The sequence below is a fragment of the Lagenorhynchus albirostris genome, chromosome 2 (genome assembly GCF_949774975.1).
Source record: "Lagenorhynchus albirostris chromosome 2, mLagAlb1.1, whole genome shotgun sequence".
Taxonomy (NCBI): domain Eukaryota; kingdom Metazoa; phylum Chordata; class Mammalia; order Artiodactyla; family Delphinidae; genus Lagenorhynchus; species Lagenorhynchus albirostris.
This window is the reverse complement of record NC_083096.1, coordinates 16,483,867-16,628,045: the sequence shown is the minus strand read 5'-3', so window position 1 is coordinate 16,628,045 and position 144,179 is coordinate 16,483,867. Positions and strand designations below refer to the sequence as shown.

At 43.0% G+C, this 144,179-nt stretch overlaps 1 protein-coding gene and 1 non-coding gene across 3 annotated transcripts; one reads left to right on the top strand and one right to left on the bottom strand.

Annotated features, from left to right (window-relative positions):
* Positions 1 to 55,619: 55,619 nt before the first annotated feature.
* On the bottom strand, positions 55,620 to 139,574 carry TGFB2 (transforming growth factor beta 2). 2 transcript variants are annotated; one of them, XM_060127160.1, is made up of 7 exons: positions 137,847 to 139,574; positions 86,753 to 86,916; positions 64,898 to 65,030; positions 64,664 to 64,774; positions 62,962 to 63,139; positions 61,445 to 61,598; positions 55,620 to 58,409 (listed from the first exon to the last, which is right to left on the bottom strand). In XM_060127160.1, the coding sequence occupies exons 1-7, from the start codon at positions 138,190 to 138,192 to the stop codon at positions 58,251 to 58,253; spliced, it is 1,245 nt and encodes a 414-aa protein (XP_059983143.1). In that variant the 5' UTR covers positions 138,193 to 139,574; the 3' UTR covers positions 55,620 to 58,250. The 2 variants fall into 2 exon arrangements, with proteins under 2 accessions (XP_059983143.1, XP_059983150.1); XM_060127167.1 differs by having other exon boundaries at positions 58,245 to 58,409; positions 62,962 to 63,024.
* On the top strand, positions 106,821 to 106,929 carry LOC132516507 (U6 spliceosomal RNA). The gene has a single exon (XR_009539341.1). It is a non-coding gene; the product is annotated as a U6 spliceosomal RNA (small nuclear RNA).
* Positions 139,575 to 144,179: the final 4,605 nt, after the last annotated feature.

The window sequence follows — 144,179 nt, the reverse complement described above, 5'->3', positions numbered from 1 at the left end:
TGCTTTTAGGATAAAGACCAAAATCCCTAATAAGGTCTTATGGAGACAGCTTAAGTGTCAACAGATGAATGGATAAAGGAATCATGGTATATACAGTCGTCCTTTGGTTTCCCTGGATGACTGGTTCCAGGACTCCTGGGGATACCAAATCCATGGTTGCTCAAATCTCTCATATAAAATGGCGTGCCACAGTTGGCCCTCCGTATATACAGATGACAAATCCACACATACAGAGAGCCGACTACGTATACAATGGAATATCATTCAGCCATAAAAAGGAGGAAATCCTGCCATTTGCAACAAGGTGGATGGACCTTGAGGGAGTTCTGCTAAATGAACAAGTCAGACAGAGAAAGACGGATACTGTATGATTTCACTTATATGTGGAGTCTAAACACAAATTAAGACCTCATAGAAAAAGAGATCAGATTTGTGGTTGCAAGATGTGGGCAGTGGGAGGAATTAGAGGAAAATGGTCAAAAGGTACAAACTTCCAGCTGTAAGATAAATAAGTACTAGGGAGGTAATTTACAGCATGATAACTATAGTTAACACTGCTGTATGGTATATATATATCAAAGATGTTAAAACAGTAAACTCTAAGATTTATCACAAAAAAAGAAAATTTTTTCTTTTTATTGAATCTATATGATAGGATGAATGCTAACTAAACTAATTGTGGTAACCATTTAACAATATATGTAAGTCAAGCCATTATGTTGTACACCTTAAACTTATACAGTGATGTATGTCAATTCTATCTCAATAAAACTGGTGGGGGGGGATCCCTAATGGGGTCTGTAAAACCTTGCAGAGTGGACCACCGTCTGCCTTGTTACATGCGCTACCTGGTTCTTTATATTCCAGAATGTTTTAAATGGTTCAGTAACAAGCTTGTTCACCGTATTGTATGATGTTCTCTTTTGTTCTCCCAAATTTTCAAATGGAAGTTTCCTTATAGACTAATAAACCACCCTAAAGGAAAGGAATTAGTTCAATTCTTATATTCTTCCATTTTTAAATAAAGTTTTAAGAAAAGTTTCTCAAAAAGAAATTTTACATTCAAAAAGCATCCTCTCAAACAGTAGACTAGTTCTTGGGCAGCCTATTAGTATTGCTATTTAAAATGTCACATTTCTCTTTGCCGAATATTTTTTAATTCCTCACCTCTTTTAACCTGTTATTCTCCCTTCCTTGCCATTTTTCCACTTTTCATTATCCCCTGCATTATTGAAACGTGTTCTTAAAATTTTGTATAAGTGCTTGACCAAATCTACTAGGAATCACAAATAGATATAGGTTTTTTTTTTTTTTTTTTTTTTTTTTTGCCGGTACGTGGGCCTCTCACTGTTGTGGCCTCTCCCGTTGCGGAGCACAGGCTCCGGACGCGCAGGCTCAGCGGCCATGGCTCACGGGCCCAGCTGCTCCGCGGCATGTGGGATCTTCCCAGACCGGGGCACGAATCCGTGTCCCCTGCATCGGCAGGCAGACTCTCAACCACTGCGTCACCAGGGAAGCCCCACAAATAGATATTGTTAAATTTGTATTCTAAAGTCTGATCCTGGGTGACCTCTACTCTAAGCCATTTTTTTTTCAATTATGCCAGATTGGGAGAAGGGGCAATATTTGTTTCCTCTAATTACACGAGTAATGTATTCTTTATAGAAAATGGGCAAAGCCTGGAAATGTATTTTTAAAAACAAAAAACAGAAAAACAGCCCAGAACCTTAACATTCAGGGATAATCACTGGTATCACTCTGACATGTCCACTGCCCTGACTCTGGTCCCCGCTGCCATCATCCTGGACTATTACAGCAGCTCTCTGGGCCACCCTGTTTCACCTTGTCTTCCTGTCAGATCTTCTTCAAACAAGCCAAGCAGCTCCTGTCTCTTTTGCCTTCCTTTATAGAAATGTCTTTTCCCAGAGAGACATATGCGTCCCTCCCTAAGTTCCTTCAGGTCTCTGTTTAAATATCCCCTTATCAGAGAGACCAACCCTAACTAGCCCATCTTAAAACAGCACCCCACTCCCACCACTACTCAGCACTCTCTGTCCTCTCTCCTGCTTTATTTGACTTCTGAGGACTTGGTACTCTCTGATGTGTGTGCTTATTTATTAGTTCATGGTCTGGCTTCTCCAGAGAGTGGACGCTCTATGCGAGCAGGAACTTGGTTTTTGTCTCCTGCCATTTTCATAGCATAGAACATAGTACCAGGCAAGTGGCCGGGCCTCCATAAATATTTGTTAAATAAATAAATAAGGGAATGAATAGATCTGTTGACATTTGTATCACAAGGACTTCTTTCAAAAGGTGTTGACATTTCAGTTCTCCTTGACTGGTTTCAAGCACACCTTGCAATTGGGGCTTGATTTGCTCAGCCTTCAGAGTTAGGCGCTCCAATCTGCAAATGGGCCCATGTCCACACGGACTATTGCAAACAGAGTTGACCTTTTGCACACGTCTTAACGCAAAATGTTCGTTGTTCTGTGCACCTCACTGTCAGAAGCAAGGCTCAGCAGCTTTACGAAAGAAGGAATCAAAGTAACCAGCCATCAAAATGGCAGTACCCAAAGTCTGGAAGATTCGCCTCTGGGCCATCCAGGGTGATAGTTTCTTTTCTACTCTTTTCATTTCTTTTCCAGAACTCCGGAGCGGTCCAGAGCTTTCACTCGTCCTCGTGCACAACCCCAGCTCATAGCCACTTCATTTTAGAACTAATATTTAAAGCAAATATTCCCCACTAATAAAAACTATAATGATGATGATGTTGATGATGATGATAGATGGAATTACACTGTTTATCTGACCCTTTAAACCCCCTGATGGGTGCAGCTGTTTCAGGCAGCAACACTACTGGGCATCACTTACAGTACAGTATGCCAGGTGCTAAGGGAAATAATAAAGGTTTGTGTTATAAAGTCATTACCTTGGCTGTGGCAAACACTCAATAAATATGTGTTGAGTGATTCATTATTGAGCTCTTTGGTTTCTGTATTCACACTCTGTTCAGTTCTTCTTCTGTTAATTTTTAGGCTAAATCCAAGGCATATTTTATAGAAACTTTTATTACAAACCAATGAACATAACTATTGGCACAAATTAGGAATGAAAGAGAACCCAGATAATATAAGAAGTGTAGTAACATTTCATTTGAAAGCATAAAATAACTGGGAAACTGGTTCACTCTCACCAGAAAGAACCTTTTGGGGTGGCAGCCAACCAAGAGCGGTAAAAAGTTATCTGCTCCCCTTGTTCCGTCAAATTCTGTAATTCAGACTCAACTTATTTAGACCATGTGATAATTCAAACAAGACTGAGTTGAACTGAATTCTTGCCTGACATATATTTTAATGAGTTTTGTGAGGAGACAAATGGTTTAAACAAGAGTTGAAGCGAATAGTTAACCTACTTAAGGGAACGTGGCAGACGGTGCTGGCTGCCTACCCAATGTGCATTCTTTTATTCCTCGTTACTAACAGGGCCCAGATTCTGTTTAGGGCAGCAGTTCAGCCCAGGAAAAGCATTCACTTTCCCAGAATCTCTGCAGCTCCATGTGGTGGTATTACCCAGCATGGGACAACAAAATAAAGTGGAAGGGAATAAGGTTGTTTTCCTGCCAGCATCAGCTGGCAGGTGTCTTGGTATCTTTTGCCCTCACCTCTTCTCCCTTTTTCTCAGTCTCGAAGGTAAATGCACTCCCTGGAGGTCAAAGGATTCACCTTGCAACCATGAGATTGAAAACCACATGCTCAGAACCATGGGATAGGGAGCTAGAAAAAGCCTGTGCCTTCGGTGGCTTCTTTGAGTGGCTATGCCAGCCCTGAACTACCACTTTAGCCCTAATTGAAGCCACCATGCCTTGTGTCTGTTACATGCAGCCTAACACAATCCTAACTGACGAAAAAAACTTCTGAAGGCCCTGTGAACGTGCAATTTGATACAGATATGACAGGTGCACCGTCAATGATTTTTATTTTTTATCTGGTTGTATATCTTGGTCTTTGCCACTCTATTATCCTGGTTCCTATCACTACAATGCACTGTTAAATTTTGTGTCTTAAAAATAATGTATAATTTTAAAATGTTTCACTGACAAAGCCCACATTAGTATGATTGTGGAACTTTCATCTCAGAACTGAAGGATACTTTTTAGTTATCTGTTAAAATCTTTGATGCAGACAACCGAAGAAAGAGGCATATATCTTAGTGTGTGTACGATTTCACAGACAGAGAAACCAGGCTTGAACCCTGCCTCCACCCCATACAAGCTTTATGACCCTGGACACATTACTTAACCTCTCTTCTTTCTGCCTGCCATCTCATAAATCTCGTGCTACTACATTCATCCCAGGCTCTGCCACCCCATTCTGAAATCACTGATTTACTTGCCTTTCTTCTTAACTGTACTGGGAATACTTTGAAATTAGGGACAGTGTCTTAAATGACTCTTTTCTCCCAGTATCTAGCATTGTGCCTGCCACCTAGAAGGATATTCAATGAGGATTTGGTGAATGCATAAGTAAACTACTCTGAAGCCATAACTGACCCAGCTTTCCAAATATATTTCCCTACAAAGGGAGTATAGAAAACATGGAGTTTGAAGATAGCAGAGGTAGCTGGAAAATGGCCATCACGAGCAGTCAGAAGGAATATCCCACCAGAAGGTATTACACCAACCCAGTGTGGTAATGGCCTCTCGAATGCAAAGGCGGTGTGCCTTCTCAGTCTGTCTTTTACTGCTTCTTAGTGCAACACATGGGAATTTCAGCAGCTACTCAATGGAATTCAAAGTCAGTTTGAAACAAAATTATCCCCTGGACCTAGAGTCCATCACATTCCTTAGACCTGGCTCCCTTCCTTCCCATCTGTGGAGGACTCTCTGTACCCTGGACTGGATGGTGTGTAGGAGGGTAGAAGCCCCTTCTGCACACATGTAACTGCAGTGATAGCATAGTGGAGCTGTGCTCTGTGTGCCCCTGGGCCTTCAGATGGGAAGTAGTGCAGGCGTCCTGGCCAAGTAAGTGGATGGCTTCTCTGAAACAAAAATCCACACGCTGCCCTGAGTCAGAGAATCCACAACACAGATGGAACACCCACTTTATTTAAAAACAGAACAACAAAACCACGAACTCCTCCAGGAGCTGTGCAGGGGAGAGCTCTCCAGTCAATGATACCCAAGGTTGTGATGGAGAGCTTTTTATATCAGGCACTGTGCAAATCACATCCCAGGTCCTATTTCATGACACCCTTAGGAGACGGGTGCTGCTCGTATCTCCATTCACAGATGAGGAAACTGAGGCCGAGGAAGACGAAGCAATCTGTCAGAGATTGTTCAGCTAGAGAATGATGTAACCTTTGGCCTGTGATTCCAAAGTCCATGCCTTTAAAAGCATTCTGATGAACTACCTCAATGAGCTAATGTCTAATGGGAAACATACTCGCCTATACGCATACACATATGCATATCCACTTCTATATACACAGGTACTCACATACACTCACATATTCACATACCCATGTTCATACACATGGACATACTCACACTCACATACACACACACACACACACACACACAGAGCAGTCAGCCTAGGGCTGCCCTTCACCTTCCTCCTTGCTCTACATAAAGGCCCTTGGAATTAGCCATGGACTCTTCCTTACAGGAAATACAATGTGTTTAAAGTTTCTGCAAAGAGCAGAGGCCTAAAACCACGTTTCAGAACAGGGGGTGATGCTCCTCTATGGGGCTTTTGAAATGATCAGTTAGGATATCTTATTCTTGACCTCTTGAAAACACTTTTTGCTCCAAGGAAGTTACTTGTCTTTGGTTGGTTTTGTTAAAAGTCAAAAGAATGAATGCAGAGACCTGACCTTCTATTTCAGGCTTAAAAAAAAAAAAAAAATCCCATCTCATCTTGTGGGATTTTTTCCCCATCTTTTTGATACAAAGAGAACTGATTTTTTTTTTTTACATATGATGTCACAAGAACGGTGAGAAGATCGTCCTTAGAGAGCTTCTATTTGAAGTGGTCCAATTAAAAGATGAGCTGCATTTTCAATACAGTTTTCCAGGTTCTGAGATATTTTCCACTTTGTTTTCTTTCCCACAGCCAACACAAGGAAAATGGCCTGTGGGTCAGGTAATGTAAGCAACAGACCACGAGGTGATTGCCAAAAATGTAACTACCCCATTGGCTCCAAGGGAAAATATTCATTAAAGTGACACATGTTAATAGTATTGAATTCAAAACACTTGTTTGGACATCCAGATGTCGGAAAGTGCTATATCCTGATTAGCTGAAATACTCTCAGTTCTTTCAGATCTTCCTTCCTTATTTTGATTGCAAGTCGAGTTTCAGGGAAATTCTTTCCCACTACTGTCTACTGATCACACCACTCAAGCATTTCAAAATCTCACTTGTTTCCTATAAGAAGAAATGGAAAGCACAACCACAAATATTTGTGTAAATGTCACCATGTATTATTGGAAGCTTTGTTCAGGCAGATGGGGAATTATTGCAACAAGTTCCCCTAACTGGACTCCTCTCAAACACTTCCTACACGGAACACGCACACCCAGACACACCCACAAGCTCAGTCCATCTCTCTCCGGTTTTTCTAAAGGGGTAGTTATTTTCACTTCTTTTCCTTTCTATCTGCAGCCTTCAGATAGAAGGTATATGCTCATCGTGAATCATTTCAAGCCAAGGGGAAGAGGTAAGGCCAGAGAGCTGCTCTCTTGCACGAAGGCAGAAAACAAAATCCAGAGAAAGGGAGAAAAACCACCCCTGGAAGACCGCCAGTTCAGCATCCCAGCCCATCATTCACCAAAAAGGAAGAGAAGAGTGAAGCAGCAAGATTCAACTTTAACTCTTTCCTGGAATGCTCTGAAGCAGCTGCCCGGAGTTTCATTTTTACTGAATTAGATCATAAATGGGACCCAGTTTGCTGTTCAGTCATTTGTCACCAAATAGCAGGAATGTGGTGTCCTAACATGGAAAGAATGTCATGCCCTAAACATTTATTTCTGGCCTCGTCTTTCCCAGCCTTGAGATCAAAACTTCAGCTAAAAGATAAGCATAGGTCATGGACCCCCTTCCGCTCCCCACTCCTCACTTCCCCTGACGGATCGCACCCAGCTTGCCCAGGCTGCCACATCCGTCTCCTCCATATTTTCGCCTGGCTGCGGCTGCCATGACCTTTAACCTCAGTTATGTTTATCCAAGAAGTCTCCCTCGCATTTTCTCACACCCATTCATCCCCCTGCTAGAATCAGGATGCCTCTTGCTGGTTTCCTTTTTCTTGCTGGTGTTTCTAGGAAAACCATTCTGTCTTTCATTTTAACTGAACAAATAATGGTCATTTCTCCAAGTCTATCACTCGTGCACGGCTCTTTCTATATGGGGTGTGTGTCTATTGGGAGTGTATGTGGGAGGGAAGAGGGATCCAGTGGATTTTCCAAGCCTGCAGGTGCTGGACCGGATTGTCTTTGGGCAGTATTACAAAATGCTGGATTTGGCCTCCCTTCCATAAGATCTGAGCAGGCAGGGTGATTCATCGCATCAAAATTAACAGTTTCTGGTTCAATAGTCAAACGCTTTGGTCCCTGCATAGTCTATTCTGTATCAAGGGGTGTGTACTTTCTTACAAAGAGAAAAATCTAGATTGGCAGTTTCTCCACATTCTTTTAATACTGTGTCTGTCTTTCCATGCCCAGTACTAGAATTTGCCACATGGTGATACAGAATTCAGTGAATTTAGTTGATATAAGACTTTTCCAAACTTCAAAAAAATAAAAAAAACAGCAGGCAGAATCCTTAATGATGGAAAGGAAAACACTGGCCAAGCATTTGGATCCAAAGCAAGGGTTAATATTTTTATTTGTCTTCACATCTTAGTTGTGTGCGTTGCTTTGCTCAAACTATTTGTGCAGATGTGTCACTTTATATAAGAGCCATGATACCCAAATATAGAAATGCCCTTAAAAGAGGTAGGTACAGGGCCTAGAATTCAAGGATCAAATCCCAGCTACACCTCTTAATCATAGTGTGACTTTGGGCAAGTTACTGAACTTTCTAAATCTCAATTTCTGTAAGGCAGGGGATAATGATAGTACCTTACCTCCTAGGGTGACTGAAAGATTTCAATGAGATATTTCATATAAAGCTCTTAGCTCGGTACCTGGCACAAGAGAAAAGATTTATAAATGCTAATTACTATGAATGGTACCCTAGCAAATCCTATTTTAAGAAACCAATGGCAGCTTACTAGTTCATTCATTTATAACCTTCTAGGGAATCATTTTGTGAACGAAAAACTGTTTTGCAAAGTGAAAAATTATGCCCTAATTAATTGCGGCATACATATAGATGGGGTCAGGGAGTAAAAGATACTTACATCAATTTCATTAACAAGTTTTTTTTTACACACAAAGATATTTACACACAGAAACATATCTATGCCTATATTACATACATACATAAGTATGGTGTGCATGTGTGTGTGTGTGTGTATAAATATATATATATATATATATATATATGTATTTCTTTTCCTTTCTCTGAATTAAATGTCAGTTCTCCACGAATTGGAGGAACTATTGAAGACACACACCAAGGTTTTCTTCTTCTCTAAGCATCCCAAGAGGAAAAAAGTCACGTAATAACCAACAGCTTCCCATACTGCAGCACCCCAGACTCCTTTCAGAGAACAAGGTTTAGTGACTTATATGTGCCATCAACGTACTCCATCTACAATCTCAGTCTGTAACTGCCTCAGCAGATCTGGTCATCGTGGGCACAAGCCTCCTAAGGTTACCAGCAGGACTGTGCAGAGTTCCAGCCTCCCCTGAACGCTCAGAACATAAGTCGTCACTTGTGTTGACTTGAACTGATTCACATAGACCGGGACTTACGTCCTTACTGAGTAGCAGACCTTCAAAGGATTGAATGAGAGGCTCTCTCTCTCTCGTAGAGGCAGGAAAACTAAGTGCTTTTAAGCACTTTTAAGCTCCTGGGTCATGCAATGTCTCCACAAACATCTTAACACCCTCCATTTCTCGATTCCACTCTATTCTAATTAACTCCTATCAAACTGTGTTCTAGGGGGGAGATTTTCTCTTTTCAAAAAAGAAAAAAAAATGGAGAAACCAAAACCACAGAAAGAACAACATAATATTTCACCTAATATACCTTTACCTCTTTGGCAGGATTATGGCTCAGCCATTCCGGATGATAAAGTTGCTATCCTGTTTGGGTCTTGCTTTTAATTTTTTTTAATTGTTATTTTATATTGGAGTATAGTTGATTAACAATGTTGTGTTACTTTCAGGTGTACAGCAAAGTGATTCAGATTTATATATACATGTATCTATTCTTTTCCAAATTCTTTTCCCATTTAGGTTATCACAGAATACTGAGCAGAGTTCCCTGTGCTATACAGTAGGTCCTTGTTGATGATCAATTTTAAATATATTAATGTGTATATGTCAGTCCCAAACTCCTAATTTATCCCTCCCCCCACCTTTCCCCTTTAGTAACCATAAGTGTGTTTTTGAAGTCTGTGAGTCTGTTTCTGTTTTGTAAATAAATTTATTTGTATCAGTTTGTAGATTCCACACAGAAGTGATATCATATGGTATTTGTGTTTCTCTGACTTACTTCACTTAGTATGATAATCTCTAGGTCCATCCATGTTGCCTCAAATAGCATTACTCTATTCTTTTATATGGCTGAGTAGTAAGTATTCCACTGAATATATGCACCACGTCTTCTTTATCATTCATCTGTCGATGGATATTTAGGTTGCTTCCATGTCTTGGCTATTGTAATTAGTGCTGCTATGAACATAAGGGTGCATGTATATTTTTGAGTTAGTGTTTTCTCTGGATATATGCCCAGGAGTGGAATTGCTAGATCATATGGTAGCTCTCTCTCTCTCTCTCTATATATATATATTTTTTTTTTTTTTTTTTTTTCTTGGTACGCGGGCCTCTCACTGCTGCGGCCTCTCCCGTTGCGGAGCACAGGCTCCGGACGCGCAGGCTCAGCGGCCATGGCTCACGGGCCCAGCCGCTCCGCGGCATGTGGGATCTTCCTGGACCGGGACACGAACCCGTGTCCCCTGCATCGGCAGGCGGACCCTCAACCACTGTGCCACTAGGGAAGCCCGGTAGCTCTATTTTTAAATTTTTAAGGAATGGGTCTTGCTTTTATTTTGTCATACTTTTAGCTTTTTGCTTGTTCGTTTAAACCTACAAAACTACAGCCACCATGTTCCTTCTCCTGTAACTTCCTCATACACCTAGTAATTCTCCTAACTTACCTGGGTCTAACTTGGACCACTCAGTTCACATTTTCTTATCAAAACATCTCCCCAAGAAAAATTGCCCAAGATGAGATGGATAATAATTTTTAAAGTATTCATAAAGGACCTATTATTGGGATTTAGGGGTGAAAATCATTTCAGTTGACATACATTACACATTCAAACTTGTGTAGATCCCGTCTCATCTTGTGAGTGAGTATTTTGTCCAGGAACGACCCAAGTTGCCTTTAGGCAGGACTTGATGGGAGGATGATGAGAACTGTAGGAGTTGTCCTCCACCCTCCAATTCAGGATCCACTTCAGCTTCAGGAGAAAGAGGAGAGGACGCAAGAGGAATGGAAGGGAAAGAGAAGGGAGAGGAAGACGGGAGGAGAAGTAGCTCTCTCATCTGTACTAACAAACAAAATGAAAGATCCTGAAAGAACTGAAGCCCTGCCTACCTCCAACTTCAAATCCTATCCAAAGCAGGTCCCCCCTGCACCCAAGATCATCCACTTTGACTGCGTTACTGTGGTCGACATTCGCTAAAACAAAGAGTGTTTCATTCCAAACATAAATGTGTTCATCCTTTGAAGAAAGTCGTTCTCATTCATTAAGTTCAGTAGGTGACAATCGCCTTCACGGTCTCTTTAGCTTTCCTTCCCAAGGATGATGGCTCCGGTCTTTGAAATAACAATTAAAAGCCCTCAGGTCTTGTTATTTTGGCCCATAGCAACAGCAGTCCCCTAGTTTGTTTAAGGGTGGGAAAGGAGAAGAGAAAGCAGAAACCTGCTGGGCATTATTCTAATCAGGGTTCCCTGCTTGGCAGCAGGCACAGACCAGCTCCTGTTTCGCAGAGCAGCGCTCCCCAGGGCGCCAGAGCGAAGAATAGCAAGGCAGAGCAGGTGCTGGCCTTTCCCAGCTCACCATGCAGGAGGGCTTTCATTTACTTTGGGGAGGAAAGTCAATGAGCCCACAGTACCTCCAAACCAGGCTGAGGGTAGCAACCTGAGCAAAAGCTCTGAGAAACAGAATCATCTTGGTCTAGAGACTCTAATGGCTGTTTAGTCAGCAGGCTGGGCTGAGAAATGTCTTTCCCTCCCTCAGCCAACCTACACGTTTGGAGGCTTGTCTACAAATGCATGACGTCAAAGAGCAGAGATATGGACACGGAAATTGATATCCATCAATCACAATATAGCAGGCAGTTAATGGCTCCACAGAGGGCCTGATTCTCCTCCCTGCCACAAAGGAGCAACCTGCGGTGAAATCTCCTTTCTCTAAGATGGGAAAAGAGCCTCACTGCATGAAAACACAGGCTGAGGTTTTCAAGGCACTTTCCTTTTTCTTTTTGGTCAAAAGTCTATTCTTGCTAGAAAGAGGAAATGACATCCTTTCCTAAGGATCATGAAAAGTAGTATGCTGGTGTGGAATAAAGTGGAAAGAGCACATGGAATGGGAATCAGGAGACCTGGAGTCCTGTCCTCACCTCAGAAGACACATGATCCAACTGTTGCAGGAAGGGGGACCCCTCCCAGGGCCCGAGAACGGGCTCTTGTCTAACACTCGGAAATGAATTGCGTGAGGAGACACATGTGCTGACAAAACAAAAGACTTTATGCCCGGGTGGAGAGCAGCAGAGTAAGGGAACCCAGGAGGACTGCTCTGCCGTGTGGCTCGCAGTCTCAGGTTTTACGGTAATGGGGTTAGTTTCCGGGTTGCCTCTGGCTAATCATCTTGCTTGGCCCATATTCGGTCTGACTTGGGGTTCTTCCTGGTGACGTGTGCTTCTCTCAGCCAAGATGGATTCCAGCGTGAAGGATTCTGGGAGGTTGGTAGGACATATTATGGGCTGACGTCTCCTCCCTCCTTTTGGCCTCTCCCAAGTTCTTCCAGTTAGTTTTACAAGACTCTCTCACTCTACTACATTTTGGGTAGTCATTCAGAGTGGCTTAGAAATCTTAGGTCACTCCAAGTAGCATGATATCTCATACGCAAACCGTTGTGTTTGTGGGTTTGCTTAACTAACCTCTGGGTGATGTAGGCGCAGAGCAAATAAGCTTTTGCCCGTGAAAGGACTGACTGAGAGCCTGAACATGCCTAGCCACAGTGAGGATTTCTGCAGAGTTCATGATATTGGACCTGCTGGAAGAGCAGCCGTCACTCGCTGCATTACTGAGATGCACAAATGCCTTTGGAGGAAAGGTAACTTGTTTGAAGGAAATTCCAGAATCATTTTCAAATTCCCAGGTCTAGAGACAAAATCAAAAATTAATTAGACAGCATCCTCATAACCCTGTGAAGAGCACATAAGGAATAATGCCAAACTTCCTTTAAGATGTTTTCCATTCAGCATTTTCTCATTTCATTTTATGCAACAGAACATACAGATTTAGTGTAAGAAGGGGGGACATTGGAGTAGATTCCTGAACTCTTTAAAGGCAGGTCATCTTGACATTTGTGTATCCCACCAGATGGCACTAGGCAGGTGTTTGATGAATGGATGGATGAATGAATGAATGAATGAATGGATGCATGAGAAAACATACCTGAGGAATCATATGTGATCTCTCACACACTGATTCTGTGGTTTCTACCCCATGATTTACTCATCTTTCCTTTGTTTCTCAGACCTAAGTAATTGAAGTCCAATTTCTCAGGCCAGATTTAGTGAACAAAGCCTATACTTATATCTGAAATGTTTATAACCTACTACCAGAGATGTATTTGGGGTATTTTTATTGTGCTGCTGATTTTTTGTTTTATTTCTTTTCCTTCTTATTTAAAATAACAGATCTATACTTGTTTAGCCATCAGACCATTCATTCATTCAACACACTACTGTGATATAGATCAGTGTCCTAAATGCAGGAGATACCAAGTGAAGGAAAGTGCCAGACATCTCTGAACGCATTGGCTGGAGAATGAGGCCATGACAAAGCATAGGGTTATTTTAGTAACAGCTCACTTCTTCATCACCAACCTCTTTGATGTCACTAACATTCGTCTTTGAATCATCCAGGTCAAGTCATTGTCTGAATCCTGAATCTTACTTGTCCATCTTTGGAAATATCTCCTCTCTGCTCACCAGCAAAAGAACTGACCAGTAGCTGTAGCATCATTATACAACCCTCATGAGGGCAAGACCCAAGGCTCCTTCATTTTCTCCAGGCTTCACACTAAGATGATAACTGCATGCTGTCTTGGAGAGATTTCTGGTCCTGGTTGCTCATAAAGTCTGGACCTCTCAAACTTTCAATTTCCTTGAATATAAAATAAGGTCATTGGGGCTAATCGTCTTAAGATCTTTTCTAAGATCCAATGACTCTGATTATTTAATTCTGAAGAACTGTTCATTACTCAGCTACAAGGAATCTGGCACCTAAAAGTATATTCTGACGGACGTGTAGTGTAGTAGTGAAATTTGACCTCTGAAGTACCCTGAGGAATCAGGGACAGGCTTTTAGATACAAATATCGACTTCAACACAATGACATAAATTTAAGAGCTCTTAAAGAACAGCAACTAAATCAAAAGGAAACTTGCACCCAATTTCCCAAGCCCGATGCAAACAAGTACTTACATCTGGTCAGAGACTTTTTGTTTTCATCTGATCTTCCTGTTCTGGGAAAGCCAAGGCAGAAAGTTGTAGCCAATGAGGCCTGGATTCAGAGGACAAAAACGTACCCTCCTGGTCCTGCTCTAACAGAAAGGGCTGGTGACCTCAGGCACCTCCCTGGCCCTCTTTTCTTCTCCATGAAATTAAAAGGTCAAACCCAGTGACTACAAAAATCCCACACAATTCTAGCATAACATGGTTATATGAAGTCTGTAACATTAACATGTCTATGTACTTCAGAAAATATCCTAATATTTCCGGAGTCCTATACAGCATCAGTTTAGCAACATTGGACACTCAATAACCCAGAAACCTGTCATTCTAATTTCAGCCTAAATTACAACAACCTCATAGTTTCCTGTACTCAAGGAAAATAAGGAGGCGCAGATCAATTCATTTGGTAATTAAGCACCTATATATGCATGGAACTTGCTGGACACTATATGGGACACAGATAAATATATCACAGACTCCGTGCTCAGGAAACACGAGAGGTATATACAAGATACACACAGTTCATTCACTCCTTTGGGCCCAACGGTAACAGTGCCAGACACTTTCTGTTCCAGGCTAAAAAACTGAAATTGGTTTTGACAGACAGTGTTGTGCATATGCATCAGAGCAAAGCATGCCTTTGAGGAAAATTGTTTGGCCGCTGCTATCATTATGGTATAAGTCGGAAAAGACAGATAAGAGGCAGAGATAAGAGGTTGTTGCCAGAGAATCCTTGAGGCATAAAGATGTTTATTACATAATTATTTATACTAAGTAGAAAGTGAGACATCACTGCAAGGACTAATCATAGAGGTAGGTCGGAATATTCCATAATCATTCAAGTACATTTGCCAGTGAAACTACTGTGTTTGGCACTACAATGGTAGATATATATCATTGTAAATTTGTCCAAACCCATAGAATGTACAATACTAGCATTGAACCCCAATATAAACTATGGACTTCATGTGATTATAATATGTCAAAGTAGGTGCATCAAATGTACCCAGTGTACCAGTCTGGAGGGAGATGTTGATAACAGGGGTGGCCGTGCATGTGTGGGTACAGGGGATCTATAGGAAACCTCTGTACCTTCTGCTCAGGTTTGCTATGAACCTAAAACTGATCTAAAAATAATAAAGTCTATTAGAAAATACATTTGCCAGGAGTTTGTAATAACTTGAGGAAAATGCTTATTTTATTAAGTTAAATGAGAAACGTTGTAAGGTAAAATAAGATATAAGTATACATATATACCCATATATGTATGGATGGATATGAATATATGTATACCTCTAAAATACACATGGCACAGTAGCTAAAATAAAGCATACATCTACTTCTAATTAGGGACATTATAAGTGATATTTTTTCTGCTGTTCTCTTTATTTTCCGTAATTTCTACAATGAGTATATAATGATATTATAATTAGCAAGAGATAATATTTTTCAAAGATGTTCAGGTAAGAGGTGATGGTGACTTATGCTCTAGTGTCAGCAATGGGAATGAAAAAGCAGGAACTCGGTGACATTATGTGGAAGATGCACTTTGGAATCCAAAGACCCTTCAACTTCTTTCTCCATTTTGACCAATAACATCGATCGCCTCTGACACCAACCTTTTCAAACTCCATATGTGAGGAGCTATGTAGAATCATGTTCAAGAGCCTCAGCCCTGGAGTCAGAGAGCTTGGGTTTGAGTTCTGTTCTGCCACTGACTAGCTTGGTGATCTTGGGCAAGCCGCTCTCTAAGCCTCAGTTTCCCCATCTTTGAAATGGAATTAATAATACCAAGTTCCAAAGACTGGTGAAAGGATTCAATGAGGTCATACATTTAACCATTTAGTAAACTGCTTTACACATAGCAAGGACTCAGTAGAGGCTAATTACTATTTTTATGATTATTGTTTGTGTTGTCCACCCTCTCAGTAAAGATCAAGAGGAAAGGGGAGCTAAGAAGTGAGTTTCCTCAGCCTCTGGATCTTTGGAGATGCGGAGGCAGCAACAGGCACATGGAACCAGAAAAAACCACTCCCCGGCAGGGTTGCATTTATGGGCACACCCCGCAACGGAAGCCTGTCCCCAACACGGATCCAATTACCCTCTTCTCTTCTTGGCTGGTGTCCTGACTGGACTTTGACTCTATCACGCCTCCTGAAACACGGTGATCGCGCTGCTCTCCACCTCCCCAAACCAGCCTTCTCCATTATAAACTAACTGTGATTTCTGAGTCCATATACAGAGTCCTGGCCCGCGACCCTTGGACCCTGTTACCACTCAGCCTAATTCCACAAGGTATTAGTAGCATGTGTGATGCTTACCATGAAGTGGCAGAGCTGCATCATTGCTTTAGAGAACTTTCAGAAGATGCCAAAAGGAAGCACAATGCCTTCCTCTTGGGACCATCTTGCGTGACAATGTGTGCTTCAGGAATTAAAATAGCAGCTTTGTTTATTGTAAACTAAAAACTCGCCAAAAGGAAGTAGTGCCTTTGTACTGTGACTTTCTGTGACTTTTCTGGATCATGAAATGTTCTTCATTACTCATGACTACAAAACAGAGGCATTTCTGTGGTTAGTGTTGAAGAATTATGCAGCTATCATCCAAAATATATTACTGACCTTCATTTTCCCTAAGGAGCAAGTCCACTACTTTTCATCTGCTGTTTCAAATTCTTCTCTTCCCCTATCTTATCTGTCCACCCTTGCTGCCCTCCACGTTAACCTATATTGTAGAGACAGAAATACCACATATCCTATCAAATAGGATATCAAATAAGAACATAAATTCATGGAAAAATGTTTAAAGTCTCATATTTGTATATAAACCCATGTAGGCAAATATTCAGACTTCATATAGCTTTATGGCTAAATGCTGATTCTCTAAGTCAATAGATAAAGAAACTTATAGATAGAGAAAACAGTAAACCTATTGCTACTGTATCAATGGTACAGTAGCAGAGAGACAGTTGTGGAGCCAAGAGCAGAGTACAGGAGCCCTCTCTGCTTATTCTATTTAATTATATCTCCACATTATCCCCTTCAGAGCAAAGACAACACCCAACCCTTCTTGGAAATCATCACATTTTTCAGGCTATGTTTCTTTTGAAGTTGTTCTGGAGACAATAACATCATTAAAATTTGAGGCAAGAGACAGACACAACGTCTATCTGGTTGCTATTAGTGTATTGGAGATGCCAAATGAAATGCTTCTTTCCAGTTAGCGATGAGAGGTGTTGATCAAACGATAGCCAGCCAACCTCAAAATTAGATGTACCCAGATGACTGCACTCAAGCATTAGAATTTGAGGGTCTGTGGGTAAAACTTGACTAAGTGTGGTATTGACATTAGGATAGCCATAGAGGACTTACTGTGCTGAGTAGCCCTACATATGTACGACAGAAAATTCGTATACTGTGTTTATGGCATGCTAGAGACAGCACTCCACATGACATTTCCAAACTCAGGATCTAAAGCAACTTTGAGCCAATGCCCTAAACCATCAGAGTTCGTGGTAATCTTTTTATTTTATTTTTTATTTTTTAAAATGTTTATTGGAGTATAGTTGATTTACAATGTTGAATTAGTTTCATATGTACATACATATATCCACTCTTTTTTAGATTCTTTTCCCATATTGGCCATTACAGAGTATTGAGTAGAGTTCCCTGTGCTATGCAGTAGGTCCTTAATAGTTATCAGAGTTCGTGGTAATCTATTGAATAATTCATCTCACAGCCGCTCTTGTGCTCCATTTTGTAAACTGGAGAATATACTCCAGGCATGAAAAGATGGGAAAACATTCAGATATGAATTACTGAAATAACTACAAGGAAATCTCACTGCACACACACAAGTTATGTTGACATGGAAGAATATCTCCCCATCAGTCTGAGTAAACTATTACATAACAGCTAAGCTATAATAAAATCCTGATTCCAAGTCAAATAAGTCTCCCAGACTTCTAAAATGAGTCACCAACAGCTTTATAAACATACAAAATACTTGACAAGGAAGTCTCTGATAATTTTTTAGTAATTATGTCTGCAAATTTTTCCTTGCTGACATCACCATCAGAAATGGTTTCCCATAAGTTTGCATTGCCTCTTCACATCTGTTCATCAATCATTAATGCTTTGAATATTTCTATCATTATTAGGTAATTCACAGGGTTTACAGGATTCCACAGCACTCTTCTTGGTGGAATTTTTAATTAGTGGAATCAGTATGATCAAAGCTGGTACAATCATGGTCTCATGTTCCTTGCAGTGTTTTTTAGGGCAGCTTCACAATATTGACATACTTTTACCCTAAGATCAGATTTCACAAACAAAGATGACACAGCTTCTAAACATCTCAAAAAAATGCAAGGAAGAAAGAAAAGGGCAGGGTTGGAGGGGGGTCACTGAATTGACATATTTTGTGTTAAAAGACATTTCAAAACACTGGCGTCATCTCTCTTTGTGTTGGACGTGAGATTTAAAGTTCTGCTCTGACATGTGATTCACAAACCAGCTCTGAGCCAAATATGAGTGTCAGATACTGGGTTCCGCATACTGTATTGTCTGGCAGTGAAAACAGGAGAGAATCAGAGCTATGAAAAACAGCACTGCTGCTTTAGAATAAAGAAAAAGCAGCCACAGCCTGGGCACATGGATTTATCCTGGGAAGGAGGGCAACGTGGCAGAAAATTTCAGTCTAAGACCCAGGAAAGTACTTGGGAACAAGAGGACTCCTTGGTCTAAACTGGGCCGTTATAATGGATGTGACCCAGAATAAACTAAGTCCTTGATCTCTCTGTAACTGTACTCATCCAGTGATAAACACTGGCTCCCTGGAAGCCTGAGAAAGTACAATATTTAGAGGAGTTCAAAATGTGTCTAAACGGAATTTGGATTTCTCCCTAGATGACCTGTGTGGCTGGCATGCCAGAAACTTGCCACTGGAATGCCACTGGAATGAAGATGGTTGAACAAGCAAAGGAATAAGCACAGTACTTCCTGTTGAAAACAAAATTGCTATCTTCATCAGGCCTGAAGCCTTCAGTTTAATATTTAGAATAAATACATGGCAAAGATGTTTTCTATGGGAAAATGGAAGTTCTGAGGATAGGTTTTAGCTTAACACCAAAGAAAAGCTTTTGGTCATTAAAGTTATCCAACATAGTAATGGGCTGACTAGCAAAGCAGTATTTCAGAACAAGAAGCACTCCAGAAGTTGCATGTGAGTGTCATATAAGTGATTCATTCATTAACTATTTCATTTATGGCACAATATTTATGGAATGTCTATGAAGCATAAAGTGCTGATAACGCAGAGATTAATAAGATATAGCCCCTGACATCCAGGAGTTCACAGAAGAGTGGGTGAGCCACTCCCCAAAACAGAAAATTAAAACACAGTAGAGTCAGTGATGAGCTGATAATACGACCCTGCTTTGGACCACACATAGGACCTAACTTTAGAAGGAGCTGGACAAATATATATCCTTCCACTGGGCCTCTGATGGGTTGCTTTTCTGTGCTTCCAACCAAACAAACCTTTTGACCCATTGATCGTGTTACTGGAAAAAAAAAAAAAATTGATGCCTAGCCCTTTAATTTAAAGAGAAGCAGCAAGTTGGAATAATAGGAGGAGAAGAGTAGAACAAGCCGTGCTGCCAAAACAAGTGAATCAGTAGGGGGAAAAGATAAAGGAAAAAGAAAGTAACATTAGCAGACCCTTGGAAATCATGATTTCTACGCAAAAAGCTTGTTCTCTCTCTTCCTCTGATCCAAGAAGTAAATATTTTCTCATCACTCTGATAACAAGACCCTTTTGACTTCAGAAACTTGCACTGATAGGAAAATTCACACACACACATACACACACACACACACACACACACACTCACACATGCAAACGAGCCCGTTTCAATAAGCCAACCGTAACGATGATTTAAAAATTGAGTCATATAACCTATGCCAAGAATGTTTGAAACTAATTTTCATATCTAAAGAATAGAAAAAATATTAACAGGAAAGAATGAATGCTGAAAAAGAATGAAGACCAACTACTTAATTTATACAAGATCCCTGGGATGAGGAAACCAAAAGATGAGAACCATGAACGATTGCCAATTATTCTGAAGAGCTATGAGGGACATGAAAGGTGACAGAAGCCTGGAGAGAGAAAAATGTGGTTCTGGATCAAGCTCACCATGGGTTCGCTGAATTAAGCAAGAAGTATTAACTTATTTCCTGTTCTGACAGCTGAGAACTTGACTGTCTGGGAAGGACATTGGACAAGGTGAATCATGATGTCCTGGTGGGGATGATGAAGAAATGTGGACTGAAATGACCAGTAAGCTGGTGACTTTATAACTGTTCAAATGACTGTAACATATATGGGGTGACTGTGGACAGCACTTAGCCTGGGAGGATGATTCTCACAGCAACTCATAAATGCCCTGTCCAAGTTAATGTATTTATCACCAAATTAAATGACAATGCTGATAGTCAGCTGATTCCATAATTAGATAACAAGAAACTGAGAGGAATACCTGATTAGTTAGTTGCGAGAATTCTGTTCCAAAAGAAACTGGGTCGATCTGAAACGATGAGTCAACTAGCAAGGGGATAATAACTCTAAATAGAAAATTCTGTATCTGATCTAAAAAAATCCAATTTCAAAAATGGAGAAATGTGGTTTAAGAAGAGAAAACTTGAGCATAACCAGGGTTACATTACGACGATAATACTGTCACTACTGAAAGTCAATGTGAAATTTCAGTAGTATTCAAAGTAGGATTGAGACAGTAGAACCAGGACTAAGGGGAGAAATTGAAAATATGCAGATGTCAGTGCAACACAAGAAGAACTTTCTGATCCCTAGAGCTGTTAAAAAGTATACTGGGGGCTTCCCTGGTGGCTCAGTGGTTGAGAGTCCTCCTGCCGATGCAGGGGATGCGGGTTCGTGCCCCGGTCCGGGAAGATCCCACATGCCGCGGAGCGGCTGGGCCCGTGAGCCGTGGCCGCTGAGCCTGCGCGTCCAGAACCTGTGCTCCGCAACGGGAGAGGCCATGACAATGAAAGGCCAGCGTACCGCAAAAAAAAAAAAAAGAAAAAGTGTAATGGGTTTCTAGAGGAGGGCCAGAGGGTATTGAAGATAATTTTCCTTTGTGACTACATACATCTGTGCTGTTCAATACAGTAGCCACGAACTACATGTGACTATTGAGTACTTGAAGTGTGGCTAGTCCAAATTAAGATGTGCTTTAATTGTAAAATACCCTGAATTTTCAAGACTTGGTATGAAAAAGAAATGAATGTAAAATATCTCATTAATAACTTTATAATGATTACATGTTGAAGGAATAATGTTTTGGACCTACTGAGTTAAAACAATGTTAAAATTAATTTCACCTGTTTCTTTTTACTTTTTTAATGTGATCATTAGAAAATTTAAAATTACATATATGGCTTTATTTTTTGCTCACAGTCTATTGCTAGTGGACAGCACTGATGTATTAACAGTGGCTGGACAACCATGTAGAGGGTGGAGGGAGTTTACACACTGCATAAGGACTGGGCCCCATCTCTAAGTCCTTCAGACTCTGAATTTTATGCTGTAGGTTAAAGAACCACCAATAGAAACTGAAAAGTAGTTAAAACTTCACTGTTAAATTGCAAATGCTTTTTCTAGCAACAACCACTTGTTGACTTAAGAGTCCTGCTTAGGTTAAGACCATTTGTGGAAGAAGCTAAATGGCAGTGACTCATCACACAAGTGTCTTTGAATTCTTGGCATTTTCTAATGGGGCCATCACGTTGATCAACCATCATGTTGATAACTGTAGTCATAGAATCTTAGACTAACAAATCATGATCTTTGAAAATGGGCCTTTATAATAATCATATTCAAGAATTTTCTAATTTTTATTTCCTACAGCATCTTATAGATAGGATGTTTAGGAGTTTAAGTAAATAAATGAAGTAAAGGACTTCAGAAAATAGCAAAACAACTCAGGCTGGAGTCTTTACTCTGTGCATTAAAGAAAATTGAGGGGAGTAAGTACAATCTCTCTCCCCTCATCAATTTCTGTATAATGGGTGCTCTTTGTGTTTCAAGATTGAACTGTTTATCTCCTTAAGATTGAACTGTTTATCTCCTTAACTAGACTATTATGACTTTGGAATCAGTATGCAAGTCCCTTCTATGAAGTGTGAGCTTTGTACAAGAGATCTGGGAGACACTAGCTAGATGCTTGCTGCAAGTAGAGATTACAGTAAGGCTCACTCTTTTGGAGAGACTAGTTCATTTTCAGACAGGAGTGGAATTTCCCGATAAGCCCAGGAAGCAATATAGAAATGGATTTGATTTCAGATCAGTATACATTCTAACCGCCAACTTCCTCCTTCCAGAATCCATAAGCCCTTCAAGGAGTTTTGAATCTAGGTAAGGAGCTCATCATCATGGATTACAGGATATTAGAGCTGGAAGAGCTGACCCTGAAACCTACAACTCCTGACTCCAGTCCTGACTTCTTAAAGTTCACCTGTATCTTACTACCTAGGCATCGCGTATGATGGTAAGGCCTTAGCATTTTAAGGTAGGAGAGCAGTGCTGGTTAGTTTCAGTGATAAACCTAGACTTCCAATGCTCTGCTCTTCAGTGACCTTAATCACTGATGATCTAAAAATTCTGACAAAATCTTGGGATCCCAAAGCTCTGCAGAGACTGCTTATGTAATTGCTATTCAGCTTGTTTTATAGGTACTTGGTTTAATAGGAAGCTAACGATGGGCATTTAAAAGTCAGATGGCAAGAGTCATTAAGAATAACCAAGAAGGATGATGTAAAGGCATCTCCATTTCAGGCTGGAGAGAGCACAGGAATGTTCTACCTCCTGGATCATAGATAAAAATAGCTGCTGTCTAGTGGTGCCAGGTACTTTACATGATTCTCTCATTGCCTCCTCACGGCCACTATATGAGATGGGTGTCATGTTATTCCAAGTAATGCATGAGGAATCTAAGGCAAGGAGAGGTTTTGTTACTTGTCAGATGTTACAGTCGGTCGTGGGGGCTGGAACTGCGTCCTGCAACTGACCTGATACCCAAGCCTGCTGTCTGTGCTGACTGGGGGTAGAGACTGCCCCTCTCACCAGGGAGCTGAGACCATCTCAGATGAGCCCCTGCTCGGATCTTAGTAAACTGTGAAGAGTTGTTTGCTCTGAGAGACCAGGAGCGAGGGGAGGGGAGCTGTCAAGACACAGCTTGGACCCTCGGGGAACGCTATGCCTAGAAAGTCCTCAATGATAAAGGATCTTTTGCTCCGAAGAGTTGCAGAGACCTCATGGCTCTAGCCCTCACTCAGTAAGGCAACTTAAAACAAACAGACAATCACCTAAAATTAGGGCTAAGAAATATTAGCAGCACAATATCAGTAACAGTTTACACCCTAAACCCCAAAGGAAAGAGGTGAACCAATATCTCATTTTTCCCATTGAAATTTTTCTCTTCTGTACCCTTAATCATTATATTGCTCCAGTGGAACTTTGTACAGACTAAAACCCCTTATGGACCTGCTACCCTTGTTTTCTGATCCAAATTCAGTCATAAAACGAAGGACTCTGGTCATAATCAGAGGGAAACAAAAATGCCTGTACACTCATTACCAACAAACTACTGAGTCCTTATCCTGTAACAATGTTGGGTCAGAAATGTTATCTTTGGATAAGAGAATCCAAGCAAAAAACGATGGAGGCATTTCTCTCAGAGTCCAGCAGGAAGTATTCCAGGAAGGTGGGATGACCCCTCGTGATGTAAACAGGATGAAGGAGGACAGAGGAAGAAGACAGGGCAAACACTGAGTCCTCTCAGAAGAAAGTCTGAAAAGAATGTGACATAGCTAAAGGGACCAAAGAACACCGAGAACTGGGCTAAGGAAAGGTCAGGAGCAGAGAATCTCAGCCATGCACTTCCCCTCACTTCGATATCTGACCACACGTAGAAGTAAACAACAGCTGGGAAAGAAGGGAAAGAAAAAAAAGAAGAGACACATTATTCAGGTGCTATGAAGTGTGAGGGCAAGTCGGATACGCAGGAAAGTGGCATCTGATGTCAACGAGAGGACAGCACGTCAGTGGGAAGCCCTTCAAGCAAGAGGACAGCCAAGTGTCATGTTAGAAAACATCCGTAGACAGTTACAAAGCCAAAAGGATGTTGACTATTTTGTGCAGAACCCGGCTGTAGGCACCACGAAGGGAAAAGTGCCAGGAAAAGAAGCAGAAGGGAAGGAAAGTCCAGGAGGATGAATGGCAGAAAGGCTGAATGACCGGATGGTAGGAAGGAAAGAAAACATATACCCTGACTTTGAAGAGTTTATCTTTGCCCAGCCTTCACGACCTGGCTTATGGGTAACCAGCCGATAATTGGAGTTGTAAGAAATGCGAAGTTGTCTCCCATGGCTAAATCAGCCAGTGGTTGAAAAGAGAGAAGGTGAGAGTGTGTGTTAGTCCACTCAAATTCACCTTCAGCAGTAAAATATTAACTCAAATCACAGGGTCTAGAAGAGGACAATTTGGATAAGAATAGAAACTTTCTTGAAAATCGGGGCAGTCAATGACAAGTACGATGCAAGTGACAGATATTAATTATCTAATTCAACTGAGTTAAATGTTGTGTTTGCCCTCGCCATTAAGGAGGAGCACTCGACCAGTGAAGCCAGTTGGTGGAAAAAAAGTACAACTTGGAAAAAGAAAACAACTTCATATTTAATACTGTGTAAAGGGAATGGCCTCATTAAGTGTGCATCAAAATGATGCCTAATCAGTACCGTTTTTATTTATTAATAACAGCGGTATGGAACCCAATTTCACAGTGGCTGAGGTCAGCCTCAAATGGGTGACTCACACACATGGCTGATCTACATAAATAGCATGTGCTAAGATTACCATCTGGTATAACAATCTACATCACAAGACTCCACATTTCCTGTTACCCAGGGTAAGTAAATTTCAAGCATGAGGGAAAATTTTAGCAAGTTTCTCCAAGTACCTTTACTGAGAGACTAATGTGGCTTACACAGAGAGGAGGGGAAGGGAAATTATGAGGTAAAGGTTATTCTCTCTTTCATCTGCCCCCAACTCCCCTTCCCAGGAGAAGAGAGACGCCACCTTTGCTCTTCTGGCTCATATCATTTAGAAAATCGAATCTGCCTAATTAATCTCTAACAAAGGCACTCCAGACATACCTTGAGACAAATATGTGAAATGTTAAAAACGGGCAGTGCACATTTGAAAAATCTTTTTCCCTTCCTTTCTTTTCCTATTTTTTTTCTTTTTTTTTTCTTTTTTCTTGAATGAAGATATTAACATGTATCACGGACCTATGCAAGGGAAGCTGTAGCCCCCGAAGATGACTTTGGTATTTTGTATTTCCAATAAAGACATCCACATCTGAAATTGTGCTCAGACGAAACAAATTTTGATTCATTTTAAAGATTTTCCTACCCGTAAAGATGTTATTACTGCTATAGCTAGAACTGCATTGTTTTCTCTCAGAGGCAAGTGAGGAAGCTCCTACTTTCACACCTACACACATGATGCCTCCTGGTGCATTATTATAATACCCGTATAATACGGTTCTCTTTTTCTGAGAACCGCCCCCAGGGTCTACCAATCACAGAAGCCCTCAGAGGGACTTTTAGAGCTTGGGATAAGCCAGCATCTCTACCCCTGGTTTGATTCTTCAGATTCTCTTTTATTATTTAATTTTCTTTTTCTTCAAATTTTCACAGATTTGCAACTTTGCAATTCAGATGATAAAATTCAGATTATAATTCATCTAGGTAACAGAATTCTCTCCCTCTCTTTTTGCAATCTGTAAGAGGCATTGTGTTATACAAATTAAAAGTATAAACAGAGATTTAATATAACTAGGTGGAAAAGCAAACAAATAGTTTACAGCAAACTTTGCTTGAGAGCAGGGACTATGCTTGTTATCAATACTAGCAATCCCTTTGCACAATACTTCATAGCAGGGATCAACAAGCTTTTTCCATGCAACTCAGATAGTAAACATTTTAAGCCTTTGTGGGCCAAGAGGCAAAAGAGAGGATATTATGCTGGTGTTTGTATAACCAAAGAGAAGACAAATTTCCATAAAATCTTTGATGAAATTCAAAATGTAATAATAATAATTGAGTGCAATTCTATTGTAATACAGACCTACTAACAAGAAAAAAGGAATTCTTGGGTGTGGAGAGTGGTAACATTTTTCATAGCTGGGGTTCAAAGTTAGCTAGCGGTCCCTATTAACAAATTGATACACACATTCATTGGCACCATTCTTTGCTTACTGGCTCTGCAGAAACAGGCAGCAGACTGAATCTGACCTATAGTGTGCCAACCTCAGCTTATATTCTTGGGTGCTTTTCAAGCAAAGTGCTCTCACATTACTATCGTATTTGTGCTTCACAATAATTCTAGGAGAAATCTAGTTTGATACGTTATCCCCATATTACGGACGAAGTTCCCAAAACTTCCACAAGTAAAGTGTCTTCCTGAGGGAATACAGCTGGTAAACGCTGGAACCAGGACTTAAACTTGTACCTCCTAACCTCTTACACATTCCAATTTAGGGCATATGCTAAGTCTTTGCTTCCTCTGATTTACCAAGGAAAATAGTGAAATTAAACTCTAATAATATCCCAAGATAACATTGATATTACCCCAAAGATTTTTGTAATCCCATTTTTGAGGTATCTATCAGAATATCTTCAATGGTGGTGCATCTCTTTCCTTAGACAATAGATCTGGCTTTTGCGAAGAGCCCCAAATCATTTGATGCCAAGTCTCATAACATGAGCTCCATTCGAGACACAAAGTTTGGATATAATGTAATGAGACTTGTTCTCTGGATTGACCTCATAAAGCCAATTCTGAAGATAATGTCCAAGCAGAAACACCTACCTCTGCATGAAAAAAGCAAAGGAATCTTCACTGCATAAATGAATAGCCTCCCAGTTGACCAATCTTCATACAATTTTAGAATTAGAAGGGACTTTTGTGATAATTTTTTCTTATTGAAGAAGGAAACAGACTCAGAAAGATTTATTTGAAGAATAGTATTTATTTGAATTGTAAAATCTAATATTTGGTTTTAAAACCCCTCTCTCAGAAGTAATGACAGTTGAATGAATTTCTCTCCAGTGTATATCTTATAAATAAAACTAGATATTATAGTTTAGTGACATTAAACTAGCAAGAATAAGATATCTACCCTAAAAATGACTGGGAGTTTTGGCCTTTTTAGGGCAAGTTATTGGTTCAGATAATTTCTCAAAATCTCTGCCAGTCCTCAAACCCCATAATACTATGGAAAATTATATTGAGTCAAAGTCAAGTTTTGTAGGTAGTAGTAACCATTAATTGAATACTTCCTGTATGCCCTGCAGAGTACTCAGCTCTTGGCTCATATAATCTTCACAACACTCCTATATGGTAGTTAGTATTATCCCCCTGTTATAGATGAAGAAATTTGCTTAGAGAGATTTGCCTACTATTGTATTTACAGCTAGAGAAAGATATTGGATTCTAACCTAATCAGTTAGTTGGGGCTCAATCAGAGAAGCAAAATCACCAGGAGCCATATATACTTGACATTACATGATTATAGGAACTGACTGAACAATTTACATACAGCTGGGCCTGAAGTTCGAAGGGCAGGCTTTCAGGAAAGAAAAGATGGACGTGGAGTAAGGGAGAGCAAGGACAAACGACATCCATGAGAATAAGCTGGAATCTATTAGGATGAACTGGAGCCGATGCTAGCCTCTCACTGCCTCCAAGACTCCGACTCCAATGATGCCTATAGCCTGCACAAGAGCCGGTGCATTTTGCCACAAAACTGCATGCAAACCTGTCAGGTTCTCACTTCCAGCTTAATGAAACCATTGCTATATCCACTCTCTTGGAGACTAAGACCTCTAGACCAGCAGAGCAGGGACAGGTAGCAAAAATTCCACTAGTTTATCACTAAGGATGATAATAAGAGAAACCATTTGCATTTCCACCTCTTGATTCCTAGAATGTAAATCCTACCTATGGGAGAGAGAGTACCATATATTACTCACTGGTCTAGAGAAGATAATGCATCTTGGAGGCTATTCCTTCAGTCTTGCATGCTGTGTACATCCGGTTGGCACTGTAACCAGTCTCAAAAGGTCATTCTACTCTTTTACTATCAGGCCACGTGCTTCAGAGTGGTAGGAAACCTAGTAAGACCAGTGAGTTACACGAGTGTGAGCCCACTGCTGCACTTAACTTCTTGTGAAATGAGGTCCTCTGTCGAAAGCAATGTCGTATGGTGATCATGGCATCTGTAAGTCTGTAGAAGGTAGTATTGGCTGAAGCACTGAAGGAAGTTAAGTCAAAGCTACTTCTAGAGTAAACATCTATTCCAATGAGAATAAAACGCTGGTGCTGTCCCTTACATGATAGAATTAGCCCAATGGAATCAACCAGGTGCTTGGTTAAGCCCATCAGGGAGTGGTACCATATTGGGAGCTCACTGTCATTCTCTGCCGTTCGTAGGACATATGTTCAGCAGTGGCTGAAGCCAAATCAGCCTTAGTGAAGAGGAGTTTGTGTTGTTGAGCCCATTTGTAACCTCCACCCATACTTCTCTGCCCACTTTGTTCATAGAGCCAACTGGGCAAGGATAGGGGTATCCACTGGTATCCATAAGACACGCTATTTGTACACCTGATAATTGAGCCTTTTCTGTTTAGGTTGCCCTTTGATGCATATTCAGAGAGCTCCACCCACAATCAGAGGATGCCTGATTGACACTCTTGGAGATAATGACCTGTGACCAGTGACTTCCCAAGACCTCTTTGTCACTAATTTTCCAATTGAGCTCCTTCCAAGTTCCTGACCATCTAGGCAAACCAATAGCCACAGTCCATGAATTGTTGTATAACCATATCTCTTACCTTCTGTCTTTCTAAGCAAGTGTACTTGAACAACCAAGTACACTGCTAGAAGTTCTTTCCCTTACCACTGCCTTTAGGGACACCCCAGAGTAGGGCTATAGGACTGTAACTGTTTACTTTGGGGTAGTGCCAGCATATTGCCGAAAACTCTCCATAAACCAGACCTAAATGATTCCTTCCTCAGTCAACTGATAATAGGGAACCCCCATGGGGCCATATGTTTGTTCGAGATGGAAAAAGGCATATAGCAGAAAGATGTCCCATGAGCATCAGTACATTTGCACATGCAACTTACATTCGTCTTCAGGACCTGCTTTAACCTAATCTCATTTATACTGCTTCCATCTAATAATGGAATGCTTCTATTATTATGACCCAAATACGTGTGTCTCCATAACCCATGACCTTAACTACTGTATGTACTGCTGTTGGAGTTCATAACCAACAAGAACCATTATATTTGGTACAGAAAGAAATGTCAGGTAATGATCGTTATTTACAACATCACCGCAGACATTTATTATGTTAACACTGATGATTTCCGATATACAGCAGATATAATGGAGGAGCTAAACCCAAGCAACCCTGAGAAAAGGATAATGGAGGATGCCTGATTTACACTCCTGGAGATAATGATCTGTGACCAGTAACTATACAGGAGAAAAGATCTCCGAAATTATATATAATTTAAATCCTAAGTATCTTTTTAAGTAAATAAGTGCTTCTCAAACTTTTTCTGTTAATGATGCATTCCCATTGCAAAGGAACAAAGAATCCGACCTCTTCTTAACTCTTTAGCTTTCTTCTCAGGCTTTCTAAAGTACAACATTATACAAACTAGGGTAATTACTTAAAAACATCACATTTTTCCACCATCAACCTTAAAATATTCTGCATCATATTTTGACAAATGTAGTCAACCATACCTATCTGATGTGCTTGATTGCCCTTTTAAGAGGTTCTAATTTGATTCAGACCCATCTGATTCCTGAATCTCTGAAGAAGGAGAAAGTAAAAGCAAAGAGAAGCATTTCCTTTGTAAAGCATGAGGGAAAAAAAGAACTTATCTGAGGAAACAGAGTGCAAACAGGACATTGTCAAAGCACAGTTTTGATGTTAATGTTACTACTTCACCCATCATGGACCAAAGGAAGATTCCATATAAGCTAAAACATGGTGCACCTATGAATAAAAGAATGTTAGGTATGTTGACATTTCACAAAGATGGAGTGATTTTCCTCCAAAGAGCTCTCCACGTATTGCATTTACAGAGATTACAATATTAAAAGTAGAATGAGACACCCTTAGAAATTTGAGCAAGGATTTTCCTTCTAGCCTTTGGGTGACTTTGACTCTCCTGGCTTCACAAAGGTGGCTGAGGCCCGCAACTCTTAGCATGACTACCTTGCTTTTGGCACCCTGGGGATTCTGTAGTTTTTCCTGGGGTGATCATCCCACCCTGGTTACTCTTTGACATAAATGAGCAATGAAGTTGCAAATGCAGTCATTGTCAAGGCTTTAAAAACTAAGGGAAGTGGTGACAAGGATAATCCAGGAACTACAGTTACTGTCAAATGCAAGGATAATCTAAGAATTGCAGTTAAGCCAAAGAGCATTAATGCTTGGCTTTGGAATTGATCGTGAAATTTAGGAAGCCTTCTTGTTGAACTCTAACAAATACTAAAATGAGTCTATGCCCTGGGGATATCCACCAACTCCTAGTTCTGGGAGGCCCGCCTGCACTTAACATTTTTCTTCAGTTGAGGTCCAAAGTGGACAATCTACACAGATTAATGGAGAATTGATTTTAAACGCTGGTGGTGAGAAATGCCAGTGGGGTAAGGAAAGGGAAAAAGAGATGGGGCAAGAAGGAGACATAAAGCACGTATAGGCAGGTGCACGGTGCCTCCAATCCGATCTGTAATTCTATCCCCCGTACTGAAGAAGATGCTTACAACAGTCATGGGTCACAACACAAGCTCCCTTATTCCCACGGCAAATAGCATTTGAAAATGATGCTCCGTGCAATTAAGGTTTGTTGGGAACTTCTTTTTTTCTTTTCACATATGGCAATATTTATCTTCAAAGTTTTCCTCTTTGGCTCACGGGCTCCTTTGTGAAGCAGCTGGTCTTGTGTAGCCTAATTGTGAGATGATATGTTGTGTGATTCAGTAGCATTGTTTATTTGTACAGTGGTTTGGTGGAATTTATAAACTGCATAATATTGTTCTAGACTGTTTTCTTTTTATTAAGAAGCCACATTTTCTCCAGCATTCATGACCGGGTCTGTAATTAGGTGGAGCATTCAAGATATTTTCATCCCAACTTCCTCTGTTAATTAATGACATTAAACCAGAAACTCTTGCATTTAAATGAAAAGATGGGAGTAGAACATGGAACGAGAACTCGAGTGATGAATCAAGTTGAAATCCATCTTTGTTTTGCATACAAGAGCTTGTTAACAATTACTCAGATGTAACTAATACAAGCTGTAAGTTGGGTCTAATTAGTCCTAGCTGTTCTCAGGAAAATCAAGACAAATCATGGAGTCTTTTAGAAAAGCTCCCTTTTGCTATTCTTTGTCTGTCCCTGAGAAACCCTCAGTAAATTGTCCCAGTGACTTGTCACACGTTCTTTAATGATGAAATATTTCCAGGGCTGCCAGGTGTATAAAAAGTTCTAAGAGCAATTTTACTTTCCCATCTCGTTTCCTTCATTAAAAAGAAGCTGCATGTGGGTTTTGTTTGTTTGTTTGTTTTTCCAAGAAGAATATTTCTAAATAAAGTATGAATGGAATTTTCAAGGGACTTTGGAAGTGAAAAAAGGATAATTCCAGGATCTGGGATGGGCTGTGAAACCTGACAATGGTAAGATATGTTCAAGCTGAACAGAAAGGCTTGAGGCAGAATAGGGTGTCACAGGGGAAAATGGGTTAGATGATCAGTCAAGCAGTTTCCAACATGGCATTGCTTTGGTGAGTGAGTCACAGACCAGAGTCTGGCCCTTTGCCTTTTCAGTCCTATAACTGGACCTTATCGAGAATCTCAGACGTAGTCAGAATCTTGAGGAGAGATTCACACCCTAAGTTCACAGGAGAGTAATGTGTAAATGCAAAGGTCAATTTACCAATTTCTACCCCATTTTTTTTTTGTGTGTGTGTGTGTGTGTGTGGTACGCGGGCCTCTCACTGTTGTGGCCTCTCCCGTTGTGGAGCACAGGCTCGGGACGCGCAGGCTCAGAGTCCATGGCTCACGGGCCCAGCCGCTCCGCGGCATGTGGGATCTTCCCGGACCGGGGCACGAACCCGTGTCCCCTGCATCGGCAGGCGGACTCTCAACCACTGCGCCACCAGGGAAGCCCAATTTACCAATTTCTTATGGGGGATATCTATGTCAGGGTGCTGAATGCTTGCCCCTCCCATCTAAGACATCCCTTTCCATGTACTGAGTAGCCAGGAAGACGGGTTATTCATCTGAATGTGGCTTGGCTGGCGTGGAACTGAAACCCATGGGTGGGGAATGCCTTGAGGATCATGTCATCTAAGCAAAGATAAGTTTCAATGAAATTCCCATCATCTCCCAAATGCAGTCACTTCGGTCCACTCAATAAGACTTAACATAAATCACTAATTCTTTTGCCCCTTTTCTTCTGTGCTGCATGTCTTCAAAGGTGTTAAGATTGTTAACCAATTATTGAATGGCTATTTCTGTGGACGCCAGAAGATACGCCGTCCACTTCCATTATATGCTTACTTAATTTCTTGGAATCTCTAAGAGCATCTATTTTTACCCCACCGCTAAGTTTCTTGGGGAACCCTTGCTTTCACTCCAATGTATCATCTTCAAACTTCAGGATTCAATCGTTCACTGAAGATATATTTATTTATCAGGAGCGTATTGAATATAAGCTAAATCCAGAGTGTTAAGTTGGGTACAGTTAAAGGCACAAAAGGAAGAGGAGATAAACCCTGCCATCAGGGAAACCTCAAATCCAATTAGGGAGATAAGCTATAGATAAATTCAGAAGAACAATGTCATGCAGAACACAGCTTACTAGCAAACACACAGCGGAGTTCAAAGAAGGGAGAAAATAGGATGGTCCAGAGAAAGTTTAATGGAAGAAGTGGAATTCAGGAGGAAAATACATAAATTCCATCTTAGGTTAAGACGGGCCTTCTCAGTCTAGGCACAAATGACATTGTTGTGGAGACCTTTTCCATGCACGGTAGGGTGCCTAGCACCATCTCTGGCCTCTATGCAACACACCAGTAATATCCCCCTCTAAGTGTGACAACCAAAAACATCTCCAGACATTGTCATATATCCCCTGCGGGGAGCGCAGGAGCAAAATCACCCCTGTGGGAACCCCTGGGGTGAAGGTAGCCAGTCATCTAAGTGAATTATTCAATTGATCCTTAGAGATGGGGGACCAGTGCCCAGGAGAGAAGTTAGGGCTAAAGATTCAGAGCAGAGAGCTAGCATCATAACGGTGTGAATCTATAATATCTGGGAGGCAGGAAGAGTGGGGAGAATCTACGAGAAGAGGTGGGCCTGAGACTGGATAGAGCATAAAACATAACAGGAGTTAGGAAATTGACTTTTTGCACTTAAACCGATGTCTTGAAAACGCTTAAAACGTTCTTGCCATTATTCTGAATCGGTGAGTTTTTTTTTGATATACGATTTTCCTTCAAGGACTCCAGGACTTCCCTGGTGGCGCAGTGGTTAAGAATCCGCCTGACAATGCAGGGGACACGGGTTCGAGCCCTGGTCCGGGAAGATCCCACGTGCCGCGGAGCAACTAAGCCTGTGCGCCACAACTACTGAGCCTGCGCTCTAGAGCCCCACAAGCCACAGCTACTGAAGCCTGCATGCCTAGAGCCCATGCTCTGCAACAAGAGAAGCCACCGCAATGAGAAGCCCAGGCACCGCAGCAGAGTAGACCGCAACTAGAGAAAGCCCACGCGCAGCAACGCAGACGCAACACAGCCAAATATAAATATATAAAATAAATAAATTTATTTTTAAAAAAAGACCCCATATAAAGGGAGAGGTTGGCTACGTACAACTAAGTATCTCAGAAGACATCTAAATAACCTATAGGAACAAATATGATTATAGGCCTGGCACCAGAACAAGATGTTTTTCAGGGCAGAGAGCTCCCTTTTTACTATATACGATTTTGCTTGAGAACTTGGCACCTAAACTGAGTGCCAAAATATATAATTATGACAGAACACATTTCAAAATGACGCTCAGCATAAATAATGTCATCACAATCCGTCATATAATCTCTTTCCAGGGCCCTTTTTCCAGGGCTGCGCATGAGCAGAGGTCTTCAGCACCATGAATAGCCACTGGTTTCCCCAAAATGCCTAAAGTCACAAGGCAGCTTGGAGTAAGAAATTGTTACCTTGGCCCAATTTGTGACTCTGCCGGGGACCCTGGAGGGGAATCAAGGAGAGACCCACTGGCAAAGGGACACGTGATACTATAGCAGACCTGCCAATATTCCATGTCGCTTTCAGCAAGCTCATTGTCTCCCGGATTCATTCTGTAATCTTTCTAGCAGGAAGTAAGAAGGCCCAGTGAGTCATGCAGAAATACATCCTTAAAAAAAAAAAAAAAAATATATATATATATATATATATCCAACTTGTTCAGTTGTACAATGTTTTAAAATTGTGCTTGTTTAGAATTCACCAAAAAGCAGGTACTGTGGGGAAATACGGTTGGGTGTTGGGCAGAAGGGATCCATTAGCCTAGAAGGTGGTGAACAGGAGCATAAGGGGACTTGGGAGAGAGCAGTCCATTCAGAGAGGAACCTGGGATCTACCAGAAACTTTACCAGCCTCGATGAGTTCGTTTCAATTCTTTTCATTTCACTCTTCCCCTGGACTCCAGCGCATGAGAAGCAGCAGTGCAGAAACAATGCTGATTCAGAAAGGCTGTTTGCCAGAAACAGAAAGACGGAAAGGATGCAGTGTGGAGAGGGCAACCTGGATGTGGCAAGGCCTGTTATCCTTACACACAGGGGAAATCATCAGAATCTCTTGAATCAAAAAAATCAGAGTGGAAAGCAGCCTTAAAAAAAAAAAAAATTGGGGGCTTCCCTGGTGGCGCAGTGGTTGAGAGTCCGCCTGCCGATGCAGGGGACACGGGTTCATGCCCTGGTCCGGGAGGATCCCACATGCTGCGGAGCGGCTGGGCCCGTGAGCCATGGCTGCTGAGCCTGCGCGTCCGGAACCGGTGCTCTGCAGCGGGAGAGGCCACAACAGTGAGAGGCCCATGTACAGAAAAAAAAAAAAAATTTTTTTTTTTTGAAGGGCTGACTTTCCTCTGATATCCAGAGTTTTCTGGTTAGGCTTCCACTGGAAATGCCACAGTGGGGTGATGGAGCGGAGGACAGGGGAGCTGTTCTCACACAATTCCTCCTTCCCCTCCACTCTCAGATAAAACCGTTTCGAGGCAATGATTCTTTCAAGCTATACGCAAATGTTAAGGATAATTTTTATTTTGTCAAAACGCATTCATTCATCTCTTCCTTCGAATCCTCTCCTTGCCCAGCCATTGCTATAAGCTTCCTTTAAAAAAAGAAGAAACCACTCATGTTATGACATACACTAGAATAGCTCCAAGTCCTATTCTTAGATTGATATATAAGGAATTTACTCGCCACTCCCTTCAGGATTAAGGAGCATTAACCTTTGGAACACAGTCTCCATATGCATGTCAGGGTATTTTTAAGAATGGGAAAACCCAGGATACAGATAAACAACAAGGGTTCCAAAGGGGGTTATTTTTAGATCTGAGATTCCGAAGTATATAAAGCTACAGATACCAAAATGGTTCTTATCCTAGTGGACGTGCCCCTCCCGTCACCTCCACAGACTGCCGTCCCCTTGCTCTGTGGCATTTGTGTGCACACACTCACACCTCAGACCCCTTCATAAAATCCTACTGCCGCAATCCCTAATTCTGATCATAACCCAAACCATGTTGAGGAGTAGAAATATTTAACTGTTTCCTGCAGATAAAAGACCATTCTTGCCGAGGCTTCCCTCTCAAAACTGTAATAAAAAAATGCCTGGGTTGTGGTAAGTGTGTCTATAAGCATTTGAATATTAGTGATTTCTCCAAACCACTCTTGAACTCTGTGGCTGTCATGGGAAAATGCTGTGGATGTTACCCTTCTTGCAGTTACTACCAACCACCAGTCTCTGAAAAATGGAAAAGGATGAAAAAAAGCCTCCTCACACGATATAGCATATCGAATGTGCAATGGAAAAGAAAGTAATAACACTTGAAAGTTTATCACACTTGGGCTGATCTAGAGAGCCTTTTGGGGTTCCGCACAGCACATGCTGAATTGCACGCTTATTCCCGAGCTGTGAATCTATCTAAAATATGGAGTACCCTTTAACGGATCTTTGTTTTTCCACTAATCTAGAACACATGGCATCCCCTAAAGGACGAATGGGATCTGAGGGTAATGGAACTATTTGCTCTATCCTTTTGGAAAGAGCAGCAGCGGTATGGTTCTTGCACCTGGAGAGAATCAATTTCTCTAGCTGGTTGTACCCAAATTGTCTGAGTCTGTCTATGTTCCAGAGGAGTATCATTATGCTAATGACTTGTAAAATCTTAGTCAACAGATACAGTATCTGAGATTTGTTTCAAAATAATCCAGTGACAGGAAGAGGGAAGTGAGAAGAGATGTAGACAAAACAGAGCTGAATAAAGGAGGGGGGTTATTCTGCTATTCTTGCTACTTTTGTGCGTGTTTGAAATTTTCTATAATAAAAAGCTTTTTAAAGTTTTATGCAGTCATTCATTTATTTTCCATCTCAACTCTTTGAGTGACTCTTTCCAAAAAAGCACAGTTTCCCAGTTTAATTCACACAGTTAAAGCATACAGTCGGTAACCTAGTTGGGGGGGCGTTATAAAACAATGTAAACAATAAGACAGTGAGGGCCCCAAAGCCTGATTTCACTACTTACTAACAGAGAGACTTCAGGGAAAATGTCTTAACCTCCCTGAACTCCGTAACTTTACGTTTAAAATTGAGGGCAATAATACCTACTTTATCAGAATTGTTGTGAAGTTCAAAAAAGTTAATATATCCAAAAGGGTCCTGACACTATAGGTGATTAATACGTTAGTTTTATTTTTCAACAAAACCACTGATGGACTATCAAATGCTGAGTTTATTTCAAACTCCAAAGAAATAGGCCAAGTATTCGTTTAGGCATGTATTCGACCTACATATATCAAGCAACTGGTGTGCGATTTGAACTGTGCTGGGCACAGCACAGAGTAATATATGATCATTGCTTTGGAGGATTCTGTAGCCTAGTGGTAGGCAGAGGTATCCATTTATATCACCAGTTGGGGAAAAGCCACAACACGGGTGTATATGCAGAACTCTTAGAACCCTGGACAGGACACTATGAACTCAGCCCAGAAGGGGTCATGGAGTGGTTAATCAAACACTCAAATAGGGCATCCTACTGACCACTAAGCCCTGTTCCCCGGCCTCCCAGGGAATCCATCCAAGCTCCCAGCCAATCCATTGCCTCTCCTGGCGATATCCTAGGTAACCAACCGACAGCCACGGAAACGGAGCATACACAGTGGAAGGAAACCAGAACAAATAACCTCTGGCATTTCCACTCATTTCAGGACAGTGCATCTGAATTGTTAATAAACAGAGGACCAAACTGCTGGAAGGGACAGAGCAGATTGAAGGGTCCAGCTTGTGGGGCTGGGATGAGGGTTTGATAGGGGGAGATATAATGGGAACACGAGGATTTGAGAGGTTGTGAGGGGTCAGTGGCGGAGCCCCAAGGGCATCAGAAGGCAGTCTCACACACAGGCTTTGCCTTTGGTCAGGGGACAAAGAAGACTTGAAAACTGAAAAAGAGAGAAATAGCTGGGGTGGTGGTGCATAGAAAGAGGCAATGTCCAAATAACTTGCCCCCTCCTATTTTCTATTGGCACTATAAATACCATTCTAAAATGTTACCGTAACTTAATGAGTCTCTTTTAGGAAGCGTTGGGCAGTGAGTCATCTCTAAACTATGCATGAGGCTGAACACCCTGCTCGGATTCTGTGAAGCTTCTCAACTGGCTATTACTGGGTCTGGTTTGGAATCCCATTTCTGTGGCGAGGAAGGATCTGAGCTACGTACAGACAAGGTCACCTTGGCTGCCAAGGTCTCAGCAACTACATTGATTCCCGTCTTGCCTGGGGGGACTTCCAGGAGAAGGGGAGCTCGTTAGAAACCTGGATGGCAGGGATCTGCTTTTAAGGAGAAGGTGGGGCTCATTTTAATGAATAAAATGTTTTCAGAACAAGACCCTTTGCAGATGACAGGAAATAGACAAGAGGGAAATAGACTGAAGGCTCAAAGAAAGGGACTCAGGGCACCTGGACCAAATCTCTGGGATCCCCTTTCCACTGGGGTCAGTGCCGCCAGGCTGGCCAAGCCGCCATTTCGGTCACCTGCCTAAGGACACCCCACAGATGTTCCTTTAGGTCTGGTCCCCTCCGTCTCACGGCTCTTCAGAAAGTCAGCAGTGAAAACCAAGGCCCACATCAGACAACAATCCTAGCAAAATCGTTGCATTACCTTATCAAGTGAGGGCCTGAGTTTGTATTTCATCCTCACCAAGCTCTGTAAAGTAGGCAATGTTTACTAGCATTGTTGTTAATATTATTTAATGATCTTGCCTTTTGAATAAAAATTATTTGTACCATAGTAATACATGCTTACTACATGATGATTATAAGGCAAAAATAAAAAATAACTCAGAGAAATAAGAACTATGATCCACCCCTTGGACATAAGAACTGCTAGCATTTGGATACATTTCTCTGCTGAATTACATGAAGCTTAAAGGAATAGACTTGGAGAGAGCTGTCTGCTTTTATATTAGTTCCTCCATTTGAGACGTATATGACTTTCTTTTTATTGAAGTATAGTTGCTGTATAATATTATATAAATTACAGGTGTACAATATAGTGATTCACAATTTTTAAAGGCTATACTCTATTTATAGTTATTGTAAAATATTGGCTATATTCCCCATGTTGTACAATATGTCCTTGTAGCTTATTTAATACCTAATAGTTTGTACCTCTTAACCCCCTACCCCTGTATTGCCCCTCCCCCCTTCCCTCTCCCCACTGGTAACCACTAGTTTGTTCTCTGTATCTGTGAGTCTGATCTTTTTTGTTATATTCACTAGTTTTTGTATTTTTAAAATCCCACATATAAGTGATATCAAACAGTATATGTCTTTCTCTGTCTGGATTATTTCACTTAGCATAATGCCCTCCAAGTCCATCCACATTGCTGCAAATGGCAAAATTTCATTCATTTTTATGGCTGACTAGTATCCCATTTTATACACATACCATATCTTCTTTATCCGTTCATCTGTGGATGGACACCTAGGTTGCTTCCATATTTGGCTGTTGTGAATAATGCTGCTATGAACATTGGGATGCATGTATCTTCGAATTAGTGTATTTATTTTTTTTTTTGAATATATACCCAGGAGTGGAATTGCTGGGTCACACAGTGACCTATGTGACTTTGGCCAATCTATTTAACCTCACATCAACCCATGTGCCTTATCTGGAAAATGGGGACTATAACAAAGCCAATCTCATAAGGTTATTGTAAAAACAAATCTCCAGAAAGGATGTGTCACAGCAAAAAGAGAGATAACAGACGGGAGCTCGGTAGCAGAGAGCAGGACAGCAGAAAGAGGGGGACATCGTACCTGGCAACTTAAGCTAAGGAAGCTCCTATGATTGGTTATAAAATTTAGCTCTGAGTTCACTGGCAGCCAGAATAAAAATAAGTAATTGATACATTGTATTCTCTCACAATCTCATGAAAGAAAACTTCCTATTACATCAGGAAAGACATATTCTATTAGCAGTTGACTCTAAGCGGAATTATCGTATGGTCTTTTCTATACGGGACTATAAAAACCATATTAGGGGCTATATTTTAAATATTTTCTAAAAACACAGATATTTCTCAGGCAACCACCTCTCATCTTCTCTTGAGGCTCTCCAAGTGCATGATCATTTGCTTTTAAAACTGAATAATAATTGTAAAAACAAACATAAATCACCCCACATACAACAGATTGCCCTTAATTTAGTAGCTTCTATTTGCTGTATCTTAACTCCATGTGGCTTAATGTAGTATTTCACTTTCCAGCTATAGATAATTCCTACTTACAGTCTTTCTTGATAGAGATGTGAAAGAACAAAATTCAATTGAGTAAATGTTAAAGATCTTAATTGGCCTTATTCGGTGATTCATAAATCATACAGCATCCAATTGGGCAGCAGATAGAAAGGAGCTCCGAAGAGTTGTACGATTTGAGAGGGTTTTATAAACCAAAGTGAGAAGGCACAAGGAAGTTATTTTGGGCAAAAGCAGACTGGTTACTGAAAGGTTACTTTCCTCATATGGAGTGAAGGGAAATCTTGGCACCCTGTCAGGTAACTTGTGCTGAGCGAGCAAACACTGATGGGTTGACCTACACCTTCCTTTACTGGAAGAGCTGAGTATAGGAACTTAGCTAAGTTTTAGTTTGTTGACGTGGAGCTTAGCATGAGAAATTTCATCTTGAGTCCAGTAGAGATAGTACGTGAATTCATTCTCGTTGAGAAGAAAACATGAATTAAAAATAAGTGCCGACATAGTATGTTGATTATGGTATCAAAAAACAATATATATATATATATTTTTCTTGCGGTACACGGGCCTCTCACTGCTGTGGCCTCTCCCGTTGCGGAGCACAGGCTCCGGACGTGCAGTCTCAGCGGCCATGGCTCACGGGCCCAGCCGCTCCGCGGCATGTGGGATCTTCCCGGACCGGGGCACGAACCCGTGTCCGCTGCATCGGCAGGCGGACTCTCGACCGCTGCGCCACCAGGGAAGCCCCAAAAACCAATATGTTTTTACAAAGCTTGAGAAAATGAATGAGAAAGACAAGATGGCACCGAGTTTATTAAACATACTTGAGAATCATTGAAAGCTCCTCATAAGCTGTTTACATACCTCAAACTGACAGCGGCTAAAAAGAGCTCTTCTGTGTCTTATCTATTCATCTTTAAGTCTCCCAAAGCTCTATTACATAACACTTTCTTTATCCTAGAGTCAGTGCTCTTCGACCCCTTGAAAACATAAATATTGCATTTTTAGGTGATTTCTCATATTTCGATTTTTTATTAACTCAAATGGCTCAATTAATACATTCCTACAATTTAAAGCGACATGGATTAACAATAAAAATAGGTCAGTGATCAGAACCCGTCCCCTAGAGCTGTAGACATTTCCAAAACCAACAGGCGTCCTTTCTGAACAGCTAGTTTATTTTGCAAAAGATCGCAGAAACCTCAAGATAGCATTTTATTTGTGTGAAAGAAAGATTTGAGTAAGAGTTGACAAGATTCGTATTTAGGAAATGACGTCACAACTTGACCAAGAGTGACGTTGGTTTACTTCGTCATTTGTGCACTTCCCAGCTTTTCTGATGGTGATCAGTGGTCCTGAGGTCGGGGGCGGGGGGGTGGGGAGCAGGGAGATTCTTTTCATACCACCTGCAGTGCACCTCCATGGGGTGAGGGCCACTTTCAGGCTGACTGTGATGGCATTGGAGGTGACAAAGTGTAAAACTACTCTACTCATCTGAGAGGGTCACGGAGCTTTGCATGTCTCAGGTGGGACATGTCCAAACATTGCCTATCACTTTAGCAATATCCCCCTAAATATTCCTAGCCTCGGGGATATTTAGGCAGAAGAAAGGTTGAAATAGTAGAAAAGCCCAGCATACAAACTGAGGAAGAAATTTCTGCTCTAAGGTTCCATGGCTGACTCCAACTGGTTTCCTTTATTGGTAAAGTTTTTCTTTGTGGGTTTTCTTTCTGGTCTACTGAGGGCTTGACCAACAGCCCATGGAATGTGTCAGCTCTAATTGCCTGTGTGGATTGGCACAAGTCATGCCTCAAAATTGGAATGTTGTCACATATAACATAGTCCTCCAAAGGGATAAATGTGGCCTGGAAAATGTTTTACCCAAACATTCATCAAAAGCAATTGTGTTCTTCCATCTTGAGGAGCAGACAACCTTCACAGAACCGCTGAGCCAATTCCCAGGATGCCGAAGGGGTTCAACACATGTCAGGGCACTGCTACCTCACCCGGCCCCTATAAAACAGATTTCCTCTTCCCTCCAAGGACAGGGACGATGACCAATTGCACCCGGGGGGTACCCTGGCACTGGAGTCAGGGCAGCTTTCCAAAAGAAGTGGGTAATTGGAGAGTTGTGAAGACAGACAAGGGATCTACAGACTTGGGCTCACTTTGGGGGTGAACCTCCTAATTGATGAGCTCTTTACACAAGTGTTGCCTGATGGACAGCTAATAGCTGTCAAACGAGACTCGTTGGAACAGGTTTGAAGAAAGCAAGGAAACGGTCTTCGGGGGAGTTTTGCCATGAAGAAAGATGCCATGAGGTAAGGACATAATGCGATTAGGGAGACAAAGAAAGGACACCAAAACCTTGAGCACCTATTCTGTGCCAGGCCACGTGAGTTGGCATTTTTATCAATTTTATCTCAGGACTCTTAAGGTCAAGCACTCACATTCTCCTGCAGGGTCTGCTTTCTTTAGAAATAAATTGTGGCAACCTGGTTCCCGTGAACCAATTAAGTAGGAAATACTGGGTCACACGGACAAATCAGTTCTTTGCTTATCCACTCCATTTCCCTCTGCACCTGGCAGACAGGTGCTAGCAGAGAAAAACAGATGCTTGAACCAAATACTATAATATAGTAGGGAAAGCATTCATGAGATGCCAGAAGTCCAGATAATGTTCCTCTTGCCTCAGAAACAATCCTCATTGAAGGCACGTAGGCAGACAACAAAGCATTGCTGGAAAACAAAACAAAACACAAACCAAAAACTAGTTATGTTAGCTACCTATGATGAATCAACTAGTTGACTGATTTAATTTTTGGAAAAATTAGCAAAATTGTGTTGCACTTTTTATCATGAGAGATTGAGTTGATTGGAGACCAATAGCAAAGCCAGAACTCTGTTCTTCAGAAAGAACCAACCCTGCTGACACCTTGACTTTGAACTTCTAGCCTCCAGAACTGTGAGACAATACATTTACGTTGTGACGCCACCCAGTTTGTGATGCTTTGCTTCAGCAGCCCTACTAAACTAATACATAAACATTAGTCAGTATTTAGTGGCCCAGCCTCCATCTACCTTCCTAATAAACCTGCCTTTTCCCCTGTGTACTGATATTTCCCCAGTGTAAGCAGCCTTGCTGGAAGGATAACTTCCTGTTGCTACACCCACCATGGAAGCCAAGGGAACCAGATTCCTCCTCTATAAACCCATGTTCTAAGCATAGGAATTGGCACATGACCTAAGCTCAGACAACTGGATGCTTTCTTCTGGAACTTTCCATCTTGAGTGAGGGAGGCACAGATGGAGGAAGCATCCGGCCATTCTCATAGCCTCCACAGCAGCGGTGGTGGCTGGCTCAGCAGCACCCCAGTGGCAATTCCTGCAATAGGAGGTTTGTTCCTCCTCCCTGTCTCTGGTCCCTCCAGGGTTTCCTTGATCCCTGCTAATCCTCAAGTCTGGTCTCCCTGAATCCTGTTGATTCTGTGAGTGTCATGTAAATTTATCAACAGACAATCTTTTTTTTAATTTAATATTTTAAAAATTTATTATTTATTTATTTAGTTTTGGCCGTGTTGGGTCTTCACTGCTGCGCGCGGGCTTTCTCTAGCTGAGGTGAGCAGGGGCTACTCTTTGTTGTCGTGCGTGGGCTTCTCACTGTCACGGCTTCTCTTGTCGCAGAGCCCAGGCTCCAGGCACACAGGCTTCAGTAGTTGTGACACACGGGCTCAGTAGTTGTGGCACGCGGGCTCAGTAGATGTGGCTCATGGTCTCTAGAGCGCAGGCTCAGTAGTTGGGTGCACAGGCTGAGTTGCTCCTCAGCATGTGGGATGTTCCCAAACCAGGGCTCGAACCCGTGCCTCCTTCATTGGCAGGCAGATTCTTAACCACTGCGCCACCAGGGAAGTTCTAGACAATCTTTTTTGACCTACAATAAACCAATTTCATATGGTCTGACCTAATAATTTTACTAGACTTATTTTCTGTTGTTTGTTACTAAGAACCTTGGTACATTTCCAATGTGCTTCACACATGTATTATTATAACCCACTGGTATCATTTCCATGTGTTTATCTTCTCAAAACCACTATATTCCCAATACCTGTAGAGTGCCTATCACATCACGGATGCTCAATAAATATTTGATAAAAAATTAATTGCTTTTGACTTCCAGATTGTATTTTACATATTTATATATCTGGCTCTTTCAGAAGACTGTGAAAACTTTGTGGCCAGAGACTGTGGATTTCTTATCTCTGCATCTCCAGAAATTTATACAGATCCTTGTAATATTAAATGTTGCTGAGTGACTGAACACACAAAGTTATTTTTTGAGAGAAAAGAGTCCATGCAGACCATCTAATTAAATTTTCTTATTTCACAGGGGCTCTTAGTTTAATTAGTAAAAGTCATGCAGCTAACATCTTAATTACAAAGTCAAAAATAACCATGGTTTCAGTTATCATTGCTGTATAACAAATCACCCCAAATCAGTGGCTTAAAATAGCAATAATTGGGCTTCCCTGGTGGCGCAGTGGTTGGGAGTCCGCCTGCCGATGCAGGGGACACGGGTTCGTGCCCCGGTCCGGGAAGATCCCACATGCCGCGGAGCGGCTGGGCCCGTGAGCCATGGCCGCTAAGCCTGCGCGTCCGGAACCTATGCTCCGCAACGGGAGAGGCCACAGCAGTGAGAGGCCCGTGTACAGAAAAAAAAAAGAAAAAAAAAAGAAAAATAGCAATAATTATTTTTACTATTACCTTTTGTGGTTCTGGGCATTAATTGGACTTAGCTAAGAAATTCTCTTTTTTTTAAGTTTATTTATTTTGGCCGCGCCAGGATGTGGGATCTAGTTCCCTGACCAGGGATCGAACCCGGTCGATCCCTTACCCACTGTACCAGCAGGGAAGTCCCTTAGCTAAACAATTCTTGCTTGAAGTTCTTTGTGAAGAATGTCAGTGGCTGCAACTGGAGCCCTTTGACGCCTTCTTAATCCACAAGTTGGACAGTTGATATATTGACTGTCAGCTGGGATCTTGGCTGGGGCTGTTGGCTGGAAACTTTTAATGTGGTCTCTCCACGTTGCTTGGGTTTCCTCACAGCATGGCAGCTGGTTTCCAAGAACAAGTATCCCAAGAGAACAAGGCAAAAGCTCTGCCATTTATGACCTATCCTTGGATATCAAATAACAGCACTCCCCCACTGTAGTCCCAAGCCCAGGCAGATCCAAGGGGACAAGACATAGACCCCACAAGTAATGGAAGGAGTATACGTTTCATGCTGTAAGATGGGCGTGTGGGGTGGGATACACTGTGGCAGTCACTTTTGAAAAATATTTCATAATTTGCCAGAGTCTTCCCTCTGACTACAATAGATCATATCCTTCCCACACACCACATACACTTAACTCCTCCTTCCAAACCTCAGTGTCCATAAACTCGCAGTCCAGGATCTTGTTATCTAAATAAGATCTAGGTATTGCGAGGCTTAGGTGAAATTCCTCAGGTGCATCGCCCCAAGTACTGCTTCTCTTGATCTGGAGACAAATGAACTAAGTTTTTGCCCCTTCCATATGCCCAATATGAAACAAAAGAGTATGTTTTATTTCCTCAAAGAAAATAAGAGTTTCACAAGTAAGTAAGGAAGAGGAGATTGGAGGCAACTTGATTAGGGTTTAGAAGATGAGAAGGGGACCAAAGTCCTGTAACCTTGGTCATGTTTGAGGAGCACCCATGTCCCAGTTCCCTAGAGAGCAAGCCTCATAGGGCAGTCAAACATGGGACCTGAGCTGTGGAAAACAATGTCTGAAGGAGGTGTTTGAAAGGATGAACCTAAGGCAGCATCAGAGAGTTTTATGAACTCAGCTAAAATCAAGAAAAACAGGCAAGAGTACCCAACCTCTCTGAGAAAGGCTCAGAAGTGAGAGGCTCAATCAACCAGAGGAGACATGGGCATTAGAACGAGGAGAAGGTAAAGCACATCTTCCTGACAAGAGGGCGGCTACAGCAAGTCCTCTGACATTAGTAGCCCATGAAGCAAGCACACATGGTGTGTTGGCCATGACATCAATCCTCACCGTTCCCTGGCCCTGTCCTCCAACATAGGGAGGCTAACTCTTGCATGTCACGATTCCTAGGCTCCCATCTCACCTGGTTTCCCACTGCGTTAACCCAGTGAAGACCTAGGCTGAACACTGAGGACAAGAGGAAGAAAGAAACTTGGGAACTTCTCTCTTTCTTTGCCTCAGGCAACATTTCCAGCAAAGGTCATGTGTCCTTCACGGGCACCAGCTCCCTACAGACGGGGCCCCTCTGCCACCAGCCCCTGGGCTCTGGAAACACTGCTTCTTCTCTCGTCCCTCTGCCTTGGGTGTGGTTACCAGCCCCTTATTGTTACTAATCTTAGGGTTGCCTTGAAGTCCTCTGTTTGGTTTCTCAGCCCTTCCATCACCTGGGTAACCAGTTCTGTACATAAAATTCCTGTTCCAAACACTAGTGGTTTTTATTTTCCTGTTTAGACCCCATCTGATAGGAAGCAATGTCCAAGATTTGATGGGTTATGATATACCCCCAAGGCCAGTGAAGAGAGAAAAGCACCACAGACCAAATATATACCTCCTTGACTACTGTATATAAAATAGATAACTAATAAGGACGTACTGTATTGCACAGGGAACTCTTCTCAATACTCTGTAATGACCTATATGGGAAAAGAATTTTAAAAAGTGTGGGTATATGTATACATACGACTGATTCACTCTGCTGTGCAGCAGAAACTAACACAACATTTTAAATCAACTATACTCCAATAAAAATTAATATATATATACACACATATAAATATATATATATACCTCCTTGTAGTCCCCATAGGGTAAGGAAGACTCTCCTTGGGCCCGCATGCTACCCAAGCAACAGAGAAAAGGAAAAGAAGTGGGCAGAACAAATCCAAAACTGAGTGGTTAGTCAAAAGAGACAGCTTTTAAACTGAAGTGACATAGTTATCTTGGCTTGGCAGGCTTAACTGTTCTGCTACCCAAATGAAACTAGAGGTTCAGAAGTTAAGTGGATTCATAGAAACATAAAAGTCCTTTTTGCATATCGAAATACCCAGTCTTAAAATGCCTAGCCACCACGTGAAGGGTTTTAAATTTGTCTTCTATGCAATGGGAATGCACTGAAGGGATTCACACAGGGACTGACATATTTATCATTGCTGGAGAAAGATTCTCTTGCTAAACTGTGGAGATGTTACTGGGGGAAACAAGGTAAGAGGGAGAGAGATCTGTTAGTCTTTTCAGAACAGCATAAATTTAGGAGTCCAGAAGTGGCCTTCCTTAAATGTTTGAGCAGTATTTGGTTGATATTACTGGTTCAAGTTGAGGAGGACAACTTATATACCCTCCAGTAGAGCTTCCTATTGTCAACGAACTCAAGTTCAGCTGCTCCTCACTTGAAAACCAATACTTGAGAGACAGTGTTGATTGGAAAGGAAAGGATGCTTTATTCAGGAGGCTGGCAACCTAGGGAGAAGCCAGACTCGTGTCCAAAAGCCGACTCTGAAGATTCTGCTTGACTATGGAAGGTTTTGAAGGGAGAATCATTTGGGGAGGGAGTCAGAGTTATCTTCCACTGTGTGCAGATTTTCTCTTGATTGGCTGGTTGTGAGGGAATAGGGTGGTGTTCCAGGAATCATGTGTTCAGCCTGAAGTTACCATCCTCCGGCCACTCCTCACCCACCTGGTGGAGGAGGGCCTTAGTTCCGGCAGAAGAATTCAAAGATATTGTTATGCATATGCCTTGAGGAGGAACCAGGACCTTGCTTTATGCTGCACTATTATTTCTTGACTGCTCCTCCTTTGTTTCTGCATCCCCTCCCTTCCCTGATTAGCAGCTCTTTGAATCCGCCCTTTGGAACCCAGGTAAGGTCAAGGAGGCTGAATGAAGCCCATTTCCTGCAAACAAGAAACGGGAGACACAGAAAAGATTTGTACCCAGGAGAGCCCCACAGGGTCCTGCTCCGTTTCACTAGAAGCCTACTCCCTCCAGAGACCTAAGACTCCTGAACACACTGAGGGTGAAATGACCTTCCAATATATGCAGTTGTGATTGGAGCCTTAGAATAGAAACCAATTAATGCAGAACTTGCTTCAAGAGACTCTCAGGTTGAGGTGAGCGCTTTTGGAGATATTCTCACTTCTGCTACTGTGTTATTTCAGAAACCCATTACAGTTACTCACACTACATTTCTGCAGATGTGTTCGTCATGGTTTACTGTCTTGTGAAATACTTGATAACTACCAAATGTTGCAGAAGTTTTGATCTAGATCAGAGTTTTTTAACCTCCGCAGCACTGACATTTTTTGGCTAGATAATTCTTTACAGAAGGAGACTGTCCTGTGCATTGTGGGATGTTTAACTGCCTCCCCTGCCTCTACCTCCTAGATGCCAACAGCACTTCCTGAGCTGTGACAACCAGAAACGTCTCCAGACTTTGTCAAATGTCCCACAGGGGAAGGGGGATGAGGCAAAATAGCTCCTGGTTCAGAATCATTGGTTTAGATGGAACAAGTTAGCCATGGGAGATAAACCAAGATACACACACTTAGTAAGTTGTAGTGATGATTTTGTTGATGATGATATTGCTGGCAACAAAACGAATGATAAGTATAATTGGGTCCACTTTTCTTTCACTCTAAACTGTGAGCTCCTGGGGTGCAGAACTAGCTACTGTTCACTGGTAAGAAGGATTATAGGTGGTGGAATATGCATCGGAACCCCTCTTTGCTGAGCCTCCACCTGCAGAAGCAACATGGTTCTGGTCTTCATCATGAAGAGCAGTTCAACAATTCCTTTGTGTGAACTGCAGAGTTGGTTTCTCTCTCGCACGGGGGTTATAGACCAGCTGCATCTCGGATTGGCAAACGAAAGGCTTTGCTCTAGTGGAGAAAGTATTGGGGGAAGCAGGGCTTCTTCCTTTTCCATTACCTCTGAAATCAGCCACAGAAGTGGCTGATTCTGCCTCCACCAGTGATGGTCAACCAAGTCTCAGTGCCCACAGCAAGGAAGGTGCAGCGAGAGAATGGGAATGGGTTACAGCATCTTCTTTAGGGTTTCACTGGGGTGAAATCCCCCCCACACCCACCAAGAGCATCACTTCCCGAAGGCAGAGACTGAGCCTGTTTTGTTCGCTTTTGTGGACCTAGAACCTAAAACCTGAAACAAAATCTGTTACATAGGATATGTTCAGTAATTATTTGTTGAACGAATTATAGTGGAGAGATGTTTTATGCTCACAGGTGCAATCATAGAAGAACACCGAGGGCATCCGACCAATCAGAAAAAAGGAATTTACAAAGGACTTTGTAGATCACCCAATCTAACCCTTTTGTTTTATTGAAGGAGACACTGAAAATGATTTCTCTGCGTCCCAGATAGTGTCAGTGGCAGAGTTGGGACTATAATCCCATCTCATGCCTTTCTTTGATTTTTGCCATGAGCTGAGCTGTATAGTAGGGGCTGAGAATACAAGATAAATGAGGACGGGTACAGAATAGGAAACGTAGGATTGGGATGGCTCACGGTTCTGAGGGAGACCCCTGGGGGTCAATGTGACCATCCCAAACACCCAACACAGTGGGGCAGGGACAGAGCACAAAGAACCACTTCTTCCAGTCACAGCATTTATGCAACCAGCTCCTTGGCTTTTCAAGACGCCTGTTGAAAGACAATGGCACAGTGGGACTCTTCCTTTGAATGAGCTTAAGCCGGTTGACCAGTTGTTTTATATTTCTCACTATATTTGTTTAGTTGCTTTGGTGTTTTATACAAACATCATGCTCTTGATTCAGTGGGCGATGCACATAAACTTGGTGCTCAGAATAACCCACTCCCTTTCCTGTCCCCCTCCTTGTGTCCCCTCCCCACTTCCCCTTCCATTGTGTCCTGAGTGTTCATCGGTCTCACTGTTCCAAATCCTGGAACAAGAGGAAATAAATAAAAATTGATCCTAGCACCCTTGGTTGGAATTGTTTCCTGCACTACACCCCTGAGGATATTAAAATAAAAATTTTAAAAATCTATCTATCTATCTACCTATCTATCTAATCTCTTCGGGTAAAATTCTACAGGAATAATTCCTCATGGTTGACTGTATTCAGGGGTTTGCCAGACATCCCTGGCCCTCTTCTAGGTCTGTCACCTTCTCTCTGTGTTTCACCTTTGTGGGAATCTGAATGTAGCCAGTGGCTTTTGGGGACACCAGGATGTGAGCAAGGGGAAGATATACACACGTGGTGATGTGAAATCTGATATTTCATGGAATGAAAAACGACCACTCGATTGAAAGTTCTCCTCGGTTTTCTGTACTGTTTAACTTAATTTTGTTTCAAAGGAAGAAATTAGTGTTACACCCATGTTTGAGGACAAGCCAAGCTACGTGACTTCACATTGCCTTCAGAGCTGGATGGGATTACATAAGTTCTCTACTTGTTTGCTCCCAACATCCTGAGATTCGGGATTTTCTATATGAATCAGAATGGAGATGTGGGCCTGAGGAGAGGGTTTCCATCTCTAGATCTGGCTAGACCTTTATGACGTCACCTGAGTCACACATCTGTGTTCTTTCAGTTGGGTTGGCATCTGCGGGAGAGAAAATCCCACTTTGGGGGAAAAGCCTGAGAGATTGTATTGGGCCTTTTTGTGGACCACTAATTTCTTGCTTTGCTGTTTAATTATGTCTGTTCTCTTAGGCTGAATGATTTTCCTAGTTTTGATCACAGAGCACTGTCTTCCTCAGTACATTCTGTTCCTTTTACTAGGTCTCTGCCCAATTACAGGAACACACTCATCTCTTCTCCAAATAGCCATTACTCGCTGAAATAAAGAAACCAGCTACAAAGTGTTTCAGGGAAATAAAGACAAAATCATCACAACTGGGGAGGAGGGGCAGGGGACCAGAGAAATACTTTCCTTTAAAAAAAGTAATTGAAAAGCATTCTTTTTGCAACTTCAGGTGAAGTTATTCATATTTACTGACACAATTGCCTAATGTTTATGTGAACAATGTCTCCAATCTCATAGTGTGTTTCAAAAGAGGTATAAAAATAACATCGCCTCTACTGCCTCTGACTCAGAATGTTAGAAAAACCAAGGTCATTTTTTCCTTTGTTCAGCACATGAGATGTGATTTAGTAGATTATCAGTAAAGAGATGGGATATAATTTTTGCTAGAATTACAAGCTGACCATCTGATAGTAACAAAGGCCTGTGTTAGCTTAAGCCCAGAGGCCAGTTTGCAGTGAAGCTCTTAAAGCTCAAAGTATCCCACCTTCTCACTTTTGTGGGCCCTCTCTAAGGCTCTGAATCTAATTTTGTATTTGTAATTTTGATTCTATAAAACAAAAAACAAAACCTCGCTTATATAAGCTTCCGGAACACAAAGCCTGGATCCACCCTTCTAAGACCTGTTAGTAAAGAGAGCACAGCTTATTTACAGATAGAAAAGCAGAGTCTTCTCAGGACCAGTGACTTGAAAGAGCACAGTGAGTATTTGGCTTTTTTCCCCCCTTCAACACAGTAGAAAATGTTGTCACAGGTGCATAAATGAAGATTTCGATGGACTGAAAAGATTTGTATGATAGTCCAGCTACCCTAGAAATAGGTTGTACTGTCTCAGTAGTGCTTTGCTGATAAGTAACCATAAATTTTATCAAGTGCTTTGCCAGTGGAGCTTGTAGAATGTATGTACTTTCATTGCCACATCTGTCAATCAGCTCCAACTGTTAGGATGAACCCTAAAGAATTGGCAAATTTCAACACATCATGACCTACAAGAATAATTTCATAGAGTTTGACTCAATATTGTTCAATCATAGGTTAATTACAAAAACAAAAGCTGGTAATACAAACAAAACAAAACAAAAGCTGGAATCTAGGACTTCCTGCAGGGGGCGGGCTAAGGGAATAGTTTAGCCCTTAAACAGACCTGCTTTCAAATTCTACACCAGAGCTGTGAACAGAAGTAGAAAGAACTTCTGACTCCACATGTAAGGAGCTTAGGAGTCACCACTCTGTCCTAACAACTAGTAACAAGTTGAAAAGACTGAAAAAAAATCAACAAATCTTCCTGGATCCATAGAGAGGGGAGGATACAGGGCAAACCACTGTCCCCAAGGTTGAAGAGACGGATGGGGAAATAGAGGTCATCACCACTTATCAGAGCAGAGACTTATAAGCAGAAACTGCTGTGGGTGATATGATTTACATAAAATTCAAGAATTAGTATTATATATTATTTGTGAATACATACATAGTAAAAATATTAGCAATACAGATATAAAGATAAAATCCAACTTCAGGATGGTCATCTGCACATGTATTTTTGTAACTTGCTTTTTTCACTCATCATCATATATATATATATATATATATTTTTTTTTTTTTTTTTTTTTGCGGTACGCGGGCCTCTCACTGTTGTGGCCTCTCCCGTTGCGGAGCACAGGCTCCGGATGCACAGGCTCAGCGGCCATGGCTCACGGGCCCAGCCGCTCCGTGGCATGTGGGATCTTCCAGGACCGGGGCACAAACCCGTGTCCCCTGCATCGGCAGGTGGGCTCTCAACCACTGCGCCACCAGGGAAGCCCTCAACATCATATTTCTGAGATGTATATATGTTGATACATTTAAATCTAATTCATTTTCTTTTAATTACTAGACAACATTTCATTGTATGAATGGACTATGCTTTACCCATCACATTATTGATAGACACAAAAAAGAAAGAAACCGCTGCAGGAACTAGTGCCGGGATAGGAAAACCTGAATGGTAATTTATGAATTGCTAGAGGCTCAGTGTGAACACCTCTGAGAGTTAAAAACTCTGGGGGACCCACCCATAGCCTCCTCCCAACCCCTACATACACACACAATATTGTGAGATTCACCTCCAGGAGATCCACCAGATTCCCACAGTAAATACCAGAGAAAAATCTAGGACTTCCTGCAGGGAATGGGGCAAAGGAATCATTTTGCAATACACCAGAGCACTCTGTTCTTATCAAGCCCTCTGGGGAAACCAGTTAACCAGAGGCTCACCTGCTGGAATATTATCAGAGACTAACAAACTGCTGACCTTGAGGAAGGGAAATATCCAACTCTACAACATACTAGCCATCCTGCCCCAGCTAAGGAGGGAGAAGAAATCTGAGCACCTCTTGTGAATGTCACAGTCCAGAGGCCCAGGTTCACTGGAAGACTGAGACCTTATCATAGACCTATAGACTGCTTCCCCTCCCACTTCACCACCATATTTCTAAGGCCTATTTGTAGCAGTTCCTTTTACCCAGTACATCATGTCCAGCTATAAGAAAAAATTACAAGGCATACCAAAAGGCAAAAAGCACAATTTGAAAGGACAGAGCAAGCATCAGAACCACACATGGCAGGGATGTCAGAATTACCAGACCTGGAATTGAAAACCACTGTGATTAATATGCTAAGGGTTCTAATAGACAAAGTAAACAGCACGCAAGGATAGATGGGCAATGTAAGCAGAGAGATGGGGAAATTCTAAGAAAGAACTGAAAAAACAATTCTAGAGAAATAGAATAGGGTAGGAATACGAGCACCATATGTACTTTTAAAATTTCTAGTAATTGTATTAAAAAAGTAAAAAAGAAACAGGTGAAATAATTTCAATAATATACTTTATTTAATCCCATATATTCAAATAGTATTATTCAGACATGTAATCAATATAAAAAAGTAATGAGACATTAGATATTCTTTCTCTTTTGTACTAAGTCTTCAAAATATGGTTTGGATATTACACCTTGGAATGTCTCAATTCAGATTCGCCATATTTCAGTTGCTTGAAAGCCACACGTGGCAAGTAGCTAGTGTACTGAACAATGAAGTTCTCGACCTTCCTCTTATAACCTGGGTGATCTTGGACATGTAATTTAACCATTCCGAGTCTGCTCATTTCCCTGTCAAATGGAGTTCTATCAAAAAAGCCTACATCGTAGGGTGACATGTGAGGTTACGTAGGATAACAGGGAACAGTAGCTGGTGGGTGCTCAACTAACTGGGGCTCTCAGTATCACCATCTTAGAAAATGGGACCATCAACTAACCGCCTTGTCTCTGTTACGTTGAATTTCAGTCGGTGGACGGGAAGCAAAGCTTCACCTGAACATTTCCCCATGATTTTAAACAGTTTCTGGTCAGTCATGTAACCCAAAAGTTAAGAAATTGAGTGACAATATTCTCAGGAATAACTGATGGCCTGATTCATTGATGAGATTAGGGTCTGGAGGTTACACATTCAGTATCCAGAGGAAGGAGTGTGGCCCCTGGTTACAGTCTGAATAGACGTTAAAAAGCTGTTAAGACTACGATTTACTGACCATCATCTACAGGCCAAACACCAAAGTACTTTTCCCATGTCCACTTACTTAACAATAGCCAGGGCACAAAAACAAACACACAAAGCAGGTAAATCTCATCTTCATTTTAAAGATAAAGAAACGGAGGCTCAGAGTGGCTGACAAATTTACCAAGTTGATACAGCTCTTACGTGACTCTTTTCATGACCCTATGATACCCTCTTATTCTCACACTTCAAATGAAGGTGATGAGGGCTGGGGTGATAGGCCTGGTACTGGCCCCTGGTACTGCAGAGAAGCACGAACGAATTGTTTTCAAGTGAAACACTTCCTCTGTCTATAACAGATGAGTATAAAAGATGAAACACAGAGTGTAGAAAAGGGAACCGTTTTCTGTTCTACCTAGACGTTTGAATGGATGGTTTGTTTCTAGGTGATGTTTAGAACACAGGCACAAATTCGTTCTTTCATTAGATAAAGCAGGACAGCCAGATGGAGCCACAACGACGTTTTTTATTACTTTGATTTACTGAGAGACTGGCAACTCACTTGCAAAGTCTGGTCTTGCAGGGTGAACAGCCAAAGAAGTTTGCGGGAATAGGGGTTTTTTGGTGCAGCGGTAGGGGAGAAATAAAGGAGTAGCTGCTCTCAAAGACCGACCCCAAAGAGCACGTGGCTCTTGTTATATCTGGCTGGCTCAGCAACTATCCAAGTTATGGGGCTACAGGGGATACTGTCTAGACCAGTTCTTTTGGCCCTGGGGTTGGCAGAACATAGGATTAGAAAGCCAAAGCATGGTCCAAACAACTCTCTGCATTTTTTTTTCTGGTAGACAGTCAAGCTGGATGGAAACTAAATCTCCAACAATTACCAAATAGCAATAAACAAGGGAATACAAAGCCTGCACAGCGCTTTCTTCAGGCCTTGATAGATACATCCTGGCTCTGGAACTCTAAAGCATGACATCTCTGGACTGAATCTCTCTGAGGAAAAAAAAAAAAAGCACGATCTTAAAGCTGGTATGACTTTTCTAGCTTGAGATCACGCTCCCTGAATCAGAAGTGTTCTCTGGTCTCCAGGATGATACCAGGACAGGAAAAACACATCGACATATAATTGAAATAATTTATTTACCACTAGAGCACCACAAAAACAGACATACATTGTGTTAAAATACAGCGTAATCAGTCATCAAAATACAAAACAGCTATTCTTATGTTCCATTTAAAAAAAAAAAAATCATGCCAACCATAAAATCGTATTGCTGTTTATCACAGAAAAACTGCAGGCCAACCCCACCCACATACTAACATTTTCCTCGCTCCCTCCCCTCTCATAGCAATATTTACTTATGGGAAATAAAGGCCTTATAAAACCCCCAAACTAAAAAAAAAAAAGATTCAAGAGATCTTAAAATAGAGCATTTAAAATATTATCAGTGCATTCATGAGGAAAGACAAAATAATACAAAACAAAATGTCATTCTATCTGAGAGGAAAATACCTGCAGAAATAAGTGATTTACATAGAATGGATAGAAAAGTGGAAGAGAAAAAAAAAACCAACACACTCCAATCTGGGATTGGGTTACATCCAACCCAAGGGTTGTTTGGTACTGTGGCATCCTATCTCTTGCTTTTCCAGTTTTCAAACAAATCCAATTTGTCATTTTAATAATGGTCAGGAAATTCCAAAAAAGAAGTACACTACATCAAACAAACAACTTCATGCTGGATTCACACCTCATTGTGCTGCTCTTTAGGTAAAACTGCAAATATTCCATTGACTTACTATTAATTGTTATCCTAAAGCTAAATAAGAGACAACTGACAAACTGACATATCCTACAACCCCTGACATAAGGTTACCTCCTCTGCAAAAATGTGGCAAATCATGTATTTCAGCAAGGTAAATTCTAACCTCTGATTTGATAACTCTCATTCAGAGGAAAGAAAGGATTTTTTGATCATGGGAGAATTTGCCTAGTGCCTTTTCAACCTTCAAAGAACATCTATAAAAACCTTAACTTCAGTGAAATAAACTAAATGACTTATGCTGACCTGGGCTTTTTTTCTTCCTTAAAAAAAAAAAATCAACTAAAATGTAAATCTTTCCATTTCTCCCTGAACACTAAAAACTCGATTAAAGAAAAAGTTGTTTCCTAAGAACTGTCTGCTCTTTTATAACAGTAGAATTCTGTGAAAATACTGATTAAACCAAGTTAGAGAAACCTTTCTTAACCCAGTCACCAAGATTCTGAGTTCCAGTCAGATCCTTAAGCCCTTGCTAAAACTAAAACATTTCACCTCAATTATCTATGTATCTATAATCCCCAATTTCCCTAAAATAGAAGATTGTTAATGTCTGAACTGATTAGTAATGATGCTTAGAAAATGAAGGAAAACTATGTCTTTTTATGAAAGAAAAAAAAAAGGACAAGTGGACTCAGGTAGCTTATGTCATAATAATGGACAATGCAAAAGCACAGGTGGAACAAATACTATCAAACATGTATTTGTAGTGCAAGTCAAAATACAGGGGCTTTACTCAAAAGTACTGGCCAGCTAAAGGAAACACACAATTCCGAACGATCATTAAAAAGCGCCCAAATTTAAGTCCAATCTAAATCAGAGTTGACATTATTACAGAACATTAAAAATATGGTAAAAATTTATACATTACACATAAAGTAGTTAATGTTTTGATTTCATCGTTTGCAAAAGAGATCTGCAGATGTGTTTCCAATTATACTGGCTTCTATACCCATCTATTGTAGTAATATAGGTATGGTTACATACACCGAAATGAAGGAAAAATCTAGAGCATAGCTATACAGCAATACTTTAAGGTCTGAAGTTCGACCAGTACATATCAAAACATTTCAACATTTCACTGGTTGACTAAACTGACAAAGAACCATTTACAATTAAAAAGGAAAAAAAAAAATCTTACAGACTTATTCTGACCAAAAGTTTCCTTTATTAACAGGCTTTTCAGTTTTGAACCTTACAAGAAGCTTCCTCCGGCAGTTGGTAGAGAGCATGTGTTTGCAGGGTCTTTTCTACATGCAGACTTGCTCGGTCATATAATAGGTCACTTGCATTTTTCATCCCGTTAATATGACCTCTTTTTTTTGCTGGCTCGTTTGAGTTCAAGTTCCTTAAGCCATCCATGAGTTTCTGGCCAAGTATTTGGTCTCCACTTTATACACCTGTTTTATTTTCCAAGGGCAATGAAATGTTCATTATATAGTAACACACAATAAATAACTCACTGTTAACTCTAAGAGTAAGAATGGAAGGATGCCTATTGCATAGCAATACAGAAAAATCAAGTGAGGCATGGGATAAAAACGTATGTACAGCAACTCCACTTAACGGGATTTTCCTGTTTTTTTTTTTTCTTTCACATAATTAACACTAACAAATTCTTCCAGTGTTTATTTTTTTTTCTCAAGAAAAAAAGGTTTTGCTTCTTGTCTCTCTCACTTACAGGGTAGGTAAAATATAGAATAAAGCCTTCAACTTTTTTTTGTTTGTTTCAGATGCCAGTTTGAACAAACAGAACACAAACTTCCGAAGTGTTTGAACTAGTACCGCTTTTTCAAATTTTTTTTAAACACTGATGAAGCAAGGCTCTCTCGTGTTTTCTTGTTACAAACATTGCCTTTGTCACTATCATCATCATCATCATCATCATCATCATCACTGTTTGATTATCGTCTTGTCACTTTTCCAAGAATCTTAGCTGCATTTGCAAGACTTTACGATCATATTAGAAAGCTGTTCAATCTTGGGTGTTTTGCCGATGTAGTAGAGAATGGTGAGCGGTTCTAAATCCTGGGACACGCAGCAAGGGGAAGCAGATGCTTCTGGATTTATGGTATTATATAAGCTGAGAACCTGAAAGGACACAGGAGAAGAAAGAAAACATAGGAAAAGACCCCAAAAAACAGGCAATTATTTTTTAATAGAACCGTCGCACATAGTTATCTTATCAGTCACAGCACTGAGTAGGCAATTTAGATTATTCGGGGCTTACACTTTCCTTTACTTATTCTCCAATTATAGTCAAATGGGTAGGCGTCCTGAGGAATCCCTGAATTCACCATTTTCCTACAGAATCCTTTTCTCATACATTGTAAACAAATACTTCTGTAAAAGTCAGATTAGACAAAATTGCTCATTCAACAGATTTTCCAGTTTTTCCAAGGAGTCTTTACTTTGATCACTCCTTTGCCGCCCATACTTCCCAGGCCCTCAGAAAACTTTGTCCAAATACCAAACCTGGTATTTCGCCTTGTGTCTACACTTCTCTGTAACTGAAGTTGTTTCGTGAGTAGTTTCAATCCCCACCTAGATGAAGAGTTCGCTTGAGGTCAGGGACTCTACACACCTCTTTTTTTTTTAACCTTATAGCCCTAGTGAGACTTCTCTGGACAAAATCAAAACAAGACTCACATGCTAGGTGAAGAAATGAATACATGGATAAACAGGAGAATAACATTTTTTATTAAAACTCTCATCAGAGCTTTAATCTACCCTTAGGTAGAGCAAAAGACATCTGTCTGCAGTGTGAAATCTTCCTAGGCTAAGTGTCTTCTCAGGCCAATTTAATGTCACCTAAATTTTCATTTAAAATAAATAAAGATCAAAGTCTTTTCATTGCTTCGTAAATACAGTCATGCTAAGAACGACCTCAGAAGTAATCTATATTCTTAATGATTCACTTTGTTACATTTTTCTTAAAATAATAATCAACCCTCCATTTAGCTTTCCATGTGGTAAACGGTAGTGGCTAAGTTGGAGGATTGAATAGTCAGTCTTAGAATGAAAAGAAAGTTCTATGGTTAGTGCTATACCTTTAACCCCAGCCTATATCAAAGGGGTATGTGACTTCTACCAACGGAAGTATGGAGCTTCCCCAGTGATGATAAAGAGACATTTCCAAGGATGCCATTAATGTGTTAATCAAACAGCGAGTGACCTTTTCCTCGAGATTCACTGCAATGTTTTCAGCCTAAGACAGAAGATCTGTTCAGCACAGCAACACTGACTACTTTATTAAGCTACCTCTGGCTTTTTGGGTAACTGTCCAAACCACATATTTGTGATCATGACAGTGATTCTTCCTCTCTCCTTGAAAAACAAGCGTGGTCTCAGCCTTCACACACTCCCTCTGTGTATCAGGGAGGAGAATTATGTTTCTACTTGGCAACTGGGTCTCGCCCACATTACAGCTACTGTTGCCACAGCCCAGCTGAAGCAGCCTGGCCAGAGAGCTCAGACCAAGCGACAGGCATAAGCGAGCTTCCCTCACGTGGCCAAGCACGTGGTCAGCCCAGGGAGCCAAAACCTCCAGGGGTGTCAGGAAAACAGCTGAAGGAAAGGGAGCCATATTTGTCCATTGGAAGTTTAGCATATGTAAGCGTTTATCAATAAATAGACTTCATGCTCCACCAACACAAGATTTTTTCAGCTGAATTCAAGAGGAATTTTATAACACAGATTATCGAAAATCATTGATATCCCCCAAACTCTTGAGTTCAGCTGAACGCATTATGGGACCTTTTTGGCAGGAGATTCATTTTCCTATCCTGCAGTGAAGGCAATTTTTCTAATGTTTCTTTAATAAGGAGATTTACAGAGGCATAACCCCAGTGTGTAGCCACATTTCAGGAATTAACGAAGGCCTGGTTATAAAACAAGGAGGCCTGCGTTCCAAGCTCTGGTTTGTCACCAACTGTTTGCTCCTGGGCAAGTCATCTACTTGATCTAGGCTTCAATTTCTTTAAAAAAATGAAAGGTTTGAACAAGAGAGCCTATTATTGTTTTGTATTTTATTTTATTCTTATTTCATTTTATTCTATATTTTTATTGAAGTATGGTTGATTGACAATGTTGTGTTAGTTTCAGGTATACAGCAAGGTGATTCAGTTATGTGTGTGTGTGTGTGTGTGTGTATTCTTTTTCAGATTCTTTTCCCTTATACATTGTTACAAAATATTGAGTATAGTTCTCTGTGCTATACAGTAGGTCCTTGTTGTTTATTTATTTTATATATAGTACTACAGGATGGAACAAGATAACTTGTGAAGTCCTTTCCATCTCTAAAAATCCTACATGTCTAGGCACCAGGAAGAAGCATTTGGACAAATACCATCATTACATAGAAAAAGTCTTTGCTAATCTGGGCTGGGAACCCATGGCATCCAATCTAGGACCTGCTTTCTGAATTAGCCTTCATTCCTCATTGAAGTAACTTAATAAAATATTCAGACTCTCATTTACTTTGGGTTATATTCGAAAAGACTGGGAGATACTGATTTTCAAATCACTGTTACATATATCATCTTTATATTCTTCACATCCACTCTGGAGTTGGACATTATTATTTCAAAAATAATTTTTAATACAGACATTCCTTTTTACTGATAAGAAAACTGAGGTTCAGAGAAGTTAAATGATTTTATAACTGTCATACACTAGTGAATCACTCTGCCAAAGCATCTACTGAAGCCCTCAATGTTCTTTCAAATATGACAGTCCCTGATGGAGGTGATAACGGATCCTTTTTTTAGCTGGAGACCTGGGTCCCTGCACATCTTAACAGCACATGACACTAAGTGATATACTGATCCTACCTATTTATGCTTACAGCTGTTAGGAATATAAAACAAAGCAAAAATTAAACTGTCCTCAAGTTGCTTGTAATCTAACTGGGAAGGCCAGACATACTGTCCAAACTCATCAGTGTTACTTTCTGAGTTCACCTACAGCTTACATTTTTTTCTCATCATTCAAAACAGTGTCTCCAGTACCCATTTACGTGTGATGACAAAAGGGCACCAGGCTATTTAGAATTCATGTGGAGATACTATCAGCAGGTACATATTAGCAGCCCAAGAACAGAAGAGACAAGTGAGGCCCGTACTTACCCTACTGTGCTGAGTGTCTGAGCTCCACAGATACGGACACGCTCCAGCACAGAAGTTGGCATTGTACCCTTTAGGCTCATGTATCCATTTCCACCCAAGATCCCTCTTGAAATCAATGTAAAGTGGGCGTAGGCAACAATTATCCTGCACATTTCTGATAAAAGAAAGAGCAATGGAGATTCTGAAGCTGATTTCACCCCAATCCCCCCGCCCCTCATCCCAAACCAGGAAAATGACTCGTTCATTTATTCAACAAATATGTATGAGCAAATACCACGGGCCAGGTTTTAATGGTTGAACTGCAATCTCAAGAGACTGTCGTGATGAGGTGTGGTAGTGATTCGCAGGACTCCCTTGTGAGTTCTATGCCCTGACCCGCTTATCTGTGACTTCAAAAATCAAACCCTTCCCTTAAATGATGAGATATAAGCGAAGACGTGGCAGTCGAGACCAAGACCGTTCCAACCTACAGTGCACAGTTTGGCCATCCATCCTCTATTGCCTTTTCAAATGCAAAATGGATGAAGTACAATAGGTATTTACAGAGAACAATCTAAGGCATTTTCCTGTGAGAAGAAATCCTTTATTTCATTTCCTGTTCCTGGATCTAGGAATGAACCAGAGATAAGAAACACAGAGTCTTGCTTAGAGCAACCACTTGCTCTGGCAACCAAAAATCACCCTTTTTCTTGTGAACTCACACACTTTGAACACTTTATCCGTGAGGACCCCTCACCACCCCACAGCTCCTACCATGCTTACTAAGAAACCACAGAAAAGGGGAACTCCCTGGTGGTCCAGTGGTTAGGACTCCACGCTCCCAATGCAGGGGGCACGAGTTCAATCCCTGGTCAGGAAACTAAGATCCCCGCAAGCCACTAAGGCCCCCACAAGCTGCACCAGTGGCACGGCCAAAAGAAAAAAGAAAAAGAAAAAAATACAGAAAAACATTCACACTTTCCCACCATGAATTCATGTGGAAATGGGAGATAAATTTATGTTACCCTCCCTTCTCATATTCTCTAGTAAAAGACACGACAAACAGCATCCTTCTTCTGTCTCTCTCATCACTGTTACGGTGAAGAAGGTTTGACCATGGGTACCTTGCAGGGAGAGTGAAGGCTTCTACAGGTGGTGAGTCTCCCCAGTCAGGGACCCGCCATCCTGCACCTCAAATAAACCTAACTGTGCTCTGGGGAACAGACAGCTCCTTTTCTCCTTCAGCCTCAAAGTGCTTCGGAGGGATTTGGGGAAAAAGTTCAGGGGGCTAGTTTTCTCCCTTCACAGTAGATTCATTGTTAAAGAACTGATGAATACAGCATAGAAATAACTGTTTCAACCTCCGGAAAGGATGATGTTACGAAATACGATGGCTCTAACTTTTCTAGTCCTGGTTTTATGCAATGAGTTGCAGTTCCAGTCCATTTTTAGTAAAAAAAAAAAAAGGGGGGGGGGCAAAAGCAGTACAAACGTTAAACAAACACAGTTACTTTTTGTTTTCCTTTTATTTCCTTTACCTAAAGCAATAGGCCGCATCCAAAGCACGCTTCTTCCGCCGGTTGGACTGTTGTGACTCAAGTCTGTAGGAGGGTAACAACATTAGCAGGAGATGTGGGGTCTTCCCACTGTTTTTTTTCCTAGTGGACTTTATTGTTTTCTGATCACCACTGGTATATGTGGAGGTGCCGTCAATACCTTGAAAAAATGCATTCGGGTAATAGACATTTAGCTTCACCTTCATCAGATAGAATCAGCCATATCTTTTCTATTGTCACAAAGAGCAGTGATGACCACACAGCAGCAGCAGCTGGCTCACTCCCCACGGCAGAGGGTAGGACTAGTGCAGGTGACAAGGAACACGGCTAAATGGGGCTCTTGTCAGAAGGCAGTTCAGTGTCAAAGGCAGGGCCTGTTGGTTGAGAAAGTCACTACAGAAGAAGTCTTTGACCACTAGTCCAAGGGCAATCTCGACTGTTTATTTTAGTCAGTCCTCAGTGTAGGCTGTGCTCAACGCCTCAACGACTGATGACATGGCCATAGGACGTGTCACCCGCTGGTCCCCTCTCTTCCTAGGACTGCTCAAGTCAAAAGATTTCCCTGATGAACCGAAACTGAGACTTACACTAAATTGCAGTGAATGAGGTTCAAGTGAAACAGAAGTCACCCACCCTTACCTAATGCTACTTTGGGAAGCTGTGAAGAAAGGGTTTTTTCATTGATTTTATGATATCCTCAACACCTTCCTGATTCCATCTGAGATGAAGAAACTCGAGCTCCCCAAAGCACACTCAGGAGACTGCCAGCTTAAGCATTTAATCTCCTTACTATAGAGAATCATGACTAGGTTAGAGACTGAAATAATCTCTAGACCGCTGGGAGTATTTTTCCATGAGCAAGGTCCACTGGAGCCTTCTGCCAATGGATGGAGGTCTCAGGTGGGGTGAGTTAGGACAGGGCCATCAGCTCCCTCACCTGGTGGTGTGGAGCCAGTGCTGAACCCGCAATAGGTCCAGACTCCCCCCTCACCTCTCGTCCTCCAACGACTTGTTATCTAACGTAAGACATGACTTGAACCCTTGGCATCTCCTCATTCTCTTTGACTTTCGGCTAAAGTAAGCTTACTAAAAGGTAAGCAAGACTAGGGGGGCGACTAAAACCTTGTTATGTGTTTATAAGCTATTATGAAAGTCTGATAAGGAAGCCACTTGGAATCTTGGGCACCAGCTAGAAAAGGGGGTGTGTTCTGGTACAGGTCAGGTTAGTTACAGAGGCTGTGGTGGGAGAGGACGTCCTCTGTGAGATAACAGTGGTGGCTTCCCCACGACGTTGGATTTGGGGGGGGATAATCAATGGATGTCCTTGAATGCATGTGATCTTCTTCTTCTATACTATTAGCATAGATGGAATGTTGGTTTGCTCGAGTGAAGAATAAAGGGCTGAACAGGCTATTTAAGAGTCTGGAAGGTTGGTAAGTCTGTCAGTTAGTACTGCCAAGTCATCACGGGGCATCAAGCAGTGTAAACTGGGAAGGAATCCCTTTCTTCTAGTCCTTTCTGCCTTCATATATCTTTCCCCAACCATAGCTTTGCCCAAACAAATGAAACTCCCCGGGCCTCACTCAGCAATCTCATTTTCACATGCAAACTGACCTCATCCCCCCAGGAGATTATCAACAGAGGCCCTTCCCTCCCCCACCTCATACGCCCCGGTTTCAGTTACCTGCAAATCGCGCTTCTAGTTCTTCACTTTTGTTGGGGATGATGTAATTATTCGATGGTACAAAGGTGCAGCAGGGACAGTGTAAACTTATTTTAAATCCCAGATTCCTGTCTGGAAAACATTAAGCCAAGGAGGTCATTTGTCTGCGCATGTAATACCCCTCAATCTGCAATCGACTTGCAATAACTTAGGATCACTGAACATCGAAGGAGGAGAACAGAGGGCGGTGGTCACCTTTATGGTGGAGCCATTCGTGAACAGCATCAGTGACATCGAAGGAGAGCCATTCGCCTTCTGCTCTGGTTTTCACGACTTTGCTGTCGATGTAGCGCTGGGTTGGAGATGTTAAATCTTTGGATTTGAGAATCTAGAGGAGGAAAGGGCAAGTGAGAAAAGCTCAGCTGGCATAGTGACAGCATGACTAAACCCAAACCATTAACAGTATTCCAGTTCATTATCTAAATTTAGTCCCACCCCAGTCTATCCATGTATTGTCATCTCACTAGCATGTCCACATGCATAAAAACATAACACCAGGCCATTTGCCATGAAAAACAGAGCTACTAAATCAGCTGTGTGTTATGATAAAGGTGACAGGAACCATAAAGCCAAGTGTCTCAAAGAAAGTGACAGTAATTATTTTCCTCTGCTGACATAAGCTTTGCAAGATTTCAGCCATAAATTCGACGCTATTAAGTTAATGGTTTTGTTGCCCTGCTTCCCTGCTTATTTCATTTGGGGAGCTGGGATGTGGGGACGGGCTGGAGGATGGGTCCAGGTCAGAGGATCCAGGCTCACCCTCAGAAGGCTCTGAATTATAAATCTTCTAATAGAGAGAGAAAGGTCCTACCCTTGGTTCCTAGATCCACCGCCATTAAAATACGTGGCACGCCTCAGCTTTTGAGGTAGGTCTCGAGCTGGGATTTTTACCCTCCCTGTGACTTGTTATGATTTATAAAGATATTCCATATCCCGCAGACGCAGAACAAATTTGGGCAGGAGCCGTCTGGCACAGTGTGGAGGGAGAGTTTGAAAGGAAATCAGCCTGAACGCTGAGAATTTAGAAGGATGCATTTATTTCAAATAAGTTAAGAGTAACTGCAGTATGTTCTTAGGTTTCTATAGGAAGTGAACATTTTAGGTTGGGGTTTTTTTTTTTTTTTTTAATTCTGTCTGTCTTTAAACGATACTGTTTTATGAACCCGTCAAACCACGACCTTAAGTCTCCAAGAACTATATTAAATCCCTACCCAAACCTGTATCCTGCCTTTCCTCAGTACTTACGGGCTCAAGCCCTGTTGTTTTATACTTCCTTTCCTGAGATTGAGTCTAACCGTTCTGTGGTCATTTCATATATACATGTTTGGTCTCTCCAACAAGTTCATAAACCCTCCCAGGGCAAGGATCATGTGTTCAATTTGATATCATTTCAAAGCACAGCACTCGATTTAATCAATGTCTATTAAATGACTACCTGCATATCTAGAAGACTGATTTTATTCTCCTTTAAACCTTGTAAAAAAAAAAAAAAGCATAATCTTCCTGCTGATTTTACAACACACTTTCCTTCCATGTGTGCACATCATTTGTTTCAAGTAGTTTGACAACAAACGCTTCCTGGAACATCTGGCATTATAGTGGACTTTTTTTTTCTGGATTGAGTAAGTATAGAAAAGGGGAAAAAAATCATACAATTGGACTTCGGGTGCCTTCATGAATTTTAAACCAACCCTACCCTACAAACCTGCCCCTAAGGTCCAGCAAAGCCCACGAGGGAAGAGAATCTAGAGGCAATCATGATGCTACCATAGGCAAGAGATGCCCTTTGTGAATCAATGACTTAAGGGCTGGGCACATGAGCTCTGAGCTTGGAGCACACTATTGCATTTAATTTAGTCCTGAAAACATTCTTGTCAGGTAGATGAAGGAAAGTGAGACTCAGAGAGGTTAAGTAACTTGCCCAAAGCTTCACAGTGAATGAGTGATTTAAAGCAACCCCAGGTCATTTTTCCTCCTTCAATGCTGGATTTCTGAAGACCAAAAGAGTTGTGGGAGTCAGGGCTGGATTACGGTCCACCCCCCCGCTTCCCAGATGCCAGAGAACACTCAAAGACAGAGGCAAACATTTCTAATAAGCTTATAGTAAATGTTGGTACAAGATGAAAATATCCCACGTGGAACACAAACACAGTTAACGCTGATAAAAACCTATAATTTTCCAGATATAACCCAACAGCAGTCAATCCTCTGGAAATGAAACCTTGCCTTGAAAACACTCCTAGTTGGGCAAATAAGACACCCCTTTATCCAATTCAGAATAAACAGTAAAATTCACCTAACACAGGATAACAATGGTGAAACAATAGTTGAGAAATTGCTTCAGGTATTTCCATCTGCCTCGTTGACTAAAGACTAGTAACATTCCCCAAACTCACTTTTCTGTCTTTAAATTTCTTCCCCTACCTGACTTTCTAGAATGATGCATTATTTCGTAATGCTTTGTGTATTTATTTGCTTTGTTCCTAATTAGCATGGTGTATATCTTTTTTGTGTGTGTGGTACGCGGGCCTCTCACTGTTGTGGCCTCTCCCGTTGCGGAGCGCAGGCTCCGAACGCGCAGGCTCAGCGGCCATGGCTCACGGGCCCAGCCGCTCCGCGGCATGTGGGATCTTCCCGGACCGGGGCACGAACCTGCGTCCCCTGCATCGGCAGGCGGACTCTCAACCACTGCGCCACCAGGGAAGCCCCATGGTGTATATATCGTATTCATCTTCATATCACGCACACGCACAGACACACTGTCTAGAATGAAACATTGCTTTCATTGTTGAATTAATTACATATGATAAATATATATCTATATCATATATCAAATATCTACAATATCTATGAGATATATGTGTCTATATCTCATATCTTAAGACACCATATATACACACATGCCTATATACATGTATGTATACACATGTATGTGTATACACAATCTCACTGAAAACACAGAACTTTTTTTAAAGTCGTGACAACATTGACCAAGTGGGCAGAAAAAAACACACACTGGCAAATCTATGGAAAGTTTTCATCTCATACAGAAGAAGCAGATCTAGATTATCTGGCTTTAAAAGCAGATGAAGGGGAGCAAAGAGATCCTGAATTTCTTTTCTTTTTAAATCTCCTTAGAAGATAAGTGCTTCCTCAGCCACGGAACACGGGTAGGTTCTGACACTGGACAACTTCATACTCTCACACAGGTGAAAGGTCCTCCATATCTTTCTACTAGTTCAAGAACAGGCCAGTTGAAAGCACCCAAGAAAGATAGCTAGTGAGCTACATAATTCTGAAACAGAGAAGTGACTTTGGTCTTGTGGGTTTGTTGTCTTGAACTTTATGGCCAAGTAGTTCTTAAACCCACTTGTTGCAATTTAACTCTATTCTTTCTTATCCAGCCCTCAGTGGAAACAGGAAACAGCTGCTTTCCATCACTCATAGAATATCCCTCATATTCTTGGAGACTATTATTAAGTCCCCCTCAGCATGCTCAGTCTCCCTCTCTAAGCTAAATAAACCCAGTTCCTTTAGCCCATATTTAGAGGGGCAATTTCCCAAACCTTTAATCATTTGGGTCGCCAACAAGGATGGATGATGCTGTATAAAAGTACTCCTCCTACAGCTCGGTGATTTCATTTCAGAACTGGCTAGTAAACCTTCTAATCACATCCCAAAGTCTTTTTCTTCTTAAACATGTTTATTGGAGTATAATTGCTTTACAATGGTGTGTTAGTTTCCGCTTTATAACAAAGTGAATCATCTATACATATACATATGTTCCCAAGTCTCTTCCCTCTTGCGTCTCCCTCCCTCCCACCCTCCCTATCCCACCCCTCTAGGTGGTCACAAAGCACGGAGCTGATCTCCCTGTGCTATGCGGCTGCTTCCCACTAGCTATCTATTTTATGTTTGGTAGTGTATATATGTCCATGCCACTCTCTCACTTTGTCACAGCTTCCCCTTCCCCCTCCCCATATCCTCAAGTCTTGAATCTTAACCTGAAAGGTATTTTCTTTCTAAGAATAGGCATGATCTCCCTATTCTTTGTTTATCTTCCATTTATCACCCACGCTAAGTGAAGCTGTAAGGGAAGAAAATTAACCTACGGCTCTTATCGATTAGAACTTTCTTAAATTCAAGAGTTGATACAAAAATGACCACCTTGGTCAACTTCCCATTCTGTTTTAGCCTTTGCTGTGTGCCTTTTTCCAGTCTCCCAACAACAAGTGTATTGAATGTTAACAGTCCTGGATGTGCAGCTGTCTTTTTTTTTTCCTAGAGCCACAGTCATTTCTAAATTCCTTTATATATCTTATCATGACAAAGGTAATTTAATTGAATGGTAAAAGCTCTCTTAACTGGCCTCCATTTGACTGGACAGATTAACCAATATACTCCATTTGTTCTGTAATAGGTATTGGCTGATTCCCAGAGCACCCTGGGGCTTATTGCCAGAAAGCTACGCTCTAGTATGTTCCAAGGACTTCTGGTCTTAGCAGTTGAGTTGCATGCTTAGCAAGTATCAATTGTATATGTTTCTAAACCTGTTTATGATAGTTGGACTTGATATTGTATTTTTTTGACCACGCAGCATGTGGGATCTTAGTTCCGCGACCAGGGATCGAACCCACACCCCCTGCATTGGAAGTGTGGAGTCTTAACCACTGGACCACCAGGGAATCCATGATATTGTAATTATACGAGTTAATTAGATGGTCTAGAAACTGATGAAATATAGGACCAAATGTAAAGAGAGCCGTTGCTTCTGTGAGAACCAAGCTGAATGCCTTAGAAAGTCTTCATAAAGACAAGTTGCTTAAAAAAAAATTTTTTTTGAAAAACAGTTTGGTGGGTCCTCAAAAAAGGTAAACATGAAATTACCATATGATCTAGCAATTCTACTGCTAGGTATATACCCAAAAGAATTGAAAATAGGGGCTCAAACAGATACTTGTACACCAATGTTCATAGCAGCATTAATCACAATAGTTGAATGATGAAAACAACCCAAGTGTCCATCAACAGATATATGGATACACAAAATGGAGTATATACACACAATGGAATATTATTCAGCCATGAAAAGTAATGAAATGCTGACATATGACAGCATGGATGAATCTCGTAAACTTTATGCCAAGTAAAATAAGCCAGACACAAAAGGACAAATATTATACGACTTCACTTACATGAGATAACTAGAATAGGCAAATTCATGAAGGTATAAAGTAGAATTAGAGGTTACCAGGGGCTGGGGGTAATGGGAATGGGGAGTTATTTTTTTTATGGGCACAGAGTTTCCATTTAGGATAATGAAAAATTTCTGGAAATGGATGGCAGTGATGGTTGTACAACATTGTAAATTTACTTGCTGCCTCTGAATAGTATACTTTAAAAAATGGTTAAGGTAAATTTTATGTTATGTATATTTTACCACAATATATTTTTTTTTCCAATTTTAGATGTGGGAGAGATAACTATCAAAGAAGGAAATCATATGTTAAAAATCTAGAAGGATCCTGCACTCGGTTTGCTTAGCAATTGTCCTGAAACGTCTCTCTTCTTCAAAGAAACTAAAAACTAGAAAGCATTGATGATGCACTATGGATGTGGTTTAGGCAAAAAATAAGACGTGGATTGCAACAGGCAGAGCCACAGTCAATGAAAAGTCCTCGGTATTTTATAGAAAACTCAGCATTTAAATTGTGTTTGTGTGTGTGTGTTGTACACATATATACACATACATATGTTTTAAATTAAAATATAAAGTTTGCCCCCCAACTCATGTTTTTATAATTCCCTGCTTGAACTGACTTTTTTTGTCTTTAAATAACAGAACAACAACTGTTCCTGATTGAATTAGAAGAGAGCTTCTAATATATTAAAAATGAGATTTAGCTGTCTCTTGCTACCACCCACAGCCATGCTTGAATGGTACCTTCATTACGTTATTGATATATACACATTATCTGTAATATGTGTAAAATACCACATATCGCCTTTGGCAAAGCTCTCAGTTCTTCCCTGAATTACAAAACTCCCTACACAAAAGGATCCATTCATCTCTCTGCCACTGGAAACCAGCCAATTAGGGAGTGGAGAGAGGCAAAAGTCACTGATGTTACCCAATAGTTTAGGGCCAAAAAAAAAAAAAAAAGAAACAGAACTCTAGATGCAAAATTATAGCCAGAGGAGAGCTTAGTCTTAAAGGAATAATGCTATAAATCAACTCAGGATTTGGCTCAAACCTCGTGAAAGACACCTCTTCCATTCCTATGAGACATCGCAAAAAGCTATAAGAAAGCATTGGGGATTCGATTTTACTTTCCATATTCAGACATCAACAGATCTACAGAAGGACCCAGGGGCCCATTCAACCAGACTTCTAATGGAAAGAGAAATTTAACAATAGGGCTGGAGAGAAAAACTGACACCAGCTTAACAAGTGTGGGCCCATCTTGTTCCTTTTAAATGTTTTTAATGTACTTAATGTTTAAATATATTTCAGGGTTTAAAATGTTTGCAGTGGTGTGCACGGAGTGATGAGGAAATGCTGAATTAAATGTTCACTCCGCTGGCTCTGAGCACCATTCTCTTAGATCTGCCTCATCTCACGCACTAACGTCCGTGTCATGAAACACGTGTCAGTGAGGCACTTAGGGGCCGTCTCTCCAACTCAAGACAATTCATCCTCTAACATCTCTGGCTTTATCTGAAGATCTCTCACGACAGTGAACTTGCTACTTGTTGAAAAAGATCATCCCACTTTGGGCCAACTGGCAGGTTGAAATTTTTCTTTATCTTGGACTTAAACCTTCCATCAACTGGTCTTAGTTAATAATAGTACCATTGCCTCATCTTCATACAATGATGTCAGCTTTTCAAAAATGTGAAACATTTTCACATTTTTCAGTCTTCACAAAACACTGTGAGGTAGATATCCTAGCCCTTATTATCTCAATACTACAGCAGGAGGAGAAGAAGCCTGAAGGACTTACCTGGGTTACCAAAGCCCTGTAGGAAAAGTCTGGAAACATCTTGCCCCGTTCATACCAGTTGAGGGGGCTTTTGAACATTGTATGTATTTTGCTATCTGGAACAAGATGAAAAATTCTGTTTCTTCTCTACGTCAGCCCCCCATCACAGGAGATGGCTTCCCCCAACTTCTTCCTTCAAGACAAGGTTTGTGGTGCTTTCCACCCTTGTCAAGCCCTTTTTCAATGTCCCTCTTAAAATCAGTTCCTCAACAGATTCAAGGTACAGTCTAGCAGAATATGGCAAATACACAGAATATGCCAAATGGGGAGGGGGGAGCCTCATGCTTCCCTTGTTCTGGTCACTATTTTTAATGCAAACTATTTATTTTGGGCAGGAACCACATCACACCATTGATTCCAAACTTCTTGTAAAATAAAACCTTTGTTCTTACACAAATCATTAAGTCAGATTTTCCACCCCAAGCCCTTTCTTGGGAAGGACATGGAATAAAGACGAAGAAATGAAGGAAGGCAAAGAGAGAAGGAAGGTTGGTTTTTCTAACCAGTGGTTCTCCAACTTTAGCCTGCATTAGACACATCTGGAGGGCTTATTAAAACATCTATAGAGTTTCTGATTTAATAGGGGTGAAGCTGGTGCGCAAGAATTTGCATTTCTAACATGTTCCTAGGTGATGCACAAGCTGCTGGTCTAAGGACCACTCGGAGAACTACTGTTCTAGTCTATATTGACGCAATTCGTTTTTGAACCTAAATGCAAATTCCACATATATCTCCGTTAACTTTGAACTTCTTATCTGAGCTGGGTTTTTAGCATTTTAGAATCTCTCTGAACCTTGTTTGCTCTTCAACCTCTAAACTATCCTTGCCACAGTATCAACCGCTGTGCATGCAATGTCTTCATCAGCTTGATGATAACAGTATTAAATTGTATAGAGCCAAAGCCATAACCTGGTGCTGTATCCACAGTTACTTCTTTTCTGGTTGGCCTTGTTTTCTTTAATCAACACACTGTCTCGTGTTGTATACAGCAGCACAAAGTAGAACTTCACTAGTGTACATAAGGTGTGAGGCCCAGTTTAAACCAGAGTCCTGCCCATCTTTGCCGACCCATTCCATACCCTCTGTGGTTCCTTAGGTTTCTTTGAAGAACCCATGGTGCTTGCCAAGTGCCTTTGGAAATCATTAGTGTAGGGAAAAGGCTCATAGGCTTTGAAGTCAGGCAAACATAAACCATCACTTCCTCAGTATGATCATCTCTAGGTCCATCCATGTTGCTGCAAATGGCATTATTTCATTCTTTTTTATGGCTGAGTAGTATTCCATTGTATATAAGTACAACATCTTCTTTATCCATTCATCTGTCAGTGTTAACTTAGGTTGCTTCTGTGTCTTGGCTATTGTAAATAGTGCTGCTATGAACACTGAGGTGCACATATATTTTCCAATTAGAGTTTCCTCCATATATATGGCCAGGAGTGGGACTGCAGGATCATGTGGTAGCTCTATTTTTAGTTTTTTAAGGAACCTCCATACTGTTCTCCATAGCGGCTGTACCAATTTACATTCCCACCAACAGTGCAAGAGGGTTCCCTTTTCTCTACACCCTCTCCAGCATTTGTTATTTGTAGACATCTTGATGATGGCCATTCTGACTGCTGTGAGGTGATAACTCACTGCAGTTCTGATTTGCATTTCTCTAATAATTAGGGGTGTTGAGCATCTTTGCATGTGCACATGCCTGTCTTCTTAGGACCCTGACCATACAGGATTAGAGGCCTACCCTACTCCGGTGTAACCTCATTTTAATTTAACTAATTACGTCTGCAACGAGCCTGTTTCCAGATAAGGTCACGTTATGGGATGCTGAAGGTCAGGACATCCACATATTTTTTTGAAGGGACAAAATTCAACCTATAACAGTAGGTGTTCATGCATTACCGTGGGATGTGTATGTTCTGATGCTTGATCTGACGGGGAAGTTCTTCAAAGCAAAAAACACTCCTTTTTATTTTCCACAGAGTTTTTTCCACTGTAGTTTACACAGTCCATCCTTGGTAAATTCTTATTGACTAACAGACTTCATTAGAAAGACATATATGATCAAGTGACATACAAGCCCCTGAACAATCAGTCGTTTATAGTGATAGAAACGACTTCTCAGAATTTTACACATACACATGGACATTCACCTCACAGAGACTTCATAGATAAACAGACATCTATATCTATATATCCATATCTGTATCTATGTATCTATCTATGATGACAAAGAATCACCTGACAATGTAAACAATTTTATATGTATTTTACCCTTTCTACTTAACATATTTTGTTGTGGGAATGAAAATGATGAGAAAAAGCAAGAAAGTAGAATTTCCAAGTACTAGAAAGTGGGGTCTTAGAATCAGAACTGGGTAAACGGCTTCTCTTCCACTGAGGCATAAACATAGCCCTTTGTCCCTGTTTAATTGCAGCCTCCTTGAACGGCGCTGGGTCACCTTGGGCGTGTCTAACAAACTGACACACTGCATGATTATCCTTCAGAAAGTGGCCTAACAGACCCAGCTCTTATCCTACTTCTCCCATTACCACGTCCTGCGGCTCCTTTATGACTGCATCCCTCTAAGAGGTCGTAAGGAATGCATACTTCACAAGGGCTTCACGAGAGCCTGCATAGCACACACTTATGGAATACACATCAGCTTCAAAAGAAAGACTCACATTAAAAATACAGTCTCTTTGGAGCTGAGATATCTACATTATTATGTCCCGATATTAACTCTTTCTCGTTACAGTACAACGTGATGTACATTGGTGTGTTTCTGTATTACACAGATCCATGTGCAGTAAAAGTACGGCATACAGAGGTCTTTAATGACCTTTATGGAAATGACACCAGCAAGCTACACGCACACACTCACACACACACACACATACACACACACACACACACACACACAGGAAAGCCTCTCCTCTGTGATGAAAACACCTCATAATTCCCTATTTTTTCCTTCACTTTTTTCATTCTCCACACACGGGGCTTTGTGCTGACTGCACATGTGCATAAACAAGCAAATGCATCTCTGCAGGTCTGAGGGATGAAGGAGTCCTTTGTGTAAACGGAAGTCTCTGTGATGCTGCAGCTCGACCTCATTCACAAGAGCATCAGATATAAATCACACAGCAGAGTAAACGATTCAACCAGACACAGGTCACATCCGCACAGGCAAGGAAAGAGGCATGTGCCACACATCTAAAGTAATGAATCTCAAAAAATAAAGAGCATGGTTTTCCTACTGTGTTTGTGGGTTACCCAAGAGTATCAGTTTCATTACTGTATTTTTTATATATATATATATATATATATATGTATTTTTCTTACATGGTTATTATTCACTTAACCAGAAGTAGCTCTGAATAAGTAACAGAAAATGGGTAGCTATCAACATTTCTTTCTTCATTAATAGCTACAGAGGTATCTTTAAAACAAACCTAGCAGAGTTTCCAAATCCAAATAATTGATGTTTCTCGAGAGTCCCCTGATGATGTTACACGCTTATTTCCACAATGTTCCTTGTACTTAACTCTTTTTTTTTTAATTTTTATTGGGGTCTAGTTGACTTATAATGTTGTGTTAGTTGCAGGTGTACAACAAAGTGATGCAGTTATAAATATATATATTCCTTGTACTTAAATCTTATTTTGAAATGTTTCTTCAATGTATTCAAAGACATTTATTGAACATCATCTATGCACCAGGTGTTGTTCAGGGAGATTATCTCTAGAGGTGGAGACAAGACCATAAACAAGATGAAGGTGGAGAAGATCAAGTATAGCATGTGACAAGAGTATGGAGGAGAAATGTGGAGAACAGGGATGGGAAGTGTTGGGAAGAGGGACCCTGAGATGTCAGACAGGTTGGCTAGGAAGGTATCTGGGCAGGTGACATTCGAGGAAAGATCTGAAGGAATGAAGAGAGGGAGCCTTCTGGAAAATGCCACAGAGCACTGCAGGCAGAGGGAACGGCAGCCACAGGCTTTAGAAGGGGGTGAGCCCAGGGTGTCTGAGGAACAGCAAAGAGGCCAGGATGGGGGAGCCCCCTGAGTGGGGGAAGTCACGGCTGGCGGGGGCGAGTGAGCAATAGGCCAGGGAAAGCCTAAGGCACAAGAAGGCCTTTAGCTCCTACGTGGAGTGGGGTAAGAAGCCACGACAGTGCTCTGACCAGGGGATTTGGATCGGACCAACCTCTCGGCAGAGATCGCCCTCACCGCTGTGTTGCAAACAGCCTCGAAGGTGGCCAGGTGCAAACAGCGAGACGAGGCCACTGCAAAAGCCCAAGCAAGAGACAAGAACCCCTGGGACCAGGGTAGTAGCAGCAGAGATGTGAGAAGTGGTTGGATTTCGGTTCCATCTTTGAAAAACTGCCATTATATAGGAAAATCAACTTAATTACTTCTTATGTTCCTCTTATTTAGAACTTTGGCAGTTTTAAAAAGCCAATAGTACCTTTCAAAACATCCAGATTTGTCCCCATTGAAGGAATTCTCAATTATGTGTTTGTAGGCTGTGAACACAGTTCTAGAACCCAAAGTTCCCCCCAAATATTCTGATTACTCTTGCTATCAGGAAATAAACACATATCCTCCCTTGGAACACTTTTGCCCTGGTGGAGTTATAGCAAAGTTGACAGACATTTACAAGATGGAAATAAAACTACTGAAATCAATCCAGGAAGCAGGTGTCAAGCCTAGTCGTGTGATGGTGAGGCAGGCAGAGGTAGTTATGGGGCCAGGGATGAGGTAAAAAGACATCCCCACTGGGGTCAGTCACTCTGTAATGCTTTCTTCAAAAAAGAAAAGCAAGACACATCACAGCCCCCAACTCATCGCAGCTGCCCTTGGAGTTTTGATAAAGCAAAGACCCAGAATGCTAACACCACGGCTGTTCCCATAATCCTGCTCTGCTCCACTGATCCCCGGAAATGGGTCAGATGACACCTCATCCAATCAGAGATGAATGACATCATCCAAGCAGAGACAACTGACATCATCGTGGAGTAGTTTTACCATCACAAACCCCCTCTAGGGGAAGTATAAACCATGTTCTACATGACCAGCAAAACCCTGGTGAAAATATCCACTCCTGACTCAGCCAACGTGCCAGACACTTTACAGCTGTGTTCTCCTCACAGCAACTCATTAGACAAGAACTGTCAACCTCCAGGGGAGGAAGAAAATCTGAGGCTCAGAGAGATGCGTGATTTGTAAGACCAGAAAGCTACTAAATAAAAAAGGTGAAAGGTGAACCCAGGGCTGACTGGCTGCAATGTTCCTCTTTGTTCCTACCCAGAGCTACTCACCAGCAATTGAATAAGACCACCACACACAGAGTGAGTTGAAAATCTTATCTAAGGAAGTCCTGAAGCTAAGTTCTGGGACAGCCACTGCAAACCCAGGACCTGCAGCCCTAGGGGCTAAGGTGAGTCATCATTCCTAAGAGATTTGGAGCAGATCGTAAATTTAAGAGATTGTTTCTGATAAAAGTTCAAAGTCAGTGCTTTGGAAACAATAATAATCATAATAATAGTAACCACTGAGTCGACTAATATTGTGCTATGAGTTTCCATGCATTCTCTCCATGCCTTACAAAACCCTTGCCAAGTAGGTACTTTTATCCACATTTTACTGATACAGAAATCATCTCGGTGATGTGACTTCCTTAGACTCCCCAAGGGGGAAAGCCACACCTGGAACTCACACTAGCCCAACTCCAAACTCTGGACTCCTCCTACCAGTAGGGCAAAGCAGCCAACAGCGTGGCCTTTGGGGCCAGACTGCCTGCGTTAGAATCCTGGCTCTGCCTCTTCCAAGTCGTGTGGCCTGGGCAAGTTTCTCAACCTCTCTGTGCCTCAGTTTCCTCATCTGTAAAATGAAGATAATAATAGTAACCACCTCATAAGGTTATTATAAGGATTAAATGAATCAATCTTTATAACGCACTTAAAATAGTGCCCAGCAGACAGTAAGCACTGCGTGGGTTAGCGATAATTCTCAACACGGTTACTGAGCCACGCTACGCAAAAGAACAGAGATGGGCTTCCCTGGTGGCGCAGTGGTTGAGAGTCCGCCTGCCGATGCAGGGGACACGGGTTCGTGCCCCGGTCCGGGAAGATCCCACGTGCTGCGGAGCGGCTGGGCCCGTGAGCCATGGCCGCTGAGCCTGCGCGTCCGGAGCCTGTGCTCCGCAACGGGAGAGGCCACAACAGTGAGAGGCCCGCGTACCGCAAAAAAAAAAAAAAAAAGAACAGAGAATTATTAGTTACCATTGCACGATTATGAACAGTTCTTTGAATACAGTGGGGAGGGACTACTGTTCACACCATTTTTGGGGTCCCGTCTGCTCACAGCGTTCACAGGCTTTGGGTAACGTCATAACCTAATGCAAATGATAACCATCCAATTTCCTTACGCGGCGAGCATGTCATTCGATCAGTTTGCAAAAACCTGAGACGTTAATAGCCTTGTACAAACAAAGTGTTTATTATACCTCACGGCTTTTTTTAAAGTGGGTTACTATACCTCATGTGTCTCCAACGTGGCGCCAGAGTTAGGATCAGTATTAAGGGGATTGTACGTTGTAAAATTCTGGACAACAGGAGCTCAGGATAAATGTTTCTTTTCAGTAGCACGTTTTGCAAGTCAAATCTAACAAACAGTCGGGTTTCTTGGCTGACCTCTTTATATTTTACACACCCTTGGGCAATATGAGAAATGAAAGCTGAACTCTGTGTGTGTGCACGCGTGCGCGTGTACAAGGGCACATATACGCATGTGCATGCGCACGTGTTTGGGATCAGGAAAAGGTTAATTTTCATTAACCCCACTAGCGCTGTGGTCCTTGCAGTGACAGGAACCTCACCCTTCATTTTGCAGCTTTAGAGTCCCTTAAAAAGCAGGCCAGGGCTTCCCTGCTTGTGGCGCAGTGGTTAAGAATCCGCCTGCCCATGCAGGGGACACGGGTTCGAGCCCTGGTCCGGGGAGATCCCACATGCCGCGGAGCAACTAAGCCCACGAGCCACAACTACTGAGCCCGCGAGCCACAGCTACTGAATCCCGTGCGCCTAGAGCCCATGCTCCGCAACAAGAGAAGCCACCGCAATGAGAAGCCCACCTACCTCAACAAAGAGTAGCCCCCGCTCGCTGCAACTAGAGAAAGCCGCGCACAGCAACAGAGACCCAGTGTAGCCAAAAATAAATAAATAAATAATAAATAAAAAGCAGGCCAAGCCCATCTACCTTGAATTATCACTGTAAAGCCTTAGGGGTGCGCATCGTTTAAAATCTTTCGGGGAGGTGAGATACAATGTCCATTAAAAGTAGCTGGGGATTCGCTCCTCCCCACTACAATCTTTGTTTACCTATTTCGCTCCGTAAACATCAATTCACTGTTTCACCCTCAAATCTGAAAAGTCATTTCATATGGACTATACAGCTTGAAGCCAGAGATAAATGGATATAAATGACTTAGGATTTAGCCGCTGTCTTGTATAGCCTTGCAAGGGATCTCTAAAGATGAGATTTCATCACATTTGACAAACCCGTTACTGTACAAATGCAAATCCAACTAGGCATTAAAATCCAAGGATTGGGAATTTCCTGGCGGTCCAGTGGCTAGGACTCCGCACTTCCACGGCAGGGGCACGGGTTTGATCCCTGGTCGGGGAACTAAGATCCCGCGTGCTGCACAGCACAGCCAAAATAAATAAATACATCAATCAATCTCAAGGATTAAAGAACGAGGTCAGGAAAAGCAGGAGGACAGATTTTATTTTACTTTTGTTCATCACAGGTCTGACAGAGTATTCTGTAGAGGGGGGAGTTCCTTTGTTAAGGCAAAGGTGACTTCAACTGAAGCTGGACATCCTACCTCTACAAAAATAAACACCACCATTGCCCCTCTTAAAGCCATGGTCGGGAAATCTAAGGTGCCTTGGAAATCCACAGAGCTTGTTTCATCCCAGCACGTTTATCTTCTACTGATTAATAGGCAACTACCAGCAGACTGTATTCTACCAAGATCTGACACCAACATTTGTGGCCTCACATCAGCCCCATGTGAGAAGGTGACATTTTTCTCCTGATGTATGATGTAGGAGGTATGAACCCAGTATATCGCATTGCCTCCCAGGGAGTTCTTTTGCATGGTTTTTTTTAGTGGTCTCAAGCTAATAAATTAATCGAATGATAACCTGGCAACCTACTTTGGCAGGTAATTCTGTAGAGAGCTCTTCCTCTTGGGGGAATCAAAGACTTAGAAGTCAAAATCTAAGAGATGACGAGGAAGGAAGGGAACTAACCTAGGTTGACTGCCAACTCTCCATCCGACAGTCATATACACTGTTTTATTTCACCCTTACAATAAACAGCAAGTGAATTGGAACTATTAAAAAAAAAAAACCTGGATCACAACGCCCATACCAGTGAACACTACATCATGCCGTCTCATTAAGGGTGACTAGTGAACGAGTGAATAAAAGAAAATGCTGCGCACTAACCAAACCTGCTCCTATCTCAATCTGATGCATTCAGATATTCCTGCGATAAATATTGTTGGGCTCAAAGAAATCTCTTGAGTCAGGCACACGGTGTATTGGAATTATCTGCCTGTCTACCCAAGGAGTCCAAACAAGACTGCCCCCAAATTCTCACAGCTCCCTTTCTGGAAGGAATGAGTTCTGAGGCATTCCTCTGGATTCTCCAAATTTTGTTCTAGGAGTCCCTTGGGTATGTCTCTATTAGTGGAAAGACGGTACCGTTGGGACACCATTTACACGTCTGTTCCTCCACCAGACCCTGAGCAACTGGAAGGCAGAGTCTGAGTCTGATTTATCTCTAGATGGCTGGCTCCAGTTCTGGCGCCAACGCTAGGAGGTGCCCACTTGGAGTTTGCTCACTAGGACGCCATACCGTGGGTTAATGTGGCAGATTAAAGATGGCTGCAACTTCTTTGACCCTCCTTCCATCAAGAGCTGGGGTCTATTTCCTTTCCCTTTGAATCCGGGCTGGGCTGTAGGTCATTTGATCTATAGAATAAGGTGAAAATGATGCTCTGCTAGTTCTGGGTCTTGTTTTTAAGCGTATTGGCGGCTTCCGCCTTGGACACTTGGCCCCTTGAGCCTCATGTAAAAAGCCTGACTACTCTTCTGGGAAGACTGCGTGGATACCTCCTGAAACCATTTAGAGAGGAGGAGGGGCTCAGTCATTCCATCCAAGCTCCAAGCTTAGGAGCAAACTCATCACAGATCCTCCAGACCAGACCAGCTGCTACCTGAATACCATCAAGTGACCCCAGTCAAAGTCACATGGAGCAGAAGAACAGCCCAGCCAAGTCTCGCCCAAGCTTCTGACCCTTAAAAGTCAATAAAATAATTGATATTTGAGGCGATGAAATTTGGGGGTAGTTTGTTATACAGTGACTAGATCATCGAAACATTACAAAGGTACAAATCTTATTATCCTAGAGGTGGTAAAGTTTTAAATGAACAGTAAATAGACCCACAGACAGAGAAAACAAATTTTTGGTTACCAAAGGGGAAAGGCAGCGGGGGAGGAATAAATCAGGAGTTTGGGATTAACACATACTCACTACTATATATAAAATAGATAACCAACAAGCACCTACTGTATAGCACAGGGAACTATACTTGATATTTTGTAATAAGCTATAAGGGAAAAGAGTCTGAAAAAGTATATATATATATAAAGTATATATATAAAAGTATATATATATATAAAAGTATATATATATATATATATATATAACTGAATCACTTTGCTGTACACCAGAAACTAACACAACATTGTAAATCAACTATACATCAATTAAAAAAAAAAAGAATTGGGAAATAAGCGTGAAAAGGGTGTAAGTTGGTGAGAGGGAGCTAGAAATAGCTGGGATTTCCAAGGCCCTCTGAGGTCAGCACCCCTAAACATAAGTAGTTTTTGGTGGTCTCACACGGCCACGAGGTCATGGGCACCCTTACGTAAGTTATTAATTTCTTTGCTTGTGAAATTGGGGGCTGAGCCCCCTCCAAGACGGCAGACACCCTTGCTCTTGTTGGTGATATTCAATTGAAGAAGATTCCCCTCTCCTATTTTTTTTTCCCTCTATAACTCTGGGCATGATTTTAATCATAAATACAAGCACAACTTAATCAGAGAAAGATGTATTCCGTCTTCCAAATGCGCTGAGAGCTCCACTAAATATTAGTAGGTTCAAAAGCATTCCCAGAGCACTGGAGTTTTATCGGAGCCTATTTCAATAAAGGCTGCCTTTGTCATAAATCTCTAAAAATACGGTAAGGGTCACTCCTATTTGGAAAAATTTTCAGTTTTCCTCTTTTTTGCCCTCTTTCCCTTCCTATCAGAAGGCTTTATCCCTTTTGTAGTCCCTCTGATACTGGTGTACATCTGAAGTCATACTGTGATCACACCAGTATATGCTCTTTAGAGCCTGCTCGCATAACAGAAGTCAGAGGTAGCAGGAGGACAGTGCGGTTTTATATTACCACCATTCATCACAGCTCTGACAGACGATTCTGTAGAGGGGAGAAGAGTGAGAGTCGCCTTGCCAAACTAAACATGATTTCCACAGAAGCTCGGGTATCCTGACTCTCCCAGGCAGGGAGAAATCAACAGATGCACAGCCCTGGACAAAACTAACTCGGAACTCACTCCTGGAAATGCTATCTTAGGTCTTTCTAGCCTGGGATTCGGACTCTAGAAAGAGGACCCATATACATTTTAGGGGACAGAATGACCCCCAAAACTTGGGATATGCCTTAAATCTGTGATTCCCAATGGAGAATGGAGAATGATCATATCTGAATCATGAGGAGAGCTTTTCGAAACCACGTCTGTCCAGAGGCAAATCTTTTCCTCTCCAGGGAGAATCAGAAGCTCCAGGAAAGGGACTGTGGACAGGCCTTGTAGAAGCTCCCCCAGGGCATTCAGAGGTGGGGAAGCACCTCCTGCACCCACATGTGAGCTCGCGCACGCGCGTGCGCGCGCACACACACACACACACACACACACACTCCCCCTGCTTAAAACCGATGCCCTGAGGAATCCTAATAAATTATCCATACAATCATCTAAGCACCCTGAAAACCTATTCCTAGTCATCCTCTCTCTCTTCCTCTAGGAAGCAGATTGTCAACCCTGTGGCCAGTAATACAGTAGTCAAAGGGAATCTAGAAATTCCAGAGGCTTTGTTCTTCTGAATAGTTGAGCTCTCCACGTAGCTACAGGTCTGCCCATTTAAGCACTGAGTATTTTATTTTTCAAAATAACATTTCAGCAATTTTGCCTAGAAAACCCTCTAGTACCTTACGGCACGTGTTCAGTTACCTGAATATAATTTAGCCTCACCTGCATAATTGAAAGCCGTTACTGTAAGCATCAATTTCTGTCCTGAGACTTGAAGAGGGAGTTTATCACTGAAGGCCACAAAGAGTTCCAAATGCATGGAAGGCAAGTGGCAAGTTGGAGAAGAACAAGCCAAAGATGGGACTCCAAATAAAAAGGCCACCAGCAGATGTCAGAATCCACATAGGGTGCCACAGAGATAAAGACTGGGTTAACCACAAACAGGATAAGGTTTAGGAAAATTGTCCATACAGGCACTGCATTCTATGACTTGATCGTCTGGGCTGGCATTACTGGGGTGCACAGGCAAACATCTCAAGTCTAAAGGGTCATCTCCTCCTGTCAGAGTGTCTTCCCCCAGCACTCCTTCTAATCCAGTGCTTCGAATTTCTTGTGGTCCCAGAGAGGACCAAAGGCTGCCTTTCCGGTCAGTCAGCTGTGTGTGTGTGCGCTGTGTCTTCTGTGAGGGTGCTCGGGGATCTCTCTGACTTACTACCTGGACTTTGGCTGTGTTTCAGGAGGTTAGATGGCTGCATAGCTGAGCTCCAGATAGATAAGGAGATGTTATTCTTCCTTATTTTCCTCTAAAACTACCTCCTTCCTGGGTCTCGTGTTCAGCGTCACTGAACAAGCCCAAGGTCATGTTCTCCATACAATGAGCTTCTGTTCTGGGCTGTATCTTTTCCAATTGTGCGGCTTTAATTGGAGCAGAGCCTGCTGCTTGTGTCATGGGGTGGCCAGTGCTGCAATAACCTCTGGGAAGGTACACAGCCACTGAGGACCTCACTGAGGTCCTCTGAATTACCAGCCTCCAGGGACAGATCCCCTCCCGGGGATGAGATGGCCTCTGGGAGGAAGACAAACTATCAGTAACCCGCTATCAGAGGCCACTCCTCGGAGCAAGGTCAGAAGCCAAAGAATAACGGTGACTTAGCAGCTTACATTACAGGCAACAAAATCTAACAGACCTTGCCTTCAATTAACTGAAGTCGCGTAACTGAAACAGGGCCAGAGAGAACAATCTATCTGCACAGAGAGGCGTGGACGAGAGACTTAATTGAGAAAGAAGAAAAAAGAGGACAGGCAGTCATGTTTTTGTTTTTATTTTTCAAATCACCTTGCAATGTCTCTGGCTACCTTTGATCAAGCTGCTTTTTCAGAGAACTCCGTCTTTGCTTTCCCTCCTAATACCACTCCACCCTCTGGTCGGCCTAGTTTCTCTTATTTTTCTTCTATTCTGGCTGATATTGAGGCAAAGAGGTAGGGAAGGATTTGCTACAAACAGCAAATGCGGTGAAGAGTGAGTGCTTGAGAATCAGAGCTGGACCTGGATCCCAGCCCCGCCTCCTCCTGGCTGTGTGACCCTGGCCAAGTGACTTAATTTCTCTGTGACTCAGCATCTTTCTCTGTAAAAAGGAGAAAGAATCCAGTAGAAGAAAGAATATTTGAAATGAGTGAAGGTGGTCTAAAGGTACGAACTTCCAGTTGTAAGATGAATAAGTTCTGGGGATGTAATGTACAATATGGTGACGATAGTTTGTAATAGTGTATTAAATATTTGAAATAAGAGAGTAAATCTTAAAAGTTCTTACCACAAAGGGGAAAAAAAACGTGACTATGTGAAGTGGTACATGTTAACTAAACCTATTGTGGTGATCATTTTGCAATATATACATATATCGAAATATTATTCAAGGTGGTACACCTTGAACTAATACAATGTTATACGTCTGTTATATGTCAATAAATGAAAAAAAAAGATACTTCATCATGCAAACTTCACAGGAGAGCTGTGGATACAAATGGAGGCAATACTTACGAAGGGCTTAACAGAGGGGCTGGTACACAGAAAGACGACCCTGTCTGATACTCTTAGAACGCGCATTAAGATCTTAAGGTCTCCACGGAGAGGTCCCTGAGGATCTAAGTAAGAACTACTTTTCATGAACATACATGTAAACTGGTACTTGAAAACTGTTTTAACAACTTCAGACTCATTCTCAGAGATTCCATGCTTATTTGTGTGGGAATTTTTCCATTTTCCCAATAAATGCAAAGAAAAGTCTTATCCAGATTACCAAAACTTCCAAATGTTTACAATCCAGGACAATTAGAGGTCTCCACATGCAGATGTCAATTCCTTTCATTCCCTCAAGGAAGCACGCTTTTTAGTCATATTGTCTCACATGCCTCCTCCTTAACATTGGGGTTCTCGGGTCTGTTCTTATTCAGTCTCCCTCTACATATCTTCCCTGGAGGGCAACACTCCGCCTTAGTCTCTCCTCACCTCCTGGCACTGAGTACCATCTCTTTGGTACCCTGAACAGGCCCCTTCAAAGGACACCCTGTTTTGGTACAAGTGGCTCCTTCCGTCAAGAATGACCATCCTTCAACCTGTTTTAACAGATGCTTCTTGAGGCCCCACCCAAACGTCAAGTACCTGGTGAAATCTTTCCAACTCTGCCCTCTACAGACACTGTTCATATGACACTATGACGTATTCACTATGACCTGATCTGCGTCCCTTGCCCAACTCAGGGCTTTCAGAGCAGTGCTTTCATGTGTGTCAGATCCCCTGAAGATCTTGATAAAAATCTAGATTCTGGTCTACATTCTGTGCATTCTGATTTGGTAAGTCTGGGCTGGGGCCTGAGATTCTGCATTTCTCCCAGCTCCTAGGTAATGCTGATGCTACTGCCCGGTAACCCATGTGAGTAATAAGCTGTTAAGAACATCTCTCACATCTCAGTAACTTGGTATCATCATCATCATCACCATCATTATTACCATCACCATCATCATCATCATATCATCATCATCATCATCATCATCATATCATCATCACCACCAACATCATCATCATCATCGTCTCATCACCATCATCATCATATCATCATCATCACCGCCAACATCATCGTCATATCATCACCATCATCATCATCACATCATCATCATCATCATATCATCATCACATCATCATCATCATCATCACCACCACCATCATCATCTTTTGACACAGCTGCCTAGCAACTGTACTTAGGGAGATGAGATGTCAGGGCTGCCTGAAATCGTGGCGGACAGTGGTGAACAGAGGATGTGCATCTGGTGTGGGATGGACTAGAAAGTGCGGGTAGAATCAGAGAGGAAGAGGAGGCAGGATGAGGTTAGTGAAGAGACAGGAGGTAGCAAAGAGAGGAAGAAAAGAGAGTGAAAAAGATGGAGAGAGAGACAACAGGAAGGAAGTGACGAGGGAAGAAAAGGAGAAAGGGATGGCCATCAAATGAGAAAAGAAAGGTAGCTGACTTCCCTCCTTGGGGTGGGACTGGTCCTACATCATCTGACTTTACAGAGTAGGGGGTGGACTTCTGGACTTGAGCCCTCCCGAGGGTGGGCACTCTAGCCATTCATGCCCAGAGCTTCCCCCCTTCACTCTAAATGTTCTGCCTTCCTGAGCAAGTGAGGAACTGTCACTGTGAGAGGAATAATAAATGAGGGTCTATGTCATGATTATGTGTGTAGAAAACGGCGTATCTCAGTTCAGAAGATCTCAGTCTGTAGGAAGTCCTTTATCCTAAGACTTCAAACTGATTGTCCATTCAAACAACCCAAACAAAAGTTACCTGATACAGTTCGATCCGTTGTTCAGGCACTCTGGCTTTCGGGTTCTGTAAACGAAAGACTCTGAACTCTGCCTTCACCAAATTGGAAGCATTCTTCTCCATGGCGGAGACGTCAAATCGGACAATTCTGAAGTAGGGTCTGTAGAAAGTGGGCGGGATGGCATCTGTAAAAAGTTAGGGCAATCATTCAAAATGATAAAAATCCATTGTTCTCTCACAAAAGACCACGCAGCCTGAGATAGTCTTAAGAAACCATACGGGAAATATCTACAGAATGATTTCGTTTCCAATGGCCAATTTAATATCATTAACAATTGAACCAGAAAAAAAAAATAAACATCTGCATTTGGTTACAGGAGCAGCCGATTAATAGGGATTAACAAACCACTTCCAACTCCGTTTGAGGCTATAAAGTTAACCCTCTCCTCTGAAAGCTGACAGAGTGGTGGAAAACCCTAGATGGTTATAAATTGGAACAAGTTCATGACAGTGGATGCCTGGAGAGAGCCGTCGGGCTTGCGTACACTTTCATCAGTTGTGCCAGGAAAGGAGCTCCTAATGGCAAGCAGTTTGCCCATGTATTTTTTTTCCTTGAAATTTTGGCACTCAAACACTCTGCTCTCTCCAGCTTCATGGACTGCATCTTTTTTGGCTTTGATAATTTGGTCTTTCACACACATAGGACCAAATACACCCTCTAGACAAGTGAGGGTGAGGACATTTGAATAAAAATATACAGATACTGGCTATACCAGGCCAGTCTTAAAATTCTTTATTCAGCATAAATGTCCATTGGTGGGAGGGAATCCTAGCTAATGAAGAGGAAGAAAATCAACCCAAATGCCTTCTGTTCTGAGTCACGAAAAATACAGAGATGCAGAAAGCCCACAGCAATTTCAAGTTCATGGGCTGCTAGAATTTTGCTGTTACTTTGTAGTAACCTGTCATTGCCTTTGAATATGCAACTTGAGGTTACCCCCAAACCAAAGCAAGTCCAAATTCTATCCCCATACTTCATATACAACACCGATTTATTAAGCACCTACACTGGACAGGCCACCTGTTACAGGTACATTCCTACAGTATACGTAGAATAGGTATATTTCTACAATACTCTTCCAAAATCTCCTGCAAACTTACTTTCGTTATTCTGGAATGTTCCATCCAACTCTGGTGGCTCCATGATTTTCTACCCCCTCCTCAATTATGTCACTTCACTGCAACATAATCATTCATTTTTTTATGGCTTCTTACAAATGTTTTTATTACTTCATTATTATGTTTGCTTATTTTATTTCCCCATGAAATCTTAAGAATCTTGAGGACTAACCATATTTTCCAGGTCTTTCTTTTTCCCCGTCTACCTAGGACAGGGCTCTGCACACGTGGAGTTCACCAAATACCCACTGTTTACGAAGTTGGTCATCAACAGGAGTCTTGAAAGACTCAGGTGTCTGGCTATTGGCAAGACTAGCTTCTTATAAAACAAGTGAACCATCCTGCTGATGTTAAAATAGAAATAAATACCTTTTGTGATTTCCTGGGAAATCCATGCCCTGACAATTACACTGAAAAAAAAAAATGCTAGGAACACACCAACATTTCCTCATCTGAAGAGCTCTGAACTTTTTTCCCTCATAGAGGCTTTTCCCCATCCCTTTCCCATGTCCTGTGGCTTCTGGAAAGCAGCTCATGGGGAAGTGGTGAATTTCAAACCATGCCCTGCTCGATGACTGCTTCACAAAGGACTGTGGGAATTGAAGCTTTGTAGCTCAGAAGCCTCAGAAACAAAAACAAACAAGCACGCAAACAAAAAACCCCAAATCTAAAGCACCCACGTTTCAGAGAAAAGAAGGTATTCATGTGGACACGGGGATGGCCCTCTGCATCACTACCGTGAAATACTCGGTGGACAGTTTCAGGCGGACAAAAACATTCACCCGGCCAGAAAGGTCTGGGGAGCCCCCTAGCTTAGCAATTTGCAAAGGTAGCTGCCAGGACCTTTCCCTCCGCTGGAACGTGCCCAGCCCAGGTGATTGGACAGGCTTGTCCCATCCTGATCAGCTCAGCTGAAAACAGTCTGGGGTCCCAGGTAGAGAGGCCTGGGGAGGGCTGGGGCCAGGCCTCCTGGCTTCACACACTCTCCAGTTTGGCCAGAACCTTCCACAGGCCTAGTGGCTGCCTTCAAGTTCGCATGGCCTCCCCATTAGACAGCAGGAGCTTCAAACATGCTTTGAAAGAGCATCCTGAAAGCGCAAAGCTGCTTCAGTGCATTTCCTGTCATTAGCGAGAGTAAACATCTCATTGGTTTTCTCCCTCTTATTGGAACCCCCTTCAGGCCTGTGTTACTTCCACAGACACCCATCATTCACACCCGCCAACCCCAACCTTATCCCTCCATCAAGTTTGTAAATAAGTGCTCTTGAGATTTATTTTTATTCTCTTTTGTGTTTATTAAACTTTGAACAATTTTTTTCCCTTTCTGGTCCTCTGCCCATAAACACACTTTCTTTTTATGGCCGCTTTGGACCAGGAGGTCAATTTTGTTTCTCCTTCTTCTAAGCAAATCATCCAATGATCCTGTCCTAGGCTTTCGAGCTTTGAAGGGGTGTTTGCAAATATTTACAGGAATTGCTTGATAGTTAAGTACGTTGTTCTGCTCTGCTCCCTATACCCTGGCAAACAGCCCTCCTCCTCTCTGGCCATTATAACCATTTTGGCTGCTTCAGCCGCCTGATACTACAAAGCCACAGTTTTGGTTCTTGCTTTATAAGTCGAAGCATTTAACACAGGAGGTGAAACGGCAGCTGAGCGTTCTCCCGCAGCACGTCGGCTTTGGTCTTGTGACCACAGTGAAGGGACCAGGCCAGCAGGACACGGCAGCTTTTCCCACACCCCTGCTCCAGCACCCGAGAATGGGAGCTCACTGGATAAAAACTGGTAACTAAAGAACTGACTACCACTGCTAAGGGTCAGTCCCAGCTATCCCTGGCTGCCCTCTGCTACGGGTCACCAGTCCCATGCCTGGCTGAGGAACTTGAGCGACTTGCCAAATAGCCTTACATTTGGGGGAAAAACTAAAAATCACAGCAAAGTGCTGGGGCCTAGCCTGTGACCCTGCCCTTACCTCATAAAGGCTTGTGGACGCCTGGTGCAAAGAGCTCAACGTGGCCCCTCTACACCCAGCCTGGATGTTGAGGCTCGTTTCCTGGGCTCGGAGTGGCTGGGTAGGTAGTTAATGGCTTGGGCAGCCCTAATCCATCCATCCAGGCTTGGAGGGATGTAGCTTTTTTCTCCACCTTCTCCAAGAACTCATTTCCCCCTTTGGAATGGGACGTGTCTCTAAAGGCCTCTGGAATTCCGATCCACTTCCTACCCCATTGCCAGGTAGTCGGGGACTTGTGCTTGACCTTTGCTAACTTGCCCATGCTCATCCTAGGTTTTTTTTTTAGTGGTACGCAGGCCTCTCACTGTTGTGGCCTCTCCCGTTGCGGAACACAGGCTCCGGACGCACAGGCTCAGCGGCCATGGCTCACGGGCCCAGCCGCTCCGCGACACGTGGGATCTTCCCGGACTGGGGCACGAACCCACGTCCCATGCATCGGCAGGCGGACTCTCAACCACTGCGCCACCAGGGAAGCCCTCTTCCAAATTATTGATTAGCTCATTTGTAAATCATCTTCTCCTTGTGTTAGCACCCTGCGGTCAGGATTCTTCACTTAGAGTTCTTTGGTTCCCCATGGCCCAGGGATGGCTTCATGGGCATGTGACCAGGGTGGTGGTACCGGGTCCCAAGCTCAGAAAAGCCTCACACTGGAGTTTGATGCTCTGTGGTCACCATCTTTAAACCCTTAATCATTTCACCTTTGAATTTACGCTTCGTACGTGAAGTCTGATGGGACAACGGAGCACGTGCAGGGGCATGGGGCCTCACTCATGTGCTGGGCCACCCTCCCGTCACCTCCAGGCCTCCCCAGGACTGGCACTCAGCCCCCTGCCCCTCGCGTCCAGGACAGCCAGCATCAGGTGCCCACACCTGAACATCTCCGGGCAGGGCATGGGGGCGGCTGTTTGAGCTGAGTCTGGCCGCATATTCAGAAGCAGCCCAGTGGGAGAAAGTAGCTAGTCCTTCCACAGTCACATACAGTTATAGGATCCGAAGGCAGTGGGATCTTTAAGGCCATTTGAATTTTAACCCCAAATCAAAAAGTCGTAGCTATGGGGCAACAGGGACATCAGTGGGCTTTTCTGAGCCTGTTTCTTCATCTATATAAGGAAGTAAATAATTTCCTATCTCATATGTATTGACTCAGGTTGTCAGTTCACACAAGCGAGCAGACAGAACATTCAAGCACTGGGTCTCGCACACATTTCCCCTCAAAAACGTCCCTTCCTATCCCCCTTTCCATCCTGCAACAGAGATGCTAACTGGTTCTTGGGCCTTCCTTGAATGTCCCACTGAGAGAGAACACTCTCTTACCAACTAACTTAATTAGAAGAGAAGGGACAGGAGCAGTTAAGTGTCCTGGGACAGTTTATAAATGACTGAACAAAAACCAAAGAAAGGTCTTACAACATCACCAATACGTGAGGAGTTCTGACAGAAAGTGTAGATTTGGAGGCTGAAAGAAATACCCCAAGGATATCCAGAGTTCAGCCTTTAGGGAGGCAAGGCTTCGATCATCTATCCTGAATCTGGTAGCAGGTTGAGCTAGATGGCCACCCAGCTCACTTGCAGCTCTGCCTTTTCATCATTCTCATTTTGATCTTCTCCACGGATGGAGCCTCCAAAAAGTATTTTTTCTCCCCCAGATTTTACATTAGATGACTGTCCCTCACCACCTGCTTTAGAGTCACATGGGGAGCTTAGGAATATGCTTATTACCTGCCTCTATCCCAGACCTACCGTGTGAATCCCAGGTGATTCTGTCTTACATCCAGATTTGATAACATCTGCCCTAGACAATGTCTAACCATAATGAACTTGGCCAGGCTTCCCTTCGCTTCAGTGTTATGAACTGGTTAGGGACGAATAACATATGTCTATCCCACCATCCCCTCCCTAAAAAAGAATGGCCTGGTCTCACTGCAGCCTCAGAATTGACTTCACAATCACCTCCCATGTTCTAATAGTTTTATATGCTTCATGTCTGCTAAGAAGGTGTTTTTAATCCCCATTTCACAGATTCAGAAATCAAGAGCAAGGAGAGTGAAATAAGTCCTGGCTAAGGGCAAGGTGAAGCTGGCCTGTCATCAAAAGCCCTGGCTTTTCACCACAATATCCTGCCCTCCGTGCAAAAGAGTCCCCTGAGTCGAAGACATGAATCCCACCCGAGGCAGAAAGACCAACACCCTCACTGGAGCACTATTGCAAAAACGGGCACAAAGACGTAGCTCTTGCATAACTAGAGATCTGTTAGACCTTGCAGTAAAGCTCCAGAAACTTTAATGCAAGGCCCGGTATTTTCACTGATACTCCTTAAAAGAATGGCTCTGGTTTGGAGATCTGGGGCTTGTTCGTGCGGAAGTTCCCCCCAAGAGGCACTTTGCTAATACTAGGACTGCCCAGGATCATTTGGACGCCCATAAGAGATGTGCCTGGTGCCTCTATCCTCAGTAGCATCCACTGGCTCTCATCCCCAAGCTCCTCAAACACACAGAACAAACTCTTCATTCCCCTTTCCAGAAATGACTGCACTTTTCCTACAGCTCTGTAGTAATTGGCGTGGACTTTTGACAGCGCTTAACGGGTGTAGTGGCCCCTCATTCCTGACATCCCCGGCTTTGAGGGAAGTAGTTTGGGGTTCATTAGACATTCCTCAGGGAGCAGCAAGAAAGCCACCCGCCACACGATTGGAGGGCCAGGAAACGAGCTGCTATTTGTATGTGCGCGGACACAGCCAGCGAGAAACCAAGACAATTGTGTTCGGGGGTTTTCTCAAATTTGTCTTGGCACACGGGAGATAGATTTGATTTCACTACCACATCCCAAACACTGCTGACATTCAAGTCACAGCAATTTAACACAAAGTGACTGAGGAATAAACAGTGCATCACCAGTGGTCTCTGATGTTCTCCCTGGCCATCCCTCCTATTAAATGTAACCCAGCACCGGAGCATCTGTGATGGAAAGTGGGTGTCTCCGAGCAGGGGACAGACCTAATGTGCTGCTGGCAGTTGGGAGTCACTGTGTCAGCATCAGCTTATGTGACTTGGCCTTCATCAAACTGCTATTTGAGTCTGTGCACACTGTCAGCAGGACCGTTTTGGCCCCTTCTTACACAAAACCAAAAAAAAAAAAAAACCGTTAAATCACAGTGATGCTGGCCCACAGTGGTTGGTTTTCTTGAACTATGACAGACACGGTGTTTCTAGTGTCTACTCCAAAGTTTCCATCACCTTCATAAAAACCCCACTTAGGTGGAGACACCTATTTTGTTTTGATTCTTCTATGTTTCTCATTGTGCTCAGGACTGTGTATGGAGAGGGCACGTGGACCCGCTTTTGCGGGCAGGTGGACCACGAATGGGACATATTCCTTTGGAATGATGTCACAGTGGGAGGCTGTCCTCTTGGTTGGAGTAGGTGATTGAAGCCACTCTTCTCTGCCATTGTCTCATTCTTTAAAGCACATACAACTCTCTTTTTTTTTTCCTCTCTCTCCTTATTTTCTCTCCTTCCTTTGCTCCATTTTCTTTCTCTCTTTTCTTACTTCTCTTCAATCTGTGCTTCTTTTTCTCTAAAAAACAGCGGGGGGGGGGGGCGCTTCCCTGGTGGTGCAGTGGTTAAGGATCCGCCTGTCAATGCAGGGGACATGGGTTCAAGCCCTGGTCCGGGAAGATCCCACATGCCACGGAGCAACTAAGCCTGTGCACCACAACTGCTGAGCCTGTGCTCTAGAGCCCACGAGCCACAACTACTGAGCCTTCGAGGCACAACTACTGAGCCCATGAGCCACAACTACTGAAGCCTGCGCACCTAGAGCCCGTGCTCCACAACAAGAGAAGCCACCACGATGAGAAGCCCGTGCACCACGAGGAAGAGTAGCCCCTGCTCGCCACAACTAGAGAAAGCCTGCACGCAGCAACAAAGACCCAACACAGCCAAAAATAAATAAATAAAATAAATAAAATTTTTTTTACATGTTAAAAAAAGGGGGAAGGGGCAGAATCGCCATGATTTTGGTCCACTAATGGCCTTTAAAGAGGCCAATGATCTCATGACATATTTATCCACACAGCTATTCTAGAACCCAGCAATGGCTCCCAACAAGGTCAACAGAAAGAAGGCAATATGCACCGATTCCACTAACACGTTAAACTTGGAAATGTAGGATCTCGCCCTTAATCTCTTAATGGATGAGAAGCACCCTTTATTTTTAATCTCTTTCTACAGATTGAGAAACTAGTAAAATCTTGCCAGACTTACACCAAACATTGCCAAAATAAAGATGGAAATGTACCCTCTCGGACATTCTCGCTCACCGCTGCAGAGAGCCTTCTCAGCCCAGAACAGACAAATTTCAACATTCCCCTTTCCAGAAACTACTGCATGTTCCCTGCAGCTCCATGACGATTGGTGTGGACTGTCCGACATGCCTTAATGGGTGTAGCGGCTCCTTATTAGCCTGAAAATCTTTCTCTAAGCTTTCTAAAATTATAGCAGCGATGCACATAATGGTTATTGCGTTTCTTGTACCGGGAGCTCGTCTCTGTGTTGTCTGTAAGCTTCTTGCTTGTGGCCTAACTTATTTGTCAGGCAATCGCCTAATTACTTTGAGGCACTGTGCTGCTTTCCTGCTCTGCCCTGGAGCTCAGCGAATAAGCAACAGGGCACACCCTGCTAGGATTGCAAGCTATTTACCAACTTCACCAAGTGGGACGGGCTATTCCTGCTAATGTATTAAATTCATGACTTGGGAGTGAGTAAAGGTGAAGCGGAAGATATGGTCTGGATTATCTAGTTTGAAAAGGAAAGCAAATACAGCTAACGTTCATTCTCTCTGCAACTCTTCATTGCACTTAGAAATGAGAACACATAAAGGGTTTGCCCGGCACCCATTATGTGCTCTCTCAATGTTACTGGTATCGAATTCCTCTTACTGCAGTTTTCTCTACAAGACAAGACAAGACAGTCTCTCCCAGAACTCCTTCAGTGACGGAGAACTCAAACTTAGGCAGATGACCTACTGCAGTCTCTGACAGCTCCGACTGTACAGAGTTCTTCCCTATCTTGGGCTGAGATCTGCTTACCTACAAGGTCTGCCCACTGGGTCTGGTTCTGCCACATAAGATGATTTACCCCCTTTCCACCTGACCCCTACTCAGAAATTGTGAAGCCAAATCTCATGTCTCCCTGCCCCCATCTCTTTTCTTTTCTAAGCAAACATTCCTATTTCCTTTTCTTATTTTTCGTGAGAGCCTTTTACCTTGGTGGATGGTCTCCTCTTTGCTCCAATTTTAAAATCAGACCCTTAAATCTGAACATAATTCTTAAGGCAGAATACAGTAGAACTATCACCTTCCTAATCGTGGAACTTATACTTTTATTAATACATCCCAACTGTGAATGATTCTCATTCATTCTCATTCTCTCTCTCCCTCCCGACTGCCCCACACACACATTCTCTCTCTCTTTTTAACCTTTGTACTCGTATCATATTTTCTATGTGTTTTGAATGTATAATAAATGAGAGGTCTCGGGTCTTTTCCACACAGCCTGTTTTACAGATGTCATTATCTTATGTTTTACACCCTGAGGCTTTTTTGTGTGCAAATTTTACAATCTACCCCGATCCAATGTGTACTTATTTCATTTGACTCCTCGTTTCAAATATGCTGAGATGGATTTGATGTCTGATTTGGTGAACCTGAGCGTTCATTTCTTAAATAACATTGCAGAGGGCAGAGTCTGAAAATCAGTAATGTTCTTTATGCTGAATGCCAGTCCTGAACCCCAGCTAGAAAGATGGTAGGGAGTAAGAATTGCTTGAAAGGAATTTTTAGTTATCAGATATCTTTATTAGCATTTCAGTAGATGGTCATTCAGTACCTTAAAAAGAATACTAGAGTTTCAAAAGATGGTGCTTTCTTAGGGTTAGTAGATGTATTCATTAAGGGTGTGGACTCTTCCTCCATCCTGTTTGTACTGGCAACACAGCTATGGGCAATTAAGATATGGGAACATACAGGAATTATAGGAATCCAGATGAACTGTGGCATGACCGAGTTCTGGAATGGAGCCACAGGTGTTATGCTTGTCTTAAGAATTCATGTTCATTTGGGTGCTAAGCAGCTTTCTGTTCAAGGTCGGGACACCACTTGTGAGAGGAGAAAAAACAGTCTTTAAAGTAAGAATCTCCACGGCAAAACTAGACCACAGCTAAGTACTTTAAAATGTTTGAGTGTATCTTATTTTTATTTAATTATCTGAGAGCAAGCCCTACCCTTTAGTTTCAATCTCATGACTTTGGTGTATAACGTGTACAAATTTTCCTCTGCTCTTAGGGCCACTGGGAGAGAAAACTGACTAAATCCTAGCAGCCAGGACATCCAAAGAGTGAGTCCAACTGGTCCCAAGTTACTTGACACCCTAGCAAAGGAAGAGGCAGTGTCATTTTTGAAAATGGAAGGAGAATTCTTAAGGCAAAAAAAAAAAAAGAGTTTCTCCTCTTTGGGGAAGCTTCAGCTCTGTCTTACAGCTCTCTCTCTATTATCTTTTGAAGGCTTCAGAAGCCTTAGTGGCAGGGGTCAAAACTCAGGTGCTTTCTGAAGCTTTCTCCGCTCTCTTTTCTCACTGGCGGTTGTGTAGATGGCACAGGACAAATGCCTTTATTTAGTTACAAGCCAATGGCTCTCCTACGCTTCTTAAAAAGCATTTACTAAGCCCCCTTTAAAGAAGAGCTCTTTGAATGAGCCAGTACTTCTTAAATATGTTAGGGTGAAAGCAAATAGAACTCCCAGGGCACCATAGTGATATATACACACATGCATAACCAGAATTAAAAAAGTAGCAAACTGAGGCAGAGAGATGGAACCTTTCTACAACACCAGTGTGGGGTTTACCTGCATGTACTCGGGGAATACTGCAGGTACGCCCCAAAATCAGGGGAATAACTTTCACCAGGTTGGGGTGCATCTGTTATGTCCTTGACACACCATATTCCGTTTCTTGTCATATTACATTGGTTTCATTAGACTGTTTTTAAAGCCTAGACAACAATCAGAAAGATTTCCCCATGTCAGAAAAGTGGGGAAATAGTTCCATAATCTCATCTGAATAAATTAATTGAGCTTTTGTGTGTGCAAGGGAAGGAAGGTTACCAATGAAGAACACTGTACAGCAGAGCACCCAGGAGACACGGTCCTGAGGACAGTTGCTGCCAGAGGAGGTTTGACAAGGGAAACTCGGTAACTCCTCTCAATTCCTTCAAGGGCTCTTAGACACCCCTAGAATTCTCCTTAGCAGGGAGCAAGTCCTGTGGCTGCCTGGCCATAGCACTGGACTGGAGATCCCTGAGGGCCAGGGAGAGATCTGCGCACATCTATCTCACCCATCAGAGCGTTCCTTTTTAGACCCTCCTGACCAGGCCACCCACTGGACCGACACTTGTAGGAGCGACCCTGGGAACACTGGCTTTATATTGGAGAGAGAAGCCTTTGTAAGTCTCATAAGTACAGGGGCCGAATCATTCATCTTCTCTCTCCCCAAGGCCTCCTAGTACATAGGAAGTGCTCAATAACTATCACAAAGGAAAAGAAGATGAATTCTTTTCTCAAACAGCTGAATCTTATGATGAGAACCAGTGTAAATCGCAAGCTCTGACATCTTCCTAGGATCTTAATGTCTCACAATGTACTTTCACATACATTCCTTCATCTGAGCCTGCTAACACCTAGGTAGTGTTATCTCCATTCTACTGTGGAGGAAACCGTAGTTCAGAAGCCAAATGGTTTTATTTAAACGAGTCTGGGGACTTCTTAGCGCTAACCTCTGACACCAGGCTTGGGACCTACCCTTCCTGTAAGATATAAAGCAGCTGACAGAGCAGGCAGCACAATCTCTTAAGACGGTGCATTCGCAAGTGAAGGCTGGGAAGACCAATTCTGAGACCTTCGTGGGATTCCGACTTGAAGAGAGATACAGCAATGCTAAAATAAACACTCTGTCTTTTTCACTGGCTCTGATGCTCTGGTGAGAGCGGTTTTCATTGTTATTGTGAATAGCTATTCTAGTGCCAAGGGCAGAAGCATCTTCCTCTAAATGCCCAGCAGCCTGAGAGGGATGGCGCCTAGAAGGGACCGAGATGGAGAAGTGATTTATGCTCAGGCAGCTACCTTGGCAATCACGACATTCAGTGACCTTCCCTGGAACCGGTACTTTGGGAATGACGCCAAGAGAGATTCAAGAGAGAAGGAGGGAGCAGATTCCCCCATGTTTCAGCGGGAGATTAAGCTGTCCTCAGGCCATCTCTTTCTTCCACGGTGGGTAAGGGGGAGACTGGACCACAGGCAGCCACAGCAGTGGGTATAAGAAAGACTCAGAGGGACTCCCCTGGCAGTCAAGTGGTTAGGACTCCATGTTTCCACTGCAGGGGGGCAGGGGTTCGATCCCTGGTCGGCGAACTAAGATCCCACAAGCCGCGTGGCTCAGCCAAAAATAAAAATTACAAAAGCAATTAAAAAAAAAAAGAAGAAGAAAGACTCAGAGATGTTTTTTGACCATCAGCCTCAATGACAAAATCACTTTTTGGTGTATAAAGCGAGTCCACAATTGCCCAGAAGTTTACTGCACTTTTAAAATTTTCCCTCTGGGGCTTCCCTGGTGGCGCGGTGATTGAGAGTCCACCTGCCGATGCAGGGGACACGAGTTCGTGCCCCGGTCCGGGAAGATCCCACATGCCGCGGAGCGGCTGGGCCTGTGAGCCGTGGCCGCTGAGCCTGCGCGTCCGGAGCCTGTGCTCCGCAACGGGAGGGGCCACAGCAGTGAGAGGCCCGCGTACAGCAAAGAACAACAAAAAAAATTTCCTTCTGGATGTAGAGCATCAGCTGTGACCTCTCCTCCCTCAAGATGGCTTCACAGAAGTCATTCTGCCTTGAACAGGCAATCAGTGCAGCCCAAACACAGATGGACTTTTACAAACGCCAGCTGATCCCTCTGCTTCCTTTTTTATTTTGAAACCAACTGATTATACATTAATTACTCCTTGTTCATTGTAAGAAGGGAGCTGAGGGGCCCTCAGAGGCAAGTACGCGTTCTCCATAGCTCTACTATAATCATACACACGTCCAAGCTCATGTCCACGCCTCTGTGGGCGCCTGGGATCCCCTGACTACAGCTTCTAACCTTGCAGAGATCAGAAACGTGGTCTTGCTCTTGGTGGGCCTCCCAGGCTGCTTTGTTTCCACAAAGGGTAACACTGATGGGGAGAATGACGGGGGTTGGTGGTGCACATACAGACACACGAACTTCACAGCATGTTCAGCAACATAAAATATCCCAGAGAAGGATGCAAGAATCCTAAAAGCATTTTATGAGTCTAATATATAGAGCGACAACACAGAGTCAGTCCTATTTCCCCAGCCTGCAATCAAACCAGCTTTTCTCGCAAGTCTAGCGTAAATGAAGGGAAGCAAAAAGCGCAGGTGGCAACAGGTCTTGGGTGGTGGCCATTTGGACTGTGGAGGGATTTAAAATGTACAATATGGATCTATTTCTGCTCTGCAAATAAGTTTATCTGTACCACTTTTCTAGATTCCACATATAAGTGATAATATACGATGTTTGTCTTTCTCTTTCTGACTTACTTCACTCTGTATGACAAGCTTTAGGTCCATCCACGTCTCTGCCAATGGCATTATTTCGTTCCTTTTTATGGCTGAGTAATATTCCATCGTATATATGTACCACATCTTCGTTATCCATTCCTCTATTGATGGACACTTAGGTTGCTTCCATGTCCTGGCTACTGTAAATAGTGCTACAATGAACATTGGAGTGCATGCATCCTTTTGAATTATGGTTTTCTCCAGATATACGCCCAGGAGTGGGACTGCTGGGTCATATGGTAGCTCTATTTTTAGTTTTTTAAGGAACCTCCATACTGCTCTCCATAGTGACTTCACCAACTTACATTCCCACCAGCGGTGCAGGAGGGTTCCCTTTTCTCCATACCCTCTCCAGCATTTATTGTTTGTAGATTTTTTGATGATGGCCATTCTGACCAGCGTGAGGTGATACCTCACTTCAGTTTTGATTTGCAAAAGGAGTAGGTATATGTATCTGTATAACTGATTCACTTTGCTATACAGCACAAACTAATACAACATTGTAAAGCAACTATAATCAAAAAAAATTAGATTAAAAGGCAAAAAATAAAAAATAAAATAAAATGCACAATATGGGAGGGGCTTGCCAGATGCGAGCCTGAAGACGGCAGGGCGGTACGATCTCTTGGTACATCTCACTACGGGGCATCAGCAACCTCTCCAGGACTCAGTTCCCTCGTGTCTAAAAGGATGTTGGGCTTGGACTAGACTCTAAGGCTGGGAGAGTCACTGGCCACTCCTGAGGTTACGGGGATTCAAGATTAAAAAGCGTGGCCTGCCCTTTCTAGCAACACAGACACCATGGTACAAAGCAAGCCCACTTTTATTCTCAGCCATCCTTTTCTCTCTCGTAAACTCTAACTCAGCTGTGAAAAGTCTTGACAATTTTCAAATAAAGAGACAACTTCAAGATGTATCTTGCTTTGGCCCCTTTGACCCCAACCTACATTTCTAGCTTCACGGGCACGTGACCATCTCTGCTGCCATGTCCCCTCCCCCCACACTGGACTCTGCCCAAAGCCCTAAATGCACCATATGACTTCCAATCTCCAAACATGCCAAGTGCTGACATGCCACCACGCCCATGCCACGTGAATCCTTCACCTAGAAACTGCTTCTTTACATTTGGCAAATTCTACTCATTCTTGAAAGTCCAGCCCAGTTTCCCCTCTTATCAGAAGAATTTCCAGCTCTTCCAGAGCAGAAGCAATCTCTCCCTTCTCTGGGCCGGACAACACTTAGCCTATTGTGTATGATAGCTCTCTCTTTAGATGTTTACCTGACAGATGACAGCATGAGAGCAAGGTCTCAGATTCATTTACCTTTAATGTGTGATAATACCAGCTCTTGCCTCTAAGAATCGCTATAAGGGTTAACTAAGGCAATGACTATGAACACAGTGAGTGTTCAAGAAATGTAAGCTTATATTATTAACGGACCACTGAGAGTAAAAGACGAAAGGCTGCACCCTACTCTCAGAGCCCCATGCCAGGAAGACTCTCCTAACCAGGAACAAAGAAAAGGTCACATATGTCCAAACAGCAGGGGTACCTGAAACCCTGTGGATGGCAGGACTTTTCTCTGCCTTTAAGAGAATGCTATTTGCAGCAACATGAATAGACCTAGAGATTATCACACTAAGTGAAGGAAAACAGACAAAGACAAACATCATATGATATCCCTTATATGTGGAATCTAAAAAAAATGATACAAATGAACTTATTTACAAAACAGAAACAGACTCACAGACTTCGAACACACACTTAAGGTTATCAAAGGGGAAAGGTGGTCAGAGAGGGATAAATTAGGAGTTTGGGATTAACATATGCACACTAACTATATATAAAATAGATAATCAACAAGGACCTACTGTAGAGCACAGGGAACTCTACTCAATATTCTGTAATAACCTATATGGGAAAAGAATCTGAAAAAGAAACGGATATATGTATATATAATATAACTGAATCATTTTGCTATATACCTGAAACTAGCACAACATGGTAAATCAACTCTACTCCAATATAAAATAAAAATTAAATTAAATTTTAAAAAATAAAATAAAATTGCAACACATTCCTGCCCTCCTACCCCCCACCCCCCAAAAAAAAGCCTGAACCTACTCTCAGAGTCCTATGCCAGGAAGACTCTCCTAACCAGGAACAAAAAAAAGGTCACATACGTCAAAATTGCAGCAGTATCTGAAACTCTGTGGATGGAAGACGTTTTCTCTGCCTTTACAGAGTCAAACAAACCAGCACAGTCCTTGGCTGTGCCTCTGCTCCTCAGTTTATAACTATTAATATCAGGAACCTATGGGCACACGTGAGTCCAATTCAACAGGACACGTCTTAGAAAACCACTCTGGGGTCACTAGATTTGTAGACCCATTGGCTCACTCACATAAAACCAGGTGTAGAAGGAGACTTCAAGTGATTTTACTATTAAAAGTACCCACATTTACAGGCAATTTACAACACGCTTTCTTGGATATAATCTCATTTTTAACCTTAATGGCATCTCATGTATATTTTTTGTACAATTGCTGTCTTATTGACAGTGTTTGCTATGAGCTAGATAATTCCCACCGCCCACCACTTGTTGTACACATGAACAGACTGAGGTTTAGAGCAGGCAAGTCACTCGTGCGTGCAGCTAGAACAGAGAAGTGGCTGGAAATCGCAAATCAAGTCTATCTGACCCCAAGTCCACGATCTTTCTACTGCTCCATGGCCTGTCTCTTCCCAATAAAGGCTCCTTCTGAAGTTCTTCAAGGACCGGCGGGTGGAAAGTTCCAGAAGAACAGCCAAAGCTCAGTAAATGATGAGCCTTCTCATCAGAAGATATGTGTATGGTCAGAACCATACACAAAAGGAGTCAGGAACTTTCCCGGCAACAGCCAGAATCTCGGGACAAGATTCAAGGAGAGATAACAGAACCAGATGACCTTTGAAATGCGAACACCCGGACAACGTGTGACACTGTGCTGAGGCTCATTAGACAAGTCTAGTTCTAGCCCTTCGAATCTTCAACTTTCCTCAAATAGGAAAGATGGGGAAGGAACCAGATAGCACTGAGGGTTCAGAGGCTGAGCTTCTGAAAAGCCTCATTTAGGTTCTGAAGGCGAGATATGAGGTCTATGTTTCTGCTGCTTCTCCTTGGCTCCTTGTAAGTCAAGCATACGTTTTGTGTGTGATTTTCTAGCTCTTGATCCAATATATTGTCTGTTGCAGCTAAGTGAGGAGACTAGTCTTCGTCCTGACATGTGGTTGTGTTAGAACCCTTCGGTAAAAACCTCCCACATCTCAGGGTTCAAGGGATGAGGGGTTTACACACAGGCCTATCACTTCTTGGTAAGAATTCCCATTTACCTCTGAAGCTGTGTTGTCTTGAACCTCGCTGTGCCTTGGGAGCTGGTGACCACCTTACAGGGCTCTGGTCAGGCTCAAATATGATGATGCATGTGAACGGGCTTTGCTAAATGCAAAGTGAATCATACGTGCGAGGTGGCATGACTGTATTTACATTTATTCTTTTTAAATATCTTTCTAAATTGAAGTATAATTGACCTACAATTTTATATTAGTTTCAGGTGTACAACATAGTGATTCAACATTTTTATACATTGCAAAATAATCACCATGATAAGTCTCAGTACCACCTGTCAACACACAAAGTTATAATATAATGGACAATATTCCCTATGATGTAAATTATATCCCATGACTTATTTATTTTATAACTGGTAGTCTGTACCTCTTGGTCTTCTCACCTATGTCACTTATCTCCCCACCCTTCTCCCCTCTGGCAACCACCTGCTTGTTCTCTGAATCTATGAGTCAGTTTCTGTTCTGTTGTTTGCTCCTTTGTTTTGTTTTTTAGTGAAATCCTATGGTATTTGTCTGTGTCTGTCTGACTTATTTCACTTAGCATAATAGCTCTAGGTCCATCCATGTTGTCACAAAGGGCAAGATTTCATTCTCTTGGTGGCCGAGTAACATTCCATTGTATATATACCACATCATCTTTTTCTGTTCGTCTGTCAATAAACAACTAGGTTGCCTCCTTATCTTGGCTATTGTGAATAATGCTGCAATAAACACAGGGGTGCATATATTTTTTCAAACGAATGTTTTTGTTTTCTTCAGCTAAATACCCAGAAGTGAAGTTGTTGGATTATACAGTAGTTTTATTTTTAATTTTTTGAGGAATCTCCATGCTGTTTTCTATACTGACTGCACCAATTTACATTCCCACCAACAATGCACAAGGGTTCCCTCTTCTCCACACCCTCGTCTACACTTGTTATTTGCTGTCTTTTTGATGACAGCCGTTCTGACACTGTCACTGAATTAGAATGTACTCGCCACACTTCCCCAGAGGTCACTCAAAGACAACAAGCATTTGCTGACACAAGCTCATCTAATCCCCTGGAAACAACTTTTGTGGTTGATCTCCGACTTTGCAGATAAAACACTGAGGCTCAGAGTTAGTGATCAGAAAACACTGGTAAGTGGATTATCAAACCCAAATCCTGACTCCCAACAGGTGTTCTTCCCACTCATCACATCGCCTCAGACTTAGGAAGGGTCCATTCAGGTTACAGTGCACAGAATTGGAGCCACTCTCAGGGGGCTGTGAGATCACGGTGTCATCAGTCCTATGAGCCAGACCTGCCCGGGACCTCGACATGCACATGGGCAGCCTCCGAAGCTCCTGTAGCCAACCCTCATCTGTTTCCCTGAACCCCCTACAGGTCCTGCTCCAAGCTGAGTTTTAACCAACAGATTTGAGTTTTGCCTTCCGTCCCTTTGTGGCCAAACCCTAGGCATGTGAAGGACTGTCCACGGCCCCGAGCTTCAGGAAGAATGAGGTGGGGTGAAGCAAATGCATGGTAAATCCACTGCCTGGAAAATCTGCCTCTCAATATGTAATATGCCAATAATAACAGCAGCAGCTCAGAGTCCTATCTGCATTATCTCATTTAAGCCTCACAAGACTCGACAAGGTAGACACTCTTTTCATTCCCATTTTGCAGATGAGGAGACCAAGGCTTAGGAGGATTACGTCATTTATCTAAGGTCACATAGCCAGTAAGTGGTGGTGCCAGACTGAAAGTGACTTATCAATACAATGGGCTACTTTTAGTACTTCACTTCATAAGGTAAGATAAACCCATTTATACACAATCTTGCTTATAACACATAGTAGAGTATTTAACATACTTACTTTTCTCAGCTTGGCAAATAGACCACACACCTGCTAATAATGCCTTTTCCATGTCAAGTTATCCTGACTCTATTCCAACATACATAGCAATTTAAATTATCTACGTGAAAAAGATGATAACCTCTAACCCTATAAAATAATAAATGACAATACACTCTCACTAAAAATAAGACATACCCAATGCATTCAAAACACTTATGCTACGTAATTCCTTTTTTTTTTTTTTCTTTTTTTGAAAATGAATCAAGATGTTCTCGAGGAGGAGGGGGAAAAAAAACCCTGTGAATTACTTTATATTATTTAAATAAACCTTAAATAAACTTTCCCTATATCTCATCTCTACAGAACTGTCACCCCACCACAAAATCACCGTGCATGACAAACTGTGAGGCCAAAATGAAGGAAAGGGTGGAGGAAAGGCATTCTTGTCTCATTTCACAATTTTTGGGAGGCACCAGAATGTGGTACTTTTTGGCCAGTGCGTGTTTACGCTCTACCTTTTTAGGTTGGGAAATCCAAAGGCAACATTTCTTACTTGCAAATGGGTTTCATGGAATGTTCTTCAGAAGTTTGTGATTAATCTTGTTGCGACTTCTAACTCCTTGAAACCTTGAAACCTGACTCATGGGACATATCACCAAATCTGGCGAATCCTCCAGGTAGCTGTGTTAAAATTCTTTGGTAAAAAACTCCCAGACATCATGGTTAAAGGGATAAACGCTTTATGCAAGGGCTGACACTTCTTAGTAAGAATTCCTACCTCCTCTAAAGCCAGTAGGAGCCTGTGTGACCCTGAAAGCCTGTGACTCCCTCCCCACCCCCATGTCACCTGCTTTCCCATCAGACAGAAAAGGGACCTCTGAAGGGCAAAAGAGCAATCTTGTTACTGCATTTCAAAATGTTCTTGTGTTATTCTTAATGTAGGTTCATATTTACAATAGATGATACACTGTTTTAAAAAGGCACATGCTTTCCCACCTTGCAGTTTCAACTTTCCTGAAAGATCACTTACAAATCCTAGGAGGATTATACAGCCACAAAACAGCAGTTCGATATCCTGTCTAAATGTGGGTGCATCTGTGCTGCTAGGCTTCCCATTAAACCCTCTGTTTAGATCATAAATCCAGCTCCACAGCTCTCCTGTAATATCCCAGGGCAGAATCCCCAAGTTTAAGGCTCTATCACATAGTTTTCTTTCCTCCTGATTGGGAACTGCCTTTCCCTTTGCATTTTATTTCTCCTTGAGACTTTTCCTAACCATGTAGTGTTTGATTAAAAAACCCAGTTAGGGGAGGGGGAAGGGTAAGCTGTGACAAAGTGAGAGAGTCGCATGGACATATATACACTACCAAATGTAAAATAGAGAGCTAGTGGGAAGCAGCTGCATAGCACAGGGAGATCAGCTCGATGCTTTGTGACCACCTAGAGGGGCGGGATAGGAGGGGTGGGAGGGAGATGCAAGAGGGAGGAGATATGGGGATATAGGTATATGTATAGCTGATTCACTTTGTTATACAGCAGAAACTAACACACCATTGTAAAGCAATTATACTCCAATAAAGATGTTAAAAAAAAAGTTATTTCCAAGAAGACTCTAAAAACAATTTACAGTAGGCTTGTGTCATCTGACAACCTCCTCGCCCCCACAGATATTTATTTGCAAAAACTGAGATGAGGGATCAAAAGAGAAAGAGCACATCATAGCTCCATATGCCACCAGACCTTGGAAAGGAAAGCCCGTTCAAGACCTGTGCTCCTGAGGAAACTAGAGATGGTATATGAAGATGATCTTAGCATTATATTGGGAGCAGAAGTTGGGAACTTTCATCCTCCTTTTCCTAATCCTGACTCCTTTCCCTAAACACTGGCCGTTTCACTGCAGGCAAGTTACTCCACTCTCTTCTGCTTCAAGATTATGTCAAAGGTATATTTTTGTCAAAACTCATCAAGTTGCACACTTAAGAGCTGTGCATTTTGCTGTATGTAAATAGTACATCCATTAAGGATGGGGAGTGCTTGCTTTGGCAGCACATATACTAAAGTTGGAATATGATACAGAGAAGATTAGCATGGTCCCTGTGCAAGGATGACACGCAAATCCGTGAAGCGTTCTGTATTTTTGGGTGGGAGAGGGTTGGATTAGGAGTTTGGGATTAGTAGACGCAAACAATTATACATGAAATGGATAAACAACAAGGTCCTACTGTACAGCACAGGGAACTAAATTCCATATCCTATAATAAACCATAATGGAAAAGAATATGACAACGAATATATATGTATAACTGAATCACTTTGCTGTACACCAGAAGCTAACACAACGTTGTAATTCAACTCTACTTCAATTAAAAAAAAAAAAACTAAAAAAAAAAAGGGAGAAAAAAGAAATTAGAAGGATGAAAATGCATATAAATATTTAAAAAATAATATCATTATGTAAGGTCCTACAAAGAAATACCAGTCCCAGGCAGTTGTACAAAGGAATCTCACTAGACTTTTAGGAAACATATTCCAATCTATGCAAACTATCCCAGAGAAAGAAATGGGGAGATACCCCAACTCACTTACACAGGCAGTATAACCGTGATACCAAAACGGTATCAGAAAAGGGAATGTATAGACCAAATCCACTCATGGAACAAAACCCACTCAACAAAATAGTAGCATAACCAAGGTCTGTTGTATTTATACCCCCCCCCCCAAGAAAAGAAATTGAAATGATGGAAAATCATCCTTTGGATTCAGTTCCTGTGACCAAATGTCCAACACAGGACACAGTGGCACTGTGAAGCCAGTAGAGAAAAACTCTGAACTTCCGCAGAGAAAAAAACCTGCCTACCTACTTCAATGTAGACGTGAAACCAAGGGCTGAACACTAGTCCCTTCATCGGTTTCGCGAGAGCCGGCGCCTCGGTGAATCAGGGGCCCGGCCCCGAGTCTGGACGCGGATCTTGCAGCAACTTTCTCTATGCTGGGGTGACTGTTCTTCCACTGACAACACTCACCAGAGAGCTTCGTGTCACACCTTTGCTTTTATAATTTTCCACCTTCGGCTAAAAGTACTGCTTTTGGGGTGAGATTCAACCAAAGCATCAGCCCCCAAAGCAACGGGAGCAGCAGCGAATAAGGGCTCTTGCAAGGTGCCCCCGGGCGAGCTGCCTCTTCCGTTTATATCTCCAGCCTCATCGGAAGGCAGCCCTGAGCACTTCGGGTGCGGCCAGGGGGCTGCTTCCAATGCCCTGGCTTCATTTTCACACGACCGCTCCGCCAAAAAGAGAAAACGAACAAAATGACGGCTGTGTCGAGGGTCCCGGTGGCAGCCCCCATCCGGGAAGGGCAGGAAGAACTAGAGGCAGTTTTCACCATCCTTTTCCTGACCTTGGGGATCTTGTCACCATTTACTCGTCGGATGAAGTGATGATGAAAGTAAAGTATGGTTCATTACACGTGCTGATCTGGCAATCGCTGACCTCTTCGACTTGAAAATGATTCTCACCTGCTCCAGCCTGCGACTGCCCCACTGTGTGTGCATGGACACACACACACAAACACACACACACACACAATAACGATATGTCATTTACTAGCTCTGTTTATTGACATACAGGGTTCAGTACAGACTGCCTAGAACTCAGCCTCCAGGCCCTTCGCAAAATTTAGGAACACCACAGAGAGCTTAGGATGGGGTTTTGTTTGTAATCTTGGCGCTGTAACACGAGGAGATTTAAGGTTTGGGACTCAGCAGACCCAGATTCTGCTTTGGCTTTGCCACGTAAAAGCTGGCCCTGGGCACATCTCTTAACCTTTCTAGGCCTCAGTTTCCTCATCTGTAAAATGTGTGGGACACCTTCCTGGCAAGGAGGTTGGGAAGGTCAGAGGAAATGAGAATCAAGAGAGGCTACAGGGAATGATTCAGCCCCACTTGGCCACCATCACCCTTTGCTCTAAACCAGCTTTACTAAAGTGAAAGTAAAGATAGGCCTTGGAACAGAGCTAGCTATGTGGCACTCCAGTTAATTCTCTAAACCGCACTTTGCCCATCTCTAAAATGGGGACAAGACAGCCTCTATCGCCTAGAGATGTGAGGATAAACTAGGACTGTGAAAGCAAAAGCACTCAGCACTGTGAGTTTGATGGGTACCCCAACGTTGTAGCTTCTGTTATTTTTTCCTAGATTCCCAGCAAAAGGGCTTGTTTCCGGCAGACCTCTGTTCATCTCCCCAGCTCCCTGGTCATTCAGGGAGGCCTCTGCACACGGAGCTCCCTTCCCAGCAGCCGCAGACTCCCCAGCTCAGGGCAGCTCTGCGCTTCATCTCCAGATGAAGCGAAAATCTGGTAAATATTACACTTACAAGGTAACAGGTCTGGAATGCTTGGCATGCCAGGCGGAGCACAGTTGCTTCTTGGCATCCAGATACATATAGGCTGCAGCCCAGGGCCAAGCTACATTGGGCTGCTTTGCGCCATTCAAATAAAGATATTAAAATTCCTCCAACTTTATAAACATTTGTACTGTTTGCTAATCGAAGGGGTTAGTTTAAGAAAGTCACCTGAAGAGAACTTGGCATGTGGACTGCTCTCCTCAGTTTAGACCCGAAGGAGCACTGCGTGTATACGTACCGCATAGGTTTCTCATATGTAAATGGTTTCTATATTTTTCGCTAGGTGGACTCTACTTTCAGCGTGCACTGCCTTTCCCCAAACAAACAGGCCTAAGCAGTTTTCATTCCGGAGTTACGCCCTCAACCATTGCACCACGTGGCCGCTTCTGTGTCACGTGATCAGCTCAAACTTCAATCCACGGGAGTGAGTCATGATGACAGCGGCAACTATGGGAGGTGGGGCACCTTGGCTCTTCCACTTACTAGCTATTGATCTTGGGAGTGATTTAATCTATCTCTGTGCCTTGGTTTCCTCCTACGTGAAATGGAAAAAAATAATAATGCCTATCCATTATTGCCAGGATCAAATGAGTCAATATCCCTAAGTACTTAGGAGGGTACCTGGGGTAGAAGAAGTACCACATCAGTGTAAGTAATCAATATTTTTATTATAAATATTATTCTTGTCGTTGTTGTCATTGTTGTTATGGACCAAACACCAAGTGTGAATAAAAGAAGCTAGATACAGATCCTTAGCAAAGGGTAACTGGTTCCCCCAGTAAGTAAAATAAGTGTAGTTAGACATATTTAGGTCCACCTTTCTATTAACTAGAAGCAAGTAGTGGAAAGTGGTAAAATTAGATTATATCACAGCCAGTGACAAACTTTGGCCTTCACTGATTCAGAGGTCAGGACTGAACTTCCCTCGGTTAAGAACACAAAAAGGACACCGTTTTCAACTGGCTTCATCTTACTCTCCAAATATCTAACCTCAGAACTTTTAAATAAAACCTCCTTCCCAAATGGCAACTTTGAGAAAACATACCAAAGCAGACTTTGAGTGGGAACAAAGAAAGGGGCACCATTTTCCTAAGAATAAAGAAAACGGAGCACATTCTCTTGGTTTGCTTTGACAATTAAAGGTGATCGGGAGGCCCGATTTCCCCTGCGGGTGATGGAAGGTCAAGGACTTCCGGGATGACAGCTCGAGTCTGCTGGAAGACACCCTTCTTGCTTCGCTGGCCTGGGAGTGCGCTGCTCCAGCAGGTAACGGCCAAGTCCAAACAGCAATCAGGCGACAGCTCTCTCTGTCCTTTGCACACCTGTCTGGCTCCCACCCTCCTTTCCTCCCCTCCCCTCTGGCCTCCCTGTGCATTCACAACCCCTGCTGCTGCCTCAGGTCACTTGTGCGTAAGAGCAAGAAGGAAAAAAACACTACAAGATACGTAAGGAATTAAATCGAAGGAGGTGATGGCCAGCGTGGGCCTCAAGATTCACTTTACAGAGGATGCAGGAGGAAGCCAGCTGTATCGGTAAGAGAAAGGACAAGACTTTTTACTCAGTCAGGCCTTCTGGAACCTCAGGCCACATCCTCGGGAGACATCTATTCTGTGTACCCATGACCCTGGGCAGAGCTCCTCTCTGGCCACAGCCACCCAAGGCACAGGACAGGACGGGGCTTCCCAGGGGTCAGGAGTGGGGCAGGCCAGACAACAGGAGGGGCGGGCAACCGGCACAAGAGTGGGCCTTTCTGTTCTTTGTACTTGAAGAAGCGTAAGCCTCTCTCAGTCCAGAGTTTGTGGGGGGGGGCGGGGAGGGAGCCGTAGACTGAATGGATCTGTGCTGACTGGGGGTGGGGTGGGTCGGGAGGGAGGTCCTTGTGGCTAACCACATTTTACTGGGCTTTTTTATTGATTGCAGTTGTATTGAGAGAGACATGACTCAGACATACCATATCCGAAGCCACGTAAAGCACTGGGTTCTGATGGAATTTCAATGTATGAAAACGTCAAGAACTGTACTCTGACATATGAAAAGCTTTGCGATCAACACAGACGTCACTTGCTTCTGTCCTTTAACAGCTGAAGGAGATGCTGACTTTCCTGTTTCCCTTTTCATCCTGAGGCTCGGGCTATTCACTGCCCAGGTACACATGTCATTCTATGTACGATGTGGATCGATGTTTTAAAAAGTTGGTTTCGATACCCAGTCACCTTGTCTTTGTGTTACCATTGGCCTTGGCTTGTAAATATCATTCAGCAACTTTTGAATGGTTCTGCTTTGTGTAGGGCAGTGGGTGTATCAAGTTGTCTTCACAAATAGGCTATAAGCTACTTGAGGGTAGGGGTGATGTAAGAACAACAATAAAAAGAGGAAGAACAATGACAAAAGTAACACTACAAGTGTTGAGGGGCATGCCATCTGTCACATAGCCACCATGATTGTCCCATTTTGGTGGAAGCTAAGAAACTGAGGCTCAAAGAGGGCGTGTGCCCTATCCAATGTTACATAACTAGAGATAGGACGTCTCCACTTACACCTATGTTATGTGAGCCCAGTGCCTTCCTCTGCGCTGTGTGTGCTGCCTCTTCTGGGGGGATCTACCCCTACTCTCCTCATTTTTATCCACTCGTGTGATTCAGGCAGCAAGCCCTTGAGGCAGTACATGCTCAGTGAATATTTACTGAATTAAATTGAATAAAACAGTATTTTCCACATCCTTGCTTTCAGGGACAATTCAGGAAGGGATTAAAGTGAAATAACAAGGGAGAGAGATGTACCACTTAGTTGTAGAAATAGTTACTAACACACAGAGTTCTTTTAGGCAGGTTCTGAAAGTTTTGAGCCCTCCTGATAAGACAAAGTATATCATTCTGCCTTACTTACTTTTACCAATGTTTAAATGATATCTTCAGCATTATTTTCCTCTGACAGAAATTGGTACCACTTTTTATTTTTTCTTAGGCTTTAAAAAAATATATCACTTGGGCTTCCCTGGTGGCGCAGTGGTTGAGAGTCCGCCTGCTGATGCAGGGGACACGGGTTCATGCCCCGGTCCGGGAAGATCCCACATGCCATGGAGCGGCTAGGCCTGTGAGCCATGGCCGCTGAGCCTGCGTGTCCGGAGCCTGTGCTCCGCAACGGGAGACGCCACAACAGTGAGAGGCCCGCGTACCGGAAAAAAAAAAAAAAAAAAATATATATATATATATATATATATATATATATATATATATCACTTGCTTTTCTCAATGTATAACTTGATATTAAAAACATGGGTTGGAATTTCTGGTTTTCCTATAGTTCTCAGAATACAAAAGCAAGAAAAAGTCTTCACTGATCACCTTGAAATAAGTGAATGAATGAATGAACGAATAAAAAATATATTCATTCCCTACCACAGGCACGGCATTTTTATGTGTTAATTTCTTTTTTTTTTAAAGTACCATTAAGAAGCATTATTTTTAAAAATCAATTCTCATTTTAGAGAAGAGAAAAATGAGGTTCAGAGAGGGTAACTGACTTGCCCAATATTTCACAGTCAGGATTTTACCCAGGATTCTCCTTTATGCAAAACCTGTATTTTCTTTCTACAGACTAAGTGTCACCCTCAAGAGTCATCTTTGGCTCATGTATGAGTCACTTTCTTGGCTTATCAGTGGTAGGCTGGGATCAAAAAACCAAAGGTCCACATCCTCACAAAGTTGAAAGGAAGGGACCACCGTCTGTTCTAACAAAGCAAAAGAAACAGAGAGGCCCATTATATGAACTCGTCTGTCTAGACAGATGACTAAACCGGGGTCCCCCCCAGGGTTAGACTTAAATTTCCTCTGTTCAGCCTGTTGGATATTTAGCAAAAAAAAAAAAAAAAAAAAAAATGCTTAAGGGCTGTAGTACGAATCCAAGCCCTCCTACACTACCCAGAGAGTAGTTTAAAAGTTGTTTCAGTGCAGCCTGCCTGTGTTAAAGTTTCAAGCAGAAATTGGATTGAAACAAGAAGAACCCTAAAAATACTTGTGCTGTCTGGCTGAGGACCCAAGAACACAGGCCCAACTGTCCCACTATAACTCTAGGGACAGCAGTTCGAACTCACAGAGGGAGCAAGTATTGATCCAGGCGTCCCCGTGGGACCATCCACAACAAGAATGCATCAGATATAGGCTTGGCTTTCATATGGGCTGGCAAGTAGCTTCACTCATGTTCTTTCTGTGCCCCCGGGGACTCTGAATTTTTCCTAACTTATAACATGAAAAATGCTACTGACAGTAAAGAAGAAGTCAGTATCCCTTCATCCAGGCTCAGAGATATAAACAGAGGTTGGTGATAATAAGATGCTTTTAATCCTATTAATATTGCTTTGCTTAGAGTACAAAAACTTTCCCCAGGTGGGAATTAGGAGTTGGCTAACAGACCAAGTGGCCCCATGGAGAAACTGGGAGCAGACCAGTGGACTAAGACATTTTGCTCATTTCCCAATGAGTCCTTAGCGATATGCAAGGTGCTATTTCTCTTGTGGTCCATATTTGCAAAATTCACTCACTCCCACGTTTAACAAATATTTATTGGCTGCCTTGATCTGCAACATTCCTTCATATGTATGAGGACACATACGAAGGCCTGGAACTGGAGACGGAATTTCTAGGGCCTTGGCCTGGAACCATTCTGATCTTTTAATAGGCATTAAAGGATTAATGCAGTAGTCTGAGGAAGAACTCAGATTTACTAGCCAAAAAAAAAAAAAACAGCCAAAAAGCAGTTGTTCCTAGCTAGGGAGAAAAAAAAAAGAAACACACCAGGATTTTACACTGCACGGTCCAGTGATTATCCAGTGTGGACAAGAGAATCACATAAGGATGCACCATATTTCATACACGTTCATATAAGTAGCAACCACTTCGTTCTTCCAACAGGGAACCCAGAGGATAAAGATGAGCTAAACTCAGAAGCCGCTGCCTAATTCCAACACCTGTGTTCAAGCCCGTGGGTTCTGCTGCCTGCTTTGAATTTCCATAGGTTTTCAGGAGAGAAATACTGGATTTAAAAGAAAAAAAGAAAGCATCCAAACATATCATTTTTCCTTTTTCAGAAAAGAATGATCTCTTTAAAATACAGATACATATTATTCTTACTCAGTGAATTCTCCTTTTCTGACACCTCATCCCCTCACCCCAAATATTCTTGTGTATACTTAAGTTTATCGTCTTAGGGGGGCGATTAGTTGGGGCTTTGGAACCAGACAGACCAAGTTCAAGTTCTGGCTCTGCCACTTATTAGCTGTGTGACTGTGGGGAAATTACATGATGTCTGTAAGTCTCGGTTTCCTTATCTGGAAAACTGAGAATAACTGTTTATCCTATAGGGCTAATAGAGAAAGATTAGTGCATTGCCGAACTAAGTATTCAATAACTAATGGCTATCGATAACATTATTATTCATCTTATTATTACTAAAGCCAGAATCCACTCTTTTTATCTATCAATACCCCCAAGCAGGTATACGCCTTTTCTTCATGCAGAAGTTCACTCATATTAGAACATGGATACCTAGACAGAAAATAATAGTAGTAAAAGTTATGTAAGCCCCCAAAACAGAGGTTCTCAAACCTGGCTGCACATTAGAATGCCCTGGGAAGCTTTTTAAAACTAAAGATGCCAGACCCCACCCCAGACCAACTGACTCAGAATTTCTGGAGGCGGACCTCAGCCTGAATGTATGTTAAATATCTCCCAGGTGATTCTCCTGCACAGTGAGGTTGAGAATCCCAGCACTAGAACACCCAAGTAGAGACCACAGCCCTGAAGGTCAACGCTTCCAATAAAGGATCTGAGTGCTTTGATATCTGAAGCCCAAGTTCAAGTCTTTGCCATGGTCCCAGCATACCTGTGGGTGAGCTGGTCTTGGTGCTTCCCCTGTTTAGTTTCTGAAAGCCAGTCTACTCTCTCCCTAACAATAACACTTGAGTAAACCATCCCTGAAGCCACAGTGGCCGCAGTTCCCGCAGGGAGCTGCCCTCCCGCTCTCCTGCCTACACACAATGGACGAGGTAAGTAGCAGCCTTGAGAAAACAAGCAACGCAGACCAGGAAAACAGAGAAGCAGCCCCTGCTGTGAAGGCGAACACATACGAATCAGCTCCGCTTCAGAGCAAAGATACAATCCAACCGAAGATTAGAAAAATGTGGTCTGACCGTTTGGATTTCACAAGGATCCAAAACCAATTTTAAAGTCCAGGCGGTGGACAAAGTTCACATTCAGCAAAACAGCTCCAGTGGTTGCATCACCCACACAACAGGGCGATTCAGAAATACAGATGTCCAGCCAGGGGCAAGACAATGCTTTCATTTTTTTCTGCTCTTTCCCACCGCTGACCCCAAGAGCAGGATGGAAAAGCTCAGCATCTGCTGCTACTAAGAATAGGCTGCGGAGATGGCAACGAACTTGAAAGCACAGAGTTACCCAGCATGCTCAGGGGCGCTCGGAGGGGATGGATGGCTGCCCCTGGCTTGAGAGTGGTACAGAAGATGCCTCAAGCCAGGCAGGGTCATTCTCCGGTTTTCTCACTGGACACAGCAAGAAGGAGCCTGAATCTAAGGCAGCAACCCGATAGGTCACTGGCAGGAGACTAAGGTTCAGGTTAGACAGAATTCTAGGGGACCACATGGTACACGATGTTTAAATCAATTGGCATGGAACTCACACGAGAGAGAGAAGAAACAGGAAAGTCATGGTCCCTCTAGCAAACAGTTAAGCATCTTCAAACTTATAGTCTCATGGAAGCTTAGCCTGGATGCTTACTGTGAAGCACATTTACCAGATATTGCTGGGCATGTGAGGACCACAGTGGCAACCGGAGACCCTAAGGCTAAGGGATCTGAGTACATGCTTTGGAGGTAAGCCTGAGCTTCCCTGACATACATAAATTTCACATAACACATCAGGACTTGCTTCCTAAACCTAGTACTACCTACTGTGCCTCTGACACCAAATAAACTTGTCTCGGTTGGAGGAACAAGTGATACATAAAAATGGAGGACGAGGACATTGATGTCTGTCTTATAAGGCCAACCTACTAATTATTCAGTAAATATCCGTTATAAAGCTCCTCATAATTCAACAGATAAAGCGATAGTGTGGCTCTAGCCAAGCCATACCCACAACACAGGTTTGTTTTTTTTTTTGCGGTACGCGGGCCTCTCACTGTTGTGGCCTCTCCCGTTGCGGAGCACAGACTCCGGACGCGCAGGCCCAGCAGCCATGGCTCACGGGCCCAGCCGCTCCGCGGCATGTGGGATCCTCCCGGACTGGGGCACGAACCCGTGTCCCCTGCATCGGCAGGCGGACTCTCAACCACTGCGCCACCGGGGAAGCCCAACACAGACGGTTTTTAACATGGGTGAAATCTTTGTCTTTCCCCAACTCCTGCACCTACACTGTGGTAGACTGTACCATTTTGGTCAAAATGTGGTCTGTCCCTCTCCCCTGGGCCCACAGCCACATGGACCCTTTCTTGTGCCTCTTCCTCTCCTACTGAAATCAGGCTCGGCCAATGGAATGGGGTGGGGATAACTGTCAAATCTCCTGAGGTCCAGCCAGGAGGTCAGCATGCCCGGGTTACATGCGGCTCCCTCAGCCTGTGTCCTGCAATGAAGATGTCATGGAGCACAACTAAAGCCAACCCACAAATCCACAGTACACGAGTGAGGGACCCATCGTTGTGATATGCCTTCAAGATGAAGAAGAAAAGCTCTAGTGACTTTCAGCTTATAAAATAATGTTCTATTCCAGAGTCCCATTACACAACAGCACATCGTGGTGTAATGGATTTTATACACCATGGGTCCGTTATGTCTCCTGAACGTAACAATTTTGAAGAACAAATACTTGATATAATGATCTTGCCCTGTTCTCCAGCCTCAGTATTTCACAGCGGGTCTCCTGTAGGAATACATCCAATTTCTCAAAGACTACACTGAGTGCTTGTGCTGTCTCATGATTCATCAAGACGGTAGTCATGCGAGCTCACAGAGGAAGCAAACGACATGAAAGGGCAAATCTTCTCCTTCCAGAAAACTGAAGCAGCTTCCTAGGGCTACTGGATGACGGCCAAACGATCACCCCAAAGGCCATCTTTTCAAGCAGCAAATACCACCTTCCCCAAGAAGGCTTCCTTGACACGCACGTTCAGCAATTCTTCCGACCTCTCAGACCCTTACTAATAATCAACCACATGGTGTTAGCTTCTCGGTTTGCTTTGGTTGGTTTGGTCTGCCTGAGCTCCTCAGCAAGTTGTAGCTCTCCTGAAGTCGGGGACTGTGCTCTATGCCTCCATCCAATGGCAACTTCACCCAGCACCTGCACGCGCTATAGACTCGGTAGACATGTCTCATACAGATGGATGAAGGAGTCAAATCGCCATCCCAGTGTAAAGTCTTGCTGTTCAAGACTTAAGCATTAGAGTTCAAAGTCTCATCCAAGAGAAATGCTTTTTGACTGATAAGAGACATAGTCTTACAAATTCCCTGGCTTATGACCCCACTTCAAAGTTTAGGCAAAGGCATGAGGCACAGCTGGACAGGTCCAAAGACCCTTCCAAGCCCAACTTTTCACTTCGCACAGGGAGAGATAGTTTGTCATTCTCCGAGGCCAACCGTGGTCACCTATGAGTTTAGTGCCTTGTGTCCCTGGTCACTGAATCAAGGGTGGCCGTGACTAGGCAGTACAGCAAGTACAGCCTCCAACAGCTGCCATTCTATACTTGTTAGCACACGATGGGAGACCCAAGAGGTTATTTTCATACACAGAAGGGTGCAAAGATAGCCTCTTTCCCGAAAGGAAGGGGGTAGGTTGCCAATAACTCAGGAGTATTCATATAAAACAATAAAAAACAAAACAACAACAACAACAACAAAACCATATTCTACATACGGAACCCGCTTGTAGCTTGCCTATCAAATTGTCTGCTAAAGAAGGAACTCAGCACAAGAGAGGTCTGGTTGTAGTTCTTGGTGCAGTTTCACCTAGAAAATGCAGCTGTGAAGTGCAACTTCACAGTGCAAGTCCAACTCACTGGGCTTCGTGTTCCTCCTTGGTTACCTGCGCACTCTTCTCAATTTAGCCACAGGAACCCCTTGGCTAGAACCACCCTTCTCCCTATTTTATGCAGAGGAAAAGCCACAGACTTGACAGTGGCCTCCAAGGCCCTACCTGACGCATCATCTAATCTCAGCTTCTAGGTTACTTTGGATCATCCTTGAGTGTGGAAGGAACAGTACCCACTGCTCCCTCTGCCAGAAACGCTCTTCTCCACATTGTCTCAGGCTGTCCTACGCCCTCCTTCAAGTCTCTGCTTCCATGTCACCCTCTTAATGAGCGCTTCCACGCCCAGCCTACTTTAAATCGCAACTCACCTCCCCATTCCCCCAACGCTGCTTTTCTCCCCTATCGCATTGATCAAATTCTACCATTCTTATCTCGTCTTTTGAACTAATCGTCTATCTTCTTTCTCCAAAATGTGAAGCTCTCCCAGGGCAAAGTTTTCTGCTGTTTTATTCACTGATGGCATCACTAGTGCCTGGATGGATGTCTATTACATAGCAGACAATGACCGCTGTGGAGTGAGAGACAGTATCGTAAGAATGTCTCGTCTTTACCTCTGTCTTCCCAAGATCTCTGCATGCATTTGACGTTTATCTTACAACTCGATCTATATTTGTCGTGCACGTAGAGACCTTTTAATGGAAGGCTTGCTGGGAAGTAGAATGAATATGACCCGTCATTCTTTTCCTACTTCAATAGAAAAATGCTTTTTTTCCCATTGTTTAAATCTGCAGAGTGATAAGAGTTCTTATAATATTAATATTTTAAACTTCATGTTTTCTAGTGGTTATTAAGCCTGACCAGTATAATCCTAGGGTGGCTATAAAGTAACCACTGTAGTTAGTGCCTCTTCCTCTGGTGCTAGTTGACTGTTACGTTTACCCTTCACCACACAGCAAACAACCTAGTTCTCAAACTGGTAGAAATAACAGAGAAATCACTTGGGGCACAAGGACACTTTCTGGGCATGTTTATAAAAAAAATAAATAACAATTTTTTTTTGGTTTAGTGATACAGACCATGTAGAAGAACTGGCTTCTTCTTTAGTTTGATGGTCAAAAACACTACGTAATATCCACATTGTATGGCTGGAATCAAAATACTTGATGTTTCCAAAACAACATCAAAATAACAGGAGGTCTAGGGTTGCACAAAGAAAATACCAAGTAATTTATCATTAACTTTTTCTTTTTAATATCTGGGTCAGATTTTCACCTGCTCGAATACCTCTGGTTGAAAAAAAAAAAACCACTATTTGGAAAGAGAAAACTGCAGTTACTTGTGGCTGAGTTTGGCTGAGAGAGTAGAGTTTACATTCCATTGTTGGCGGGATCCTTACCCCATGGAATGTCTCAGAGCAGGATTCAGGCCACGAAGAGGTCAGCAGTGCTTTGACCAAACACTACCTCAGCGAATTAAACATTATACATCGACTAAGACATTATAAATTAGGCATCACTTACACATTATACATTAGTTTCGAAACTCCCCTTCCCAATGCACACTTGAACGGAGGCATTCACTCCCGTACATAACATCCCCACTAGGCATCCACCCGCCGTGTCATCACTTGTTTGCACGTGCAGGGCCTCCTCTGTGGTGAATGGTGAGCAGGGGTTGTGTGTGAGAAGTGTAATTAACCACAGATCTACCTTGCTATCTATATGCATCGGGGGACATGGAGAGCACAGGGTGAAAACTCAGCCACGCTGTGGATTCAGGGTCTCACACTTGCAGGACCAGCTGATCAAACAGAGGCCCCACTGGATCTGCATCCTTCAAGCTGAAGGACTTCGAGTAAACAGACCAGCAGAATGAGAGCATCCTCCCCTTAGTGAGGCCTGACTCACCTGTGCTGCCTCTTAAAGGTACAGACTCCTCAGCCCCACCCACCCCAGCGATTCTGACTCCGCAGGCCTGAGATAGGTCAGGGAATCTGCTTTCGATGACCCCTCGGGACACACAAATGCAGGCCACACTTTGAGAAGCCCATCTTTAAATCCGAACCAAGCTAACAAAAAGCATCGCGCTCAGTACATCCTTGAAGAACGAAGCTGCATTTCCCTTCGTGACTTCTAACCCATTTCTTCATAGAGAGACCGTCTCGGCCGCTTATCTTCTGGGTTCTTCTATCTCAGGAGAAAAACCTTCAGGCAGGCTCACCTCATCCTCACCTACATTTCTGGGGAGAGTGAACTTAAAGGGAGAAAAATTACGTAGCAGCCACATGGGCTGTGAGGGGCAAGGACTCTTTCTTCCTCCAGGCGATTTGATGTGAAGCTGATGAAGCATCAGCGCTGCCAGTCCAAGCATGGGTGTCAGGACACATAGTGATAACTACACCCAGGTCAGAGACCGAGGGAGGAAAGCCAGAGGCGCCACCGGCCCCCCGCCCTCCCTGCGGCCACTCCCAACCTCTCCTTGGAATGGAGAGGTGGTTCACACAAGGTGACAGGGATGGCCCTCGAGCCGCTTGGCACGAGCCAGGCTCCACTTAACGAGTGTTCAGAATCACAGTCAGCACGGAGAAATTCACCCTGACCCTGGACGCCTGCCCCTTGGCATCCGCTCACTTACATTTTTACTCAATTACTATTTCTAAGAACAGAGACAAAAAAAAAAAAAAAAATGCAGAGCCCCACTGCTCAGCAGTCTTGAATGGAAGGTCTGGAAGGGTCCGCAGGGTTTCCTCCCAGGAGGGAAGCTGGGTGGGGAGGGAGAGGCTCCCACCTTAGGGAATCTGTGCGTCTCTCTCCCCCATCCTGGCCACACCCTCCGAGACACTCCTGATTTTCCCATACTCAGGAGGGGCAGGGTAGGTTTCTAGTGTTTTTTTCACCAAAGAAATAGGGAAGCTTGTGGGGCGATTAAATGACCGAAAATAACCCCGAGGGAGAAGGCGTGTCTGAGACCAAGAACTAGGGGAGGCCTCTCCACTTGTTTCCTATGGGAAGAAAACATGAAAAGGAAATGAATCCAAAGTGGTAGGTAAGAGAATTATAAAATGAATGGGATGGGATTCCAAAGGGAAAGCAAAAAGAAGGGCAAAAAAATAAAAAATAAAAGAAGTTTGGGGTCCATGTGGTGGAGGGCACCAGGGCCAGACCTGAATTCAGATTTGGGCTCTGCCCTTTTGCGAGGTGATGACCAAGGACAAGGTATTCGCCTCTCCAAGACACAGTTTCCGGTGGGGAAAAATGGGGAGGTCGCACTCGCCCTCCCCACCCAGAATGACGTGCCTTAAATACCAGGGACTTAGGGGGTAGTCAACAAATGTTTTCCTTCTCTCATCCCTTTCCCTTGTCTTTTCCAAAAAGCTGGTGAGACCAAAAAAAGAAAAAAAAATCAGACAATTAACTCCTTGGTTTAGACAGTGAAATAAAATACACATTTAGAGATGGAAAACCAAACATAATCTGCCTCAAAAAAGGGGAACGTTAAAAGCACGGGTCAAGCCATTCACTCTTCCTATTCACATGGCAGCTTCTAGCCACTCTGAGGCCTTCTGTACTAAAATAAATGTATATTCTCAATAGAATCAGTTTTTGTTTTTCTTTCTTTTTTTTTTTTAAGGAAAGCCCAGCTTAGGCCACTGTAAATAAACTATTTCATTTCTTGATTCCTAAGAAGCAAGGTTAGGCATGGTAAAGTTCACGGTAGGATAACCCAGTGAGTCAGACATCTACTGGGGTAATAAAAACATTTCTCTTGTCCTTATTTGGGACCTCCACCTGCATTTAGAATCAATATAATTTATAATTCACGCTTCCTCGGGGCCTCAAAAGTGCAGTGGGAACCAACGCCAGGGCGGCAAGTCCATTTCCTCCCTTCCTGAATGGATCAGGGTACCACCTGGGCCAGAGTTCTTGAGTGTCAGGACCATCTAAGACCTGTTCTGTGCTGTGGTCTCATGGCCCAGCATACAATAAAAGATGGCACTCAATCAAAGCCGGCTAAATGTATTAATGTCCCAAATCAGAAAGGGGTGAGACCTCCGGCTTCGGTGGCCCCCAAGCTAACACGTGGCCCTAGCTCGGAGGAGTCTGCACTTGTTCTGAGGGTCGGGGCGAAGTGGCAAGCTCCCAGGTTCAGTCAACTGAAGCCTTGACCATGACCACCACATTCTCTCATGCAACCCATTAATGGCAACATCAAGGTCACAATGATCAGCACATGTTTCCCACAGGCCTCCCTCTAGAACTTCAAAGGAGAGAAAATCTCCTTCCTCCCTTTCAGTTCAGTACCGGAAACATTAATTGAGCCATTGCTATGGTGCCAGAAACAAGAACATAGATTCAAATAAGATACTCAAAAAGGACCCTTGACATTCCGGCCATACCATTCAACCCTCCAGAGAGTATCCTCCCAGGGGGTCAAGAGATCAATCTGTCAAATCCCTCGTTCACCCCTGGATCACACACATCTCACAGACTCACGATCCATTCTTCCCCATACGGCAATCAAGTCATCATATCACTTCAAAGCATTCATGAGTCTTTCTCATAGAAACGCTGACTACAAAATTGGGGGCACCTGTGTGACTGTCCAGCTACAAGGCTGCACTTCAGAATTCTATTTTGCTTCTGACACGTTCCCCCCAGGAGACAACACACACTAAAGATGGGCCGGCTATCACTACGTCAAACGAGGTATAGAAAGCAGACGAGTGTACTCACCAAGGTACCCACAGAGCACCTGGGGCTGTCTGTAGCACAAGCTGCCCACTGAGCCAGAGGGTGTTGTAACAACTGGGCAGACAGCTAGGAGTTTTAAAAAGCACAGTCATTAGCTATTTGACTGAGGAGAAGCCTTGTACAGAGCTATACAAAGATTCAACGCAGAAGAGGGACTCAATGGACGCACTTATCATTCCCCCAGAAATAGAAGGTCCCCCCTACTCAGGGCCAGGGGACTAGGCCGGAGGGATCTTTGGGGGATTGTGGATTCTCGCCCCAGATCTTTTGGCATCCCTTAACCAGCAGTCAGGTTCCTGAATTCAGCGTTCCCTTTAACACATTCTAGTGCTAAAATAGCAATGTACAATTTATATACGGAAATGGTAAAATAAATACCTTGACTTACATTAAAGATGACTAAGAAAGGCCTTGACCTCTTTGACAAAAGACAGACTCCCTATTAAGAGTAAAACTCTGATTTTCATTTGCTTGGCCTCGATTTCAGTTTTCTTAAAACCACCTGTCATCATTTCTAACCCGCGCATGAAAACTCCTTCTCCAGTGAACAAAAATCCGAGTGTATATTGCTTTGGGGCTGCGTAGCTGCAGTTTAAAAATCTAGGGCTCCTTGGAATGCATTAAAATATCTTCTGTGATAGTTTTGACATCCTGAAATTCTGAACTTTGCTGTTTTAAAAGTCAAGGTAGCAACTAGATCTTGTATATTGCCCATCATATTCTTATAAATGAAAATACACCAAAAAATACCTCCAGCTAAAAACATTGCTGAGTGTTCAAAGGCTATCCTATCTGTGATAGAGTCAATAATAAATATCAGATTTTTGCATGAGAAGAGGTAGGTGGACACCCTGCTCTGTCATTAGTTTCCTGGGAATCTCTGGACAAGTGCCTTGAGGCACCCAAGCCTCTGCTGCTATAAAATGAAACTGACATCATGCTACCCCTGAGGGTTTTTGAAAGACTGAAACGAGATATTTAAAAGAAACTGAGAAATAAAAGGTGCTCAAGGGATGTAATAATATTAGTTATCTAACTTATTTGATAGATTAACCCCTGACGGCCTTCTAGGTCTGCGTGAATATACCTCTTTCCCAGCTCCTTACACCAACTTAAAATCCATGCACCTTCCGTTCACCTAGGGCATGTCTTCTAGAAGTAGCATGGCCACTATTTATACCTGACTTGAAAACTTCTTTGGACAAAAGACAAAGGCTTTGTGGATTCCCTCCCACCCCATATGCACCCCACCCCACCCCCCCCTTTTTTTTTTTTTTGCCAGATTTGTACTTTTATCTCTCAATTTTAAAACAGATAAGGAAGACTTTTTCCATGGCCTGTAACTTACCATCTCCAACATTCAGCCCACTAACAAGATCCCAGGGGCCTATATTCACACTTGGGTGGATTCCACCTTCCAGTCAAAACCCTCTTTAATTGAGATGTGGCATCTGCATGGCCTGAATGGCCTGGACGACGACGGCCCAACACCCAGGTCTTGGTAACACGCTGCTATCATGTTGCCACCATATGCTGTTACCAGCTGACATCTGCTCACACATGTTCTCACCAATAAGTAACCATGTTGTTTATTTTTAGAGCCCTCTCCACAGCCTCACAGAGAGAAAATTCCCTCACATCACCCGTCAGCAAAGACAGGAAGCTACAGACTGGGTATAAACTGTTTGTCACAAGATCAGCAAGGCACACAACGTCTTCTCATTCAGATTTGACCTCTAAAAAGAGATGCTGAAAGTTATCTTCAATAAAAATCTCAAGGAACGGAACCAGAGACAGGCAGGGTACGCAAAGCATCGCTTGCTCAGCAATGCTTTCTCTTCAGACTAGGGCCCTGTGCGTTTCTTGGGGGGATTTCACTCCTTTTCCTGGGAAACAGCACCTTCTTCAGGCCAGTGGGGGTTGTGGTGCCAAACAGGGATGCTTCTATTACCGGAATCCGGATCCCTGAAATCGTCCCAGGTCACCGGGGTCAAACGAAGTCTGTGGGGAAACGAGGCAAGCTAACTGCCATGATTTGTCCTTTCCAACTTGCAGTCCTCAGATATGCACCTTTGGTTTACTCTCTCTCCGCCATCAAGCTACAGTATTAAAATGCTTTCTTTCCTCCCCTTCCTTGTTTGTTTTGTTGGTTGGTTTGTTTTTAAGCAGGGCCAAAGGACAGGCTGCTCTGGTGCTGATACAGTGCCTCTGAAGTTAAGCCCATGAACTGGATGGAGAGATAAATGATGCGAATAGGGATGATTTAGGCCAAAGGAAGTAACTGCTAGTTTTCGTAAAAATCAACTTTCAACATCTATGTGTTTGAAGTGGCACTGCGGTATGCCTAAACTTTTTCAGATCAGTAAGGTTTGGCGTCCATGTGAAATGCTTTTTAAAAGATGAAACCCTATGAAAAATCTGAGATGTGAATAGTCCTAGAGAAATAAAAATTTTTAGAATTACCTGGGCCCTCAGTCATGAATAATGGGGTACTCGTATGGCTCACATAAGTCATAAGAGAAAAAAAGTCCTGGAATTAAAATTTTGCATGGGTCATTTACAAAATAACTAAGAAACAATGAAGCTAACTATAAAAGTGTTGGGACTCATTTTTGCCTGTGATGACACAGCTAAGAAATAAAGCAACAAAACCCAAAGACACAGTGTTTCCAGAGTGAGTTTCTGAACTACCTGCTTGGGAATCACCTGGCCTTCCTGTCAAGAGGCAGTTATCTGGAGCTCACCTTAAAACTACAGGATAATAATCTTGGGAATTCCCTGGCGGCCCAGTGGTTAGGACTCCGTGCTCTCACCGCCGAGGGCCCGGGTTCAATCCCTGGTCGGGGAACTAAGATCCCGCAGCGCAGCGCGGCCAAGAAAAACAAAACAAACAAACAAAAACTACTGAATAATAATCTGGATGGAGGGGAGCAGGCAAAGGTTTGGGAGTCCGCACATAGCACTCCAGGTGATTCTTGTGCTTGGTAAAATTCAAGAAGCACTGGTATAGGCCTTTGTGACTCAGAGGTTAGAAAGGCCTTTTACAAAAAGCTCGTCTGACCTCAAAACAACCCAACCAGGTGGATCACAGAGAAACCGTTCTCTCCTAAGAGTTGCCTGTTCTGAGTAACGGTTTTATGTAGTGTGAATGTAGTGTGAAAGCGCCTCTCAGTCAGAGAGAAAGCCATTCTTTTTTTTTTTTTTTTTTTTTTTTTTTTGCGGTACGCGGGCCTCTCCCGTTGCGGAGCACAGGCTCCGGACGCGCAGGCTCAGCGGCCATGGCTCACGGGCCCAGCCGCTCCGCGGCATGTGGGATCTTCCCGGACCGGGGCACGAACCCGTGTCCCCTGCGTCGGCAGGCGGACTCTCAACCACTGCGCCACCAGGGAAGCCCAGAAAGCCATTCTTAACGCAATGATAGCTTAAGCAGAATTAAATGTCATTAAAAATGCTGCAGTGAACTCCCCATCAAATTAGTCCTGCCCCTCAACCCCTCCCCAGCCCTCCACCCAAACACCCTCCACGCAAACACCATCTCTCTGATAACAGCAACTCCGGAAGTGGGTACTGTCATTTCCTCCCAGCTCTGGATGACAGTGAGTTTTTACTCCACTTAGAGAATTCCCAGCAAATGTTACTGAGAAAGGGCAAACCGTTGATCCCCGGTGTCTAATGACTCGGGGTCAGCTTGGCTCAAGACCCTCTTTCTAGAATCCTGATACAATTGCCAAAGAATGAATGAAATTAGACATGACCTTATACACATAGTTTCATTATTGATGGTGATGTTTTCTGACAGTGGAATTCTTCTGAAATATTTCTCTCTACAAGACAAACCAGCACCTGCCACCTAATTCCATGGAGGAGAAAAGCAAAATTTGAGTAGGTGAAAGAGCGTTCGCTCAGGAGTGGGTTGGTTCACAGATGTGACCAGTGAAATCTACTAACACACTTAACAACCTAAGGCTTGACACTGCGGGGAGGTACGAATGAATGACTAAGTTACTATTCAGATCAAAATGACTATATAATAGACATATCTCAGAGTGAGGACTGCTGCCTTAGAACCTGACGTGACAGCCATAATTCTCCTTTGGTTCTGCCCAGCTACTTCCGGGTAACAGCTCCTACCTCTGTTTCTCTCTCCTTAACTTCCAGAGCCCCAGATGCTAAGGTGTGAACTTGGATGTAGAAACACTTCCCCAACCGAAAACCCTGACAGACCTCCAAGTGGGCAGTTCCTTTACCAAATCATCCATCTTCTACAAAGAAATGTCCTCAGTCTGTGATTTTCCTTTTTTTTTTCTCCTTCTAAAGTCGAATCAGAATAAGTCATCTACCTTTCCCCCGCCCCACCGCCAGCCCCCATTCTGGCCTTTCTCAGCCAGCAACTGAGTTATATGAGTTTATTATAAAGCAAGAAGAAACAACTTCAATGGCATGGTCATTAAGTTGTCAAAGCAAAGTGAAAATGAGATTAGGTCAATGGATAGGGAAATAAATGACCCTATAAGAATGAACCCCCCCAGTGGAAGGAATGACAAAGTGACTGTGTATTCTCTAGAGAGAATAATCCCTGATGAATTTGGTCTAAGAAGTGTTCAATTCCCAATACAGAAATGACTCCAAAACTTAAAAATTAAACTTCCCAGAAAATTCCCATTTATGGGCAATAATATATTTTAGCGCTCTTAGAACACATTAAAAAATATGGTCTTCTCTTTTAGAGAGTGCTTCCCCTGAGATCTGCAAAGACCAGTGGACTTCTGATCGTTTCAATGTCTTTCTCAAAACCAAACTGTGCATTCTCGTTCACAAGCTGAAGTAACAAATAAGGATTCTTACAACAGCCTGAAGTTATGAATGAGCAGTTATTTGTGAACTAGCTTGTCAAGACAGATGTGGTATTTGTCAGTGTGGTGTGGGTTAGATAGCAAAAGCCAAATGAACGGAGCGCCAAGGTCAAAGTCACAACATTTTTCTTTTTCTTCCTTGAGACTGGAAAGATGCTACAGCACTTCCTGAAACAAACATCTCCAAAAAAGCAGCCTTACTCTCCAACAGCTGCCCCATGACTCTCCTTTCAGAAACACCACGTCTCTCCCTCAGGAACGTCCTGCTTCCTAATTACTGACATGGAGGCCACGAGGAAGGCCCGAAGGGAGAGTGACAGTTTCTCTGTGGACAGAGATGTGTGCAACGTGCCAGTGTGAGCGCAAACAGCTGCCTGGGGACGTTGGAAATGCATTTGAACTATTTTCAGAAGGTCTGGGCTTTGTAACATCCAGAAAGCATTTTCCATTTGCTTTAAGTTCCTCAAGTTGTTGTGATTAAAGGAACATCTAAGCCCCACATTTTTGACTTATCAGGCAGAACCAAATCCAAGGGCTCATTTTTGAGAATGAAGGGATGGGGGCTGGTCCACACAGAAGAGCTTTCTGGGCACCAGCAGGCTTTCCCTCCTTGTAACAGATGCTAAATCCAGTAAACTCGATTCCTCTTGCACGGCAACGTCCTCTCATACCAACGGAGTGGTTTTACTCGGTCGCCCCAGGAAAGCCAGGATGCTACCGCACGCAGAGATCATTCTGCTCTGTTAACAGCTACCCTGGGCGTAGTACGGCCTCTCCTCTCTGACATCACCTCCTAAGTTTTCATTTCCTCCTCAAACCCTTTGTGGTGACTCCTCCACTACCCTCTCCCCTTCCTCCCATCCATCCTCCTCTGGGAGACTTCTACCCCCTAATGGCATTTTGCTGCTAAAGTCTGCTTTTAAATGAGTCGCCTGACAGCGAAGAAACTGCTGTGGCTGGTGCCTGGTCATGGAGATGCAGGGAGGTCCAAACGTCCTGGCTTCCTTCTTAACAGAGCCTCTCCCCAGGGGAGCGGGTGAGACAGGGGGCCGGGGAGGAGGGGCCGCGCCAGCCCAGAGGCACATTGCCCACAAGTCCCTTCTGCATGTTAGCCTTTTCTGAGCAATACCCTCCCCCTATCCTTTGTTGGATTTCAACCTTTAAGGCCCAGAAAGATAAAGAGGTGAGTGCTATGTGACTCATACGTGTACTCAGAGAGATCCGTTAAAAATAACTTTAAACATTTTTTTCCTAGAAATGTAAAGCCCCTTTGAAACAACTGGTAACATCTTGAGATGTCAAAAAAAAAAAAATCAAAACTGGATATTAATGCGCTGAGCGTGCACAGTAAGACACTCCAGCTGGGAGGAATCCATGATGTGGACCTTCTGGTGCCAGAGGTGGCGATTACCAGTCGCAGGCTCTTAAAGTTTACTAAATAGAAACGTTTTCCGAGGGCAGATATCATGTTCCCACTTAATTTTATTTTCGATGTGCTTCTAGGACACAGCACTCTGCTACATGCACATGGACTGCTATTCTCCCAATCCACAAATATTTATGCGACTTCACTGATTTTACATATTTTTCATATTTTCATACCTTTAAAATCCTGATGCCCTCTTAGAATCAATGGCACGTTACAATTACTGGGCAATGATATTTCTTTTTAAGTGGCATATAAAATAATGGTGCACTGTAAAATCAATAGCGTTTGAGATTCAGTGAATGATAGCTGCCGTGTAAAGCACGCCTATTAGGTACCAGAAGCAGCTGCGCTTGGCCTTTCTTTGCATGTCATCATCCATCCTCTACAACCCTAGGGGGCAGATATCAGCTTCTTCATCGTGACAAGTGAACAAACTGAGATCAGCTTAAGTGCAGGGGCTTCGGCCTGGTCACCAAGCCAGTGATGGCAGAGGTAGGATATGAATTCAGCAGGAAGCCACTTAAATGTCAACGAGGCCGATTTAATAACTTGCACGGAGACAGCCAAGCTGCTAACCCGAACAAGACCACATTTTAACAACTGCCATTGGCCTGGAGTAGGACTTCCTGTCTTTGATGCTCCCTCTTCCCTTTCAGCCTCTGAGATTCCTCTGGTGCGATTCCCTTTTATTTATTCTCTTTCTTTCACTTCTTGGGGCTGCCTGGCTCTCAGGTCTGTGCTCACCGTACAACACCATCCTGCCTTCCTCAATAAATTAATTTTCTGCGAGAGACAAGACGAATCACCTACCAATCAAATTTATAAAAATGTTGTGAAGAAAATGGTTGCAGTTCAAGATCAAGACCAGGAGACTTGAGAAATCACAATTTTTGTATCAACCGAGTGCAGAGATAAAAGTGGAAGAATGTGGTAGAGGCAAGAAGAGAGACCCAGGGTGGTAGGAAAGGCTTCAGAAGTATACTTCCTTCTGGAGGGAAAGAATGCAGAGCTTCTATGAATGTAATTCCTGCCAGGTGAGGAGAGTCACCACCCTTTCATGGAGGGACTGTATCGTTTTGCAAGAGGGCAGGAAAAGTCATGCTCTCCATTTCCTGGTCTCTATTTGGGGCCTCCATTACTTGTGGTACCTAAAAGTCTGACTTCCGGTAAGACGTCGCTGATAGAAATAGTTATAGCCATGTCCTCATACGTCACAGGGAAAATACCAGTCTGGTATTTTGAGTGTGAAATAAGTGCATGCGTGTAAAATATTTAAAACTATCCTCGGCACGCAGTATGTACCCAATGAGGGTTAGCTTTCATCATCATCATTATCGCCATCATTTTCATTTTTATCTGCAAAACTGGAAACAGAAAATGAATGGTTCTGAGAAGCCTGTGTGGCCTTCAGCACAGGGACAAGATCCATCAGGAACATTGTCCCCAGTAACGGAGGTGAGTGGATTTCTGTCTCTCCATATCTCCCGGTCCAATGCTTCGAACTCTTTTTTTTTTTGCGGTACGCGGGCCTCTCACGGTTGTGGCCTCTCCCGTTGCGGAGCACAGGCTCCGGATGCGCAGGTTCAGCGGCCACGGCTCACGGGCCCAGCCGCTCCGCGGCATGTGGGATCTTCCCGGACCGGGGCACGAACCCACGTCCCCTGCATCAGCAGGCGGACTCCCAACCACTGCGCCACCAGGGAAACCCCAATGCTTTGAACTCTTGATCCTTCTTCTGGTAACTCAATCTTATTCTCTAAAGGGAAACGCTCATTCCTTTATTAAGCATTGATTGAGCAACAACAACGTGCTGTAAGAACATAGGTAAGTCAGAGTGGGTTCCTGTTCTGACGCAGTTTACAAACCGATGAAGAAGACAGGTCAGGACACAGCTAGATTTTACCTACAGCAAAAGAAAAGAGGCTGAGATAGAGATGAATATCAGTATTGTGAGAGTGCACAGGAAGAGCTACTTAAATGGGACAAAGAACTTCGACGAAGGTCTCATTAGGAGATGGTACTAACTAAACCTTGAAGGGTATTTAAAGGTGTTAAAAGATGGATCTCTAAGTGGAAGAAATGACATAAACAAAGGGCTGGACGCACAGAAATAAAGGGCCCATTTGGGTAAAGGAAAAGAGGGTGATCTGGCTGGAGTGTAGTTTTCTTGGGGGGATTTAGTTGGGGGGCTGCTGAGCAAGGAGGAGAGGCCTGACTCTGAAAGGTCTTGGATATTATCTAAGACATCTGAGATCTTACCTACGAAGCCTAGATCCTCAAGGCCTCCCTATATGAGGATTAGATAGTGCTGGGCATGCTGGATTACCAGCCCTGCCGGTCTCTGTTCCCAGCCCCTTAGGTGGCAAAGGTCACCTAAGGACCAATCCGAGGGAGCCAGGGAAACAGATCTACTGCGTGGAACTTACTAGGAAATGAATGAGTTGTTGGTCCTGAGACATCCCAGGCTGGTGGGAGTGGTCCCCAGGGCATCACTTTTAATCATATTGGAATATCTCTAACATATCTCCTTTTAATATCTCATAATCAATGGCACGTTATAGTCAATTGTCAGTGATATTTCTTTCTCTGTGGCACATAAAATAACAGTGTACCTTTAAATCAATGGTGTCTGAGAATCAATGGTTAATAGCTGGCATGCAAAGAGGGTCTACTAAGTGCCAGAAGCAGAGCTCAGGGGGTCTTTACACAGGTCACGGTCAGTCCTTTGCAACCCTAGGAAGCCAGCATCTTCTTCATCTTTACAAGTGAAGAAATGGAGCCATGGTTGAATGAAGTTCACCACCCTACACACAGATATTCCAGAAGAGAGAAGAACAAGAAGGCAATTTAGAGCCTGTGGGGAAGTGGTCAAGGGGGAGTGCAGATGCAGAGTCAAGGCCACCAAGCCAATCCGGAAGCAAGGTGCTGGTCACAGTGCAGTGTAGTTCTAACCTATCAGAGGTTAGAAAAGAAGCAAAACCAACGACAGCCACCAAAACCCACTTGTGACTGCAGCGTGAGGCGACTTTCTCCCAAACACAGGATGGAAACAAGCTTTTCCGCCTAAACAAACCCATCAGAGAATCCCTAGTATGTGGAGGGAGAACACTCCCTCCTGGAGTTCCTGGAGAACACTGAATTCCTAGGTTAAAAAGTATCTGTTGAAAAAATATTAAAAACCCAAAGCACACCATATGGTTTCAAAATGACAATGGAAACGTTTGTTTATCTCGGGCCAGAGGCACATTTCATCAAGCTGTTCAGAATCTGCGAAGTGGATCCACCCTTCGGCAGTCGGGCTGCCTAAGGAGAGCGAGCACATCTGGCAAATCCACATCCTCTCTCCAGGATCCCTGAGGACCGGAAATGCTATATCAGGAGAGCTGACAGGGCTGTTTGCAGAGCTCTTGCCTGCAGGTTCTTTGCTCCCGGATCACCTTAATACTGAACCTGTAAAGGGCTGGGGGTGGCGGCGGGGAGGGAGGAGTCCCCCCAGAATCCCACCTCGGTGGTCAGCTTGTCCGTCTCTCCCAGGGCCAGGCTCTTCCACTCTATTTTCCCTAAACTTCTAAAAATGCAGCTTGAAGTGTGTTGTAATCTCTGGGCAAAGGCCTAGAAGTCAGTGACCTCCTTGTTCTAACCCAGATTTGATATGGGATCAACAGTGAGTCATTAGCCCTTTTCTCACATCTCAGTTTCCTCTAGGAAACAGGATCTGTCATTCTTTCATATCTTTTTATATGAAAGATGCTGTGACTGGGGTTACATCAGCATCTCTTCACCAGGAAGAAGGCATCGTTCAAAAAGTGCAGCTCCTTGAGTAGACCCCAGGGGTCGCTGTGGAGACACAGAAGGCTCCCGGAGCCTCTGCCAGGTCAGCTGGTCCCCATCTACCCCTCCAGCTTCACAAAGCCCAGCCTCCATCCAGTGGGGACTCCTCAGGAGAGGAGACCGGCCTCCCTTGGCAACAGAGACGGCCCAACTACTTCAGTTATAACCAGTATATCTCTTTGAGGAGTTCTGCTAGACTTTGAAAAGTAAAAGAAAGAAAAGAGAGAAAATCCTGGAAGAGAACGGAGCCTAAAGTTAAACGCGACCACAATTAGGCACTAGAGTTAGTACAAGCAATGATGCAATACAAGTAGGGGAATTAAAGTTGGGTCTGCTGTGTATTAATAACTCAATCATTGGGGAAGTCTAGGGAAGGGGTTCAAGTCTGTCTGTCTCTCTCTCTGTGTCCCTCTTTCTGACACATCCACAGAGAATCTGAAAAATAAAATCCCTATCACTTTGCTGTATACCTGAAACTAACACAATATTGTAAATCAACTATAGTTCAATTTAAGAAACAGAAAAAAAATCCCTGAACATCAAGCAAAAATAGTACTATGTTCCAGCAACTGCTAATATTTTCTTTCATCGGGCAATTGGATGACAGTTCAGCAATGTGTACACAAAAAGATATATCCATGAATAGAATGTTACGTTGAGTTCCCCCCCCCCGCCCCCACAAACCATAGTGCTATTGGTATGCTTCCTATCTTCCTCAATTTCACTTGGAAAATTACAGGGGAAATAGAAAAAGAGATTGCTTGGTATTAAATGCTTAGCATTTATGTGAAACAATTACAAAGGAAACCTCACCGTAATGTCTCAGGCTGTATATTTTAGTTTATCTAATTCAATATGAGAGAATAAACCAACTTTCTTCCGTTGCTGAGCTTGGAGATTCCACTCTTCCTTAACATGAGCTGCTTATTTTCCTTGCAAGGAAAATCCACGGTAATCCCTCACTTCTTTTTTGCTCTGTCCTGACTACTATCACATTGCTGCTGACTGAAGTTACAGATGGGTGGAGCGACACCCTTACTTAGGCTAAATGAATGGGAACCTTTGATGCCTCTAATTTAGGCCCTTTAAGATCATAATAATGAAGTATACACCATACCAAAGAGTCAAATTCATAGTCCCACTTACTTAAGAAAAGTTTCTGATTATCTTTCTATTCCATGTTAATGTCCTTTTGATGATAAAGATGTTTTACTTTCAGATTATTACTTTGGAAATGGTACTACTAGCAGAATTCAGCAACTGCAAATAAATCCCAGGGTTACCGGGTTTCTCCACGTGGGGATTACTGACATTTGGAGCTGGATAATTCTTTGATGTATGGGGGTGGCGGGTGGAAAAGGGACCTTTCCTGTGCATTCTAGAATGGTGAGCAACCTCCCTGGCCCTTCCACTCCCAATCATGACAACCCAAAATGTCTCCAGACATTGCCAAATGTTCCCTGAGGGTGTGGGCGGGGGAAAGGACAAAATCACCACAGTTAGAACCACAACACGTGCCTGATTTGTTACATGGAAAAGAGAGGCGAAAGAAAGAAAATAAAATTTTGTCTCTTCCTTTTTTTTTTTTGACTGTCGAAGGGTCTACATATTTTAATTGTTAATCATTTGGATTCTTACTCTGTTATGTGGAATCACTCTTTCTAAATTTCTAAAGCCCTGTACAGTGTCTTTTGAATAGATGTGCTTGAAGTTCAAGTGGATTGTCAAAAGGACGAGAAGTCCACTAATTCCCACTGGGTAAAGTATGGGTAAACCTTAGCATAACTCCACTTTGAGCCTTAAACTAACAGCATGTGAAAAGATCAATATGAATAAATTCAAAACTAATCAGATCCCTTCTTCAAATGTTGACACAGTATTATTTATATCCCATAAATACCTTCTTGACTAAAATTCATCCTAGGAGATTGGCACCTGGCCAGTTCTATTCATATTTACTGTATTTATATAGTACGCTGGGCCAAGGATAATATTTAAGACAAAATATGCCTGAAGGCATATACAATATCTCTTATATTTTTACTTTTAAAACTCCACATTGCTAAAAGCATTTTGTCTGAACTGTATAAAACGTCCTGCAAAGGGCTACCAACAATCTGTAATGATATATAGCTCATTGAGCACGGTTAGAGCATATTTGTAATATTTGAGCTGAAGTCACTCCCTGAACGCTAATAAGTTGGTGGTAAAAAGTGAACCAGTGATCTTTCCCATGCCTTCATCTCTGGGGCTTATGACCCGCTGCAGATTCCCTTCAAGAAATGACAGGCACACTTCCTCCCCACCGTCTCTTCAGGGAGGACCGAGTTAAAAGTTAGGTGGAAAGGTCCTAAAGAGGGAAAGCTGGTATATAAGCCAATGCTGTCCTTTCCGTTTGCCCTTTAAAAATATGGTGGAGTGATTTTTTTTTCTTTTCTTCCTTTTTTTTGGAAGGGTTCACTATATTCCAGTATAACTAGAAAGTACTGGAAAATCAGTTAACCTACTTTCTATAAAATTATCCACAGTCCTAGCACAGTAGTATCAAATCTGCTATTAATAAGGCTTTCTGCTCCTAAATTTCCTTTAAGGCTTTAAGAAGCCTGCACTCTTTGTAGGAAGACTGATAGTTTATATTTTATCCTGCACTGATCAGAGGCTTTCATTTCTTTGGTAGCTGGGAGAGGAAGCAGAAGGGAATCCACACACGCACCTGAGATGCCAACCTCTGAAATCCTAATAATTTGAGAATTTTCTCCAATTTGGTGATGATGATAATCTTGCGTGGGATCACCTCAGTTGTTTAGACTGAAGAGTGCTTGAAGAACAAAGAATGAACACCCTCTTGGGTAATTTGCTCTTTCCACACCTATCTCAGGAAGGGATCAGACCTCCTCTCTGTTATGAAAATGCCAGCAATTCATGAGAGCTGTTGCAGGTAAACACTGAAGGCTTGGCTTGTTCTGGTTCTACATAACATAACTGCCCGCCTGCCCAAATTCCAGTAGAACGGTTGCACGTGCTAGAGAAAGCAAACTGACTCAACTCCCTGCTGGGTCTCAATGATTTTGGACTAATTACAATGAACTTTCTTTCCTAATTATCTCCATGGCTCCACCCCAGGTAGAAAGCTTTCCTTCACTCCCCGGGGGGGAATCACCAGGGTGGAGTGTATTTATCACCATTGTTGTGGATGGTGACGTAATTACAATAATAAAATCATCCTGCTTGCCAGGATCTCCTGCCTCAGCTCTGCCCTTAAACAAGAAGAGATGATGCTGCAGCAAAACAGAGGTCGCCAGGAAGCCTGGGGTTGGATACTTCAGCTGACAATGTGAGACCATCAAATATAAGACATGGCAAGTCCCGGAACTACGACTTGTCAAACTAAATATAAATATTCAAAAAGAAAAGCACCACCCTGCAATTAGAACCTCTAGGATAAAATTACCAAGATGGCCATATTATCTCTGTAGGCAAGACACAGAGACGTTGTGAAGGCTGCCAGGGAGTATATAGGGCATGGAAAGGGGAGGAGAGAGATGGGCAACCAATGAAAAGTGTACGACTTGGGATTTGGAATTGGCAAATGTTGGAGCTCTTTTTTTTTTTTTTCTTTTTCTTCTTCCTGGTATTTAACCCTCTCAGGCATCAATATATGCTTCTTCTTCTCTTCTTTTTTTTAAAGAACTTGGAAATCATTCTAAGCTAACTGCTCTCTTCCCTTCCCCTCAAAGAACTCAACAATCAATCATTCACTCCCGTTGCTACTGTATGCCAGCTGGTTTTGAGGACACTGCCCTCAGAGAAGCCAGTTTAAAAAAAAAAAAATCGGCTGTCTTCTACGCTGAGATTTAGGAATGCAACGAAGTGACTGCAGGAAGCCTATGAAAGGGCAGGGAACACCGGGCTCAAGAGTGAGAAAGATAAACGATAAACGCATAAGAAAAAGGATCTGCTACACCGGCGATTTTAAGAAGGCAGGTTTGAGTGAATTCGGAAAAAAATAACGTGAAGGAAAAACCCTTTTAAACGTAGTCAGCAACGAAGCTGTCCTTTCTACCATTCCAGGTGAAATCAAAAGGGGACGTGGTTACAAGATCTCGCCTTGGGGGGAATGTAAACACCTCGCCGAGGCAGTAGATTCAAGAATTGAGGGGTTGGAGGTAGGTTTTTGGAGGGGTCTCCAGATCGGGTTTTGTCTTGGCGATGCTGACATTTTTCGGGGAGTTTAGAGACAATAGGGAAGGCTTGGGGAATCAGCTGATAGGTCGGCACGGAAAGGGGCGCCTTCCGGAGAGGCTAGTTTTGAGCCACTTTTTTTTTTTAACCCCTCGTGCACCAGTTCGGCGGGCTTCAGGCCAATTGGAGCAAAGAAAACAAACCCACCAAGGTTTCCCGGTTTAACGCGGCCCCAGGGAGCGCCTCCAAGTTTGACAGAGGAGGGCTGACTCCTAGCCGGTGGCCGAGTCGAGAATTCCAGGGAAGAGAAAAAAAGAGAAAAACGCCTTATAAAAGACGGGGCGTTGGGGGAAGGGAGAAATGGAGAAAATTAAAAGTCGCAAGTCCACGTTTTAAAGCCTAACGTCCTCAAGCACACAACTGGCAAGGAGGTGGGTGGGACGGAGGACAGGAGCAGGGGAAGGAGCGAGCTGGGACCCGGAGAGGGCAGGGCGATCCCTGGAGTGGCTGCGGTTCTGGAAGCCTCGGGCAGCGCTAAGCCCCGGGGAGTGGAAGCGGGGAGCGGTACTTACTTTCCGAGGGGAAGAAGGGCGGCATGTCTATTTTGTAAACCTCCTTGGCGTAGTACTCCTCGTCGCTCCGCTCGCGCTCGCAGGCGGCCGCCCTCCGGCTCGCCTTCTCCTGGAGCAAGTCCCTTGTGCTGTTGTAGATGGAAATCACCTCCGGGGGGACCTCCTCGGGTTCGGGATAGTCTTCTGGGGGGCTGGTGAGTTTCAGCTTGCTCAGGATCTGTCCGCGGATCGCCTCGATCCTCTTGCGCATGAACTGGTCCATGTCGAGCGTGCTGCAGGTAGACAGGCTGAGCGCGACCGTGACCAGATGCAGGAGAAGAAAAGCGCTCAGCACACAGTAGTGCATTTTTTTTAAGGTGGAAAAAATTTTTTTTAAAAAAGTAAAAAAGTAATAAAAATAAAAAGAAACCAACAACTCTCAAAGTACAGATCAGGTAGATTTTTTTTTTAATGCGAAACTTTTGCAAACAATCGGGAGTCAATGTCCGAGAGAAAAAGCTATCTTGCTTGAATTCCTTTAAAAAGAAAAGGCAAGTCGTTCCCCAAGTGGAAATATTAATACACGACGGGCAAGGGGGAAGCTTCACTTGGGGGAGTCAGCAAAAGTTTTCTTGGAGCGACGAGATGGGGGCAAAAAAAGAGACGAGTGGCTATTAGGCAGAAATAAATTTAGGAGGAGGAAACGGAGTTCAGTGTGTCAGTTTCGGGTGCGGAGTGGCGGATCCGAACTCGGCTCCTCCGGCCAAAAGGGAAGAGATGAAAAGGTCCCGGGGCTGGCAGCGGGAGCGCCGGCGGGAGGGCCGCGGGCAGCGCTGTCAGGGGGGCGGCCGAGGCCGGCCGGCTCCAATTTATATATTTAAAGAAGGAGCAGCGCGGCCCTGCCTTCCACTACGGCGCTGAAAGTAGGAGCAGCAGCAGCTCCGGAGCGGAGGGGCGCACACGTGTGTGAGTGTGTGTGTGAGTGCGCGCGCGCGCGCGCCCGTGTGCGCGCGCTGGGAGCGAGCCCGGCCCCGGCGGGGAGGCGGGAGCGCTTCGCGCTGCGCCCGGGACTCGGCCGCGTCCGGCGGGGGCCGCGGGGGCCGCGGCGAGGATCCTGCTCCCGGAGGTGCGCGCGGGGGCCGACACCCCGGCCGGCGCGCCGACCCGCCCGGTCACTCCACGTTGCCGCCGCCGCCGCCGCTGGCGAACGCGTCCGGCCTCCAGCTCCCTCCTTCTGCTCCTTCTCCTCTCGCTCGAAACGCCAACCCGGCAACAGACGAGCGGCGGCCGCCGCCGTGGCTTTCGCCCCCCGCGGACCGCAGCGGCAGCCCCGGGACGCGCCGACAGGGGAGTTTTATTCCTAGGGGGTTGCGAAGGGGTTCCCTTGGACTCCCACCCTTGCCCACCCACTCCTGGTTTCTCTCCCACTTGGGCTTTCTCGCCGAGGGTAGTAGGCAGCCTGCAGTAGATCCTCTCCTTCCTCTTTTCTGCAGCCAGGCAGCCCCTCGGTTTGCCCCCGAATGGCTCCCTAGACCGTTATCCTAGGTTCTCCATCCCTCTCGCCAGTCCTCCTTCACTTGCGCTCTCGCTCTTCCTTGTGTGTGTCTCTCTCTGCCTCTCTCGGTCTCTCTGTATCTCTCCCGCTGCCTCTGCCTGCCTCTCTCTCTCTGTCTCTCTCTGGTCGGGAGCTTCTGGAGCTCCCCTCGGAGCGAACCTTCTGCTGCCAGCAGATAACATCACGATCCTGCCTGGGAGGAGAGATTTATAAGTTCTCTCTGAACCACGTGTTTGCCTTCAACGAAGTGACGTGCTAGGATTACAGTCAGAAGTCCTCTCGTTTACTTAGACCACGAGCTCTCCCTGAACCGTTGAGGGGGTGTGGAAATGAGGACGGCTGTGGGGAAGGGAGGGAGGAGGTGGTGTGCGCCCTGACAACAGTGATTTATGGTATTTACTTTATATAGTCATTTTGGACCCGTCTGGTGAAGGACATGCGATCAAGCCTCCCATTTTTACTTCGTGTGGCTCGCTCGCTCACAGCCTCCCAGTTGGGATCACTTGCTCTAGAATGGAAGTCTTCCCTCCTGTATTGTTTTCTCTCTCCCTCTCTCTCTCTCTCTCCTCTCGCTCGCTCGCTCGCTCGCTCGCTCGCTCGCTCGCTCGCTCATGCAAATGAGCATCAAACAGTTGACTCTGGGCCAGGCCAGCCCTGGGATAGGTCATCCAAGCTCCACCTCCTAGCTTTTTAGTGGCATCATTTTCTGAGATTCCATAGCACCGTGCTGGTACCTCTATCCTAAAGCTTATTTTATCATGGTTTGTTGTTTACAGCCTAGTTCTGCATTTGACTGTGAACGGCTGAAAACAGAGCTCTCTCTTCTGCACCTGGAGAAGGAATTATATTTATTTTACTGTTTGAATGAATGGCTATCTTCTTAATTTGCTGCCTAAGCCACATCTTGACATGGCTTTCTCTTCACCTTCTTCCCCAGCTAGACTTTAGCAATCAACTTCATTCTTTCCACAGCATATATCAGGAAGCTGGGATTTTAAGTGTTTGATGTTGCTGTTATACACTACTCATAACTTGACATTTTCTATTTCAACCTAGTCCAAATTAGATAAATACAAAAATAATTCTTGCCCCTGTTCACTTTTCCCTTTTTCTTTTCTTTTACCTTTAGTTACTCAAAGTCAACATTTTCATTTCATCATGACGGTAGCCATACCGAGTAGACAGATGATTTAAACTGGAAACTCTGTTGAGTTTTCCCCCAAACTCAAAGCCACTATATCACTCCCTAGTTCAGATGTTCCTTTTATTATAGAAAGGTCACAAGGAGCTTTCTCTAACTTTTGGAATTTACACTTTCCATGTGTATGGGGCCTATACCATTAGTAAACAGAGGGGTAAATAGTTACGATAACAGTAGCTAACACATATTACACTTAGTAACGTGAGGCAGATCGACAGATGTATATATATATGGTCATTTAATCTTCACAACATTCTAAAGTAGGTATTATTATTATCATCTCTATTTTGCAGATGAGGAGACTGCGGTACAGAGAGGTTGAGTACCTTGTTCAAGACCATAGTAAGATGGATTTTGCCATCAGAATGTACTGTCTATGTTCTTATCCACTACGTATTTCTAAGAAGCACTGGTTCCAGAAAGTGTCTGACAAACAGGGATCGTGTGGTGAAGTTACGTTTGAGAGATACTGGGTACTCTATTGCCTACTTACAGATTCACAGTTTCCGTCATGTTAAAGGCTCTGAGAATCTTACAGAAAATAAAACTGTTTAACCCTTTTAACCCAGCATATCCTGAACTCCCTTGAACATGGGATTTTTTCCTATGAAAACACATCAGAAAACTCTGGAATAAAGGAATTGTTCCAACCAACTTCTGTATAATTCTGAAAATTATGTGTAAATCAGCATTAGCACGTTCCTTTCCTGGAGGTCAATTTCAAATTGAAGCAACTTGAAGCAGTCAGACAACCAGCTACAACTCCAATAGCCAAAGCAAAATATACTCAAGAGGTGCTGCTATGGGGCTAGTAGTTTCACCAAGTTGTCATCCCTTTTGAGTTGAGTTTGAGAACTGCACTAATCTAGCTATACACAAAGGGGAAAAGTGACTGTTCCTACACGTGGGGCAATTATAGGACATACAGCAGGAGCTACTGAGTGAAGATCTGGCTTTGGAAGGCGGCTGGTAACCTTAGGCACCGTGCTCCGCCAAGGACATAGGCTCAGCCTCCCCTCAAATTAGGGAGACTACCTCCTAGATATAAACACAAACGTACCTGAGGTTAAGTGGATTCAGATTAGAGTGTGGATAGAGCAGCAAAAGTCCATCTCCATCACTGCTAGGAAAGCAATCTAAGCCATAAATCCTTCTGACAACCCCCTTCCCAACATAAACACACACACTTTTGCCCATGGTATTTAGTTTGATGAACACGTACTGCTTACTTTACAACCCCTCAGACTCCTGGCCTGTTCGTAAGATGCTACTTTTAACTTTCCTAAAGCCCAGGAAGCGAGGACAGGGGAGGGGATGGTAAAGTCTTCTAGTGTGGCCGAGGAGAGTGACTTGAGTGTAGCAGGAGAGGAGGCGCCCCTTTCTACCTCTCAGGTGAGCAATCCTTTGAAGATGCAACAGGTAAGACTTCAAGAGCTGTCCCCCTGGTTTACCAAAGCCGTGCGGTAGAAGGGGATTTCACCCACACAGGCCATCCTGATTAGCTCAAGGAGGCAGGTGAGCATAGTGTAAAAGGGGCAGGTTCCAGACTCAAGTTTTCTTGGGTTCAAATATCCATCGCTTTCTGGCTTTGTGATCCTGGCTAAGTTACTCAGACACTTGTGTTAGTTTCTTCATCCATGAAATGGGCATAACACATAGTACCAACAAGTTAAGATTACTGTGAGGATTAAATGACACAAGGTACCAAGAGAGTTTCTAACACAACCTGGCACTTAATATATGCCCATTAAATGTTAGTGACCATTCTTGTATCCTCTCACTTCTTCATTTCTGTCAGCTCTTTCTCCAACATAAATAGAATGAAAAAGCCAGGGAAGATGCTCATTAGAATTTGCTTCACGGTTATGCCTCCTAGCAGTTTCTGTAAGTTCATGCTCATTGTTATGTTAAACACTATGGTATTTTGCCCCTACTAATTGTAGGAAGAAAGGGCAAGAAGATACACTTTTGGTGAACAGAACTCTAAATGATTATCAAAATCCAGTTAAGTCCAAATGCCAGTTTAACACCCTAAAATGGAATTCTTTGTTTTCCAGATCAGTGGGAGAGCTGTTTCCACCATTAGCCCTTCTCTGCTCATTAATGGGTATATTCACTTAACTAATGTGCAGGTCCTACAAGAGCCTAAACAAATGCTTGATATCAAAACAACTACTCATCCCTGTCCCGGAGTTTTACCCCTAAGGATCACAGAGAAGAGTTTATAATGTAATAGGTCCTTCCTAAGTCTGGTGAAAGAAAAACTTCATTTGTAACAATTTTGAAAGCTTTCCACAATGGTTTCAAGCCTCAAAAACCAGGAGGTGGGGAAAAGAAATATACAGAGCTACTGTAATTGATTACATTTTACTCTCAATAGTTACACTTGAGAAAGGCAAAGTAACCCTTTACTGTGAAAATATACCAAAAGCCTTTTAAGTTCTTCCTTGTAATTTTATCTTTGATACCACAATTCAAAAACAATGTTTGGTCCATAACACTTTTTGTCTTATGTTCTGTACGCATTTTTATGCAAGTTTCTGCTCTCAGAATAATGAAATGAAAATGTTTAGTGATTTCCACAAGAAAAATCATCCAAATATTGTTTCCATTCTGTATCTATAGGTTTATCCAAGAAAGAAGTGATAAAGGACAAAGAACGGCACACTGGCAGGGAGGAAAAGGCTGAAAGAGAAGATCACAGGTGGTGAAAGATAAAGGGGTGAACTCAGGAGACAGGGAAAAGCAGACGTATCAGTAGGTTGTGAGGTTTTAAAGTGATAAACTCCTCACACTTTGATGATACACTGTGGGAACACTGATCTTACCCTTTGGAATTGCGATTAGTTGATGGATTACTGCTGGTGGCTTTGGGGCCCTTCCACCTCTATATTTTCAGCTCCGTGAGATTTCCAACAGGGGGCAATCTCCGGAGGCCTGGATACTGTCACCGCCTACTGAAATCAGCCAGAGATTCTGGTTTCTTACCCCCGGTGAAATTCAGCCACTAAAATAGCACTTGGTGATTGATATAAATAAATGAACATTATGGGGACAGCTGTCTTACACTAAAATATGGAGACATGCTTGATAAAATGCTAATGCTGATCAAAAGAAGCCAGCAGCAGTTTTCCTTAGTTTTTAGGGCAGGGTTTGACACTTGCCTTTATAGAATCTCTGCTCCTACTTCACTGACCCCACCAGCCCAGCAGTCCCCAGATACTTCACAAACCAAGAGACTGGAATTAGGTTGCTGGGGAGAAAGGGAGACAAAGAAGTATGAACAAAGTAAAAATTCCAAGATGAGGAAGGATAAGAGAAAAACATAATGATGTTATAATTAAAATGAGTATGACAGCATAAAGTGGAATTTTTATCTTTTTAAGATATATAGTCTTTAAATGAATTTGTCATCATTTCAGTGGGTTTCATAGATTGTGGAAAATTCTGAATGTGTAAATTTCCATGAGCAAAGTTACCAACCTCTATTTCAAACAACCTTGCCTTTCTGCTGCCTCAATTATCCTGCAATTAAAAAATGAAAATAAAACAAAAACCAACAGGCAATAGCAATTGCAGATAAAAAGAAAACCTGTAT

Excerpts from the sequence above, each read along its gene's own strand:
- TGFB2 (XM_060127160.1), bottom strand. The coding sequence starts at position 138,192 with ATGCACTACTGTGTGCTGAGCGCTTTTCTTCTCCTGCATCTGGTCACG. Across the intron at positions 63,140-64,663 it reads ACTAGAAGCGCGATTTGCAG|GTATTGACGGCACCTCCACA; the intron begins GTAACTGAAACC and ends CATTTTTTCAAG. Across the intron at positions 58,410-61,444 it reads CAGACACTCAGCACAGTAGG|GTTCTCAGCTTATATAATAC; the intron begins GTAAGTACGGGC and ends GTGTCCTTTCAG.